The sequence below is a fragment of the Cyprinodon tularosa genome, unplaced genomic scaffold, assembly GCF_016077235.1.
Source record: "Cyprinodon tularosa strain WSP-4 unplaced genomic scaffold, ASM1607723v1 ctg834, whole genome shotgun sequence".
Classification (NCBI taxonomy): Eukaryota; Metazoa; Chordata; class Actinopteri; order Cyprinodontiformes; family Cyprinodontidae; genus Cyprinodon; species Cyprinodon tularosa.
Genome location: NW_024039601.1, coordinates 1 through 103,612, shown reverse-complemented (window position 1 = coordinate 103,612; position 103,612 = coordinate 1). Strand labels below are relative to the sequence as shown.

General features: G+C 36.5%; 4 protein-coding genes across 5 annotated transcripts; 3 read left to right on the top strand and 1 right to left on the bottom strand.

Annotated features, from left to right (window-relative positions):
- Window positions 1–10,927: 10,927 nt before the first annotated feature.
- LOC119774837 (protein FAM83F-like) lies at window positions 10,928–30,031 on the top strand. 2 transcript variants are annotated; one of them, XM_038272532.1, is made up of 6 exons: window positions 10,928–10,949; window positions 11,099–11,605; window positions 20,846–21,013; window positions 23,361–23,482; window positions 27,776–28,461; window positions 29,239–30,031. In XM_038272532.1, the coding sequence occupies exons 2-6, from the start codon at window positions 11,123–11,125 to the stop codon at window positions 29,310–29,312; spliced, it is 1,533 nt and encodes a 510-aa protein (XP_038128460.1). In that variant the 5' UTR covers window positions 10,928–10,949; window positions 11,099–11,122; the 3' UTR covers window positions 29,313–30,031. The 2 variants fall into 2 exon arrangements, with proteins under 2 accessions (XP_038128460.1, XP_038128461.1); XM_038272533.1 differs by lacking the exon at window positions 10,928–10,949 and adding an exon at window positions 10,974–10,995.
- Window positions 30,032–32,186: 2,155 nt separating this feature from the next.
- LOC119774838 (cytohesin-4-like) lies at window positions 32,187–56,077 on the bottom strand. Its single transcript, XM_038272534.1, has 13 exons — window positions 55,940–56,077; window positions 53,847–53,929; window positions 53,648–53,712; window positions 51,371–51,437; window positions 50,357–50,475; window positions 50,011–50,091; window positions 39,800–39,912; window positions 38,164–38,312; window positions 36,988–37,099; window positions 35,053–35,129; window positions 34,781–34,852; window positions 34,467–34,621; window positions 32,187–33,400 (listed from the first exon to the last, which is right to left on the bottom strand). The coding sequence occupies exons 1-13, from the start codon at window positions 55,956–55,958 to the stop codon at window positions 33,319–33,321; spliced, it is 1,194 nt and encodes a 397-aa protein (XP_038128462.1). The 5' UTR covers window positions 55,959–56,077; the 3' UTR covers window positions 32,187–33,318.
- A 7,223-nt stretch (window positions 56,078–63,300) lies between these two features.
- On the top strand, window positions 63,301–78,743 carry rac2 (Rac family small GTPase 2). Its single transcript, XM_038272537.1, has 7 exons — window positions 63,301–63,457; window positions 69,402–69,473; window positions 74,577–74,694; window positions 75,168–75,230; window positions 76,878–77,037; window positions 77,195–77,328; window positions 78,211–78,743. The coding sequence occupies exons 1-6, from the start codon at window positions 63,423–63,425 to the stop codon at window positions 77,323–77,325; spliced, it is 579 nt and encodes a 192-aa protein (XP_038128465.1). The 5' UTR covers window positions 63,301–63,422; the 3' UTR covers window positions 77,326–77,328; window positions 78,211–78,743.
- Window positions 78,744–86,388: 7,645 nt separating this feature from the next.
- On the top strand, window positions 86,389–100,710 carry LOC119774840 (somatostatin receptor type 3-like). The gene is made up of 2 exons (XM_038272536.1): window positions 86,389–86,565; window positions 99,816–100,710. The coding sequence occupies exon 2, from the start codon at window positions 99,883–99,885 to the stop codon at window positions 100,693–100,695; it is 813 nt and encodes a 270-aa protein (XP_038128464.1). The 5' UTR covers window positions 86,389–86,565; window positions 99,816–99,882; the 3' UTR covers window positions 100,696–100,710.
- The last annotated feature ends 2,902 nt before the right edge of the window (window positions 100,711–103,612 follow it).

The window sequence follows — 103,612 nt, the reverse complement described above, 5'->3', positions numbered from 1 at the left end:
GCACTCTTCCACAGGCGGCGCAAGATTTCCTAGAAATGATTACTGCTTGTAATCTTGTCCCTTGGACCGTAGTCAGTTCAGAGGAATGTTTCTGGAATACTATAAATAATAAACATGTATTTAATTCTTAACTAAAGGGGGAGAAAGATTTGTTTTCTAGAAAGTGGGTCATTTTCACTAGAAGCTCATGTGTGTTTGAAGCCTGGTGGACTCCAGTTGTTGCAGCAATGTACAGCAGAAGTCTCTCACTGGGTCTCCCTCATGTTTCATCCTTAACGTAATACTGTCTTATCAGTCATTGTGGAGTTTGATTCACTGAATAAGAAAATCTTTAGTAAAGTATTACTCCACGTTAATTAAAACAAAAATTATCCTCTTGAAATGTTGCCTTTGTTCCCAGGAAAAAGCAGCATATCCATTTTAAGTCATTTGTTAAGCAACAGTGCTCTGCTAAATCTCTAAACTCCATGCTGAGCTGTTGGCAGAGCTCCACTGAAAAACACATTGAGAGACGTTGTGTCTTTGAACTTTGTCCAGGAAATAAATAAAATCCTCTTTCAATATTCATTTATTTTTTTCCTTACAACAAATTTAAGGGATTATTTCTGCATGATTACATTTATGCCAAAAGAGTTCTTGGGAAGAATTCTGGATTTTAACAAAGTTTCATCAGCATTATAACTCTCAGTGATGCTAGTCAATTTTCTGTCAGCTGGCTTTCAATCATCAGTACAGTTGTTTAATTTTCTTACGCAGCATTTACCGCCACATTCATTTCAAGCCAATAAATTCTTAATTTCCATCCACCTCTATTTTCTGAAGAAGTTTGTCTTATTCATCCGTGCCAAAGGAAGACATTTGGATTGCTAAGCTTAAATGACAATGGAAAATGCAGCTTCTCCTAATGTTTTGTTTTTCCTCTGAAAAATGATTCAAGAGATTTTACAACAAAAATAAAACTACACAGTGCGCTAAATATTTAGTCACTCCCCTGTTGTTGTTTTTTTCTGAAAGATCAGAAGTTGGGAGTAAAATTAAACAGACAGCAAGTGGAGAATGAAAATGGAGACTAATGGCATGGTGTGTGATTAAAGGGCATGGGGCTTACAAGATGAAGACAACTTTCTAAACTCACTGCAAAATATTTCAGCCTCCCACTGCATTGAAACATGTTTGAAACACTTTAATTTTACAGTCAGAATCCTCGGGGTAAATTATTTTTATATATTTAAGACATATTTTTTTCTGATGCTTTTAAATGAGAGAGGGAGCAAAAATTTGAGTAATATCGGATTAAACAGAAGAACACATTGGATGTTAGAAAATAAAATCACTAGAATGTCATCAGAGGCCCAGGGAAAAAATTCAGGATGACAAAACACAAAGGCTAGTAATACTGTATTTTACTATGAGATTGACAGCACACTCCACAGTTCGCTGCCCTCTGTACACCTCTGTTCTGTTGAATTATTCAACAGTAGTGGCAGCCAGCGTGCTTCTGTATGTGTGTGGATGTTTGTTCCTATAGAACTGTGTGTCCATGCCGCACCTATAGCCCTTCATCCCCCACATTTCACCTTCATGTCCACCCTCTCTGATCCATACACTGTCTGTTATTCCGACAAGATGAATATGCATGGTATTAAAATCAGGGTTTTTGCGGCTTCATTTGCAATCGCAAGACAGGTATACTAACTGTTGCAATGGTATCAGGAAGTTAATTTATTTCATGAGCTAAAATTTGCTCAGACTGATCAGTCTTAGCAAAGAGAAAAAAGAAAGAAACCAAACTGAATATAATACAATGTGAAAACCACAATGAATAGGGAGTCTAATTTACACCGAATGAATAAAAATTACATCAATAAGAAAACCAGAGTTTAAACAGAGGTAATAAAAAACAGCATTAATGGGCAATAATGAACACAAGAAAATTAACTGGTATGGCAAACACCAAATGGCAGAATGTAGCTAGACCTGGAGAGGATAATCAGCAGCGAGGGAAAAACTGAAATTCTTTAATGCAAAATGAGAACTGTAACCTATAACACCTTAGAATAATGACCATCATAACCAAAGACATCTTTGTTGAAGTGAAGATTACCATACCATAGAACAGGAAGGGGCCCCTTCAGTCCTCAAGGACCGGTGTCCTGCAGCTTTAAGATGTGTCCTTGGTCCATTACAGCTGAATCAAAGAGGTATATGTACATCTTCAGTAGGCATAGTCCTGGTAATCATCAAATTATTTGATTCAGGTGTGTGTGTGGAGCAGGCACAGATCTAAAGGTGACTGAACAAGAGCCCTTATGGACTGCAATTAAGTATCCCTGACATAAATTGTTTTTTTCCCCAAATGTCTATATCTGTTAAATATGATAATTAATCTCAAGTTCAGCTGAAATTCTCAAATTCCAGTTTTATGATGTGGCTGAAACAACATCTATGTTGTTACTAATAAAACCAGTTGTGTCAATGCTTTAGGCTGCCAGGTAGTAATGGTGCGGGTAGTGCGTTTGTTTCTTGTCACATCCTGAGTCCAGTGGTATCAGTTGGGAACCATTTGAAAGCCAAAACTTACCAAAATATTATTCTTGTACTAATTTGTGGGCTACTTCCAGAACCAAAGAAGCAACATGTTGCAAAGCTCAAATCATCCTAAACTTGTTTCATATACCTTACAGTAATATGGTTAGACTCCAAATGGCCTCTTCAGTTACTAAATAGAGCACTGCTTAAATAAAAGATTCACATCAAGATCTGCACCAGAAATATCTGCAGCTACAGTATGATGCTAACATGTCAATATTAGCCAAAAAGAAGTTGTAGCTATCAAGGTATAAGTTTTAAAGAGTGTGTTAAGTGTATGTGTTGCTTAATGATGTACTGATGAGATGTATGTATCTAAGAAATGGAACTGCACTAGTGTGGGCTAGATGCCAAATGACAAGGACAAGCAAGCTCTTATCTTTAATTAGAGCCAGAGCACTCGTCATTTCATCTAATCCATAATGTTTTATTGATTCTTTTTGTCGTATTCATTTTCACGTCAGATTTATTGTACGGGCAGATAGGGGTCAGCAACCAACACTTATTCATTAAAAAGTGTTTGAAAAAGGTTAAGTTCTCTGAGTTGATCTTTACTTTGCCCTTCACACATGAAGACCATAGAAACAAAATACCTTCAAATGTGGCTTTTATAAAATATTTCCTTTAAGGGTAAACTTCCTTCATTAAGCTAATTCATTTATTTATTTTCTTTCTTTTTGAATTGACATTCATATTTCAAAGGTATGTTCTAAATTTATCCATTCTCGCAGCAAATTTGAGATTTTGTTTTTCTAATTCATAATCTAAAGCATAGCCCAAGTGCTTTTTGTTTGTTTGTTTTATTTTTTACTCTTTTTGCTACTGCTGTCATTCTGGCCCATTCCCTCCCTCTATCTCTCAAATTTGAACTATTTATTTTCTCTTTTTATTTTCCCAAACTCCTTCTTTGAGTGTTCGTAAGGAAAATTGATACATAAAGATATATATGTATCACTGTCTTGAAGCGACTATTTACAGTATCATGGTCATTGACTATTTTTATAAACTATAGAGGAAAAAAAGTTCATAAGGTAAATGACCTCTGCTCATGTTGTGCGTTTCTCAGTTCTCGCTGTTGCTGGTTGGGTGTCTTTCCTATCAGGCTTCTTTGACTCAATTTTCTGTAAGTATTCTTGAATAGAGAACTAACCCTTCTTATGAAGGGTGTCAGTGACTGTCTTCCGGACATCTGTCAGGTCAGCAATCTGCTCAGTGATTGTGTCTCTTACTGACTCAGACTAAGACACCATTAAATGGTTCAAGAAAACCTTGGAGCTGTTTGAGTTAATTAACTGAGTAAGGTGTGAGACCATGAGTTTCTAATAATTAGCTTTTCACTGTATAATATTTTCTTTTATGTTTTTAGGGGGGTTTCCTATCTGTAAGCCCTGATCATATAAATTGTGAGAAACAAATGGTTGGATTATATCAATTTATGTGTAATTGTACTTTTATGCAATTTATCTGCAGCTTATCTCCTCCCAATTCTTCTCACCCCTCATCTGATCCACCTGTGTTAGTCTCTATTTAACCAGCCTTCAGACTAGTCATCAGTGCCAGATCATTTTCAAGTCAGTAGTTAGAGTGGTTTTCTAGCATCCCCATATTTTTGATTACCTGCCTGCCTGTCCCTATCTGATCTGTTTGCCTGACCCGGCTTTTGACTCCTGCCAGATCTTTATCTGCCTGTGAACCGAACCTGGAACTGTTAACCGAGACTGTTCTGGATTTCCCTTTAGCACCTTTTCGGATCTCTGATCTCCTGGCTCTGACTCCCAAGCTTTTCTTCGACACCGGCTTTGGCTTCACCCTCTGGATTATCCTGTCTTCCTTTGTCTGCTAGGTTCTGATTTCCTGGCTGTACTCTCACCACCAACATATCAGCATCTGGGACGTTGGCAGGAGGCTGGCTGGAACCAACCTCACCCTCTGGGCACAGACTGAACTATAAGACCAGGTTAGTGACATATTTTTTATCATCCACTTCCAGATAGACTTGGTCACTAACCTGTTGTCTCCTCCTGCAGAGATTCCTGCCTTAGATGTCTACACTGCTCACCTCGGTTCAGTTTATAATAATTTTTTTCAGAAATCTCTTTGTCCTCCTCGAATATTGGATCTTATCATTCTGAGCTTGACAATTCGTGCCTCTTTCAGTTTTTAAATCATTTTATTAGGGCCTTATAATTTACCCATTACTATTAAACAGTGATATAAGCATTCAAATTGCTATGATAATTGGCTCAGTAATATTAAGCCATATTGAAGTTATTTTCCCCTTTTTTTTTTTTTTTTTTTTTTACAGTTTTATTAACACTCTGATTAAACTGCATTGGGAAATGAATTGGTCCATGCTAATAATCTGGTGCCATACCTGGTTTTAAGAACTATAAAAAATACACAATATGAATAGCTTGAATTGTTACTGTTTTTTTTCTGATCTTGCATAACCATGACTTAAGCCCAGGTAGAAGCTGTAGGTCACATTGGCAACAGCTACCATAAGGGAATATACAAAAAAGGTAGAATATAATACCAAAGGGTATATTATTCTATTTTGTTAGGTCACTCATTGAAGGGAAGTTAATTGTTTGGCAAAAGCTTTATTTGCTGGATTGTGGGTTCAGTCAGTTATATTTAGTTAGATATTGAGTTTTAAAGCACATTTGCTTTTCAACTTAACCACAGGAAAAAAACCTCCACTGTACCCCACATGGGGTTTTGAGCATTCATGTGAGACCAACCACTGAGAATGACTTAGAATATCAGAGGTAGTGACAGAAAACAAATGAAAATGTGTGGATAGAGCCAATCTTTGTTTGCTTTCACTCAGTTCCATTTGCTCATTTGCTTCTACCTCACTGTTTTTTTTCCCTTTTTCTTATAATTAGTCCTTTCATATCTTTTTAGCAATTCACAGGCAATGCTGAGGTTACTTTTCTGTTACATTGCAGTACAACATTCATTATTTTAGATACTTTCCACGTTAGATATTTCACATTTTGGAAGCTATAGAATATTTTATTGTGTTTACCTTTTGAAGTAAGAAAAAATAAATAAATAAAAAAGAAAGGCTATATCTCTTAGAATCACAAATCGATCGAGTAAATTTTGATGTTTCTGTCAAGTCCTGCCATCAAAATCAATTTTTGTGTCAAAATCTTTCATTCATGATTACATTTAAGGACAATACTGAGCACCCCTGCTATCTTTTGAGATGGTTAGTAAAACACAGTTTAGTTGAGTTTCTCTACTTAATAATCAAGCATTTTAACCTGCAGTTTATAAACATTACTTAGAAGTTTCATTTTTGATTACTAAATAACTACAGTATGTCGTAACATCACTTCCGTAAAATAAAGATTCATGTCAAAAACATACACTCACCGGCCACTTTATTAGGTACACCCATCCAACTGCTCGTTAACACTTAATTTCTAAGCAGCCAATCACATGGCGGCAACTCAGTGCATTTAGGCATGTAGACATGGTCAAGACAATCTCCTGCAGTTCAAACCGAGCAACAGTATGGGGAAGAAAGGTGATTTGAGTGACTTTGAACGTGGCATGATTGTTGGTGCCAGAAGGGCTGGTCTGAGTATTTCAGAAACTGCTGATCTACTGGGATTTTCACGCACAACCATCTCTAGGATTTACAGAGAATGGTCCAAAAAAGAAAAAACATCTAGTGAGCGGCAGTTCTGTGGGCGGAAATGCCTTGTTGATGCCAGAGGTCAGAGGAGAATGGCCAGACTGGTTCGAGCTGATAGAAGGGCAACAGTGACTCAAATAACCACCCGTTACAACCAAGGTGGGCAGAAGAGCATCTCGGAACGCACAGTACGTCGAACTTTGAGGCAGATGGGCTACAGCAGCAGAAGACCACACCGGGTGCCACTCCTTTCAGCTAAGAACAGGAAACTGAGGCTACAATTTGCACAAGCACATCAAAATTGGTAAATAGAAGATTGGAAAAACGTTGCCTGGTCTGATGAGTCTCGATTTCTGCTGCGACATTCGGATGGTAGGGTCAGAATTTGGCGTCTACAACATGAAAGTATGGATCCATCCTGCCTTGTATCAACGGTTCAGGCTGGTGGTGGTGGTGTCATGGTGTGGGGAATATTTTCTTGGCACTCTTTGGGCCCCTTGGTACCAATTGAGCATCGTTGCAACGCCACAGCCTACCTGAGTATTGTTGCTGACCATGTCCATCCCTTTATGACCACAATGTACCCAACTTCTGATGGCTACTTTCAGCAGGATAATGCGCCATGTCATAAAGCTGGAATCATCTCAGACTGGTTTCTTGAACATGACGATGAGTTCACTGTACTCAAATGGCCTCCACAGTCACCAGATCTCAATCCAATAGAGCATCTTTGGGATGTGGTGGAACGGGAGATTCGCATCATGGATCTGCAGCCGACAAATCTGCGGCAACTGTGTGATGCCATCATGTCACTATAGACCAAACTCCCTGAGGAATGCTTCCAGCATCTTGTTGAATCTATGCCACGAAGAATGGAGGCAGTTCTGAAGGCAAAAGGGGGTCCAACCCGTTACTAGCATGGGGTACCTAATAAAGTGGCCGGTGAGTGTATGTTAATAATTAAAATCATGAGTGAAAAGTAATATACTAAATAAAAATAAGGAAAAGTATTATTTGTTTTTACTTATTTTATGGAATTTAATAAAAACACAATTTCTGGTGACAAAATAATTTGAAAGAACCCATGCATACCAATTGTAATGCATAAAGCTTTAATTTAACATATCACACAAGGTGCATAATATGGCGAAGTGTATGAGAAGAATTTGAAATGAACCATTCCATTTTGCGAAAAATACTTTAAAGCAGAGGTTATTCAGAAAAAGATTTACCCTTTAAGATCACCCTTTAAGCAGACCAAAGATGCTTAAAGAAGTTTGAAGATGAAAGCGCAACAGCTACTATACCTCCTGGAGCAACTCACAAAGTACAATCTCCAACGAGAACTGACAGTCATCTTCTACAAGGCCTTTGTTCAGTCTGTCCTGTTTCATCCATTCCAGTGTGGTTTGGCACAACGTCAAACAAGAACGGGTCAAATCTGATTTAAACAAGTAGGTCTACAGAGAAGGATGTTGAGACTGACTCTCCCTGTAAGAGTTTGACAGGTTTAGGGTCAAGAAAAGAGCAGTTATCAGCCTACATGTCATGCACGGGCTTTTATGAATGTAAGTCAATGTAAAGTCATAATATGGATAGAAATACAAACATGTATGTGTATGTGTGTTTGTTGGGGGGTCTAACTGGGCAAAAAGCACTGGTAATAAGGGCTTTTGAATTCAAAAAAGTTGCTAAGGCCAAACACTTAAAAAGAAAAACAACATTTCAGGAGGTCCAGAGTGAAAGAGCAGGTACTCTAGCACCACCTGATGTTTATCTATGATTGTTCATGGGTGCACAAATACATCAAGTAATATATATACGGCATATTCATGCACTCCCATTTCATTCACTCTGTTTCAAACACTATGATGAAAAAAAGAATCAGAAGCAGTTTTTATCATTTTTGTATATGATTTGAGCTGAAGGCTTTTTAGAAGAAGAGGTTGAAAGACTTTTTTTAAAGATTACAATTAATCCACTTGCTTCTGATTGAGTTTTTTTGTTGTTTTTTTTTACCTAGCATGACCCGGATGCCTAATCTACACCAGCAATATAATTTTTTCTTTAAAAAATTAAAACAAAACACATATACTGTGTACATATTGTGCATGATGTATTTGCACTGTATATGTAACTGAAGTCATATTTCCTTAACTATGTGCACAATCACAGGCCAATAAAGCTGATTCTGAATCTCAGGGAAACCTGAAGATCACAAGAATTACAAAGGTCTTGCACTACCAGGCTTCTCATAAGAAAGATGAACATTTATTCAAGGTTTCCAAGGAGAAAATCTCTGCTTTGGGGAAAACCAGGGAGGACTGATGTCTGTCAGAAACAACCCAGAAAAAGATCTAGACTTCTGGGATCATGTTATTTGGACAGATACATTAAAATAAAGCTGTGGAAAAAGAGACACCAAATCATCCAAATAAAGTATTCCAGAAAGACCGTGGTGGTTATACATCAAATCTACCAGGGGGGCTGAGGTGGGGCCAGTGCTTTTTTTTTCATGGGGGCACTATGCACAAGAATAAAACAGACAGCAAATATGGCTGAATAGTTCATGGCTCCAAAGAGCCATTTGCTGCTCTAAAAGATTAAGTTAAAGTGCAAAAACTTAATTTTTAAATCATGAATAAAACAACACTGTAAATATATTTCAAAAATGAATTGGTTTAAGGGACCTGTCGGTTGCAGTTTCTGTTCCAGCTCCTATCTTAATTAATTAATCATCAATTTATTATGGGGCCATAACATGGGCCAGGATCAGTTTCACAGGGTCACAGCTGGACCCTGTCTAGAACCACCAATGCAGACGAATAATTCATAACAAATGTGGAGCATCTGAAAGCCATTTGCTGCTCTAAAAGCTGAAGCTAAAGTGCAAAAAATTAATTTTTATATCATGAATAAAACAACACTGTAAATATATATATAAAAAATGAATCGGTTTAAGGGACCCATCAGTTGCAGTTTCTGTTCCAGCTCCTATCTTAATTAATTTATCATTAATTTATTATAGGGCCATAAAATGGGCCAGGACCAGTTCCACAGGGTCACTGCTGGACCCTGTCTAGAACCACCAATGCAGAGGAATAATTCATAACAAATGTGGAGCATCTTAAAGTGTAATGGTTTGATGCTTTAAAAAAAAATCCACAATCATTTACAATGTTTATCAGAGCGGGATTAGGAAAGATGTAAGATTGTCAGCCAAAAAAAGAGAAAATGGTTTAATCAGAGTTGGACCCATAAGTATGACAAATATCCAAAACATACCTACAAAAAACCCCACCAAAGATGCAGAGAATCAGGTAATGAAAGCACTGGGTAGAGTCAAAGCCTGTCTTTATTTTACTGAGGTGCTGTGGGTTGCCTTTAAACAGGCTGTCTATGGTTATATAATGTCAAATACTTAAATCAGATGACCCCAAAGATTAATATGAATGTATAAGAGAGATTTTGCGCAACTTGATATCAATGGAAAAAAAAATATTGTTTATTGTTTCAAAAGTATGTTATAATAAAAAAGAAAAGTACCTTGAGAGTTTCTGCATGTGTGCTTGCCATCTTTTTCTAATACACATAACGCCTATGCACACTGTGTGGTTATGTGTGTATTAAGTTCACGTTAGTTCACTTTGAAATCATACTTATCTGAGTTGAATAAAGGTGTGTCTCAACGTGATGGTGCCACTGTGCATAAAGAGCAGGAACATGTTCTCTCCCTTAGTAAGCACATAAGATTAAATTTAAATGATTACAGAGAAAACAAGCAAAAAAAAAAAACAAAAAAAAGATATCTGTTAAACCTTTGTTAGTAATCACTGTTCACTAAGCTTGATATGGTGTTGAAAACATAGTCAGTACTGCAGGACTTTAAATTTTTGGCCTTCGGACACTATGACGACTGACAAATATAGGCAAATTGCTTTATTTTGTTGACTTAATGGATATATTAATGGAGCAATTTATGCTTTAGGAGAGATGGACTCAAATATATAAATAATATCTATAATATTAAATGTTTATAATTTTTGTTGAAAAAATAATAGCTTAAGTTTAGAATATATCACTATGCAGTAAAATTAGACCTAATGTGAGCTAAGTTGTGAACTACCAAGTGGTAAATGTTCATATTTTCCTCAAATACTAAATGTGTTTTTATACAACAATCAATATTGCTTTCGTAACATTCACAAGCCCTTTTGTAGGCCATTATAATACACATATTACCAACTTTAACAGTCCAGGAGCACATGTGAAACTTGTGGAGGGTGAATAATATTTTCCTGCTGGCATTGCTGTATGTACAATTCAGTATCATCGGACTCTGTAATTATTAGAAGGATTTTCCATCCGTGAGATCACGGTATGACTTCATACAACTTTTTCTTTGATAAAATCAAGCGTTTCTTTACTGTTAAAACATATATATGGATATCCTTTGCTAGTTTAACCAGTGAAATGCTGAAATAAGACAAAAAAAGGGGTAAGCCTTAAAAAAATAATGTATTGAGGCCTATCAGTGAAATAATTATGAAAAATAACATATTTGTGATTAAATCATTTCAAACAAAGATAATTAAACTAAATATAAACACTATATCATTTTTTTTCAAAGCATGTGAGTAGATTTTATATATTCAGTTTACGTTTTTCCAACAGCACGTGAAGGCATCATGCTGACGCTCCCGGTCAGGTAAGAAAACTTTCCCAGCTTAATTTTTACCTGTGTGCTCTCACAGATAGGCTAGTCATACCGAGGAAGCATTCTGGGAATTGTTGGGGAGGATTTTCTTCTCTTTTCTTTGTTTTATAATTATTATTTTTATTTATTTTTTTCCATAGGGGTGTGTGTGGTCTACCGCAGCCATGGCTGAATCCCAGCTTATGGTCATGGAGGACGGGCACATCGGAGCCAAAGTACCGGAGAACAAACCGGAGTTTTACTACAGCGAGGAGCAGCGTTGTGCCATAGAGGAACTGCTGAAGAACGGGGACGGGGCTTTTAAGACGCGTCTTAAGGAAGACAAAGCCAAAGACTTTTTGTCTGCGAGGGAAGTCAAAGTTTTGCAAAGCACTTTCAAACAGTATGACTCTGACAGCAGCAGCAGCAAGACGGCTGCCTCCAGGTCGGAGCAGGGAGCCTCTGGTGGAACCGACGCGGACTCTGGGGTTAATTCCACTTATTGGCCGCAGATGTCGGACACTGAGGTTCCGTCGCTGGACATCGGCTGGCCCAGCGGGGGGCTGTTCAAAGGGGTGACCCGGGTGGCCGTGCACACACACCCGCCCAAAGACAACGGACCTCACATCAAGGAGGTGGTTAGAAGACTCATACAGGAGGCCAGCAAGGTGAGGAGAGTCAGAGGCTTGAAGAAAAAAAAAAAAGGGAATGGTCACATTACTATACTTAATCTGTGCCAAGCAGATAAGTTGCTTTACATGATGATAAAATTAGTGGTAAGTTTGACCATGCTTATCCAGGAAAATCTCAAAACACATTTATTCCAAACAGATGTGCAATGATTTAATTCACATGTGGACCAACTGGGCCAATAGTAGTTTTGGTGCCATGCATTTTTATATAATAAATCCTGCACAATTTTTAGGAATCTTTTCACTGCAACAAAATCACAATATCCCAAAATTCAGTGTATTCCTCCTATGTTTAAGGGATATTCCAGCAGCTACTTTTAAACACATAAGGGGCGATAGGACGTGGATCTAAACATGTAAAAAGATTGGTTTCCAGAAATTATTTGGCCAGGCAATAACCCATGTATAATGAGGGGTGGCCGAATACGGATAGGCACCAGAACCTTAGGGTCAATCTACACTGTTCCAACAGGAATGAGCAAAACATCAATATTTTCTAAATAAAGACAAACTATCCTTTTCTACAGCCTTTGCTACCAGATAGATGCATATATTTAAAGATCCATAATTTCTAGATGAAAGGTATATTGGATAAAACTCAGTTTTGAGTTCTGGGGCGTAAATCTTTTCCATCGTCATTACTGAACTACTTGTTTCAATGAACATTCTACATAAAGTTAATATTTACAAGAACTAATATCTACATTAATTGATTTTTTTTTTTGTAAGTTTGGATTAAAATTATGTATCTATGGATTCACTAAAAACTCCAAGATGACTTGCAGAGACACATATTTTTCTCTTTACCCCATATAACACTAAATCTAGTTCTGAAAAGAAGATGAATTCTGTATTTATCATCTTTGATGTTAGTAGATTGATGTGTGTGATTCAACACACACACAAAAATGTTTTGAATATTCCACTAGAGAGTATTACTGCTGTCATCATCTGTATTAGATGGGGGAAAAAAAGGTAGGGGTGGCCACAGGGCTAGCCAATGATTGGCTAAGGGTGGCCATGGCCACCCCAGGAACCCCATCTAGCTCCGAAACAGTTCTTTTTTTTATCAAGATATGTATAAATATAGTACTCTTGTCACTTTCTCTTATCCTGATTTTAAAAATAAAATCCAAAGAGAATGCTGAGTGAATGCTAAAAAAAAAATCCAACTTTAAATCCAAAGCTCCATTATTTTAGAGTTATAATGGTAACAGAAATGTCAGATGGAAAATATACTTTCATTACAACATGCATGGTAAATTTCTTTTCCAAATGGCTTACATTCATGAGTTGGAGTCCTGTCCAGTAAGTATAAACATTAATTGAGGGGTTGGTTTGTGATTATTCCATGGTAACTTGTAACATTGGACTTGAATGAGGCTGCAATGTTTACTCATTCAGCGCTGGGCCGAAGCTTAGTCATCTGTTCCTCTTGCTCATGACAAATCACTTTGGCTCAGCTTACCTATTTAAAAGTGGGTCAAAAGTACAGGAGCATGTATAAAACCCTCTTGATATTGTTTTGGATTTATTATTTTATTACTAAGCTTATCTCAACCTTTTCAAGGAAAGACATGTTCCTTTCTATAACAGATGAGAGTCATGAAATTTCAAAGTGCTTTACATGGTGGAAATATAAGAAAAAAAGACACAGGGAAAATAGTATAATGATGGCATGTATAGATAGGCTTGACTTACAACGATGTTTCAGTTATACATTTAAATTGAACATTCAAAGAGAATGTTAAGCAAATGAGTTCTTGACATTTATTCAAAAGATCACATGGTTTGGTTTTAGCTTTTTTGCATTTTTCTGGAAAGTTCATCCAGATCAGTACAGCACAAAAACTGAATGCTTGTCTCTAGTTTTGGTTTATAGGGCTGTAAAGCAGGCAGGGAGACATTGTAAGGACCTTAGAGCTCTGTTGCTTTACTCTACCTCTTTCTTTTTTTTAAGATGCCACAGCAACAGTGTTCTGTAGCTCTGAATCATCTGTAGTTTCTTTTTAGGCAGATCTGTGAGGACCCTGTTACAGTTTTAACATCTTCTTGGAACATTGGTCTTTTAATCCTGGAAATGTTCTTCAGGTAAAAGAAGGCCACAATTACAGTAGCAGCCATTCAAAATGGCCCTTCCCAGTGAAATGCAAGCTGAATGGCAGCAATTCCAGCTACTGGAGTGACCCCCTCCTTCTCCTTGACATGCATATTTTTTTACTCTGACTCCACCCTTTCACAGAATTACTGGGTCTGACCAGAAGAAGGTGTTTCTCTTTAGATATTAATGTCCACAAACATGACAGAATATTTTAGTACAAAGATTGATGTTTAAAAAAAATTAATCTTAGAGGACCAGCCAATCACCCATCAAGAAAAGTTGGGAAATCTTTAAAATCTTTATGTATGTAAATCTTTTGTAGCCATTTAGCATTAGCCGGATCTGTAGTTTATAGCAGTAGAAACTAAAGCTGTCTAACTCGTGATCACTAATCCTTTGGACCAAAAATAATTTTTCCATTATTGATTTTATATGATCAACCCAAATTTTAGGTGGTTTATAATAATCTCGTGACATTGAAGTAGATATGTGTATATTCTTGTATCTTTTGTTACTTATGATATTGTTTGTTATAATCAGATCTACGGTAGGGGCTATGGCATCAGTATTCTACCTGAAGTCCACACACAATAAATACTCCTATGAGCAGCTTTACTTCATACAGATGCTCATAAATATGTTTAATATGTTACATACAATAGAATATTACGGGGCTCCAATATATCACACTGGAGCTCTTGTTCCTTCTCTGCGCATGCGTGGTTTGATTTCGATACGTGTGAAGCCTCCCTGGTCCTCACGTGTGGAACTGATTCTGTGCGCTCGTGTTCACTTCTTTCACCTTGAAGGCGTTTCCCACCGGATAAAGCAACCCATCTGTAATTGGCCTCTTTTCAGGAAATCCCACCTCTTCAAGCTGTACTCTTCTTCTTACTGGCAAAGCAACTTCAGGCTATACACTTCTCTTCCATAATTGGAAGATAAGCAAAGGCATCATTAGATATAACAATGTCTGGATGAATACTGGATTCTGACTGGCTGCAGGGTGTCCTTTGTACAGGGTTATACAAGCTCTATAGAAAAAAATCCAGGTCAAATATTCTGATAGTTTCTGCTATCTCAAAGATTAGCTGGAAACGGGAAGACAGTTTACGCTGGTTACCTTGGCGATGCCTCACAACTCAAAATGCAGGATTGCCTGAAAGGTAGCCAGTCCCAGAGGGGTTCCTTTTTTTCTCTGGGTAACTCCTTCAAAGTGACAAAAACTAACATGAGTGCACAGAAACAGGTCCACACACTAGAAGTAGGGAGGCTGCACATGCAGGGATATTAAACCAAACGCGTGCAGAGGAGGAGATATATTGGGGCCATTGAGACTGTATTTGCACATGTAACATGTGTGAGGAGTAGTTTATGAGAGTCTGTATGAAGTAAGCTGCTATTAGGAATATTTATTGGGTGTGTGGACTTTTGGCAGAATACTGACACCATTTTGGGGAGGATGTAGTTATTGAATAGGAAGGGACCCAATTTTCAACCTTTGGAAAAGCTGCATAGGATTTTTGGCATCTTAAATGTAGAGTTCCAGATTAATACAAGCATTAACTTGAAATGAATATCAAAGCAGTATAGTGCTATACTGGAAGGACTGACCCAGTTAAGCTCTTTGCTTAAGTGATGTCCCTTGATGACCAGTGTTGAAAGTTTGACTGAGATCCAGTAATACCGGCACTGTGGTCACAGGTCACATTTCTTACTGTTGTTATGTCTGATGAGGGCAATCTCTGTACAGTGGTGAGCATGGAAACCTGACTGGAAGACATCAAAGATGCTGGTCACTGTTAAGATTAGGGCTGGGTATTGTTCAAAAATTTTCGGTTCCGGTACCAATACCGATACCTTCACTTCGATACCGGTTCCTGAACGATACTTTTTTCGATACCAGTTTTATAATATCAATTCAAAAAAAAAAAGAAAATTACACAACATAAAAAAGTACAAATCTTGAGTTTTATTTTAAGCTCTGATTTTTCCATTTAGATTTTTCCTCTTACATAAAAAAAAAAAAAAATTCAGTGTCTAATATTCACTGTTACATTGTGAGGACCTTTTTACTTAGCAGTTTCCCTTTAGAAATATTACCATGTCTGACAAACAAGCCCGTTGAATGGGATCCTACTGACAGAGCACCGCTGGTATGTGGGGGTCTGAGCGGCTCCGACAGAAATATTGGAAGGCAGGATGAACTGACTGCACTGATGAAGTTTTCAGGTGGATTTTCCCACTTAAAAACATAATAAAACTACTTTATTCCCACTGATCACAGCAAATATAGCTGAAAGGCAAATAAAGGATAGTGAAGCTCCGCCCAACGCGCGTCAGACACACTTTTGCACCGCGCAGCAAGAGCAGCAAAGCTTCTTCAGCCGCGCATCAGAACTAACTGGTAGAAGCAGCAAAAAAGGAATTAGCAGACGTGATTTTGCTGCTTCTGCTGCGTCCAGTTTGAAAGCAGCATGATTCACTCCGCTCTGGCTTTGCTCTGCCCACGGGCTGCTGAGAGGAGGATGGTCGCGCCGGCTGCGGTCCGCTCTTCTTGCAGTCAAACACCGAGCAACTTTCTGCTCTTAAATTATTTCCGTGCACGATGTATTGCATTGCGCACTATTAGCATCAGTCTTAATAAAGTGAAGCTACACTTTTGACCTGGGGGGCATTTTAAAGGGGTTCCACGACGCTCACAACCAGTTCACAACAGATACACATGAACCCTGGCTGTAGGCATGACCACCTGTGTATTTTTCCTGGATGACGCAATCACGTTAAGTGTTACAGCCAATCACCGAAACTTGGCACCGAAAGACGAGGCATGTTTCGATACTCTGTAGAACCGAAGCATTTCGGTCGGTACCATAAAAGAACCGAAGTTCGGTACCCAGCCCTAGTTAAGATATTTAACTGTTGAAACAAAGCTTCTTTTTTATTTTTATTTCTGTAATCATGTTACTGATGAACAAGATGTTTGAGATGGACCTGCAGTTCTACTGTAGCAGCTTTTCTAAATCTCACTGCTGCACTTTATGAAATGGAAATACTCATTCCACCGCTAAGCTGCTGCTTATTTCCTGTCTGAAAGCTGTACAAAATGAAATTTCAATGAGTTGTGTAAGTCTAAATTGTTATTTTCCATAAGCTGTTTGATAACTGCTGTGTATAGGTCCTGGGAAAGAAACACCTGACAAAAGGAAGGCATTTATTCATTGAGGAAAATCTATTATTTTAGACATGGGTAAAACATCAAAACAGCAGAAGAAGGAGCTGCTTAGATGGTGCATAATTTCTGTTAAGCTTTGTTAATTGGTAGAATTTTCTCACTTGGTCTAAATTATGTTCTAAATGGACACAATATTAATGACGTTGAATTTCGGATTACCCTTTTTTCCTTCGAATTAGTTTTTTCCTTTTGTTCTTGAACACTCCTGAATTCCCCCATCATTTTTGTCCTGCCCTGCCCTTTGTTTTATGTCATTGTCTTTGACAAGTTGCTTTCCCTTTAATAGTCTTTGTGGTTTTTACTTGCTTGCTTACGTATGCTTGCTTAGGTATTCTATATTTCAGTAACATCACAAAGTGTTTTCTAGAAGCATTAAACAGAAAGTGGAACTTAATCAGCACCACACATTCGCAGAATATGTTGAATTACAGAAAAAGCATAAACGGTTACATGCAAATTATTATTTGTTTATATTATTAGATAGGTTTAACTTTGGTTGCATATGATAAAATCAGCTGTCTGCATGCCCTAACTTGCTGCTTCAGTAATTACACTAAGGAGCCTGCTCAGCATTTTTCTTTTGAGCAGAAAAAGTAAGCTTTGTCACCTAAAGAGAGAAACATTCACTGGAATTCAGCTTAATCTTTTCCATGCCTTTTCTTTAGAAGGCAAAACAATACACACATCCCACACTTTTTTTTTTTTTGCATGCTTGCAATGGGCATGTTGGAACATGTTTCAAAGCTCTATTTGATTCGTAGTTTTCTTTAGGAAAGGGTTTGATTTTTGCCTGATATTTAGTGTTCTCGAGTTACGTCTCGTGATTGTTTCAAATAGCAGGGAATCCTTTGGAAAAGTTTCACTCACCCTTTGTCACACAGATCAGGCAATTCATAGGTTTCAGTGGTTAGATGGGGTGGCGCCAGACTGCTTTTTATTTCGAAGGCATCATGTTTTGCCTTTTTAGTTAGGACATAGGAACACTGAAAAACTAATAGAAGACAAGAAAAGAAAACAGAAAACCTATATTGTTGGTAAACATATGTGTCTAAATAATTATGTGATCAGTGTAGCTGCAACTTTTGAATGAGCTATAAGTTGGTTTAGAGAAATCTGACTGATTCTGTATGAGATTGGAGAATTTTTTTGAGACAAGAGAAACTAAAATGCACCTATTTTGCAAGTGTTGTATTGGAAAGAATGGTTTCAAGAATTTTTAAAGAAAAATAAGTCCTATATTTCATGCATTGCACATAAATATCTCATACAGAAGTGATTCCATTTAGACATAAGTTTACCTTTTCAAAACAATTTCCTTTTTCTGTTGTTACATAATGGAGCTGTATAGTTTTGTCACAGTGTGTCATAGTTAAGATGTTTTAAAACATTTCATTCAAACCAGGTTTTCATAAACATTTGTGAATGTTAAAAGTGCAAAGCACATTAATTATTCCAGAAATTCATGTCAAGCATTACTTTTACAATTTTACTTTATATATACATGTAGCAGAAACAACAAAGTTCAAACGTCCCTTGGACTGGTTTAATATCTAAGCTCAAGACATGAACTGAACTCTGTTTGGGACTTGAGTCCATGGAACAGTGTTTATTTTATGTTATGATGCATGAAATGAGCTGGTCAGTGTAGATAATTGAGTGGCTGTTGTTTATGCTAATGATTAGTTGATCGGGCAATTTTATGAGCAGAGTGGGTTCTCTGAAATGTTTATTGGAAGTAAATGTCAGTAAAGGGAGGTAAATGGAGTTTGCGAGTTCATTAATTCTCAGATTTTTTTTTAAAGTACAGTGAGAGAGCTGCAGATTGCTGTTCTGGCAGTGTGTAAGGGTTAGTTTACATTTCCAACATCTGCAGAATTTTGGTTTAAAATTGACTAAAACAAACCTGTTTATGTGAAATTAAAACAACGACATCCTGAGTGTATCTAAAACTAACCTCCACAGTAAATGACACGGAGTCCTTAGAAATAAAACAAAAAACAACTTACTATTGACACGTTGTTACTTGAGATGTTTCAAAAGAAAAGCATTTCCTGTTTGGATCATGTCAAAACCTGATGTAAAAGGGTTTTAATCAATTTATGAGGCGGCACTGCAGTTTATTTTAGGCAGTCAACTGGAGCTATGCTGCTTTCCTGCTCTTCATCTCTTTCACACTCATTATAATGTATCAGACATAACCTAACGATTTGGACACTATTTAAGCTGCAGAACATCCAATGCACTTTGAAGTTTATGCACTACTGCTGCTGCCTGCTCCTGCTGCTGACAGCTTCTGTTGGCCAGGGTCAGAGTTCTTCTTTCCACTTCCTGACAGAGAGAATAAATGTTTAAAGCAGTAAAAAAATTCCAGCAGCATGGCTGTGGAGTGATGAGATCAAAGATCAAGCTTAAACTATTTTGGTTAATAAAGACTTTAAAGGGCCTATATCAACCAAAATAATTTTTTTCTCCTACTGGTGAGCGGTTACGTGAGGCAAAGCAAGATTGTTTCTGCTCAAAGTTGAAATGAAGTAAAAATAGAACTAAAAAAAAATAGATTTATGTTTAAATACAAAGCTGAAAAAGTTAGCAGCATAGCATCCCATTTCCAGTAAAGATGGGCAACGACAAGTGATAAAACAGAAAGGATTTAGGAATTTATTTTCTCAGGAAATGCATTATTAACCTTTACTGCATTATAGTTTAGTACGTTTCCTATTTTTAAGGTTGGAAAAAACGTAATTTATGTCTTTTTTCACAAATTAAAATTAAGGGCGACCGGGATGTATATCTGGTTGTGCATCCGCAAATGAGCTGATGGTACAGATTGGGTAGCGACAATAACAACTGTCCCGTACAACTCAAGTTTACATTTTTAAAAAGTGTTTTAATTAATTAATTTTTTTTTTTATTTTAGAGGTGGCCGCCTCTAACTGCCAGAAGTAGTGTTAAAGGGTGAAAGGAAGTTGTTTATTGTTGACGAATGAATTCTTTACCATGGCAAAGGCAGTATTTCTTCGTCTATATTTCATTATGTCGACGGGGTGACTTAAAGAAAACAAACATGTCCAGCTAGAGGACCAACAACCATGCATCTACAAACTCACTTCTAAGGGCAAATAAAAGATACAAGAAAGAGGAATAAGCCACACATATGCAAGGAGAACATGTAAACACCATGCAGACTCCAGGAGTGAAACACAGGACTATTTCAGTTAAAAATAAAATGAGAAAAACTTATAACTTTTGAATTGGTACTTGTTTTCTTCTTTAAGATTTTGTGGGGAATTATGTTAATACAAAAAAAGACATCCGACATAGTTTCCGGCTTAGTTAGAAAAATTTAAGGTCCGGAAAGTCAGTAGAATTTCAGTCTAATTAACCCACTAAAAGAAACTGATCTATTTACCCCCCTCATGTTGAAACAACACATATTTAAGAATTAAAACCATGATTATGTTTCAAAGCTTTATCTGTGTGTGTTTACTTTTCTGCTAACAGTTTAAACCTCTGTTTCAGTTTTTTTAGTCTTATCATGGTAGGCCTTAGCCGCAGTGGGTTTTAGGGAGTTTTGTTTAACAAACATTATCACAGTAAATCCTCCTCCCTTTTCCGTGTAGATCTTTTTCTCTCTCTATCCCAACATAAACTGGAGTTCTAGATGTCGGCTAAAGAAGTAAGCAGAAGTTGAGTTCCAGGGTTTTCCTCTTCATATTACCTCTCTTTTGACAGTGTGTTTGATAGCTTGTTGAAATCTTCAACTGCAGGGCTGTTTTTTTTTTTTTTTTTTTATGTCACACTATCTAATTTCACTGTAAGCTTCTAGAAAATGTTGCAGTGAAAATTCAGAGACCCTCTGACTTTTATTTTTATTCTGCAGGTCATTGCCATAGTGATGGACATGCTTACAGATATTCACATCCTGCAGGACCTGATGGATGCAGCTTCCCGTCGGTCTGTGCCTGTTTACATTGTGTTGGATGAGCAAGCTGTTGCTCACTTTCTGGACGTGTGTTCTAGACTTCAGATTGCTGCACAACAACTTCGAGTAAGTCTGCACTTTAATGTGAACATCATTTTAAGGTGATAAAGAAAAGGGTGTAATTGTTTTTTATAGGAGAACACAGTTCTTTTTTTTTTACCATACTGCTATGCATTTAGGATGTAGGTCCAGTTTACAGAGATCTAGGGGTCTAGGTTTAAATATGAGAGTTTGAAAGAAAATAGTAGAAATGAAACAAATAAAATTGAAAAATATAAACAAAAAAGCATTTTTATACCATGCAGGTATTTTTTTAAGTTAATGTTATGTTGCCATCTTATCATGAATAATGCTGTTTGTTGCAGTAACTAATGAGCCAGATCTGCAAACAGCATAATATGATTTTAATGTGTGACTATTTCTGAAAGATCTGAGTATTGACTGCAATCTTAGAACTATGGTGTAAGGTAACTGTCAATAAAAATATGTGCATTAGTGTCGGAATTTTTAAACATGAGTAAATAATAGGGCTGCAACAACGAATCGATAAAATCGATAAAAATCGACTTTTAAAAGCGTTGGCAACGAATTTCATCATCGATTAGTTGTGTCGCGCGATTATTACGTCATCCGCTGCGCCGTCATCACTGCCTCTTGACTGAAAGAGGAAGGAAAAAAAATACGGCAGAGCGAGTCAGCGCCGCAGGAGCAGTGTTGCCAACTCCGCGACTTTTCAGACCCCTCCAGCGACTATTTTTCAAAAAAGCGACTAGCGACAAATCTGGCGACTTTTTTCGGTGTCACTGGTGGCTTTTGGAGACTCTTACGTGAAAGCATGTATCATTCCTACTCTGCCGTGGGGCGCCTCCCCCACCCCAACCGCGTTTTCCCGCAGGAGTCCCTCTCAGTCAGAGCCTCAGCGTCCAGACTGCAAATGAAGCGCGCATGCACCGGGATTGACGGCGCAAATTGATCACAATAATTAAAATAGCCTGCGCTTTGTAAAGTGAAAAAAGTGATAACATGCAACTTTTTTCAAAAGAAATTAACATGGCACGGAACCACCATGTTTGTTTGGTTTTAAAGTGGGGAAACGTTACGTTAGTTTCTCAGGTAGCTCATCTGATGCTTTCCTTATCTTGTTAGTAGGTTACAGACAGTGATAAGGTTGGCTACTTATTTTACTTTAAATTTCATTTGAACTAGCTTAAGCAGCGTTTACATTTACTTTATAAATAAATTAACTTGCAAATTATGAGGGCAAGACTTTTAAAGTTTAAATCTGGCAAAGATAAAGTAAAGATGATCCTGCAATTTATAGAAGTAAAGCAGAATAAAATCCAGCAAGATCAGTAATATGTCAATTAATTATATGCCACATTCCCATGTAAATATCTGTCTTTGGAGGACGTGTTTTTTAGCACCCCTAGTTCTCTCATTTTTATTCCAAATACAATTTATAATTTGAATCACAGGGCTATTTTTATCTCTATGGTTCAGTATTTTCTCAAGTAGCAACTTTAACTGCTGTACTTTCCTGTCTTAAAAGGCAGAACTCTTCTAGTCTAAAAAAAACTCATTTGTTGAAATGGGGGGGCCTATTGTTTGAACCCCTTAGAGGCTTTTAAAAACAAAAATGTCTTTTTTTGCGCTTTATGAAACAAAGTACCCTATATTTTGTGGATGTACATCTACATTTCTCATGTAAGTTTGCGTAGTTTTAACACAAACATTTATTTTTCATATTGCACCAGTACAGTTAATGAGCAACCTGTACTTGTGTGCTTGTTTGTTCTGTCTATAATGTTTATTTTGGAATAAAGAGGTTAATATAAAAAATATTTTTTGTCCGATTCATCGATTAATCGAAAAAATAATCGTCCGATTCATCGATTTTTAAAATAATCGTTAGTTGCAGCCCTAGTAAATAAACATAACTAAACTTAACAATTATGTTTGCTCCCTGTTGCCACTCTCATGTACATGTGACAACAGATGTCTTAAAGAGATCATTAAACATTTTTGCCATTTTATCATTGAAAATACAATTTTATAAATTATGAATAAAAGTTACAATGTAAAAACTTTGCAAAACTACATGTACAAATTGCATATTTATAAGTAAGTATCATGAATTAACAAAACCTTGTGTTCTTTAACCCTTGATGAAGCACTTAAACTTCATACCAGTTGGTGGCGCTAATGCATCTCAAGGTTTTTCGCCAATGAGAAGAACAAGATCATCAATTAAATGTTATACTGCACATGAGTTACAAAATCAAGCAAAGATATAACTTTCAATTGATATTTCTCTTTCATTAACATTTACTTATTCAGACAAACATGCTTAGATTGTATCGACTGTTTTCTTACCTCGCGTATAACACTTTTTTTAAATTCTGTGTTGTTGCAGTATATTCGAGTACGAATGCTTCAAGGTGTTGGTTTCAGTTTGTCTTTTGGCAAACTCCCTGGTTCGCTTTGTAGTAAATACATGCTGGTTGATGGAGACAAAGTTGCTTTTGGCTCTTTCAGGTAAGATTGTATGTTTAAATAAGAAGTTCATGCTAAAGAAAGTCAATCTTTTTCAGATTTATTTGAACTTCATCGAAATATCTTTTAAACTAGAAGTGATCAGTAGACATTTTTCCCTTTGCTGAGCTTCTTATAATAAAACTGATCTTGTAAAATATGGACTATTAAGTTGCCACCAGTTGATGTTACCATTTAATCTGATAACACTTAAAGGAGAAGTTCGGTTTTTTACACTTTAAGCCCATTTTCTGTAGTGTCCAGGATGAAATCGAATGATCGACACCAAAATTTTGACAATTGGTCCTGTCTCTGCTTTTTGGCTCATGCAGAATCCCCCCCTGGCTGCTTTAGAATGGCTTTCATAGAGCATGTCCGGTAATGTCCTTAAAACAACCTTAAACGTTCTTTTTTTAAAACATGCTACTCACCGTGTCGTCAGCGCTGTTGTAAATCCCATTGAGTTCTGTTGGAATAGTCAATATTCCGCTGCCACCGGAAACGGAAATGGAGCCTGTTTACACAGTTGTAGTCTTTTCGCTTCACTCTGTGTACTCCGACGTCGAGAATCAAGAATCCACCTTTCGTATTCCATTTTCAGAGTTTTTTAAAGTGTTTAACAGAGACGTTAGCACCTCGACGTCGGAATACACAGAGTGAAGCGAAAAGACAACAACTGTGTAATCAGGCCCCATTTCCGTTTCCGGTGGCAGGGGAATATTGACTATTCCAACAGAACTCAATGGGATTTACAAAATGCTAAATAAAACACTACAGGAACGTTTTTTCTTTACAAAACTTTTTTTGGAACGTCATTGAACAGCGCTGACGACCCGGTGAGTAGCATATTTTAAAAAAAGAACGTTTAAGGTTGTTTTAAGGACATTATCGGACATGCTCTATGCAAGCCATTCTAAAGCAGCCAGGGGTTGATTCTAAATGAGCCAAAAAGCAGAGACAGGACCAATTGTCAAACTTTTGGTGTCGATCATTCGATTTCATCCTGGACACTACAGAAAATGGGCTTAAAGTGTAAAAAACCGAACTTCTCCTTTAAGTCCAATAGGCAGTGGGGAGAAGGAGGTATTGAGTGATTTAGTGATCATTTTGTAATATTCCTTCTTCATTTGCAATGGGTTACCGTTTCCGTTTCTGTTAATATTCTAAACATCCCATTATGTAATTGTCTATATGTTACTGTGGTGGCAGACATTCGTTTATATTTGATTTAGTTTAAGCATATTTAAGAGGAGAATTATTCAGTAGGCTATTTTAGGTGTTGTGATACTGGTGTCATGAGTTTATGTCTATTTAAAAAGCTATGTTTTGGGGAAAAGTAGAAATTAGTAGGCTTTCATTTCCCAAATAAAGACAGAATTTTTAATTTGTTAAAGCTACAGTGTGTAATTTTCAGCGACATCTAGCGGTCAGACTGCAGACTGCAGCAACATGAACGTCTCCCCCCCACCGCTTCTCCCCCCCAACAGTACGGCGAGCGTTACGGGACAAAATGTCTTCCACGACGTCCGCATCACCTACCTTCTCAAGTGATGAGGTTTGTTTACATAGATAATTTTACAGATAGTATTTCATTAGTCTGTGTAGGGTATAGATTTCCTGTAGACTTAAGATAATAAATATACCCGTTATTTTTTCTACGTCGTTGTGACGTTTTGGTGAGCTGCTTTGCATGGTGATATAAACAGACGAAGTAATTGTAGTCATTAGTTTAACAGCGAGATTGTGTTCGCTGGAAGAATATATATTCCCCGTTTACAGAGTCCAAGTCTTGTTTGTGGCACGGGGGTTACAAGGCAAGGAATAGGGAAAGGAAGAGGGCAGAGAGGCCGGGGTGAGCGTGCAGCTGGGGCCAGGCGAGAGAGGGGAGCCAGCGGGGTGAGAGCAGAGGAGGAAAGGCTTGAAGATCTCCAAAGGAGCCGGAGAGAAGTAACCGAGGTATATATCCAGAAAATTATTTTACAGAAAATTACTGAATCATTACCTGTGAAACGTCAGGGACGTTGCTGAATAAGTATACTGGAGAGTAACAGCATCATCACGCAGCATGTTATTGTTTTAGACAGGTCTGAGCATCCTGTACTCCAAAAACTGCAGTGATATTAGACAATTGTGTGTATAGGATTAATTACCTGTCCAAGAGAAAACTGGCAACTTGAGCGTCACTTTGAAAACCTTTTTCCTCCATCAGTGACTTCCATCGTGTAAATGCCGTGCCAATGTTGATCCGTGTTTTTTGTCGTTTCTTGTCACTCTTGCGTTTATTCTCGTCGTGTTTCCGCTTCTTAGATGACGGGGGTTCGGTGTCCGCCGCTTTTCGTTGTGATACAGAGTAGGCATGATCCTCCATTCGTCTGATGTTTGGCCACACAGTGCCAAACAGTTTGCAAAGTCACTCACGCCTGCCGCCTTGTTTACCTTTCTTGTTACCGAGGCGCAGTATACCTGCTTCTTCTTCTTCTTTGGTTTCAGGCAGACTAAACGCTTCTCAGGCATAATACTGCCATCTACTGTTCAGTACCGTCTCAGTTCATCTCTCTCAACTTGCCGTAGTTATTTTCGAGCGTCATGGGAGATCTCGCAATCGCTAGTTTGTTGCCTCTGCGCTGCCGTAGCACAAAGATGTCTGCCTCCATGGCTGCGAGACCCGCTCCTATGTAATTATAAATAACGAATTCTAAGGCAACGCAAATGTTATGGTTAAAAGGCTGAGCTCATAGGTGATGATAAATAACATAGTTATGTATAATATATTAAATTTCTGAATTTATATGCCTGTAATTATTACACACTGTAGCTTTAACTGCATTTAAAAAAAATCTTGATTTTTTTTTTGGGCAAAATTAAGGAGTGTCGATCTTTTTTCTTTTCTTTTTTTTACTAATGTGATCAAGATTTCATGAATCTTAAACTGTGGTTTAAAGAATCTCTGCTCAGATTAGGATTATTAAATCAGATCTCACCGGTTGATGTTGTTCTGTGAGTCTCCAAAATGGGCAAACTATTTTAAAATAGAGGACATTGTTTTGTTTTTTTTCAGCCCCTTTAATGGGCAATTGAATTTCAGCACAACAACACAGCCTGAAAAACTTCTGTTCGATTTCAAAAGACGTCTCAAATAAAGGAACAGGGTGTTAGGGTCTGGAAGATATAACAATAGCACGCACTTCATCGTCTGATTACATTATCTGACAAGAGCTTTGTTCAGGGGAAAGAGGTACCCTAAACTGATCTAACGACTGTGAGGACTTGATAGGCAGCTAACAGGAGCTGGTAGGCTGATCTCAGGTGTTGGGCCTCATAAGCTCAATTATATCAGATTGACCAATACACTTGAAAACCCAATAAAACTTTAAATTTCACAGAAAATTCATCATAGCCAGTGAAGGAAGCATAAAACAGGACTGACAGATCCATACCTCTTTGTTTTTGGTTAAATTTCAGAATTTTCTTTCCTTTCAGGCCCCAAAAGGTGTAAAAGTGCTGTAGTTGATTTCTGTAAAAGGAAGGCCTTTAGTATATTCAGAAAAAATGTTGTGTTATTTTCCTTCATATTTTTGGATAAAGACTATGATTATTTCTCTCTTTAATGGTTGCTTTCTTTGTATATTTTCAATTAGGATAGAATAATTTTCTTGCATTCTTCTGAAGAAAATGTTTTATGTTTAATATTTTCACATTTTAGTTTACATTTTTGTAATTAAGTTCTGAATTTCTATGGTATAGGCAGTCTTGAAATTTTTATTATCAGTCCATAGGGGATAATTACAAATATTAGTGTGTTTATATGTGATGCTCTTATAACCATGAACGTTTTTTTAATCAAAGGTTAAAATAACTGCTTCTATTTTTGATAAATTTCTTTCAACAGAGTTCTGTAGGTTTTGCACCAGGCTGATGTACTGTTTAGCTAATAACAATATTCCTGGAAAATATCTTTCTCATGATGCATTAACATGGCGTATATTGTTAAATATTTTAAAACAGGAACAGAAAAGAGGGCAAGCTGTTATCATGACAAATATTCTAAAGATAAGATGTTTTTTTTTTCCCTTTTCTTTTGGATTTACATCCAAAAATCTGAATTTTGAAAAGTAAAGTGATAAAGAGAGGAATATTAGATTAAAATTCTTGTTCAACATATTTAATAAATAATAATTTTATTTATTTATTGTATTCTTTTTTTATGAAATTGGCACATTGTCACTGTAAACATAATGGAGAAAAAGCTGATGGACGTCATTAAAATCAGTTAATTTTCTCTTTGGTCTGTTTCAGTTTCTCTTGGTCTGCATCTCGTATGGACAGAAATATGATCACTGTGATGACAGGGCAGGTGGTTGACTTCTTCGACAGAGATTTTCGTGAGTTATACGCCATATCTGACAAAGTGGACCTCTACAAGGAGTTTCATGTTAGTCCTCCAGCTTCCAAAGTGGCCGCCACGATTCGCTCCAAATCGGAGCCCAAACGTCCTCCTTTACCAGCAACCACATCCCGTTTCCAAGTGAGCCTAGGAGATTCTCAGAATCCAGAGCTCCAGGTTCCTGCCCACAAATACTACAACCCCAAATACTCTCTGTTGTTCGGAGGTCCTCCACGTCCCGCAAGATCACTGCAAGACCTTCTACCCAAGGGGGATATTGCAGATATACCTGAGGAGGAGGGAAGGCCCCGATTAGCCAGCAGTGTTAAGATAGACCGAATGCTCTCAGAGGCCCCAACTGAGAGCGCAGAGGAACCAGCCAAAGTAAAGAAGAAATGGTTCAGTTTTAAGTCTAAGAAAAAATCGTCTGCTAAAGAGATCATCAGTCCCCTACTAGCAGAAAATCACCCAATTGATGAAATAGAAAACAGTTTTGAGGGGGCTCCAGTAACTCCAACTAAAGGGAGTAAGAAGCTTTCTAAACTGGACCAGAAAGCATCATCTCAGCAAACTGTCAACACTGCACATGACAGAGAGAGTAAGTAACAAACTGATTAGTATCTACCAATGTCCCTTTACAAAAACCCATTGTGAATAGATGAGACTATACACTTCAACTTCTATAAAAAAAAAATCATGAACTGATTCCATTCTTACCTTCATTTTACACCTATAGTACACATTTGCATTTAATATATTCATACTCAAATGTTTCATTTTCTGTATGTCCCTTAAACAATTTGTTTAATGGTTTAGTACTGTATTTATGACTACAGTACTGTCATATAATCTGGATACAAATGGTCATAAAAGTTTCTCAGAAATGATTGAATGCAGTTATGCATTTTAACCTAAATAAAATGAGTGGCACTCTGGATCAACTAATTTGGTTCTTTTCCTTTCCTAGACTGAGTCTGCTAGGTCTGAGATATAATGCAATCAGACCCTTTATTGCTAGTATCCATCATGACCTAAACCCTGTAAAATATAGACAAATCTTTGGTTAGAAAACAAATATAAAAACATTCTCCTGGCAAGTATTCAATTACACATTTGGCATTAAATGCTGTTTTGACACAAAAATGTCTGGCGTATAAGAACCAAAACAGCAAAGGTAGGAGATGGTGAAAAGCACAACGACCAGCAACTTTACAATTAACCAATTAGTGCAAAAGGAAAAATTAAAAAAGATTATAAGATTCTAGCAAAGTTTATTTAGGGAAATTCATTACTTGCCTTGTTTGTTTGAAAATAATTCTCAGTGATTTATCAAACTGTTTTCTTTTTTAATAATTTTTTTTCCATCTCTCCACAGGTCTAAAGAGTGGAAAAAGTGGGAAGAGTGTAAAGAGTCGTCGTAAAGGACCGTCAGGATGTAAAACATCCTAAACTGAACATGCTGCTGTTTCTGTCAGTGTACACTTCAGTGTTCAGTAACAGATTAGAAACTTACTTTATTAAACTGAACTGACACTCTGCAATTACCTGCACCATAAAGCAAGACCAGATTAACGTACAGTCCTTCAGGTATTGATTTACATATGGTAGTTTTATGTCTCATATAATGTGTAACTAGGTGGTTTACGCTGATCTGCTAGAATCTCTGTTTTTTTACGTATACAGTCGAGGAAAGATTTATTAATTATTCTGTCTAAGAGTGTATTACCTTAAAAAAAAGAAGAAGAAAACAAGGATGATTTCCATGACTGTATTGTGTTGCCTCTGAGCCACCTTAAAAGGGATTTGGGATTAGAATGTTGAATGTTTAAAAAACAATCAGGGTTTATTTTTGTGTGTTGCATCTGTTCATCCGAAGGATCAACTACAGAGTAAATAACTAACAGTTGCTCTTTTTATAACCTGTTATAAAATCATGGTTATATTGTTCTGGAGGATATACTTTTTGTCTTTTGATGAGTTGCAAGCAGTTGTCTTATGGTTGTATTTTAAAATGCTGCATTTTGAAACCTACTGAGCCATAGAGATTCTTCCTATTAAAATGCATACTGTCCAAAGATATTTTTGGGCTTGGTCTAAGTTTGCAATGAAGTTCATTCATTACTCATACTGCTAACAGAGCATTAATAGGAACGTTTATTTTGAAATATATATATTCATTACATGTTTGTTTTTTGTTTTTTTTTACCAAAAATATATGACTTCCTGGAAAATAACTGCATCACACTAATGCACATATACATCGCCTTACTTTGGTAACTCTAGATGACTTTAAGAAAATGGCAACAGTATAAATGGTTTTGGATTGTTTTTATGATTGTTAGCTTTTCTTTCTAATGGTTGAATCCGCTGATTACTGGTTTTCTTAGAAAAAATTGAAAAGAACACACTGAAACAATAATATATCTAGGAACTGTAGTTAACTTGGTAAAAGCATGCTTGGTCACTTGTTAGTGTTATGGTAACAATCTTAGCAATACAGTAAATGGATGCAGGTTTCCAGCAGCTTTTAGTTGAGGCAATGTGTCCTACTATAGAACTCTACCAAGTCTGTCATCATTGAAGATGGTCTTGACAAGGAAAGATATCAAGATGAGACTTTGCAACCAGTGCCAATACCATACCCGCACTCTTATAGACCAAACTCGATTCTTCAAGATGTCAAGTCCACAGGTTTTGGTTCATCAAAGATTTCATTCAGAATTTGAAAGTTAAAAGCACAAAAGGTATTCATGCTTTTAACCTCAGCCTCACTGAACACCTCTAGGATAAGCTATGGCATGCTGTTTATTTCTATAGTGGCTTGCACAACACATTATCTGCCTTGCAAATAAACTGGTTAAAGAATGGACGCCATTCCACAGCTGAAATGTGACCAGTATAAAAATAGAAGAACCAGAGTGTACAAGTTTTGTATGGTCCTTTAAAAGCCCGTTTTCTTTAATGAATAAATTGACATTTTACCTTCCTTTTAATAAACAAACGTAATCAAAAACGAATTCTACCTGTTAAATGCTTAGCATTTATAACACTTCTGCATTCTTCATGTTTGTGTCTGATCTCTCTCTCTCTCTCTCTCTCTCTCTCTCTCTATATATATATATATATATATATATAATTTTTTTTTTTAACAGCAGCTTAAATTCAATTTTCAGCACCATCTACAGTGAGTGAAGATCTATCTTTAAGAGCCCAGATCAGAAACCATTATTAATTCTCCTGTCCTGTCTTGTTTTCAGTGATATGTGCAGCTTATTTTTCAGATACTGCAATTTCTCTGTGTAATGTTAATTGTTCAATATCAAAAAGTGACTTTCATGTGAAAAAGTCTGCACCTGTCATGTGAATCCGATAAATGTCATGGTTTGCACATGAGGTATAGTGAAGCTTATAATAGAATTACTTGTCATCAGGTTCATTTGAGTGACAGAACTCTTCTACTGTAGTGCCACAAAGGACTGTGTTCTTCCAGGTTTACTTCAGCTTTTTAACTTTCCTACTTAAACTTTGAATAAAGCAATAGATAATATCAGCCATAAGACATAAATCTAGAAATATTATTTTTAAAGCAACACTGTATTACCTTTTTTTTTTTTTTTATCTTGTTTGTAAGGATTTTTATAAAGATTTGGATCCAAATGATTTAGTTTTCGGCTTTAATGAAACTTTGCCATCATCCTACCTTTTTTACATACATTTTTTTTTTTTATGTTTTAATTTCTCTGTGATTCTCGAGTAATATTTGGGTATTGATGGCAATTCACCTTAGATGATGCATTGCTGTTCATAGGAGAAATATATCACCCTTTCTATGTGGCATAAGAGAAACCTGATTAAAAATATAGCAACCTGATCTGTTGTGTTGATTCATCAGCGTGCAGCGTACAAACTGACCACTACATGGCGCTGGGCTTTTACCTAATGCTAATGTCTCAAACGGGAACCACTGCTCTGATGGGAACTGTCGAGTTGGAGGGTGGGGGCAGGTTGTGGTGAAATACTGAAACAGGAAGTTTGAGGTGCAGCAGGAAGAGATGTTCTCACAATAATGCACTGGCTACATGATCTGACACACCAGCAGGCTTAAGAATATGTTATTTCCTGTGCCCCACACATGTTTATCATGCACCACTGCATGCATCTTTTCCTAAGCTGAAAAAACTCTAAAGCCAGAAGATATTCGAGTAGATTTTCAGTTTCTTAAAGCAGCTTTAGAAACAGATTTGCAGAAGTCATACTTAACTGAATGAAATTATCAAATCTTTCAGAAATACCATTATTTCATTGAAAAAAAGGAAACGTGTCTTACTGTAAGTATTTACTTATCTTCCAGCTTTAAATGCATTCTGTTAACATGAGAGATGTTTAACACACTCTAAACTTAGACTTACAGTAAGTACATTATGCTCACAGCACATGTTTGTACTCTGTCAAATTAAAATCAAGAGGAAACGTTTGACAGAACTGTATTCACCCACAAGGTTAAAGGTTAAACATTTCAGCTTACATAGAGTCAGTGTACAATGAGGAAGTTTATCTGAATTAGGGAGCATTCAACTGAAAACGCAGCTGTCAAATGGCTATACCTGAACTTGAAAAAAAAGCAGAAGGATTTACTTCTTTTTGTGATAGATGGATATTTTTAATTCAACAATGAATTCACCAGAATACCCAAAAATACTGTAGTTACAAAGAAAAAATGTACACCTTATGATCAGTAACACACAGCTATTATATTCAATAAACAGATCTGGTGTGTAACAAAAAAAACCCCAACATAATACCACCTATTGCACAATCTTTAGACATTTTTGTTTTTCGCTTCGATAATAACAAACAGTATAAATTACAGACCAAAAAGACATGATTTCTTCATATTATTTACAGTCTTTACAAGATTTCATTATAAACTGACACATTTGAAAGGAAAGCATCTTTAGCCAACTCTGTCAAACAAAAATTATTTCTTTTTTGAAAGTGTTAAAGCTCTATGATAGCTATAAGAATTCTGAGATAAAAAGAGATAATGACATGTTGGAGTTCTCTTTCTGAGCTATGACAGTTAATTGGATGAACTGAATATCAGAAATGGTTGCTGTTGCCAAGTTAACATCTAGCTTCCTTAACAGAAAATTTATGCATTTTTACATTTTTTTGTAAGAAAGGATTAATATTGTAAAATTATTCAGCAGTTTTTGACAAGTCCTGTTGAAATAGTCACTCTAATACTGACTCCTTTGGTTTATTTTCACCTTTTTACACCGTTTTGACTCAGTCTGTGAAAAGAGATGTTTCCAACGTCAGTTCTGTTTCTTTCATCTTCATGTGCCCCTATGTCCGTGCATGATGAAGTATGTCCAGGCATCTTGAAGAAAGGCTGCCAATAGAATTGGCACTTGTTTTATATCCCTGTAGAAGCTCTGGGCTACTGCAGTGCTTAGTCCTGAGGAGTTTGGTTGATCACTTTCTTCTTCCTGACTGAGACCAAATCATAGAAGGGATCCTTGGTGATACTCGCCCTGTTAAGACAGTTGTTATTAGTTTTTTCTTGTTTTTTCTTTTATATACATCTATTATCAATATGAATTAAAAAAAAGTGAAAATGATTTCATGATAGTCCTGTGTGCACATAACCAAAAAGGATTTCCTATGTATGTACCTGGCTTGTTCTTTGGTTTGAAGGAGGAAACTGGAGTACCCAGAAAAGCCCCAAATATGCATAGAAAGCCAGAGTGGGCCATTCAGGTATTGAGAGCAATAGCTCTAGCATCACTTTCAGTTCCATCATTAGTAGGGCTCCAGAGTAACCAGAGTTTTCACAAGTTGTGCAGAGTTTGGGTTAATGTAGTTAACCTTCCTACTTGTTGCTCTGTAAGGTCAGGCAGCTGGTTAAAAATAGGTGCTCTACTCCTCATTTAGAAATCAATCTAAAACTAATGAGCCCCACCCAAAAGTTAGTTTGTGTAGATCTAAGTTTTGTTTCATTCTAGACATGTAAATTAAGAAATATATTTTATAGTGAACACAGCTGAGATAAAAACAAGCCACCTACATGCATTGGAAATCCTATTGGGGTATTAGCAGGCAAGAATGTCTCTGATGCCGAATTTAATCACATAAAATCAGTTAAAAATTTTTATCAAATTAGGGTATTTTTACAAAACGTCATACCAGTCCACCCCGTGTTCTTTCACATAATATATACCTGACCTACTAAAATAATATATGATATAATGTCTTCACATATGCTGACTTGGGCTTGTAAGAAAACCAAAGAAAACTGCTCCGTAAAACAGGATTTATGTTTCTATGACACCTATTCTACAGCCCCAAGCACTTTGCATTCATGCTCTAAAAATCCTAAGCAGTAGTATCAAGTACTAAATGTTTTCTTCTTTGTTTTTGGTTTTTATGGTAAATGTGAATGGTGTTAACAGTAGGGGTGTCCTTTAATTCAAGCTGTCCACAGGATTAACGTATCAGAGCAATGTAAAGGTATGTGATGAAAACTCTATGTTTATCTATCCTAGGTTGTCTGATTACATTTTGGTAGACATATCCATTATAATAAGTTGAAATTCCAACCTGATGGCCTCAATCCAGGAGTCTCTCTCTTCAGCGCTGGATGCACAAATGGTGTAGGACTGATGTTTCCCCTCTACCACCCTGCCGTCTGTCTCAGTTTTACATGCTTTGATCTTCTGCCCATGACTGTTGGGGTTGTACAGCTCCAGACAGTACTACAGTACATGACATCATATCACCACCATTAGAGTCCATCAAATAAAAAAATCTTGATCTAAGGTTATGTTAATCTACACTTGCTTTAAAGTATAGTTTAGTTCTTTAAGAATAGTTTCTAAAACATTTTGTTTGTGTTTAACAGCTGTGAATCTTACCGGTTTGCGAGCGTATGGCACTTCCCTCACGGAGAGATTTTCTAGTGGAATTATGCCTCTAGGTTCTTTATCCTGAATAAAAGGATAATAACATGTATTACACCAGGCTTTGTATTAGAGGAGGGAAAATAATAGTGATAGATGTAATAGGCATAGTCATTATAGAAAGTAGATGGAAAACTTTACAAACAAATGTTATTTCAACTCTTTGAACATGTTTATTTAAAGAGATTATGTATTCGGAACAGTCTGGATTACTGTGAAAGGCTTACTGTTGTATACTCAAAGTAGTAGAGGCAGTTGTCTGTTAGGATAAACCATCGCCTTTTCCATGTTTTAACTCGACCTCCTGAAATACAAAGATGCAGCAGAATTAAACGTATTTTCTATACTGTCAGAATTGTTATAAGCATCTTAAAGGTATTGAGGACGATCTTTCATTTCTGGGGGGGATCATCTAAATAATTGGTCCTCCAAACTGTCAATCATTCTAGTGATATGTTTACGTAAGGCCGTCCTACATACTCGTCCCATTAGCTGTCTTTTTCACTTTCAGGCGTAGATGTCACCACACACCACACAGCTACGCCTGAGCTACAGTTTCAGTCATTGAAGGTCACCTTTCTCACAGCGGTTCTTTGAAAATGGCCGTGTGTCGTAAGAGTAAAAGTGTTTAGGAAGTGTATGAAAAGAAAAGAAAGGCCTCAGAAGAGGCAGAAATATCCCGCAGTGCTTTACATGGAGGGCTCTTCTTGCAAAGCATTACGGGATTTGCTGTCACAGCGGCCATCGGCTGTCGCTACCTGACAGCGGCGACTAAAAACAAAGATGGCGCCAACGGGGAAGTAATCATCTGTCCGAACGGTAAGTCGACAGAGTTCACTATAAAGTTCACTATAAAGTCCCTGCTCTGTATGGTGATTGAGGGATTTAGGGGTTAGGGCGGACATTCAGACACAGTAAGCTTGTATGAGCTATGAGAACAGCAACTTTTAAACAGGGCGTTCACAAGGAGAAATGGGCTTGTGCATGCTCTCGCACATGTTTAATAAGTGTTCCCTCTTGGGAACGGGTACAAGGTTGTGCATGTGCATTTTTAAATTTTTTTTTATTGGAGAATCTTTTAAGAATTTCCAGAAATCCTTCTCTGTACCTTTAAACATTTAAGGGCTTCAGGCCAGAGCCTTCATTTTTCTTCTTGAATAAAGGGCCCCTTATAGTGTGTAATTATGCATTTTGCCCACTTGTCCGAAATGCAGGACCTCTTTTTTTTTTTTCCCACACTGGTCTGAGTGAGAATAAATCATACGAAGGACAGATAATCCTATCCAAAATAGAATTTCTTTCATCAGCCATTTAGAAACCAGTAAGGTCAAGAGCTTATACGGCTGCTCCTGGACTTAAAGAGTCTGGGGTTATATTAGGTAACCAGGGATCCATTTTCTAGGCTTTTTTTCTACAAAGCTATTCCTAGTGGGCTTAGGGAAAAGCAGGACATAATCTGTCCCGCACTTGGTCCGTCGAAACCACAAAAATGACTGCTTGCACAAAATAATATTAAACTAAGCCTTTGGCACAAGTCATAATACAACAGAGAGGAGAAATAATGTAGTATCAGGACAGAGGCTGAGAGGACTGACCTGTTAATAATGGTGATAAAGATTATGAACCGTAACAGTTTAATGATTAGCAGAGCTTCTCAAAAAGAGCATAGAGATGAAAAGAAATCACCAATGAAATTATAAGGAGACACGTCACAAGGTGTGTGTGGGTCAGGAGGAGATGAGACATCACTTCCTCCTCAGCATTATGTGGAAGAGGATGGAAGCCATTTAGATTAGATTTCTTTATTAATTTTTCATTCAGAAAACAAGTAGGCATTCCAACTTTCTGTATCCAAAGCAGTTTTTAATTGTACTGATTGTGTCTGTTCTCAGTTTTTACTGGAAACTGACTTGTCCAAATTTCCACAGCTAAAAACAAAACTGCTGAGATTGTTGGCAAACCAAAGCCTTGTGTAACCAGCTATGTAATATTTGCATGCAAATACTCCAAAGTTAAGTTATTCTCTCAATACTTCCCCTTTGCTTCCCTGCAGCCACTGGCTGTGTGGTAAATAGAAAAGGTTTAACGCAGAAACTGAATACTATGGTAAGTGAATAGTCTGAAATCTTTGATAGAATAAGGATTTTAGAATGGAGACTTACCCAGTTTAAGAAGCCAGCCTTCTCTGTCAGGGTTGAAAAAAGTGTGCGTCAGGTCATTTCCATCATCCTCCGGGATTTTAAAAGGCTCATTGCGTATGCTCTCGTAGAGTTTCTGGCAGCACAAAGGACACACATTAGAGATCAATAGTTGTGCGATTGGGCGTGTTGACTAGAAAATAAAGAGACTGTAATAATCTTTATTTAAAATAAGAGTTTGTCTTCATAATGTACCCCCCCAAAAAAACAAAAACGAAACAAAGAAAGTCTTAATCATTACTGCTATGAGGATAACTGTATTACTAATAACTGTATTATTTACTGCCAATACAAAACTAAGGAGCAAAATTAATCCTGAATATATATATATATATATATTTTAGGGATGCACGATACTGGGATTTTGGCCGATATCCGATATGCCGATATTTTAAAACTCATGTAGCCGATAACCGATATCGATACTGATGTTAAAGCTGGACAAAAATAAGTAGTCATTGAAAATAGCAGTTTTGTTATCCATTTCTGACAAATTTGAAAAATAATATACTCAAATATATTTTCATATGCTGATATCAAATTGATTTTTAAAAACGCGGTATCGATCTATTTTACTTTCAAAATCTCGTGAAATTTCATCGTTCTGTTACAAACTCTCGTGATATTTTGCAAATTCTTGTGAGATTTTGTTAGTAAAATAGATCGATACCGCGTCAATATATCACCATATAAAAATATGGCAAAATTTTGTGAATTTTCGGGAGATTTCGTAGCATAACGATGACATATAGCAATATTTCATTAGTAAAAGAGATTGATATGGTGTTTTTAAATGGCAATATATCAGCATATGAAGATATTGTGATATTTTAATGTATCAATATTTTTCCCCTCTTCTTTAGAAGTTTTTAAGTCTGTAAAAAAGAGGTTTTTGAGGAAGAAGAAGAAGTAGTATTTTTATTTATTTTTTTTTAGACTTTAGAAACTCAGAAGCTGATCAAATATCGAGTTAAATATCGGTGGGGTGGCTGATGTCCGATATTCAGTTTTAAGGCCGATACAGGCCGATACCGATAGGGGGCCGATTATATATATATATAAATCAATATAAATATATACTTAAATGAAAAGCATAATTAATACTAATTATACTAGCTAAAATGAGCAGAAAGGTCTCACCGAAAGAAGCTCATTGGGTAGATCCTCCCCATTGTTGATGCCTCTGTTCATCGAGATAAATCTCTCCAGGGTGGTTTTGTCCTTCACATTGGGGTTGTGGAGACTCGTGTTTAACATGATGATGGCAAAAGACAGGATGTAGCATGTGTCTGGATTAAAAGTAAAGGCATGTAAATAAAATCATGTTAAAACCATGTATTATATAGTATTACCTAGCAAAAGCTTTTTTTGCACATTGAACATGTTTGCATTTTATCACATCACAACTACCTGCTCCAGTATGTTAGTATTCTTTTTTTGTATTTTTTGCTTTAGATAAAAAAAAAAGAAATGTTATGTAATGTTAAGCGAAAGATTAAATATGGTTTGTATGTTTCCTTTAACTGGTAAAAATCAGAAAGGTTTTTGTCTTTTTGTTAGACAATTCTTTTTTGCCAAAATCCAGTACAGCTAGAGGTTTACAGAAGTCATTCAATTGGTAAATAGAGTCCACCTGTCTGTGTTCTATGGAGACCCAGGGGTTGCTAGACAGAATTAGTGAACAAACAGCATCATGAATAAAAGGAAACGTGGTGGACAGGCCAGGGAGTGGTGACACACTTAAAGCTGGGTTCGATTTTAAAACAACAGTCCAACCTTTACAAAATCTTTCAGAGCATCTCCGAATCTATAGTTATTACATAATTTTAATAGAGGACTTTGGGAACTCTGGCTGCAGAGAAATGATCGTGTTGGAGAATCAGTCGATAAGACAACTTTTAGTCACACGCTCCAACAATTACGAAAGAATGGTCTGTAGAAAGTAATTATTGAAAGAAAGTCATAAGAAGTCAAACTCAAAGATTGCCAAATAAGGTTATTGCTTAATAATGCAAGAAGTTGCTCTGCTCCTCTAAGGAGCAAAATATAGTGTTTTTAACATACATACAACATGCTATGCAGGAATGAATACCAATGATAAAAATCTGCAAATACATGAATCCCTCTGTGGAACATTGAGGTGATAATCCTTTAGAAAACCCTGCAGACTGAAAACAACTTGACACCAGTGTAAAAGCTTGCCTTACAATCAGGAGCTGTTTATAGATCCTCCACATTCAATCTAAATTAGCTTGATCTATTAAACAAAAAATAATCTGTTAAGTGTTCAGTCTCTACGTGTGCAAACGTTTGACACCTTCTTCAAAAGATTGTATCGTTAGCTGCAGCAGAATGTGATATTACAAAAATGTAACTCACACCCTACAAATAAAAACAAATATTACACTTTTCAAACTAAGATTTGTTTTTAAATATTAAAAGCTATTTATTAATTTCTTTATACTAGATAATTATGTTTTTCATGTTGGTCTAACACTTCTATTCATGATAAAACACAATAATGTATTTCAGTTTTTACGAGACTTGTTGAAAAAAATTCAAGAGGTGACTATAGCTGTTTTGTATCAATCTTATTTGATTCAGAGAAATATATATAGCCCTGAATAGAAATAAACTTCAGTTCAGCAGAACAAGGGGGGGAGGGTTTCATATGTGACCATATAAATATATCTTCTGTGCTTCACCAGCACAGACCTGACACATAGCACACACACAGTTTAAATCCAGAGAGGAAGTAGGCCTGTAGTAATCTGACCTGTAGACTGGAAGACATGAGGGTTGCATTCACAGTAGCGTGCGGCAAAAGCCTCCATCATTCGGTCAATCTTCTGTGCTTCACCAGGCAAACGGAAACTCCACAGAAACTGTCTGTCACATAAACACCACAGTAACATGATATATCTGTCATCCACAGACGAAAGTAGGTAGCTTTTAGGTCTGAGGTAAGCAGCTGTAGGTACATCATGTGTCTGCATATGCCTCAACTTCTATATTTTGGTTTTACCCCTTTGATGAAATACATTGACCATACTTTGTGTGAGTCTTAAAAAGAAACATTGTTGGCTACTACTGTAAAGATATACTAGTCATTTTGGATGAGTTGTACACTGCAAAAAATATAAATCTCAATAAGTTATTTTTTCTTAAAATAAGTGTGTTTTTCCTTGATTTGAGGAGGTAAGTAAGACACTTTGCCAATGGAACAAGACAATTTCCTTTTAAAATAAGAAAAAACTATTTTATCGTCTTATTTCAAGTAAATATTATCTAACTATCTTATTTTAAGAGTGAAAATACTCATTCCATTGGCAAATCATCTTATTTACCTGCTCAAATTAAGGCTAAATATACTTAATTTAAGCCATTTTTTACTTATTTCTGGATTGTTTTTGCAGTGTAGGCTGGTTTGCTTGCAAAGCACAAATAAAATGTATCTCTCTTCACACGCACTTGCTTATTTATGTCCTTTAAATATAAGCACCTGCCTGAATGCTTTGTATTATGATCGAAAATAATTTTGGGTGTCAAATAGCATTCATAAAAAAAAAAAAAAGTCATTTATTTTTGCTGTTTTGGGGTAATTTCTTTTTGCTACAATTATATAATTCATTTCCTGTCATGAAAGCACCACTTAAAGCCAATGTGTTTTGGTTAATAAAACTAGTTTACAATTATTTTTATGCCCAAGTTGCAGTTAATTAAAAGAGGTAAATAGGACGTGCTGTGAACTTTTCAACATTGTATTTAGAGTAAATACATTTTTGTACAAAAATCTACTTTACTTATCTAAAATGACTAAAGTTTTTGCAACTGATTTTCACTTCTCTAAAATTTTGGAATTAGTGAAAATAGAAATATTAACAAGAAAATTACCTACAGACTAGATGGCGTTAAAAATATTCAAAAAGGTTAAATGTGTCAGTCGCTGACACATCAAACAGCCAGACGTGACTTTCCATTTGTGTTGACATTTTAGCTGCCCCTCACTTGATGTATCACAAAGCCCACCTTTAGTTTGTGGCTGCCTTTAAGGCAGAGTGGTTATTTCTAAATGATTCAGAATCAACTGAAATCTTGGTGTGTGTATATATATATATATATATATATATATATATATATATATATAATGTATGTATATACAGGCTCGGACTGGTAATCTGTCACTACCGAAGCACCTAACTGTGACACTAAATAACTACAGGGGCTCAAGAAGTAATACATTGTTAACTATGCAAATGATGCACTGTTACGGTCACTGACCTCTAGGGGCTCTCTTCATGAGAGAGCTCTATGTTTGTGTTTCAGGTCTCCCTGGCTGTTACAGGTGCAATGCGTTGAAGCTCGTCAGCCACCTCATAAAGAGCTTCAATCCTGAGATGTCAGGCCCCTTCTCTTATTCACTGGGCCTTGATCTGAAGTGATCTTGTTCATGAGCTGAATGTCTCTGTGTGTTCATGTTGAACAATTGATTGACTAAAGTTTTGTTTTTCTGTTCACAGTGGAAGCTGGTAGGGGTTCTCTGCCATTTTTGTTGAACTGTTTTCTCCTTGTTTTGTGGTTAGCCAGGGAGTCCAGGTATTGTATTTCCTTTTCATTTTCTATGTTAGAAAGTGTTTTGTTTTATAAGTAAGGGGGGGTTTTGTTTGTTGTTTTGGCCTTGGAGACCCTGAGGCTTTAAGCTTCCCTGTTTTGCTGTTTGTTTGTTTTTTTGTGACCCCTGCAAATTGTAAATAAATCATATTTTCCTGCTGACATCATCTTTTAGTTTACTGACTTTTGTGTTACACCCAGTGCCAGAATTTACCCTTTAGTGTTCTTAAGGGTGGGGGTTGTAACATAAGTGGGGGCTTGTCCGGGATCTGATTTACTTTTTGAACATGGCACAGTTTAGTTTGGAGGAGTTTTTGGGTAACCCTACCATACAACATTTTGATGTCTGTAGAAAAGATGATTTATATGAAATTGCTTCACATTTTGGTATCCGTGTCTCTAAGTCATTGCTTAAACGTGAACTGAAATCTCTTGTCTTCAGTGGCTTGGTTGAGAAAGGAGTACTTCCAGTGAGAATGGATAAGGAGGAGGCCAGCTCTTCCGAAACTGCTGAACAGTTTGAGGTTTGTGCTGAGGAGGGAGTGAAGACACCTCCTGTTGCTGCCAAGCCAGAGTTGGAAAAACCACCAGCCTCTCTCCCACGGTTTGAGCCTTTCTCTATGGAGTCCCCAAATCCTAGTGTTGAGGCACGTCTAAAGGTACGTCTGGTGCGGCTAGAACTTGAAGCTAAGGAAAGGGAACGGAAGGATGAATTTGAGTTCCAGCTTAAGTGCAGAAGAATTGAAGCTGAAACTGCCATCAAAATGCGTCAGCTGGAGCTACAATCTCATAAACTGACCACTGTACTCACTACGGATTCTGGTGGGGATGAAGATGACGGCGTTCTTTCCCCAGATAAACCTTCTTCCCTTTCATCACCTTTCACGTTTGACATCAGCAAAAATATTGCCCTGGTCCCACCATTCCGGGAGACGGAGGTGGAGGCATATTTTAATGCGTTTGAACGTATTGCTGTTGCCCTTCATTGGCCCACAGAAGTTTGGTCCCTTTTGTTGCAGTGCAAACTCAGTGGTAAGGCACAGGAAGTATGTGCAGCACTAACAATTGAAGACAGTCTTGTGTATGACAAAGTTAAAGCTGCCATACTCAGGGCATATGAGCTGGTGCCTGAGGCATACAGGCAGCGTTTCAGATCCTTAAGAAAATCCAGTGCACAAACATTTGTTGAATTTGCAAGGGAGAAGGGAATGTTATTTGACAGATGGTGCCAGGCAACTAAAGTTACTGATTTTTCTTCACTACGTGAGTTGATATTGTTGGAAGAGTACAAAAACTGCCTTCCAGATCGTACAGTTTTGTACTTAAATGAACAGAAAGCCTCAACCTTACAAGAGGCAGCTGTCCTGGCTGAAGAATTTGCCCTTACTCACAAAAATGTTTTTGTTTCTAAACCTGACCAACCCTATCGTGACAAGACGTGGAAGGATGTACCACAATCTAGGGTTAAGAACTCTTCAATTTCCAAATCAGAGAGACAGTGTTTTTATTGTCATAAAATGGGGCATATTGTTTCTGATTGTTTGGCCCTGAAACGTAAGCAGGCACCCCAACCAGCTAAAGGGGTTAGCCTGGTTAAGACTCTGAGGACCACCCCACAACTGTCAAACATGAGTGAACCTGATGATTGTTTTAAACCCTTCATTTTTGATGGTCTTGTCTCCCTAACAGGACGTTCTGAGGATGAGAAACCGGTGAGGATACTGAGGGACACTGGTGGTTCCCAGTCATTTATCCTGTCCAGCTTTCTGCCATTCAATGCTGATACCTCCTGTAATGCAAGTACAATAGTACAAGGAATTGGAATGGCCTACGTGCCGGCACCTTTGCATCATGTTTACCTAAAGTCCAAGTTGGCCTCTGGATTTTTCAAGGTTGCGGTGAGAGATTCATTTCCTGTTCGGGGGGTTGAATTTATAATGGGGAATGATCTTGCTGGAGAACAGGTACTACCTATCCCTGAGGTGGTGGATACTCCCAGTTGCATAATGGGTGAAGATGACATGTTGGAATCCCTTCCTGATGTGTTTGCTGCCAGTGCTCTTACCAGGTCCCAAGCTCGTAAGCTGGAGGAAGTGAACTTGGATGACTCTGTTCTGGGCTCGGCCTTGATGGAGGATAAGCTGCCAGCAGATGACCATTCAAACTCAGTACTCCGAGAGGACTTCACTCCAAACTGAGGTTTTTCTCCCACTACCAATGTCACGTGAGGTTTTGAGCCAAACTCAGAAGAGTGATAAAACACTCACTAAGTGCTTTGAGAATGTGACTAATTCAATAAAGGACAAGACCCATATGTCTTTTGTTGAAGATGGATTACTTATGAGAAAATGGATCTCTAGGCCTGCCTTGCAACAGAAGGGTATTGAGGAGGATTGGGGAGTAGTTTATCAAATTGTTATTCCTCAAGGTTATCGTGAACAAATACTGCGGTTGGCACATGACCACTCATGGTCAGGTCATTTGGGAATCACTAAGACCCATGACCGTATTCTACAGCATTTCTTTTGGCCAGGTCTGAAAAAGGATGTTGCCAGGTTCTGTAGAACATGTAGAGTTTGCCAAATAGTGGGTAAACCTAATCAGAGGGTACCACCTGTCCCTCTTAAGCCAATTCCTGCAGTTGGTGAGCCTTTTGAGCGTGTCCTGGTGGACTGTGTGGGTCCTCTGCCCAAAACTAAAACTGGTAGTCAGTTTCTCTTGACTATCATGTGTGTTGCCACTCGCTTCCCTGAAGCCATTCCACTAAGAAAAATTACGGCGCCCACTATAACTAAAGCTCTTCTGAAGTTTTTTGCAACTTTTGGTCTGCCTAGAGTTATACAAACGGATCAAGGCAGCAATTTTCAGTCCAAACTCTTCAAGCAGACACTACAGTCTTTTGGCATTAAACACATTCCCTCCAGTCCTTACCATCCCCAGTCACAAGGCGCTCTAGAAAGATGGCATCAGACTATAAAGGCCATGATGCGCAAATATTGTCATGAGACAGACAAAAACTGGGATGAAGGACTCCCTTTTCTGTTGTTTGCAGCCCGAGAAGCTAAACAGGAGTCTCTTGGTTTTAGCCCTGCTGAACTGGTTTTTGGGCATGGTGTAAGGGGACCACTGAAGGTTCTGAAGGAGCAACTCCTCTCAGACGACACTCAGAAACAATCCAATGTCCTTGAGTTTGTCACACAATGTCGGGAACGTCTACATTGTAACATGCACACAGTATATACAGCCCTTCCTTGTCATGCACATCCTTGTGACGGTTGGCATGTGGTGTAATTTTCTATTTCTTCAAACTGTAAAATCCTTGCAACAAACTAAATTATAATACAACTAAAATGCTTTCTCTATCTATCTATCTATCTATCTAGTCCACAGTACATTTTAGACATAAGGTGTGGCCAGTCAAAGCTCCTTACAGGAGAGATTTAGGTCACCAGCTTTGTCATTTTCTGACATTATATCAGTTTGTTTGGGTGACAGTTCAGTATTTGCTGATATCACAAAGTCTCTCACAGTATGATATTGACGAAATTGAAATAACAGCGTATCTAATTGCTGTAGTATGAAATGATATAAATGCCAATTTGACACAGTCATGAACATCTATATAAACTCACAAAAAACATTTGCAGGAATTAATTAATTTAACACAGCATTAGTCTTAGATAGCAAGATACACTACTGGCCTTTATGTCCTGCTTGAGGGCCTTAAAAAGCACTTCTCCTATTCGGCTATTCTTTGCTTCTATTCTCCAGATCTGCATTATTTGTTATTATAAGCTTTATCTTCATGTTCTCTCTGCTTTTTTTCGCTATAGTAGCTTCATCTGGGCCCGGGCCCTGCTTAGCTATGACACCATCCTGGAGGAACGCATCAGTCCGGCTGCTGCCATTAACAGCCTTAATTATAGATGACACAGCCTGCCATATTTTTCAGTGCTTCTCTCTACGGCAAACCTATGGGCTCAGATTTTACTGTCACTAACTATATGGAAGACTTTTCACCAGTCTGTCTGTATGATTTGACTTAGTTGATTCTGTAACGTTTTCTGAAATGGCAGGTGTTGTAAATTTTTGTAGCTGAAGAATAAGTCTATTGAATTAAATATATACATTTTAGTATTTATGTAAGGCTGAAATAAATCAAAACAAACAAAACAAATCAACAGTTATGCTCTTCCAAATGTGATTTTTAACAATGGCCGAGGGCTGCAGATGCCATGTAAATACATAACTTCTCAGCAAAGTAAAAAATAAAGAAAATAGGTAAACAAACTTAAAAATCAGATGAAGGGACAAACATATATGACACATACAAGAGAAAAATGCTGCAAGGAGTGAAAACATCTGAATGTTAAGAAGAGCTGCGAATTGGTGTTTGCGAAACTGAAGTGCACCAGACCACTAGGGGGAGACAACTTTTAACTCATATGGGAGCAGAACCTTAATAAAGGCATAGATGGGATGCTAAAACAGATTAAGGGCTTTGTCTTGAAAAGATTGGTGTATCTTAAAAAGGATGCAAAAGGGTTCATACACGCCAGGCCGTGCTTCTTGCACATTTATGTTTCATATTATTTATTACTGTTGTTCATAACAGTCTGTAGAAGGCTACCTGTGTGTGGTGCATTATATTATTTAGTACTGTCATTGCTAGTTTTTAAATAATTATCGTTATTACCTCCAACCTTATGGCTTTGAATCTCATCTTTCTTTATGACCACTGTCAAGCTGGCTTTAGAACAAGCAATCTACTTATTTTTAATGGGAGGAACCAACTCGGTTTGCAGGTCCTAACATTTGCACAGCAATTTTGTAGATCACTTACAACAGGCCCACTTATTGCAGGTATAAGGTAAAACGTTCATGCAATTTAGCAGTCCTTATTGGAAATCTTTGAAGATCAGGCTCTAAGTGTTTCATCCATAACAATGTCCATGTTTTAGTCCCATACTAGCAGTGTTGTTTTTGACAGCCATCTTAGTCTTAGTTCTTGTTTTTAGAACGAAAAATGTTATTAGTTATAGTCACATTTGTCATTATAATATATGATAGTTTTAGTGGACTAAAACTCAAAAAGGTTTTAGTCTAGTTTTAGTCAGTTTTATGATTCATGTCATGAAATAGCTAACTTTTACTATTTCAATAACAACCAGACTCACAGCTCTTGCCTAAATACTACAATTGTTGGAGATACAATGCTGCCGTGCACTTTATCACTTTCATTTGTAGAATTCAAATAAACTGTTTTATGAATGCCCTACTTGATACAAAAATGTCTCACAAAAGTTGTGAAAATAGCAGATCTAGTTCAAAGATCAAGCTAATAAATCTTACAATAAAGTTTTTGGTTTTAAACAAACAAGGTTTTCATCCAAAAGCAAACACTTCTTGATCTAATATGAATTATGCATTACGCACAGATCAATAAAATCTTCATTGCTCCAAAAAAAGCAAAGAACAAAAACATTCTTCTTTCTGCTTTGGGAATTTTGGCTTTACCACTGAGCAGGGGTCAAAAGGGATTTAAATTCATAGGGTCTGATATGAAATATTACACAGAGAACCTTCAAAATTGTCTCTTAATGCCATGGCAATCCAGACCTAAATTTAAAAAATATATATGAATAAAAATGCTGAAATATCCAGATAGATAGAAACAAGAAATATGAGAGAGAAATATTCAAAGATCAATGTACATTTTCATCTGGCTCTTTATAATCAATATGCAATGAAACATTTGCTTTATATATAATTTCATTCCTTTTGGTAGAAATTAAAGAAGGATATCACCTCTTGTGAGCTGGATAAAATAAAAGCTTGATAGTTAGGCTAAAGTATTTTTTACGCTTGGCAGAGGATGATCAGCCACATATAGTTTATTAAGGAGCGACGGCAGGTAGAGCCATTCTGCAGAGAGTGAACCATCATTGTGGAGCGTAAAGCACTGACTCTGAGCTAAGCTGCGCAAAGAAACATTTCTGCACTAGCTTAGATAGAAGAGGAGAGTTTGTCAGAGTTTAGAAGCGCAATATGGACGATTCCGGCTCATTTTCTCTCCTGTTGCTGCTGCAACCGTCCATCTGTAGTCATCCAGAATGTGCACTGCTGCACGCCAGGTGTTGGGCGTGACCAGACAGGACCCAGTAATACGACTGATAGTGTTTAGCAGATTACAGGACAATGATCCATTTTAAAGGTCTGAAAGAATGCCCGCTAACATTTTATTTAGTTTGTCTCATTGATAAAATTTCACACCCATGAGTCATAATGTTTTCATCATCAAAGATCCACGTTTAGCTCGTCAGTTTTTGTTATCATCATGAAAAAAAGGAGCCTCAACTAAATAATCTTATCGTCGTCATCATTGACGAAAACATTGCATATGAGCTATGATCTATGATCATCTATCCCTAGTGATCTGGAGCACTTCTGTCAGTTTGGGCTAGTTTTCACCTTTTCTCAACTTGCAGTTGCTTTTGCCTCTTGCATCCTTTTTTACTTTGTATATGTTTTTTGTGTTGCATTGTGGATATATTTGCAGTAGGTCTTATTTTTGGAGGATGTTTCCACTGTGCTGATCTCTATTTTCTGTGATTCCAGCTCTTCTTTGCAGTAATTTATTCTGTCCATCAGGGTTGTTTCGGTCTAATTTCTGAGTTTGCTGGAATTAAATAATTCAAATAAGCAGGTTGATACAACTTAAAATCAGGTTGCAAATGTCCCTGGATCTTTCTGTCACAAGTACAGGTTCTGAGTTTAATGTGACCGGTAATGAATAAAAGATACTGCTGCTAGAACCCCGACGACTAAAGAAAGGTTTATATTTTGAGTTCAAGTTGAAGCATGTCGCACAAGTGGAAGCCAAAATTAGGGACTATTTTGACTGCAGCAAGAATGGTAAGCCAAAAGAGCCACAAATTTATAAACTAAAAGTTGCGACAGTCCTTTTTGTAAATGCGAAATATTTATGATAACTAGAGATGCATCCATTTTATTCACAAAACTATCGTAAATGAATAAATGATCATTTTTTTTTACCTTATTATTTATAATCATTTTATACATATTTTAACACAACCATGTACATACACACTCACACATACGAACAATTTAAAAGAGTCACTTAACCTCACAGTCATGTTTTTGGCCTGTGGAAGGAAGCCAGAGTATCTGGTGAGAACCCATGCGTGTACAGAAAGATCATGCACACCCCATACGGAAAGGTCCTGGGCCAGGAATCGAACCCAGAACCTTCTTGCCACAAGGCAGGATACTAGAAGCTGTTCCCTCTTGCAGCCTGCTTTAAGAATTTAAAGGAATAGTACACCCAAAACATGATTAGCCTTCATTTTCTACTCACCCCCATGCTGAACAACACCCTGGAGTACTTTTTTGATATCTCAAATGCATCTGGAGATCTGGGAGGCTTCTTGCTGTCTGCTGACATTCAAATAATGGAGGTCTATGGTGACCGAGACAGAAAGGTCCATAAAAGTCCACAAAAACGTGTCAATATTCCTCCATACTGCTCGTCCAATGTATTCCAAGTGTCCTGAGTGGGTAGCATCCAGAATTTACTCGAAACGAAGTCATTTAGAATGTTTTTAGAGCATAAACAGTAGTGTATAGGATTTCCTGAAAGCGCGCACATGCGCGTTCACGAGCCTACGGAAGCCGGCAGACCAAACCAGATGAAAGTGCGCATTCAGCGTCTGCTCTGCCAATAATGCAAGCGTAGAAGAAGAAATGTGCTGTTTACCTGTGCAAAGAAAGAAACAACGAAAGAAAAATGTCTGAGGACTTCAGTGTTGAGGAAGAGCATGAGTTCTTTGCCGAGCTGAATGCGCTGGTTTGGTCTGCCGGCTTCCGTAGGCTCGTGAACGCGCATGTGCGCGCTTTCAGGAAATCCTATACACTACTGTTTATGCTCTAAAAACATTCTAAATGACTTCGTTTCGAGTAAATTCTGGATGCTACCCACTCAGGACACTTGGAATACATTGGACGAGCAGTATGGAGGAATATTGACACGTTTTTGTGGACTTTTATGGACCTTTCTGTCTCGGGCACAATAGACCTCCATTATTTGAATGTCAGCAGACAGCAAGAAGCCTCCCAGATCTCCAGATGCATTTGAGATATCAAAAAAGTACTCCAGGGTGTTGTTCAGCATGGGGGTGAGTAGAAAACGAAGGCTAATCATGTTTTGGGTGTACTATTCCTTTAAATGTTTTAATTTGTGTGATAAGAAGTATTCGGTAAAAGTGCTCTATTTCTAGGAAAGAGCAACAATGGCAAAATAATTCCAATTTTGAGCCTGGTTGCAACATGATGCAGACACACATAACAGTGACTGACCTGAGAGCCAGAACCAGGTGGAGGTCAGCGAACTCATGCAGCTCCACAAAGGCCTTCAGTGTCTGAAGATGGAGCTCTTCTCTGTTCGATGGAGAATAAAAATAAAAACATTTAATATAATTATAAAAAAGCCAGCCTCTTACAGTCATCATCTCACTAAGTATTATGAATTATTGCTTATAACTTGGCTCTTTTTTTCTTATTTTTGTTTACAAGAGTCTAATAAACAAATAAAAGGCTTAATATCCATTCATGGTCTGTACTTTCTTCTTTTTCCAACCTCTCTCTTTTTCCCAAGTCCCTTTTACCTTCCTCCACCCATTAACCCAGATCCCGTCTTTATTACCTTTCTCCAAGGAACTCTCCAATGGCTGTCTTGTTGAGTCCTTCTTCCTTGTAAAGAAACTCTGCAATAGATCTAGCGGTTCCATTCAGCAGCTTGTTCTCCACCAGATAATTGATTCCCTTTTCACATGATGGGAATTTTACAAAGTTAAGAGAAAATACTGTCATTTTAGTATATTAGTCACAGATATGATCATTTTATAACATCTACACCTTCCTGTTGAGACTATACTGTTTGTCACCAGACAAAAGTGCATTTTCAGGCATTTTGAAGTTTTAAAGTCAGCAGAAATTATTGCCATTTATAAGTAGTTTCCTCCAGAATTTGTCACAGATGTTGCTTCCCAAACACTGCCCTCCATGCAACATTTAGTTTTTTCTTAAGTGATCTCATATGTGGCTAGAAAATGAGGGTTTAGAGCTTCCTCAATCCCAATTCCTTAAAACTAATCTCTCTTCCTCTTTCTTCTCCATCACAGGGCTTTGAGAAGAAAGTCTGATAATGAATTCTCTTTGTTACACATTTCTGGCCCATGTCTCATTCCTCTCTGATCTAATGTGGTTTTTTTCACATCTGGAAGGTAAATATTTTCCATCTTTCTTTAGATATTGTTACAAAAGAAAGAAATATTTATTTCAACAAACTTAGCAACTGGAACTATTTTAAAGTTAAATGTATCCCACCCAAACAAACAACATCTTAGTTTTCTTGTATTTGCACCTACTACAGCTAAATGCTTGACCTGCCAGCAAAACCACAGAAACTTCACTGTGGGCTTTTTGTCAGTGTGGTTTACAGGCTTACAGCAACAGAGAAGAGCAGAGCGGAAGTGACACAACTGTGTCAAGATATGCTCAGTAAGTTCAGCTAAAACCTTTTTAGACCCCTAAGAAGAGAGAAGTTATAGAAAACAGAAAAGAAGAAGAAGAAAACAGGAGCCAAACAAAGTACATTTTTATTCATAACTGTACCTCATCTAACATAGGAGAAGAATTAAATTGTATTTTGGTTTACCTTTTTTGGGTCCATGTTAAATTTCTTCTTTCCGTTTATAAATTGTTGGTTCTTTTCAATAGTTTTGCTGTAAATTAGAAAACATTCAAAGAAAAAATGTTAATAATTAGTATTTTATTTATGTATTCTTTAAGATTAGGTTGTCAAAGCGGTCGTCAATGTATAGCAATTGATAAGTGAGATGCAATGTTATAGTTTGATCCAAGTGGACTCTTCAAGTTATCACTAAAGGCAGATTTTGTATTCTATGAATCTTAAGCTATCCTGTACATCTCTTTCATTAACTGCAGTACAAGGACCACTGATGGAACTTCGGCTGTCTCAACCATTATTCCAAAGAAATCTCTGCACCAAGAAATGAAGCTTAAGCTAATCTAGACGGCTCTTATCAGCTTCACCTGAACCACCTGCAGTGTCCCTTGTTTAGCTCCAATCAACAGAACTGCACCCCCCTGCAAAGCTAATTATCTTTCAAGATCCCATTTATTTAGCTCCTGGCCCAGCTTCTCTCTCCCACATGCCAGCGAACTTTCCCCCACCACCACCCAATCTCAGACCATTCATTCTCAGTCCCTCTCACCCTCTGGCTTATTCTACCAGTGTCCAGGCCCCATGGGAAAAAATAGTCTAATCCTTTTCCTAGGTTACTCATTCTAGCAAATGTTGATTCTCAGCATCAGTCTTCTGCCAGGGCCTGAGTGCCAAAGGACTTATTTCATTCATGTCAATATCTGTATGTCTGTTTTTCTCTCCTTTAACCCCAAACGTCCTCAGTAGGTGGCCTTCACAGTTTTTTTGTTGTTTTCTCTCGCACTGAGCCTGGTTCTGTTGGAGGTTTCTTCCTGTTAAAAGGCAGTTTTCCTCTCCACTGTCACTACATGCATGCTCCGTGGAGGCATGCACCCTCAACCCCCACAGATATAGGCTTGTCAGAAAATGGATGGATGGATTTCTAATTACAGCTTTTCTCTGATGGAGTCTATCCAGGTGGAATTTATAGTTGTGAAAATTCCCAGCATTTGACCGATGAATAGGGAAAACATGTAGCTGCATCTACTGCATCTCTATGTTCTGAATTTGGATATAAGAACAACATAAAATCTCACACAACCAAATTGTTTGTTATCAATTTGTTCTATTGAAGTTTTTATTTTTGGCATTCTGTGCCTTCAATCCATTAAGCAACCAAAGGATTATAATAAGAATTACAAATAAGTGGAAGATCGATACACAGTATGTCTGCCGCAGCCAATACAAAGTTCTATATGTAAGGTAGCCATATTGAATTTTTAGGTCAAAGTTGGTAAAAATCCTGAGATTCTAGGAATTTTGACTTCAAGCGCTTTCTGGTAACTTTTTTGAATTAACAGCTGAAAAATTGTAACACAAGAAATCAAAAATATCTGTTGAAAAATAAATCTATTAATCCTCTTGCGTTAAATGACCAACTGCGTCTTAGTGCTTTGAAAATATAGCATTTATTAGGTTGGGAGTAACAGTAAAAATTGAGAAAGCAAGGCCAAAGTTTGTTTGATTTTGTTTTTTCTTGTGTTTAATTAAATGCTTAATGGAATTAGCTGCCGTTGATCATTAAGATATTTAAGCCAAAAACTGTATCAAGTCCAACTACAATTTTATCTTTCATAATATTAAATTCTCTACAAAATAATTTTAATAAAGACTTTTTTGATATTCTTGTAACAAAATGGAGACTCCAGGATTTGGAATCATTCAGCTGACCAAAAAGCAACACTTGCATTTTGTTTTTTGGAGAGAAGCTTGAAGAGACTAAGCTAATACAACCCACACTGATACCTGTCGCTCAATTTGAGTTTTACATGGTATTTTCAGGAGTTTGTAAGTTTACAAATCTTGCGACAATCTTGCTTGCAATGTAATGATGATACAAAAAAAACAAAAAAAACAAAGCTTTTTGGAGATGAGGTCTTAATAATACACCAAAAAAGCACATGATAATCTTATCAAGGACATCTACTCTTTACAATGCTAAGTTGAATTAATTTCAGTCAGTATATGCTGTACTTTTTATATTACTAAGTAAAACAAGCTCTTGAAACAAGCGCTGAACCCCCCCGAAAATGATCTCATTAAAAAATAAAATAAAAATTTAAAAAGTGACCAAATCTAGAACATACACTTTCAGACATTTCAAAGTTTTGGTTAAATCCTTGGCAGGTATTTAAATGAGATTAAAGACATAAAAAGACAGTGTGGTTTGCCAAAAAAGTGAAGGGTTTTTCCCAGACAAGAACTTACTTTTCTTCTGCAGACTCAAAGCTGAGGATTTCCGCCATGACGTTATCTATCTCCAATTTCAACTTCTGGAAATTGTGTCAGGAAAAATGTTTTGACATTTTTTCATAATATAAAAAAAGTTTTTTTAATAAGATGTATTACAACTAAAAGCATAAAAAAATATTGAATTTGGCATCTGGTAAAGGGGATGAAATATTACCTGGATGTCATCCAGAAGGTCTTTTTTATACATTTTGATGCTTTCAATTTCCATCCTTTCATCAGCTGTAAAATCTGAGGAGACTGGACAAAGATGATGATAAAATGTCAGCCTGGATCCAGGTTCATCAACACTTTTGTCATGTTTGTATATTCCGTCAAAAATAATAAGCTATTAAAACAAGCAATCTTCTTAAAATTACTAGTGTAAAACAAGCCTCTAAATGTAAAGCTACTCTCTCTGCTCTTTTAATTTATGTGTTTATATTAAGAAGACTGCAGCAGGAGGAAAAAGGATTTCTCTAGAAGTCTGGCCAGGTGTTGTGGTTTTCTCATGAATGATAATACATTTTCTAAAAGATGGACAGACAAGAAGAACACGTAGCCAAAAGAAGACAGCTGATGTGTGTTTATTTTCTGAACCTTCACACCTCTTCAAACCTATGTATACATATCCCTGAATAGATCAGAGATGTATCATTTCAGTTAGATGCTTTTTTTCCATAAATTGCATTACTGATGCACATGAAACATAGAGCTTACGTTCTTAAAGAAGGACTACAGTGTTAAAAAAAAAAAAAGAAATCTTTTGGAGCTTGGTGGTCAACTGAGGCCGCAATAGAGTATTAACACAATATAATAAGCCTTTGTTTCCATATTCCCTTCAATTTGGTCATATTTTCATATTGCAAAATGTTCTGTGAATATGCCCAACGTTTTGCTTTATGACATGTTTCCTGCCCTGATTGCTTTTCCACCATCTACTTTCTCTATCCCCTTCCTTTTTATGTGTTGTAAACATATTGTTTGCATCAGTCACCAAACATACATTTCCCAATAAACATGACTATGCAAACATTGTTAGCACCATTCATTCTCACACATTTCTAAATACCAGGGATATGATGTTCTTTTTACTTCCTATGAAAACAAACATGGCTTATTTGAATGTTTCTTATAAAGATTAGGTATGTGTAAGAATTTTGCTCTAAAATTACTTCTAATTTAACTCTAGCATAATTTCTCATGACTTTTCTGTTCAGGTGAAAAGATTTATCTCTTATCTCTTACAGATGAGAGCTCCTTAGAAACCTGCTGCTTTAAAGATTTTTCATTTAAACAAGCACTTCTCCCTGAAGGCTGAGTTATTAGTTTCTATAGTTTCATCCTGTTTTGGTCTCCAAAGTAATTAGCAGAAGGTCGAAACAGTGATATTATTATGTGTTCATGCAAAAGCTTCTTTGTTACGATCATTTCCAGGAAGAAATATCTTGAAAAACGTCATCATGAAAATCTGCTTCATGTTTAGTTACAGAAAAGGCAGCAGTCAAGACTTCCTTAGTGATATGTGAGTTGTTTGCTGTTAATGATCCGACCACAAGACTTCTACTTCTCCACCCTTCCTTTAGACATCATAAGCAGCAAGGTTTCCTGGCATAACTCATCACATAAACAGAATTATATGGTGGGTTTCTTATTAAAAGACCTTGCTTGAATTAAAAGACAGAATGTACCTTTCTGGCCATAGAAACAGCTTCGGTTTAGTTTTTGTGAGTTTTACCACTGATTCAGAGTCATATGAGTGACTATGAGTCTGTTCTGCATTTTGGAGAGGTATCCATTTTCCACAATGCTGGTAGCTGACAGCAATAAGTGTTTGATATGTGGACCATAAGCTGATTTCTTAGATTCAAAGACAACATGTAATATATTTTATCTACATTTATATTGCAATATAGACATTAAAGAAATTGTAAAGCCACTGAAAATATATGGGGCATAGTTCCGACTATAATATGAAAAATATGTTTGAATTATCCCCTGTTACATTTAAAATATCAGAGAGAGTCATAAAAAAAATCACATTGAGAGAAAGCTGAATAAAAAAATGTTTTCCAGATAAGAAATAAAAACAATTCCTCCCTCAATATACATTGTTGTAATTTTAATTGCTTTTCTTCATTTTTGCATAAAAAGGAAGTACAAAAAACATACAGCAATGAAAATGTCTCTGTTCATATCTAAAGTAATCAGTCAAAAACTCCATAACTTTCAATGTGAAGCAATGAAAAAACATCAAAGCATGTATCTTACCCATTTGGCAATCTGTCATTTATCAGTCAGAAGCAATGAAACGAACAATATTGGCAGCTCTAGAGAGTAAAATACAGATGAGCGTAGGGAAGCTAGAACATTGCAAAGAGTGAAACACTACTTAAATTAAGTGCTGTCTTTGAACCCCACCTCTTCCTCATCCGTCACACTTCTGCAGGCCAAAAATACAGACACCTTTCAAAATACAATCTTTTTAAACACTATTTTGTAAAGATCTGCAGACAAAATGAATAAATTGGTGCTAATTTAACATTAAATGACTGCAAACCTGAGGTTGTGGGGTTTGTTAAATAATAGGAATGAATGTTGATGCTGGTAAAGAAGATATGGCAAGATATTTAAACCACAGGAAGATGTCCTAAAATCATCTAGCCATTGTGTCAGTGTTTACTTACACAAAAATCACTAATATTGTCATATTTAAAAAGCAATGACAAAAAAAAAAGAACAATTCATGTGAGCAGGATAGAAAAGCTGTGTTTGCTGTTAGAGCTCTAACATTTGAATTGTCTGTTGGTGATAGAGTGCCATCTCATGGTCAAAGGATAAAAATACAGGTACAGGTTTTTCATTATTTAAAAATAGGAATAATAAAAATAAAAAAAATTCTTAACTCTTTCGGTCTCACATTGGAGAAATTTACCTCTGCATATAACCCATCCCCTTGGGGAGCAGTGGGCTGACATCGTTGGGTGCCCAGGGAGCAGTGTGGGGTTAAGAGTCTTGCTCAGAGACCCAGAGTGGCAGTCTGTGGGAGTGGGGCTCAAACTCAGAACCTCAGGATTCCATGCTCTATGCCCTAATAACAAGGCTGCCACTCCCTGTAACAATTACTTAATTAGATTAAAACCAAAACAGCGTCCAGACTAATGTTTTATCTACAAGGGTCACCTAACCAAGAGGTCAGCAACCAAAACTTAAAAAAAAAACCTTAAACTAGAGCAATATCCAACTTTATTTATTACAAACATTAATTCTAAGAATGCAAATTAAAAAAGGTTAGATGCAATGACTATCAACAGCTTTGTAAAGTAGTTTAATATTTATACTTTTTCAGCAATTTATTTTTAGCTGTAACATTTTTAACACCCTAGCACTATTTTACTAAAGAACAAACAAAGTTATTTCAAGCGGAACAGTTTAACAAAAGGCGTTCTTTTCTGCCTCTGACCGACTGCAAATTGAATAGAATCACTAGAGCATAATGGCCTGTGGTTCTTTTGAGAAGTACAATAAGAAAAAAAATGCCAAGTAGTGCCTCATAAACTAATGTCATCCAATGAGCTTTCCTCTGCATACTCAGAAAAGACAGCTCAGCTTTTCCATACAAATTATATTAGATGAGGCAACATTATCCAGTCACAAACCTTAGAGAAGAATGGTCAACGGTGTTAAAGACTGGGGGAATAAAAAAAAGACTGACATGTATAGAACCACGATCAGTCAGAGGTGTAAGTCTTGCTGGTCTAAAAAGTTTTTGGGTCCTTGCAAGAAACAAACTGTGTATCAGATGCTTAGAAATAATAACAAAGGAAACAGAATATAATTAGTGACAAATGCAATATATGTAATTTTACCAGGCTTACTCAAGCTGAGTGAAACAAATCTACTGCAATTTGAAACACAACCTGAATCTGCATCACCTGAAACTTGTGCGTTATGTTTTTTTAATTTGAAAAAATATTGGCGCAACAACCTTAACAGGATAGGTCAGTTGTCAAGCACAAATGCAGGGATTAATGTCCTGCTATACCAGGTTTTAGCTTACCAATGTCTCCATCTTTTTCCACCACCACCACCAACTTGCATGGCACCTGGCAGTGATCTAAGAGTCTTTTATCTTGGTCATCCTGATACGTTTGGGGGCTGAGCCCAACTGAGCCACAGGACCCAGAGCATCTACTGAGGCCTAAATATTCTGGTCATGACCAGTATGCATGTTACCTGCTCTGCTGTTTTCTTTCTAGTTCTGGCCTGTCATTCTGTCTTCTGTAACCTAACTGGCCACACCAAGAATGCATGAAGAGGCATAAATTCAACCGCTGTTCTTTAAGCCAGATATGTAAAAAAAAAAAAAAAAAAAGAAAAGAAAAAAGGCAGGTAGTGGCTACGTATATTGTAACAGTAATGTATTTCTGTTGACAAGAGCAGCTTGTCCTTATGTGTTGTTTCTTTAACTTTAAAACAAATACTCAAACCCTGGGGCTGCTCATTGATGCAGTGGGTAGCACTGCTGCCTTGCAGCAAGAAGGTTCTGGGTTCGATTCCTGGCCCTGGGTCTTTCTGCATGGAGTTTGCATGTTCTCCCTGAGCATGTGTGGGTTTTCTACGGGTACTCCGGCTTCCTCCCACGGTCCAAAAACATTGAACGTTAGGTTAATTGGCTTCTCTAAATTCTCCTTAGGTGTGAGTGTGCGTGTGAATGGTTGTTTGTCCTGTTTGTCGCTGTGTTTCCCTGTGATGGACTGGCGACCTGTCCAGGGTCCCGCCTCTCGCCTATTGATTGCTGGAGCACCCCTCACGACTAGAAATAAGTGTACTCAATAAGCGAATAAGTGTACTAGAAAATGGATGGATGGACTCATAAGCGTCGTTAGACCTATTTAAGGGTGGCTTCAGTCATCCTTTCTTTGGCATTAGCCACCCTATAATTATTTTGCGATTTTAAAAAAAATATTTTTTTTTTCTGTATTTATTTTTTCCTCATATTTTACCAAAACAAATGCAGTAAAGCACCGAATAAAAGCCATAAAGAAGACAAGTTAATCTGAACAATCATAGGCGTAACTTCCTTAAGGACTGGTGTGGACATGTCCCCACCAATCTTGACCGGTAGGGGGACAGTCCCCACCAATATTTTGTACACGTATTTTTCTTTCGGTGCTGTGTATATCTGATTAAAACCCCATTCATGCCGCTCCTCAGAAAGAAAATAAAAAAAGTTCTCCTCGCTGCTCACCATCCACAAACCCCGACAAAAAACTCAGAAAAAAGAATCTGTTGCCTCTCGCTTTCTCCCCAAATAATTTCCCACATAAAAAACAGGACTTTCAGTCCATTACAGTTTTCCGTTTTTAGAGGGTTGTTTATTTTGCGTGTATTAATTGATGGCTGTGGTATATTAGCTTTCACTGCTATAAGCTTTCACAGCAGTGATTGATTAATTTAAACACCTGCTCTACTGATGGTCTATCGGAGTTGGTGTTTAGGTTGAACATAAAGAACACCTTTTATTTGAAGCTTCTTGTAGCTACTGTTTTAATCCCGGCTTTACTTAAAACTTTTTCCTGACTTTGATAGTGTTGCCATTCAGTAGCAAGGGATACGGTTAAAGAAAATGGATGGTTGAACATAGTCCGCTCTCCCAGATTCTATCAAATCAGTATTGATACCCTCAGGGGCGGATTTAGGAAATTTGGGGCCCTAGGCAAAGACAGGCAGGGGGCCCCCTGAGAAGAAAACCCATAAAACAGACCCATTCAACAGATAGAGAAATGTTAATAGAATAGACATCCATTATTTGTTCTAGGTTTTGTCCCTCTCTTCTTGTCCCTTTTTCCTCTCTATCAGCGTTCTGATGGCATTTTAGCCAAAGGATTTTTATCAAAAACATAATTAATGTGCACAAATAAGGATTAGTTATATTAACCATACATGGAAACAGAGTTTTATGGGGCCCCCAGGAACTTGGGGCCCTAGGCAACTGCCTAGTATTGCCTAATGGTAAATTCCCCCCTGGATACCCTGCTGGTGGATGTTCTTGACAGAAAGACGGAGTTGCTTAATCATATTCTGCTTAAGGCCCCATAAGATCTTGTCCGAGTCCTGGTTTAAAAGTAAATTAGTTTTAAAAAGTTACTCAAAATTGACTGTTTAGATTTATGTGATATTTTTTGCACAAAATATATAAGTGAATATTGTAACAGTTATGTTTTCAACTGTAAGCATTAAATTGATAAATGTTATTCGCATTTTTTTGGCTTTATCCTTTCCAACAAAAAAAAAAAAGCGTCGCGCAGGTAGCTCCCTTTCCTTATGAGCCGTCCCCACCCACTTTCAACACAAAGTTACACCCTTGTCTTAAACAACGCCTTAGCAGGTGCACTGAAAAAATTTTGGCGCCCGCTATGCGCGCACAATATCTTCTAGGGGCTGAGCCACCCTTGTCTCTTAAACCTATGGACGCCCCTGGATGGACTCAAACCCTGATGAATTAACCCTATTTTCTTAACTAAAGGAAAGGTGGTTCATTGACAGTTGGTGGTCTTTCTTAGAAACTGTGAAAGTTTTAAAACTTTAAAGCTCCGAGGATAAAAAACATTTTTATGCATTGTTTACTTTTTGTTATAAGTTTCTAATGTCATATTCATATCTAAATATTCAGGTGTCTGTGTCCTCTTTGTCCCATAAGACTTAACTGTTGCAACTGTACTTGTAGTTTTTTTTTTTTTTTTGCTCTTTCTTTACTTCTGCTAGACTTCATATTAAGGTAGTTTGACGTTCTTCCGCTGTTTTGCTCATAGTAGTTACAATTATATCCTGCTTAAATAGAAAAATGAAACCTCTTTAGCTGCCTAGATGGCTTGCAACTGTTTTTAAAGCTGAGTCATGGTTTTTAGCAGCACAGTTGAGACTTTCTCTGTTTTACTCGGTATAAGAAGTCAGCCATTACATTGCAGTAGATTATAAACATTCAATTTGAATTTTTAGCATTTATGGTTAAAACATAAGATTTGGAAGTATTGTGTTTTGGTTTTTAATACATAGTAAAAGCATATGCTTTTATGTCTGTGTGACAGCATTTGTAATTTCAGTATCTGATGTGCTATATACAATAATTTGGGCCTCTGCGGTTATGTAGGTGCTATATGAGTAAACCTGAATTGGACTGGATTGGATTGGATTAGATTAATTCTAGCATGGAGTAAATTTAGGCTCATCTATACAATTACTGTCATCCCACGACCCTATAATTAAAAAGAAGTTCTCGATTGGCAAGAAATAAAGCTCTCAATTTACCAGTCTATGTTCCAACTTTCTTCTATTCCTCTTATTACTCATCTAAATGGCTATTTATCTAATATTATTAATAATATTTATTTTACTTCAGTGAATTAATATTCAGCGAAAATAGTAAGATTTTAATGTGTAACACAAAAAAATGACACATTATACCACAGATAACAAGTCTGTCTGACAATTCTGATTCACTAGTCTTTACAAAAATATCATTTATACTGTATTTATTTTCTTTTGGTGCTAATAGTTGGGAAAGTCCCCTTGGTTTACTTAGTTTCAACAACAAAGTTATTAAACTTGATCTAGTAACATTTTAAAAGTAACTCAGATTCCCCTTATTGTTTTTGTATATCATACAATAAAAGTCAAAAGTATAATTATAAAGCAGGTCACTTTAAAAGACAATACGTCTGAATTGAAAATATATAGTAATAAATGAAAAAGAAAATAGTCCAACTTCACCCACAAACTCTCTCACCCACTCACACACATTAACATAGAGTCCACATAAACATATGTACTCGTAAAAAAAAAAAAAAAAAAAAGAATGTAGTTCATTGAAAGTGTTTGGGTTATAACAGACTAATGTCTGTTAAAGGTGTATATGGTGTATATATATATCAGTGACCACTGGGTTCTGATCTACCTCCTGCCAGATGTCACCAACTGAAAGAGATGGTGAGAAGGATGAGATGAGTCCTTGGTTATATTTGCAGTTCTCTGTAGGCGGCAGGATGTGTAAATATCCTCTAGTGTTTGGCTGATTTCCTCATCATCTGAAGGGCCTTTTTTTCCAGCTACTGAACTGCTACAGTACCAGAGTAAGATGCCATGTTTCAGGACACCTTCAGTGGTACGGTGGTGAGAAGACAGAAACTGACGTGATAGATCAGGGTTTCTAAGTTTTCTAAGTTTTTCTAAGTTTTTTTATATGTCTTACTGTAGTGCTGCCTCTTGGCTAGGTCTCCCTCGAAAAAGAGATTTTATCTCAAGGGACTTCCTGGTAAAATAAAGGTTAAATAAAAATAAAAAGTGATCTTGGAAAATAGAGTCACTGCTACAATTCTTTTACAGAACAGTTGATATTCTGAGTCCGTTCTAAGTGCATGGATAAGTGTTTGTCAAGGTCTTAGTAGTGTTTCCCCCTCTCCACCACTTTACTGTTGACTTCATGGTGTTACTCTCACCCCCAGAAATCAAGCTCTTTTGTTTCCCTAGCGTTTAGGACCAGGTCATTGAGTCTGCTCCTTGAAGTCAGTTCCTAAACCTCCTCTCTGTGGGGTTTCCTCCCCACCATTGATCAACCCCACCACCATTGTATCATCAGAACATTTAATCTCTGGGTTGTGGGTTGGTATACACCCCTACACGTAGAGTGACAACAGAAAGGGGGTCAGGACTCTCCCCTCCACCCTACAGAGACCCAGTGCTGACAGAGAGTACCCGCCCCATGTACATAAGCAACTATTATTAAGGCTAAAGGTCTGACATTTTCTATAAACAGTTTGCCAGAACAATGATCTTTATCCTTTGCAATCATCACAAGCTCTCCTTTTTATTTGTCTAACAAACTCATTCAGGGGCTGGACTAAAGTTATTTAACATAAAAGTTGAACAGCTCAGTCCTAGGGTAACAAAATGCTTTCCACAGAAAGAAATGGAAGTTAAATGTTGCTTAGTTGTATGTCTTGACCCAGCCTTACCAGTAGGGTGCAAAGCTTCTGTGAAAGATTTTGAACAGAACTACTAGCCACCATCAAAGGGATCAGCTCAGGTGTTCCAAACAACTCATTTTGGAAGCATGTTGGTCATATCCTACAGGGAACGCGAACTCCATGCAGAATCAACTTTAGCTGAATCAATTTGAGAGGAAGAGGGGTGTGTGGGTTTTCCTCCTTGGAAATGTTATTCCTTTGACCCAATGTGGAAAAAATATGTCCTCTAGAAGATGTAAAGCAAAACTGTGGGTTACTGCAAATTTAGATGATAAAAAAAAAATATTCTGAAATTTCAGAAGGCAAACATTTTTTGTTTGCATGGTTTCATTGTCTGTTTGCACAAGTGTGACTGTTGGTTTGCACACAAACAAAGGAGGAAGTGTAAGATTAGGCTGTTAACAATCTTCCTCTTTTCAGATTTTTTTTTTTGTGACAATTTAAGGATAAATAATCTAGAATCTTTGCTTTAGGTAGTCTGTTCAAAGTTAGAATCTACTGAACATGGCAAAATGACTGAAGAAAAAGGCAAACAGGAAGAAGAGATGTGTGCAAAAATTAAGGAGGGAGAGCATTAGAGAAGAAGAGGTAGCAGAGGGTGCAGAGGGAGGGAGGGAGGGAGGTGTGCAACAATTTCCTGTAGTTGCATGCTGATCTGAGTCTTTCAACCTTCCTCTCTAAGCTTGCTTGTCACATAGAGGAGCACAGACGAAGCTGAGCGGAACAGGATGCAGGCGATCAAATGTGTGGTCGTAGGAGATGGGTACGCCATTATTTTCCTTCACTTTTCTGGTCTTAAGTAAAACTGCCTACTACTTTTATTAACCAGAGTTTAGATCGGTTAATGGGGATGATTGTCCCTTGAGCTTAGAGTTTAGAACTCCAGAGAAAAACCTCAAATACTTTGTTAGAGTTTAATGACTTGAATATGTTTTAAGTCAGTAACTTGAAGAAAATATGTCCCGCATTAAAACTGGAGGCATAGAGGTGTGTTTGATGGAAAAGATTTTCTGAGGGTGCTCAATGAGCTCTGCAGGTCACAGCATGCAGGAAAATGCTGTGAAGAATCAAACTAAGAGTAAACCCCCCTCCTTGACTTTTTTTAAGATAGAGGTTGACAGTTTCCATCAAACAGCTGTTCATGAAACAGAGATTACACAAAACAAAGAATATTGTGATTTCTGTTTGTTTTGGCTGATATTCTCCTTCAAATAGAAGCCTGTAGCTTGTGTCATCCTCCACATAAAAAAAGAACTTCTTCATGTTTGTCCCACTTATTCATAGAGACAAGAAAACAATTTTTTTTAGATAATATATTGAAGTTCGAATTACTTTCCATCCACCCGTAATAATAAAGCAGTTAACTAATCAGTGGTTTTACCCAGGTGGTGTGTCTACATTTCCTTATGCACTAAGCTTCCTGTACATCTTCGTGTTAGAAATGTCAAAATGCAAAAACAAGGGAAGTAAGCATCAGCACATGAAAAACTTTGCTTGTTTGACAGTATGTTAAATGTTGAATGATTCTACGCCCCAAAAACTGGAAGATTGGATTGAGTGATAATCCAAATGAGACAGAAACAGGCAGAAAAATAGTTAAAAATTTTTCACAGATTGAGTGTTATGCTTAGTTCATTTTTTGTATGGGTTTGGGGTGTAGCGACAAAAAAAACACAACCAAAATACTATATTTAGATTATTTAAAATTATTAATTTAGAGGACCTATAAAAATCTATTTTAAAAAAGTATAGCTAAGTGTAAAATTCTTATTAATCATGCAATGTCTCCACAATCTCTTCATGCAGCATCAGATTCTGCTATGACTAGGGTGCCATTGATTTAACATCAGGTTGAGCTTTCCTTTGTAAGGTGGGCCATAAGGGAAGTATTCTAACATAGTGGAGCAGCTGGGCTTTTTGTGAACACGTGTTTGTTGGTCTATCATTGCGCTTGGTAGAAGAGGAAGTCTGTGTTAGACTGTAAGGAAGTTAGCTTTTTGAATCTCTATGTAACCTTCACCGTTTTATGAATTTACAATCATAGAGTACTAAAAATATGATTTAACTCCTCAAAGTATAAAAATACACTTTAAAGTTTAACTACTCAAAGTAGTCAACTTTACCCTCTAAAACTTGAAATTAAAAAAATGGTTTTGAAAATTAAAAAGTCCAAAATCTTAATTAAATCATGTCCAAACCATTTTCTAAATCTGTCATCAGGAACCTTAATTAATGTCAATTAATAACCTTTAGGAAGATTTCTTAAAAACAATAGCAGCTATACCGGGGTGAACCTTACAGCTAATACAACCTATACTGAAGGCACTAGAGCATTTATCAACAATAATTCAGAGAAGACATGTCATATGCAGTAGGGGAAAAGAGTAAATTATGTTTACATGTGTAGAAGTGCAAATGTTTGCAGCCCATTCACTTCTTAGCTCTATCCATACACTGTTGCCAATAGGACAACACTTTACATTATTTATATCATACATTTTTTAGACGTTAACTGTGTTAAAATCATTTTACTAAGTTACACTGTAAGACAGTTTAGTGTCCAGCATAAATTGAAGTAATTTAACATTTTGTGTAACAGTAAATACAAAGGGTTAGTGGCTTGGGTTGGCTGTGTGTGTTACTTAGCATAGTTATTTCCAAATGTTTGGACTTGCATATAGATTTCAAGCTATGATCCATATAGATCCATATTTATTATATGTTAAGATGTTAAGATTGGACAAAGCAAATCAGATTAACTTTTCAGTCATGTAATCGTTTATTTTCAGACATATTAAACGATTTTTCAGGTCAGTATTTAGGAGTTGGTCTACTGTATGCTGCATACGGACTGCTCTTCTCAAAAACTCAGTATGTAAATGGAGAGGGTTGGATCTGTCACTGAATGAGTGAAGTGATCCATAGGACCACTTTATGGTAGTCTGAGTCCCCCTTCAGCCAGAGCTAGCAAAACTAACAGTTGTTGTTAGGCAACAACGCAGATATGGCATCTACCTGATCAGACCAATTTGTGGTTGGTTATGAAGAATTTAATCTACAAAAAAAAAGTAACTCTATCACTTTTCAACTGGCTGTTCTAAAGAGGTCTGCTATCAGATGGGATAATACAGGACAGTGCAAAGTTGCCAGTTGCTTTCAGGAGCGCTAAAAGCAATTGGCAACTATGAACTAAAGGTTAGAGGTCTATATGGTCTATAAGTTACCCAGTATTGCTTTAAAATGTTAGGACGTCAAAGTAAGCCAACATAAAAAATGATTGTTGACAATAGACCAAATAAGATATGGAGGGAAAATCCACTGAGATTTACTTTGTAAAGCACCAAAATAATGTATCTTAGTTCACATGTATTTATTTTGTCTAATAAAGTCATACAAACATTACTCAAGGATTAAGGCTGACAGAATCAGGGCCAGACATTTTTACCAGCCCAAACTGGTGTTTTAATACAAAATACATTTATTAGGAATGTAATTATAACCAAGTTTGCATTCTATCTTTTTTTCACCTGCTGTTTTGAAAAAGGAAATAAAAAGATGATGATGATGATGATATAAGAAGGAAAATTGTGTTTTAGTGTTTCTTTATGGCATCAAACCGCAGGTTTCAACGTAAATGTAATTTATTCAAATAAAATTCTAAATAATGTATATCACTATTTTATTCAACAGTGTCCTCTCTGGCAATGTGGCAATAAGAATAATTGTCTTGATGCCAAAAAGAGCCCAACAGATTTTGCTTCCACAAGTACTGTATGGCAGTACAGCTATCGCCATAGTGTTTCGCTTGATTCATGCATAAATATAGCTTTATTATAATTTATGCAGGGAGTATTACAAATTATATGGACACTGCAATGTAAGTAGAACAGGAAAGGAAAAGAAAAGGAGAAAAGATAAAAGAAAAAGAAATAAAAGGGATACAATGATAAAACATCCTCAGTCTGCTTCATCACCTGCAAAGAGATGTAAAAAGTACAGCACAACCAACAGATATCACTATCACTGACGTATTTACTATTTTTTTTATTCTTAACAATCATCAGACCATCTTGTTGTAAAAGGCCCGTGATTTATATTTTGCTGACAAGCACTGTCAACAAGATCTTATATAATATATAATTATGGACTGATTTTAATCATGAAATGGGGCCAGCAGTGCTTCTATCATGTTGGGCTTTCCAAACATCAGCAGGCCAAGGTAAGGGAATCTTAGTAAGAGGATACATATCCCCATAGCAGAACATTAGATTTATCCATGTTGTTATCACATTATTGCTGCTATGGTTGAGTAGCCCTTGGAAGAAGTTAATTGTTGAACCCTGGCTTAACTGGACATGAAATCAAACTATTATCAGACATAGCTCTATTAAGGAGCTACTTAAAAATGCCTGGAAATAAATTGTAAAATGACCAGAGTGGCAAACTGCCAATTTAATTTCTGTTCTGGAATATAAATCATTTTATTTCAAACAGCTCTATATCTATGAGTCATTGTGGCAAACAAAAAAAAAGAACAAAACAGTTTATTGGCTAAGTTTTCCTGTTTCCTGTGAAAGTCATGTTTTTTTAGACCAAAAAGGTAAAAAAAGAAAAACAAAAAAGACTTTTAGAATTTGTAAAACTCAGAATGAAGTTAAGACATAGAAGGAGAGAAAAAAAGAAAAATCCTAATAAGACTTAAGTTTGTTTATGAAGTTATTTTGCATTAAAGTTAGGTTTGTTTTAGTTAAGTCTATTCGGAAAATGGCCGGTTCCTGTTTTTAGCTTAAACCGATGCTTCTCAAATAGATCACTTCCTTGTTGTCCTTTTTGACACTCATACACACTCGCCGCGAATCAAACACATGCATAAGCACAAAATTCGGCTTCTCGGTAAAATAACACCATTTATCATCTAAAATCTTTAGGGGTAACCTTCCTGTTAAACATTTGACTATAATATTAGACATTTATTTACATGTTTTTGTTGTTTAGTTAGATCTTACTTCCGTATCTTGCTTCCTCCATCAGGCAGCGGGTTGAAGGTGCCACTGGCCCAGAAAAGCATTCATAAGAGATTTGTTTTTTCATTTGTTCTATCTTCTTGTAGCTATTCAAGATAAGAACTGTATATATATATATATATATATATATATATATATATATATATATATATATATATATATATATATATATATATATATATATATATATATATATATATATATATATTTTTTTTTTTTTTTTTTTTTTTTTACAGTTTTTGTAGTTATTCTAAATACTCTCCATTATTAAAATTATTATAATTTTGGAAGGTTTAGCTGTTGACAGAAATAAGATGAAGTTACAGAAAAAAGTAATAGAGAAAATAGGAAACCTAAACCAGGCAGAAAGGGGGAAAGAACAATTATAACTGTACCATATAACAAATTAATCATATATTCTGTGCATAGAAGTTCACCTTTTATACCAAGGATATATTCCAGTGTTTGTAATGTATGATTAATACCTTGGCAATATTTCAGAGTAAGATTTAAACACTATTTAATTATGTCTGTGATGCTTTTAGAATGAGCACAAACATATAATCTAGTGTGTTGTTGTGAATTTTTATTTTGTTTTTGAAAAGCGTGACTATAACTCTAAATAATATCTATGAAATGTTTAATTGTGTATATATTTAGAGCTATATCTGTATTTTTCCATAAGTCTGACTGTGTGATGTTTTTCATTAAAACAAGATCTTAGGATCTGATTGTGACATCAGAAACAAAAAAGTAGAAAAAAAAGGACTGTCAGAAATAAAAGCATTTTGTTTTAAAAGTTTTTGTCTGAGTGTGGAAAATAGTTACAGACACTCTGTGGTGAGCTGACATGTCCGTATGAAGCCTTTTATTACAAAAGACGTATTAAAAAAAAAAAAGTTGAAAATACCATTGTCAGAACAGAACATTGTCAAGAAAAGTACTATTGGGTGCCTCTATTCATAGAAAATATCTTCTCAGAAATTCCTTACAGTGTGTGACTAAAGGAGGATTTCGTAAGAACTTCATCTATTCGACATATGATTTTTTTTTTTTTTTTTTGTGAAACAGGGATGTGTTGTTGTTAAACACTAAGAGCAAATTCCTTGAACCAAATTAGAACCGAGCAAGTTGGAACAAGTTGAATCGTGCAGTTCTGCAGTTTCGTCAAGGCGTTTGTTGAAGCAGCTCCTGTAATTCTGTCTTGTTTTGTAGCCTGCAGTGCTGTTTTTTTTTGTGTTTTTATTTTTGTTCTGTTTACAATGAAATTGTTCTATTCTGAACCCTAAACCAAGACACAGTGTGAAAGCAACTTTTCCACTCAGTATAGCCAACATTAGTGCATGCATTTTTTTCATATATACTGGTTGATAATATATGAAACTGTTGCACAATCATAAATGACCAAGCTGCTAACATTTTGAAGACGCAGGGGTTTAGACAGCTCTGAAAATAAGTAGGTCATACATCAGTAACTAATTTCAGCCATTATATTTACCACATTGTTTCCTGTTCATGCAAGATAGAAGAGTGTGTTATTTTTGTTGTATTGTTTCTTTTATTTCAGCACACTGTATAAGGAGAGTTTATACTGTGCTGATTTGGTACATAGCAGTTAATAAATCAATATATTGTATAAAATAAAACACACTGACAATCTCTGTGTGTTTTTTTCTCTTCCAGAGCTGTGGGTAAAACATGTCTTCTCATCAGCTATACAACCAATGCCTTCCCTGGGGAATACATTCCCACTGTGTGAGTATAACACAAACATACACACTCACATATTTTCTGCAGTTAGATCTCTAACGCTACAGAAAAACATCATCATATATGGACATTTATCTGCAACAACGCTGACACCACATTAAACTCCAAATGCTTTGAATTTTGTTGTCTTTGTTATAATAGCAGCTGTAGATGTCTGGCAATGGTAACAGGAACAGGTTTGGGCTAGCAGCAACACTCAGGTGGGGAATATAGAAATCTTGTGAAGCTGAAGTGTCGTCAAACCTGCAAGAGGAAGAGATTTTCACTCACATTTCCTTTCTACGTGTCACTGACCCAAAAACACAACAGGGTTCTACAATAGAGGCATTACACTTTAGAGTGAAATATTACACTCTTTGGTTTTCTGCTTATACAGTAAATAGTATCTGAACTTGTAATTCAAGTTCTAGGACCCCAAAGCATTTCACACTGCATTCAGTCTTTCCCTCGTTTACACAGTGATGGTAGTATGCTATGTTTTAGCCAAAGCTGCTCCGAAGCAAACTGACAGAAGCAAAGCTGCTTTACAGTTGGCACCACTACGCCCTCTGACCGGCAAAGCTGGCAAGCCAGGTGAAGTGCCTTGCTTAAAGCTGAAGTCTGTAAGTTTTTAAAAATCACTTTTTTGTCATATTGGCTAAAACTGTCCCTATGCCCAGACAGCAGTACATGTGATATGTAACCTGTGAAAAAAACTGCTTCAATTGGTACCGCCTACTGCCTGTATTTCAATCTGGAAAGAATAATTCGGGACGAGTCAAAACAACCAATCACAGCCAGAAGAGCGTCTGATGGAGTGCCAATCACAGCTCACACACGCTGAATCTCCCACCCCCCCCCCCCCCCCCCCCCCTTCTGGTGCTGTGAGAGGGGTGGAGCTTGGAGGTTGAAGCAGAGAGGGTGGGGGAATGGCGTGAAACCTGTTTTTCTTCAAATTTTCAGTCGAAGTGTGCTCTCTCCTCAATGTTACAGACTGCAGCTTTAAGGACACAGTGACTGAGATGGAAAGAGACGAGGTCAAAGTAACCGAGCAGCTACAGGATGAACTACTACCTCCTGAGCTACTGTCGCCCATTGCCAGATGTTTCAATCAAAGAAAAATGATTAAATAACATAAAATTCAATAAGATTTCACATTTAAATATACCTATTTAGTATAATATTATGCTTTCACATAAAAGCAGTTATTTATTCAGGAAACACATTTTCCCCCAGCAGAAGCAGGTTGAGCAATGGTAATAAAATCAGTACAGAAGATTATTTACCATCAAATAAACATTTTTGCTTTCAGTTTTACTCCAGTGAAGCATGTTAAACTTTGCAAGTTAGATAAACCAATGACTATTTTAATCTTGCAAAGACAGTGTGACAAAATCAGCATAAAAATTCAGTTCTAGATGTGTGCAATGAGTAATCATATTGCGGACGGATCGGTCTCACTGCACAATGCAAACGGAAAACTTGTGTTGCTATCAACTCTGACAGCGATACAGAGGCATGCTACTACAGCAACAGGAAGCCGCCATTTTTACAATGCATATCAGAAGTGTGAACCAGAAGATGATTATTTTAATTTCCAAACTTTAGGCAATTCATAGTTTTATTTATTTATTTTTTTTATTGCATGGGTTTTTTAACATACATGTCAACTTATAGGTGTTTTAAAACCGTTCCTTATTTATTTGAGCTATACATACTTATTTTACTTGGTCTATATTTTTACCATTAAAGTTCTGTCAAACACAAAAAGTTCAGACCAGAAGTGTGAAAGGGAAACCTACAATGGCCTAAATCCCTTCTCCTTAAAGGAATAGTACACCCAAAACATGATTAGCCTTCATTTTCTACTCACCCCCATGCTGAACAACACTCTGGAGTACTTTTTTGATATCTCAAATGCATCTGGAGATCTGGGAGGCTTCTTGCTGTCTGCTGACATTCAAATAATGGAGGTCTATGGTGCCCGAGACAGAAAGGTCCATAAAAGTCCACAAAAAACGTGTCAATATTCCTCCATACTGCTCGTCCAATGTATTCCAAGTGTCCTGAGCGGGTAGCGTCCATAATTTACTCGAAACGAAGTCATTTAGAATGTTTTTAGAGCATAAACAGTAGTGTATAGGATTTCCTGAAAGCGCGCGCCCGCACGTTCACGACGCTATGGAAACCGGCAGACCAAACCAGATGAAAGTGCGCATTCAGCGTCTGCTCTGCCGATAATGCAAGCGTAGAAGAAGAAATGTGCTGTTTACCTGTGCAAAGAAAGAAATAACGAAAGAAAAATGTCTGAGGATTTGAGTGTTGAGGAAGAGCATGAGTTCTTTGCCGAGCTGAATGCGCACTTTCATCTGGTTTGGTCTGCCGCGATTTCCGTAGACTCATGAACGCGCTTTTAGGAAATACTATACACTACTGTCAGCATGGGGGTGAGTAGAAAATTAAGGCTAATCATGTTTTGGGTGTACTATTCCTTTAAGGGCTAACCCTAATCCTCACATTGGTGGATGAGAAACCTAAACCTAATGTCCATAGATTTAACTAATTTATTAACTTCCTGTTTGGATCCATTTTGATTTTGGGGCCCACATCTGGTGTGCACAATCAGTTGTAAAAATGGCATTGCCCTGCACCTGCAGCATGGTGCTCTTAGTTATTCCTGTATTGATAGGGAACGGCAGTTCTTTAGAGAACTATTGTCAGAATCAGTTCATTTAAGTCATTCGTTTTAAAGATTTGTTCAATATTTTCTGTCTTTTTCATTTAGAATAAGCAGTAAATAGGGCTTTGGTCACATTAAGTGTGCTATTCATTTACCTTTAACTGCATTTTCTGTTCTTTACAGTTAAAAAAAAGGTATTAAGGATCACACCAACTTTTTATGCTCTCCATAAGTTTTGTCAACCAGAAGTGATTCAACAATACAATTCTAAATATCTATTATTTCTGAAAAAAGAAATAGAAGGGATCTCTTTTTAGTTAACATTGGCAAAAAAAATGTTTTTACATTAATCATAGTACCTCTTATCTATCCTATTTAGTTCATTGGTTTAGTATGTGAATATATGACACAGCACCACTTTCAGTATGCAAATGATTCGCATACTCAGAGTCTTTATCACATGAATCATGAACTGAATCTTGCAGAACACGAGTGAGTGACTCAGTGACACTTCCACTGCAGAACTTGTTGGTGAATCAACCCTTAGCAGTATTTTCTGTGGGCCTGATCTTCAAAAGGTTTGAGTGTCTAAAAACACATTAAAACTCAAAAACGTGTGCAAAGTACATATTGGTGGAGAGATAGTCTCTGCACATGTGAACTTATTTAGACTGTCAGAAATGACAATAATTGGATTGTATTAGTAGGGAAAAAGACACCTGCAACGGATAGATTATGAAAAACACCATGGCTTAACTTATATACTGTGGTATGTTTATAAAAAAACAGGGAAATTAAAGGAGGAGTAATAAGCATAATTTTCCCTATGCACTTTGCACCTGGAAGTGTGCATCCCTGACATGAGAAATAAAAAAAATCCTTCCGCCATGTTTCCTTTTCAGACTCTTTATAAAGCATGTTGTATTAATTCAGTCTTCCCTTATCTTAGTTTGCAATATTTTGGGCCAAGAGGGTGTTGAAGCTGGTGGATGTAATGTCTTAGAGCTTAATCCAACTCTAAGTCTGACCATGGCTCCTTTTCGGACAATCTGCCAGTCAGAGACAGAAAGCTGGTTCTCTGCCACAATTTTTTTTACATTTTGTTTTTTTAGTTTTGCTTCTAGCACTTAAAGTTGGGTTTCATAAAGTATTATGCAATAAATTCATAATTATTTTTATTGTTCACTTAATAAATTTATTGTTTTCAATCTTTTTGGTCTTTTCATTAATCCCGCCACCGCCATTGTTAAGAACTTTAACTGCCTTTCTTGGCCACTTCCAAACTGCCAGTATCACACACAATGTCTTCATTTGAATTGGCCGGACGAAATCCATCATGCACACAATCATTTAGATCATTCACAACGTACAAACTTATTGCACTTTCACAGGCAATTTAGGACTCCTTGTTTAGACACTTTAAAGATCAGTGTTTTGCAGTGGAAATTATAAATGTGCAGATTTATGCGGTACAGGAGTGAAGGATTTTGTAACAGTGGTATCATTCCAGTATGGTAGGCATACTAGTTGGTGAATTACTCCTCAGAGAGAATACTCTGTGTATCCAGTAGGTAAGTGAATCTTGACTCAGTTTAGGTGCAAAAGAATCATATCCAGATTTGTTTAATATATGAATGAAATGAATAAATAATTCCTCAGCACATGCAGAAGATTGGCTAAATACAATGTGTTACTCTAAGTTAACTTTTGAGCAATTAGCTTGGAGTAACAGAGTGAGAAAGACCCATTCTTGACCAGCACACTTGCACTGAGCTTCACCTTAAATTTTGAATATGGAAGCCAATGTGAAGCTTAATGTTTGAACTTCACCAAAAAAAAAAAAAAAAAAAAAAAGCATCACTTTGACCCTGGTATAAAAAGAGCTAGTTGTCTTATCTGTAGTTTTAAGTCTGTTTTGGTAACATTACAAGCAACACATTTCAGCAAAATAGATTTGAACCATTTTGGGTAAAGCTTTGTTTTGCAGCAACAGCAGCCCTATGTTTTTGATCTGAGGCTGCATATTGATAAGTGTCACACTGGCTCAAAGAGGAGGCTGCAGTGCTTCAGCTTGGCCACTAAGAGGCAGTGTTGCTTGAAATCTGTACCCAGTAACTAACACCTCTAAATAAAGAATAACAAAAAATATATATATACATTTTTTATTTTTGTTTTGTTTATTATGTTCTTGATGGTTGTGTTCTATTGTGCTATAAATATTTCTTAAATGTTTTCTCTGAATAATGAATTCTTTCCTTTTGGACACAAACCCTATCCTTTCTTAGATTAGATCATTTTTCTTAAAATTATATTGGGAACCAATGTCTTTGGCAACTATATATCAACTAACTGATGGTTTTAATGACTGCTTCAAAAGGACTGAGTTACTGGTCCTCTGACTGATGACTGACCTTCTGTGTTTTTGACAGCTTTGACAATTACTCGGCTAATGTCATGGTGGACAGCAAGCCAGTAAACTTGGGCCTCTGGGATACAGCAGGACAGGAAGATTACGACAGACTTCGCCCTCTGTCATACCCCCAGACGGTATGTAGTCATTTCCACATGGCCAAGTGCACATGCCAGGCATTTCATTACAAAACTAAATCTATTCTGTCTCCAGCTGTGGAGAGTATTGGAATTTAAATTGTAGCTGTCAAATCATAACAAACTTCAGTCTAAAAAAAAATCACATTCTCATCGATCGAAGCAACAGGGAAGGAAATAAAGAAAAATGTTCTTCAGAATGACACAGACAGTTAAAGGAACTGAACTATCTAGCATGGAATATATCATTATCAAATACTAAAGATGCTAAGGAACTGCAGAAACCAGTATTTAAGATGGAATGGATACACATATTACCAGATCAATATTTAATTACATGCAAAACTGCAATATGCACTTTAGATTGAATAAAATTTAGTTGGTGAAGGTATAAAATAATAAATATGAATGAATAAATATCCTGTCTACTACATAATATATGCCTTATCTTTTGTTGTTGTTTTTATATCTAGGATGTCTTCCTTATCTGTTTTTCGCTGGTGAGCCCAGCATCCTATGAGAACGTCAGAGCAAAGGTGAGTTTCAGTTCTGATGTGGACCTATGAAAAGCTTTGTGGAACTCGGTGATTCTTAATTTGCTTAATAACCATCATTAATAACAACACCTGAGAATGCTTCAGAAAAAAAAATGCAATTAAAGAAATAAAATGGTGAAATAGTAGATAATAATAAATATACCTTTTGGATTTTTAACCACAAGCCAAAAAAATTCCCAGGTCTCAACCAAGATTTTTTTTATGACTTCTTCATTATTGTTTTTGTTGTTTTACTTTATAACTTCCTTTAATTTACAGGTGTTGACCATATAAGAATAGAATAGAATAGAAAAGAAAATCCCTCTATTGTCCCACAATGGGGAAATTTTAGTTTTTAAAACAGAAAAAAGATAATAGAAAAAATGGTCACACAAATGTGGACCTTAGAAAAATCTGTAAGAATAAAAATAGTGAAGAGTTAAAAGATAAAAAAATGTACATACTGTACTGTAAAGTGTTTTAACAATATAAAAACTGCACATGGAGAAAAAAAATACAGCTATGGATATTTTTACAGTAGTTAATATTTGAAAATAGCAGCAACATCATTGATGTGCAAAATAGCAGCAGCAGGTTTTTTAAGGTAGAAACTGCAAAATCAGCATGAATGTACGTTTAGTGTGTCTAAGCATAAGATGACTTATGCATTTTTTTTTTAAATAAGACATTCAAGTGTTAAATGATTAGGGGTGAATGCATGTTGATTGAGAATTTGCTTCAATGGGTTATACTATAGAATGTCTCTTTAAAGGGATTTCTAATTTGTTTGCCTCCCTGAGGAAGATTTATAAATGAAATTAAATTGATAAAGAGCTTTTAGTTTCCTTATATTTACAATGTATGTTTACCCTATACATATTCAAAAGTAAATATTAAGGTTTCACACTAATATTGCTAAAACTACTCAGTAAAAAACATAAAATCAGGAAGAAAAATGTTTCAAAACAAATAAAACCTCCTGAAAAAAATCATCTAAATTAACAGTGATAAGCAGTAATGCAAAGATAAATTAAATCAGGGCAGCTCAGTTATTTAATTTGTCATTATCGCATATCTTTATATGAAAAATATTTAATTCATTCACAGATAATTATGCAGCATTCTACACTGGATGCCTATTGCAATAGTAACCAATTCACAATAGTATATTATTCAAAGAAATAACATCTTTTAAAATGAGTTTTACTTTGTTAAATGGTCCTAAAGAAGGTGACAACAAATCTGCGAAAGGTAGCATCAGAATGATTCATTTGGTGATTCCCATCATTTCTACATGTGAATTAAATAGCTTTGATGCACGCCAACAGCTACTTAATTAAGATGGTTGCATTTGTCAGTCAAATGCCACGTCAATCACGGGCTAATGGACAGGAAAAGAGACTGATGATAAAAGATGAAGAAAGTATAGAAGTGAAGGGAAGACTGAGTAAGAAAAATGGATTAAACAGGAAACACAGTGACAAAGAGCTGAAACGCAAAAGCTGTAATTTCGAAAGTAAAACTCAGTTTTCATGTAAAGCCCATCTTGCATCAAGTTTGATTCACATTTTTGTGAATGTTCCTTCATTTGTGTATCATGAACAAATGGTGTGCAGATTTTCCTTAAACCATTCTCTTGGTTGTCAGTGGTACCCAGAGGTTCGTCATCACTGCCCATCCACTCCCATCATCCTGGTGGGCACCAAGCTGGATCTGAGAGATGAGAAGGACACCATTGAGAAGCTGAAGGAAAAGAAGCTGGCACCCATCACTTATCCACAGGGTCTGGCTCTGGCTAAAGAGATAGGTCAGTTACACTAGTGATGCTTTCTTCAGGTTTTGAACATCTTTATACCTTAACTTCACTCTCTCGAAAAAGAATTCAGTTTAGTTTATACTGCTGTTACATCTCTGCTCTCTTTGAAGCTTCATGTGCATATGTGTGTCTGTCTCTGTGTTTTCAGATGCTGTTAAATACCTGGAGTGTTCGGCCTTGACTCAGCGTGGCTTGAAAACAGTGTTTGATGAGGCCATCCGGGCTGTGCTCTGCCCTCAGCCTGCCAAGGTCAAGAAGAAGCCCTGTTCACTCCTGTAAAAGGTGAGACACAGATTAGAAGAAAAGGGAGTGCTAACAATATTTTTTTTCTGCTGTTTAAAACATAGATAAGGGAAATAAAATGATTAAAGTTTAATAAAAGAAGAAGGTAGTAAGATAAACAGTCTTTTTGAGAAAGTAAAAATGGCTAAAATACTAACAGTAGAGGTGAACCTGCCTTGGAAATCAGTGTTTCCTTGTTCAGTCTGTCTCAGACTGGCTTAGGAGGTAACCAACTCCACTACTTTCATTACTACTTCAAGTTTTAACTCTGAAGCACAACAATCACTTTACCAACACAAGGTTTGTAGTAGATCCAAGCCTTTGTGGTCTGTATGGAGCAATCTTAACTCACAGCACTGGTAGCATATTCAGCTAGACTTAAAAAACATGAATTGATTAAAGTCAATCTATTACATTGCTTCCACTTATCAAAGATCAGGTCACAGTAAATGTAAGGAAAGAAAATCCAGGCTCATGTGATGTTCCCAAACTAAAGGCTATCTGTTGCTCTGCAATGAATTGGATGTCTTTCCTGGTGTCTTTAATGAGACTGATCGGAATATTGATCAGATTCCCAACTGACTCCTGATGTGGATAGGGCTCAACTCCTACTTCCTCTTGGTTGACTGAACTCATCACTCTGTCTCTGTGAGATGGCCTCAAACAGAATTTTATTAACACGTGTCTGGGATCTTCTTTCAAAAATCCAAATCTTGTGACCATATTTGATTAATTTAGAAGGAGAAAACTCAAATCTTTTTTCCTTTTTTGCTTTGTACATGATTACACTTGCCTACACTTGATTTTTAAATGAATTTCCTGTATGAATAAGCTTTCTTATTAAGTGTCTTATTTAGGTTGTTTTTATTTGAACTCTTTCAGGACCAGAGAAGAGCAACGCCACATTCAGACTCTTGACTCTGCCTTAAGAGAAGATTTCAAAGTTTTTTTTGACCAGCGTTTCTTACAAATTTCCACTGTAATTGTAAAAAAAAAAAAATACATTTACAGATACGATTGAATAGCCGGCAACATCTATCAGCAGTCTTCTTATACTGAACAAGATGCTGCAGTGGATTTAACTTCTCTGTACAAGATGGCTTTTTCTCTTAGCGACTGTCTCAGGTTTGCACGCTGTACTTTCACCCTATGAGCTGATGAGATAAATGTTCACTTTTTGGTGTCTCTTATTTGCTAAATATAAATAGCTGTCCAACATATCAGAGTAATAATTCTAGTTGCAAGTAAACAGTGTTTCCATAAGATGTGTTCATCGTGTGTTGTTGAATAACGTAATATAATTGCATGGCAAAACATCTCAATCAGAAGTGTTGGAATAAGCCTTATGAACTGATATATTATTTGTTGTGTTTTCAAAATAAGAAAAAAAATAAATAAAGTGAGGTTTTAAAAAACAAGATTTTCGATTTATTTTTGCATGAGAGCGAACTATGTGGCTTTTAATTTGTGAAATCTAAAAACACTCACTCAAGCAGCACCTGATACGCATCATGATGCATGTGACCACTGCAGAAATGGAAGTGGCGCCTCTGATATAAGGTTGATTTATCTGATGGCTTCCCTGCCATCTGTTATGAGCGTCATCCATCTTACTTTGAAGCTCTGAAGGGCAAGACGTTGTGGCAATAACATCAATCTGACTCATTTGCAGCGATTACCAGTGGAAACCTGATTAATGGTGAGAATGCAGTTCTAGCTATCTTGTTGGCAGGTGGAACAAACTGGCCATTATCTACCCGATTCTCAGATTGAAAATCTCAGTTTGTTACTTAATTACATTCATTATTTGTTATCCATATTAAGCTAAATATAGGTTCAATATGTGTTATTCAGTATTTTCAGTTTTAAGATGGATATAAGCAACATACTTAAAAATGATGTTGCTTGATCTATTATAATGCGATGTTCTTCAGCTAACTCCTAGAATCCAGTCGTTCCATGTCTGTCATATATTTTGCAAATGATTAATCTATTTCAGATCAGGAGCAACACTTTATCTGAAGGCCTCCTGGTTGGCTTTGGTGTGGAAGTGTGTTTACACAGGAAAAAAAGCAACGTTTAGTTTTAGTTAGATATTTAAAGGAGCAATAAGCATAATTCATTGTTTTAGATGGAAAGAAATAAAGAATAGTGATGTGTATGACTAAAGGTATCTTTTTAGATAGAATATGGTGTGATGTCACACACAATCTTCCTGTGTTTTCTCCAGTGTGATGTCTACAAGCTGGGCCAGCCATGCATGCATGTAAATTCATAAGACAGCTCCTACTTTAAGCTTAGCTCCTCCCTGCCTATCAAATGCTACCAGAGCAGCGAAGCGTAGGAGCAAAGTGCCCTCAGTGGATCGAAATGCTCACCTGAAGAGGATAATTTGCCCAAATAAAGTTCTCTTGCTAGAAAGAAAGTAAAGTGGGCAACACCTGCATTAAGGCGACAGATATTCAATAAATTCCTATGAATTAATAAAAAAAAAAAAAAAACAGGATAAACATGAGAGACTGTGATTACCACTCACAGGCAATGTTGATTTACATATTCAATAGATCTGCCCTGGCTGGAAATGCTAAGTCAGGTAGCCCTTTATCATTGGCTTATAGTCACATCACTGACAGCCTCTACATGTGATTTTGAAAAAATTCAGTGTTTGAGATAGAATGGTCTTCTCAGATAGGATTAATATATCTGCAGGATATATTAATCCTATCTGCTCTGGGTGTATATTTTTCTATTTAAAAAATATTCTCTACAGAATGCAATATAAAAATGGATGTTGAATTGTTTACATTCAATGTCATCAGTATAAAATACTCCGTTCAAGTCAAAATCTTTTGGTTGTGAACTAAAGATGCTTCAGATTGCTTTTCATCAGCTCTTAGTATAAAACATCAGGCGGATGGTTACATGGTCCATGTGGATGACTATCACTGATCCTCTTATGTAGATTTATCTCTGAATCTGCTATGATAAACACAAATGAGTGAAATGCATCTCCTTTAAGTTTGACTTGTTGAGTGTTTTGGCCATGAATGAATCACTCTATATAATTGTGTTTTTCATATTTTCTTTTGCTTAGTGGACTTGTGTTGTTTTGTCTTTTATGTGTATTTCATATGATTATTTGTTTCGAAGCAGGTCATAACCCAAATTTTGAAGGAAAAGGTTCAAACCATTTCAAGAAACAGAAATCTCAAAAAGTTTAGTGTGTGTTTGTAGTCAGTGCGTATTTTACTGTGATCACTTTAAATTAAATTAGAGCATATTCACTTCAGATATAACTTAATTAGTAAATGGGGTTAATTTATATTGGTGATAGGCTAATAGAAATAACATCAATTAAACTTGAAAGAAATGGCTTGCATGTTTACCAGATTTTTTAATTATTATCTGTGTAGCTTTCCCTTCTATTTAACCGTGTTTGCACTTACACCCATGAATAACAGCTACCACAATCAAGTATATTCAGAAGTTAGCTAAGCAATAAATGAAAACTACTTGTGCTTTATAAAACTGTTTTTTTTAAGTAAAAGAAAACTACATTCAGGTCAGAAATAAGCTGCTGAGAGTTAAATACAGGATTATTTCATAAGAACACAGTACCTCTTAATGTCTTTCAATATTTAGGTCCATGGTTTATTTTGATATTCATACTATTTTTGTTCAGTGACATCACATTGTTTCACCCAGAGGATTAGTGTATTTTCATTTCAATCTCTTAAACAGAAACGACGCAGTGCTCTGTACACTATGTGCTCCAAAAAGTACAACAACAACAAAAACTCACCATGATGCCAATGGTGCATTATTCAAATGTTAAAAATAGCAGGTCTTATCAAAAGATGTGTTATAAGAAAAAGCCTATCTCAAGCATTAAAAATTATTACAGCATACTGTTCAATCAACTATCTGATGGGTCAAAGTACAAGTAGGGAACATCAAAGGTTAACTTAAATACATAATACTGAAAAACTTCAGAGAACAATTACAGGTCAATTTACCATTGGAGTGAATTCAGAAGGGATTTGCCTGCAATGTAATATTAAAAGGACTCAAGCTAAATGTGATTCCTACTTAACTTATGAGTCCAAAATCAAATAAGTAAGCAAATAACTGTGCATGGACATACCGGTACCTCTATTCACATAACTGTTACCCATAGTCCACACAGCTAGAACCATTGCAAAAAATATGTGCACAACCATCTTCACACTGAAAACAATTTTTAGGTCCAGACAGCAATTTAGATGTCATCTATATGTAGAGGGTGGCTCAGGAGTGCTTCAGGGCAAAGCAAAAGCGGTGGATGAGATTCTAGTGACCCAACTGGCATGTTTGTTTGATCCTGTAACCACTACGTGGCTGAAAAGACGTTTTTCACAAAGAGGAGGCCAACGCTGACTGAAGAAGGGAATGGGCAGAATATATCTATTTCCAGAGATGTTTTGCTCCATGAACTTCTCTTTCAGATTGGGAAAGCATGCACAAGCCACTAGAAGGTAGAGGGGCACCAGAGAGCTTTATGAAACAATCATTTGGACAATGAGGTGAAATTGAAAGTGCTCCTTACCGAAAAAATTCTTAAAATCATGTTTTTTTGGCCGGCACCCTGGGGAGGTCAGAAGGAGATAGTGTACTCACTGTAGGAGGAGCGAGAGGACCGATGGCAGACTGCAGGCAGGTGGAAGAGCAAGGCAAACTCCGAGCTACAATTCTGAGCTCTGCATTTTTTTGTGACAATTTTGCTCCTGCGGCCAAGAACAGGTGAGTATGGGGTGCTGAAAAGAAAATCTGAGTTGTCATGATAGTTTTCTAAATAGTTTACTCCAGATGAAAAGTCTACAAGGTTATGGTCTAAAGAGGGCTCCAGTCCAAAGTATGACCCAGACCAGGTGAAGGAAGAGATTGTGGCACTTAGAACTAATTACTGTAGGTTCTGCTCAGAACCAGTTTCAAATAAAACTCACTCGGAAACAAGTTATTCACCAAAACAGATGAGTCGGAAATCCGTGTATCATTCGTTCTTTCTATTTTCAATTGTCAATCAAAAAACAAAAAATAAAAAATTGACTGGTTATTTTGTTTTTTGTTTTTTATGGTTAAACCAAAAACGAAAAAAGGATTTGTTTTTCATATATCAATTCTAAGCTCAGATCAAGAATACGAAATGGAAAAACGCAGAATTTGATTTTAATATTTAATCGGTACAGTTTACGTGACCCGGAAATAGCTCTTTGCGAGGCAGTGGGGTGATGAAGTGGCTACCATGGCGACACTAGAACGCTGTTTGTTGTTGCTAGTTAAAAGTACAGTGCACAGAAAAGTTTCAAGAAAAAAGTTATACCTGGAAAATCCTGCTGATTTTCTCCGTTGTCATGTCCTCCTCCTTAAGAGTCACACGCTTGGATCCTCGACCGTAACTGTCCATGGCTGATAGGTCCGACTGCCTTATCTGGTGCAGCTTGATCGAACGTGGTGGAGGTAAGCATAGATATCCATAATAAAGCCTTTATTATGGATATCTATGGGGGTAAGCCAATTGTTTTTTTTAGCTAAAGCTCCACCAAACTTCCGGGTCACGTAAACTGTACCGATTAAATATTAAAATCAAACTCTGCGTTGCTGTCCGTTTTTCCATTTCGTATTCTAGATCTGAGCTTAGAATTGATATATGAAAAACAAATCCTTTTTTCGTTTTTGGTTTAACCATAAAAAACAAAAAACAAAATAACCAGTCAATTTTTTACTTTTTGTTTTTTGATTGACAATTGAAAATAGAAAGAACGAATGATACACGGATTGTCGGAGACAAAACCAGGGAATTTGGCTCTAAATGTTACCCTGTAACCCAAACTGAACTGCAGGCTCCGGCTTTTGGGCAGTTCGGGAAGGGTGGAAATAAAATGACTGGGCAGTAGAGGTTACAGTTAGTATCCATTCCATTCTGTCTCTCTTCAGGAGGGAGTATGTTGTTCCCAAATGGTATGGTTTCAGCATTTTTCTGTAGAAGCGAAGAGGAGTGTTTTGTTGGTTCAGGTGAAATGTGGAAGTCCTGCAAAAAAGCTGAATAATGTGTTTGTTGCAACCCATTTCTTTCAGTCAATCGGCTTTCTATATGAATGGATAATGAAACAAGGGTATCAAAAAAGCTAGGCTTGTTTCGTCTATTCAGCTCATTCTTTAGGTCTTCATTCAAGGAGTTCAGAATGTAGGGAATGTATTATGGCGCTGGGATGTAGTCATGTTTCCGGCTCAGAGGTTTGCTGCAGGGTATTTTAGGCCAGATCTTTCTGTCTTTGTTTTAAAAAGACCCTTAAGCAGGCAACATCCAAGAAAAGACAAAGAATATATGCATACTACAGAATGTATTCAAAACATAAATGTATGTTTCGGCAACAAGAGATAGAAGCCATCTCAGATTTTTCACTGGTGGAAGGAGAACATTCTTAACATGCTTCAGGTAAATATGGTGAGGGAGATTGAACATTTGAGGAGCTTACTGCTCTGTGAAGAAGAAACGATTTGGGGAGGTAATTTCATGACTGCGTTTGACAGGTTACAGGGAGCGCTGATGTTAAAGGCAGAGATTATTCTTCTTCAGAGGGAAAATTCAGAGTATTGCAGAGGTTTGGAGGGTGGACAGGCAGGTGAGTGGCAGACGGGAGAGCTGAGTAATGAAACACCTAATCGGGAGAGCTGTGGAGGTATTCAGGTTCCCATAGAGACATTATATTCTAGGAATTGAAAATCCAAATGTTTAAGATGCGCGAATTTTAAAAGAGATAATATGGGAACATGTTTTTTTTTTTTTTTATGAAAGAGGACAACAAGGACATTAGTAAAGCCCTGGGAAAAGTAGAACAAAACTAAAGATGAGAATCATTACCGCTTATGTGAGCAAATGATTTGGCATCCGTCCTCTTGCTGAGCCTCCCTTTTAAGAGCCCTCCTGATGAGCATAATGAGCTGCAGCTGCAAATGTAACTTGCCAGTCATACCTTTGAAGGAAAGAGAAAGCAGCTGGATCGAAACAACCTGTGCACAGATCGGTGGACTTGAAGATTTGAAGAACAAAAATAAAATGTTCCTCTGTTTTGTCATTTGTCATATCTAATAGAAAAAATAGAAGATATTGTGATAATATGCTAAATACTAGAAACAGTTTAAGATTAAAGTGTAAAAATTATTTTATGCTTTTCTTGTGTTCACTAAATATTACAAAAGATATTTCATTTAAAAAGAAATTTTTCCTGCATTGATGTATTATGTCTTAGTCATCATTTACCAGCTATCTACAGCAGTCAATGCTTTGTTTTAAAGCCTTGGAAGACAGAGGAGAACAAAACTATTTATTTTTACCTTTCATACCAATTTGTTGCTCTGTATTCTTCTCCTTACTGTAGGTCTAACAGTGCGATCACGACTTGTTTAGTTCTCTTTTAATAGAAAAAGATTTTGTCCCTGGGAGGTATCAGAATATTTATTTTTGTCAAACTTTATCTTTCCTCAGAGAAACATCTTTTTGTTTGCATTCCCTGGGATTTGGCAGGCGAAAATACTAAAATATATGGTTAAAAAAAAGTTAAAAAAAACAATCCACTGGACTTTGTTTCTAAGTTTGAAGATGTTTTGCTTTCCATCCAGGAAGCTTTTTCAATTCAGTTCAAAATTGCGTTAAGTACGAGGCTTTATAGAGTGGACCAAAAACAAAGCCTAGTTTTGGCTTAGAAAACATGCAAATGGAACCTGACGAATGGTTTACAGAATGCTATAAATTCAGCTGTGCTATGAAGGTTCTGGAAAATTTAACTATGTTGATCAAAGGGAATCACAAAGGCTAAGGAACAGCCCAGAGAGTTTCAGGTTAAAATGAAGAGGAGTTTTAAAAAGGATTAGATTACAGATTAATACCCTGAACTTTAAACATATCACTGGTAAGAAACATGGTACCATAGCAAACCTACCAAGACATGCCTGCCATGCCAATGTCTAAAAAAAATCAGGTAAGGGGTCATTGCTAATAGAATGCCTGTATTTTTATTTGTTAGATTTTTTGAAACAAACAATATCACAGCAAACTTGTAGAAAAATGTGCTCCAGTTGGCTGAGTCGGGGGAAAAAAAGACTGCCAAAAACTTTGTTATGGAAAATGAATACAGCACGTAATCCTAGACATTCCATACACATTGGACTATAACAAATAGCAATGCATGGAGTGTGGGATTCTATTCTTCAGCAGGGAAAAAGAACTTATCAGACTGATAGATAGAGCTGGGAAACTGTTAAAGAATAGCGAGGGGCTGCAAAACACCTAAACTAGATGGAAAAGAATGTTAAACAAAGAGCCAAATACTGTAGAGCAAAGACTAGTCGATCTTATATGTAATATGTGGAAAAACTAGAATATCGCTGTTCGTTCTACTCTAAGTTGAACTATTTTGTAACATGGATGAAAATTTCGGTTTACTTGATAGAAGAAAACCCAAACAGCTTTAACTGCAGAGCAGGGTAGTCAGCACTCATTATGAATCATTTTTTATTTGTAAACCAATTATAATTTTCCTTTGCCTTCATATACAATAGCTTTGTTTTGGTTTATCTCATAATAATATATTTGAAAGTAAATAAAAAAATAAATAAAAAAATAAAAAAGTTTAACGAGTACTTTTCCAAAAAATTGCAAAAAGTGATAGGTGCCTGTATGAAGTTTTATCGTTAAGCCTTGTTTCAGCTGTTAGAAAGTGTCTTTCCGTGTTTTATGTTGCTTATTTATTTATTTTGTTATTTTTTGTAGCTTTAAGCTGTATAAAGAACAGAACAAAAAGAAAGAAGCTTGTGTTGTGGGAAATAAAGTATATTTTACTAGTTCCAATCTGAATCGTGACTGTGGTTTGTCATTGCTGGCATAACAGTCCCTAGTCAGGGCAATCTCTGCCTGCTGCTGTGAAGTGATCAGCTCATTGGAAGAGGTAGAGGGGCTTCCAACGAGTATGGTATATGGCAAGCCGACAAGCAGTTTTAACATACATTCGGTTGTACCGCCTTTACAGTCAAGATATCTCAACCCGAATTTATGTTAAAATGGCTTGCCATACCCCGCATCCCTCAGCGCGCGGACGACGCTCCCAGACGAACGCGATCATTTTTTAACCTCTCCTGTTGTATTTATTCACGGTCCAGTTCTCACTTCTCAAAAAAGGAAAAACCACCTCATAGAGAAAGGTATGTTTGATTATTTTACTATCGGTCTTTAACAACATTTTGTGCTTGGCTTTATTTTTATTTTAGCTGTGACACAATATATTTTTGTTTAGATACATCAGTGATTTATTGGCACCAGTTAATTCTTGACTTCAGTTTGTAAATGTTTTATTTTCGTTCTAGAATTGAAATAATGTCCTAAAATGTTTATTGCATCTCATTTTGCTTGTTGGTTTTTCCTAAGACTTTTTTTCTACTCTTTTCCTTTATCCACAAATGTAATTTTTTTGTTTTTATTATTATTTTGTAAGTTCTGCAGATTATTTTATTTATTCTTATTTTTAGTTTTTTATAAAATCTAAGAATAATACTATCTTTCTTTAATCTGGGTGTAAGCAGTTAATCATCCTGTTGCATGGCAGCAACTCATTTAATAGCCAATTGGTTTCTTGCTGCTTAGAAGAATCACTGAATTTCAAACTAAGGATTCTTATAAAGAAAATAGGATATAAATGTTGATTGTTGATGAGTGAGTCAAATTGGATGGTCTGAGTATTTTAGAAACTGCTCATCCATTCGATTTTCACTTGTAGAAATCTTCTTTATAGAGGATGGTTGAAAATATCCAATGAGCAGCAGCTGTGTGAAATAAAATGCCTAAGACAGCCCTTTGAAAAAAAAAAACATTAGGAAAAGGTCTTGTCCAATGAGTTTTGCTTTTGTCTGGAACATTCAGTTCTTGAATAAAAAAAGCAAAGCTTTTTACCATCACAGATTAACATTCAAGGCTGACAGAAGTAATGGTTCGGGGCATATGGTTTGTGCACGCATTGAGCCAGGTGTTGAAATATCACAGCTTACCTGATTATTGTTGCTGACCACCTCCAGCCCTTAACAAACAGAATTTATCTGTCCTCTGATGCTACTTTTAACAGGATAACAGACATGTCACAAAGATCAAACCTACAAGTTCATTGTATTCCAATACTGTCTAAAGTCACCAGATGTCAATAAAATAGAGCACCTTTGGGACGTGCTGCAACAGGAAGCAGCTGAGAAATCTGTAGCATGTGAGTGATGCTCTGATCACCAAAAGGACAACAACTTTAAAGTGGGCTTTCTAATGTCTTGTTGAATTTATAACAGATCTAATTGCGAAGGGGATCAAGCAGCCATTGATAATATATCACAGGGTAATCACCCAGAACTTAATGAATCACACATGTTTAATGTATGATATAAAGTATATTGTACAACTAACCCTTCTAAGCAATTTCCATTTCTCTAATACTGGAATTCTTGTATGCAAACAATAATGCTAAACCATGCACAGTCTTTCATAATCCAAGGATTACACATCTCTATTCAGTGCATAATCTGCATCTCATGTTATGGCCTTAAACTGCTTTCAATCTAAGATTATAAAGCCCGCCAAAAAAAGTCAAATTGATGGACATTGTGTGGAGTAAATCTAGAGCAGCGGGTTGGATTGATTAAATTCAAAACAGACAAGTGGGAACAGAGTGTCAAAGGAAAGTGAGAGAAGATGGTTCTGTTAGATTTAAAAAGGGAGCTCACATGAAATGAATAAAGAAGCTTATCTAGAAAAAGACTTTCTTTGTTTATGCAGACTTAGATACTTTTTTAACAGGTTAGAAACACAGATATTGAAACGACACCAATTTAGCTCCACTTTTCAAGTAATTTGCAGAAGATGCAGTCAGACACTCATACATTTCTCATACCAAATTGTCTTCTCTTGCCAACTTCTCATGCACTCTGTTGAAAAATAAGGAGACCAATGATGGAAAATCTGGATACAAGAGAACATATAGGCCAGGTTAAAAAATAAAATGTAAAGAGCTAAATAAATGGGTTAGGAGCAAAAGGTAAGAGGAGATCGCAATGCATAACAAAATAACAACAAAAAAAGCGTTTTTAGAAAAATTATTCTGGTGTGTTTTTTTTCCTAATTCTTATTGCTTTGAGTTTAAACTGTTACTGAAGCTGAAATGTAACAGAAAACAAATAAATCTCTTGTGACCTTTTTTTTTTCTCCCTCAGCCTCTTTGACTATCACCAGGCGGGGCTGTGGGGCGATAGAGAAGCTTTTTATTTAATTGCTCAACATCCACTTAGTAGCTTCTAAAGCTTTTTACTCATTTTTTTCATCAAGCCAATTTGGCACAAATTTGTATAGATGCATGTGTGCAGAACATTGTGTGGGCAGACCACAAAAATGTTGCTATTGTAGAATTGAACAGCCCGTTTTTTTTTTCTCTCATGTTAAAATGTGATTATATAGTTTTACTGTTTCCAAACCCTTTTTTTTTAAAGAACAGACCACCTTTCAGTGAAAGTGTTCCACGTCAAGATCAGCATGAAGATCTAGCAGGAATATTGATCAGATTGTGGCAGATCCATAAGCTCCTGTCAGTCTTTGTAATGAAAAATGTGAAGGCAGCTATGTGGCTGTAATGAAGCAGGACCCAACGCTGTCAATCTGGTAAACGAACAGCAGCGAATGTGGTCAACTCTTTTGAGGAATAAAATTGATAAGGATCAACTCATACACAACTTAGCTGATGTTGTATCGCTCTTATTACTGTACATCTGCTGTTTTCTGCTATCTGTTCATACTTGCTTGTCTTCTGATCTCACAACTATGATAACAGGTCATGTGAATATTTAACCGCGGACATAGAGATTAATTAGATGTGCAGTAACAGTGTAATTATTATCTGTAACGTTATATTTGAAGAAACAACTCCTGCAAGTGGCAGTAAAAGTCACTTTAATGTGCACACTTTGCTTTTATAAAAGTAGCTCGGTTTATTTGAGAAGATCTTCCTTACGTGGGGTAAGTAGAAGTTATATTTACATGACTAAGCATTTTGTGATGCTGAGGAATAGAATCATGTTATAATCCCAAACTGTAGTGTAGTGTATTAGATAGCTCAAGACAGTACTGTGGGGAAAACTTCAACGATAAGATAAAAAGCTAAAAACAAGGTGACCCGTGGATGAAATATGTTAAACACTTCAGACTGAGATGAAGGTACATCCACCCTACATTTATAACCACAGCTAGATCTGAGCATTTTCATCTTTGAAGAGCACAGCCAATGTCTAGAGCACAATCCATTTTCAAATCTGCTAGAAAATGTGCTGGATTTTCAGTTCCAATATGTGCAAAGCTGCTGGAGCGTAAGAGCATCCTCTAAAAGTCTGGTTGGTCTAATTACAGTAAAAGCTGGTTGCATCAACTGTGCCGTACACTGTATGCAAAAAACAGAAACAAATGGATTACTTCCCTTCAGTTTCACCACTGCAAATGTGAAGTATCTTTGGGTTTGTAGGCATAACATGAAAACTGTGTAACTTTCAGCACATTTGAAACATGCTGTATTGCAGGTCAGCGTTTTGGCAGCCAAGTGTATCCCAGTTTTCAATCAGATCGACTATGTTTGTAGAAGATATAGTTTTTTTAATGTCCACACTGGCAATGGTCCGTGATGTTTCTGTACAGAAGTTCACAAATGGTGACCTAAAATATGACCTAAATATACTGTTTAGGTCATTTTTAAATTCACAGTAAAAACCAAAAACTGGGGCGTAATTCTTATATAGACATTTTAATTTTGGAGCTAGTAAAATTAACATTATTAATTACATTTAAGGACTCTTTGAGCAACTGAATAAAGGTATAATTTAAAACAATGTTTCTGCAGTGTCAGTACATTGAATCCATGTAATATGTTGCTTCTTTCCTCTGTGATAGGATCGCAGAGGGATGAAGAATTAGATCTTTTATCTTGAAATCACGAGCTCTAGCTCTATAAATGCTGAAGAATTACAGAAATGACCTAAAATGCTCCTACTGAACATTGATACCATTTTAACATGTTTATGCACTGCATGCATAAAGATAATCCTCAAATAAAATACCTATCAGAAAATCAGAAGGTTGTAAATAACGAACTATTTTTAAAATATTTCACAGCAATCTTTGCTTTCTCAGTTTCCATGGTTTTGTTTTTTCTTTTCTTTTTTTTAAAGTTTATTTTAATCCATAAACTTTTATGTCCAATTTTAACAGATTACTTACTGTGCTCAACTGAAAAAGGACTACAACTCAGTCAGCACTACAACTCTTTGTGAGCTGTAGTGCTGACTGAGAGAAGTTCACACTTCAGACCTTTCCCACAACAAGTCACTGTCAGAACGACTCTGCTATAGTTAAAAAAATATATAAATGCTATTATTTAGAATATTAATTGAAATACTTCCTTTGGGCTTGGATAGAGAGTAAGATAAAAAAAAAAAAAAGAAAAAAATCTGGTGATATAGGGATCAAATCTTTCTCAGAAATTAACTGTTGAGAGCTGTTTTTCAGGTCTCCTATAGCAGTAACTCTCTCTATTCAAACAAGGGATAGGTAATTACATTAAGTGGCTGTCAGGAACCCTTTTTAGAAAGTCAATTTGGCATCAGTTAATTTATAAAAAAAAAAAACATAACCTCCTGCACCTTTATCATACCCTAAAAAAAGTCATAGCAGCAGTAAAATCATTTTATTATCCTTTATTCCTGTTTCAAAAGGTGCCATGTGTGTATAGTGCCTTACAAATATGTTTATACCCCTGAAACTTACTCCTGACTTTATAAAGGGAATATTCATTTGTGAAGTCAGCAAAAATTATTTTTCTCAAACATGCATACATACTGTATATATTCAGACCATTGAACAAATATTTTAATGAATCTCTGCAAAATAGCTTCAACCCAGTCAGATTAAAGATGATCGTATTAAAAAAAAACAACTGTTAGGTGAATTAAGATCTGGACTATGACTTAGGCATTTTAAAACATGAATTTTATCCACAAAAAATCCCCAAAAGCATCACTAACTAACACTTAAACCTTAAAAGGTTCTCCTTCTCTTCTCCTCAGGTACTGTTAGCCTTTTAACTTGAGTGAACATCTCTAACTAGACTCTTCTTGTCAAACCTTTAAGGTTAGATAGAAAAATATATATCTTAGTAGGCGTGCCGTTTAATTTTCAGATGACTAAAACTTGCTCTGTAAAATGTTCAGTTGTATAACTCTGATTCAGTCTCTCCAAAAGGTTTATCCTTGATAAGTCGGCTGTGTCCCTTGATTAAATAACACGTTATATCACCTCTTTGCTTGTTTCTTACAAGCTTTTTAGGCCTACCACAGCTGTCTTTCAACTTAAAACACTGCATATAATTGGCTTTTACTCACTTTGGGGGGGACTTTTCCAAAAGATGCACCTGAAATCCCTTTAACCCAAGTTAAAGGGGTGTGCTAAACTTTTTAGGTACTTGGGAAATACAATTGAAAACTATTTACTGTATAACTATGTTGGTCTATTACATACAAACCCAGTGAAATATGCTGAAGCACAGACCTATATACCAAGTTGTAAGCTGATGCCTCTTTATAGATTTTATTTTGCTTCTTGGATGTGTATTTTGTGAAATTGCAAAGGTAATCATGTTGATCTAATGTTGGAAAAGCCTTGGAAAAAAAAGAAGAAAAAAAAGCTTTGGGTGCAATCAGTAAAGCTAATTGTTCTTTTTATTGTTGTCTTAGTGATTGGTAAAATCATGTAGGAGCCACATAAAAAAACACTGTTGTCATGCCACCGCTTTATCCAACCTTTATTTCTTATTAAATCTGTGTATATTCAGCAGCAAAAAATGTTCCTCCAAATGTAGCTTCAAACATGACAGAGAGGAGCACCACTTTGAAATAATTGGAGGACGCTGTTGCCTTTTTTTTTTTTTTTTTTTTAACAACACAATGATAATGAATTTACCAATAATTTCTGTTCCTGTCACTTGGAACGTCCATAATTCATTTTCAAACACAAGTGATGTTTTTGTAATTACCTTCCAACCCAGACTGAGGCAGAAAATGTAATATTTAAAGCCTGAATAGCGAGGCGATGGTCCCAATGTCTGTAAAATCTTGTTTTTTAAAATTAAACTGATGGTTATGACAGACAATTTGTAATGACAAAAAAAAAAGACATTATTAAGTGGATATTGTATTCTGATAGCAGACTGGGTTGGCTTTCAAAAATTAGTGCTATATAATGCAATCATGCTATTATAAATCCAAATACTCACACAGACCAAAAGGGGAATGCTATTTTTACTTTTCACTTTTTTTCTTTCTATAATTATTCCCCATGAATGGTGAAAAAAGGCTCCTTTTCTGTTCTAAATTCTTTACTATCTACACAGAACAGGTGCTCATAGGGTAAATTTAGCATACATACTTATAAGATGCATTGCTCACATGTTCTCTATCTGACAAAGCTTATCACAGCCTTTGTATCTCTGTGTAAAGGCCACAGACTCTTAAGTCGGCATTCATTCACATTCTTATTCATCTCTTTGATTTGTTTCACGTTAGGTCCTTTAAGCCTTGTCTTGACCTTGTTTTACCATAGCAACATCTAAATGGAGATTCTTCCTGGATCTGGTCATACAATGGCTGACACTAGGAGGACATTCATTTGGCTGAAAAACAGATTGTCTGTCTGCTTGTGTGTGTTTCCCTGAGATTAGGATGGAATGGCTTGTCAAAGGTCAGTCTTTTGATTGACAGAAAAACGTGTGTTAATATACCAGCAGGGAGCCCAACAAATGATTTTACATGTGCAGTTCCATTATGAGACTTACATGTGCAAATTATAGGCATCAGTGTAATTTTATGGTTTATTGAACCAGTTTTGATTTCTTCTTCATAAAAGAAAAAAACATCAGTTATATTTAAAAAAAAATACTTAATATAAATATAGAGACTCAAATGTCTTCATCCACTCTCTTGCATGGTAAATATTTATGATTTACACATTCGGACAAAATTGCTGGCACCTCTTGTTTCTTGAAAGGAGTATCCAGAGTGGTCACAGAAATAACTTGAATCTGACCAAAGTCATAAATAACAATTCTATGAACCAGTGAAAGTTAGACATTACATTTCACCAATGCTTCTACAAAATTTAAATTAAGAACATGAGCTCATGACAAAATGGACAAAATGATGGTACCCCTAAAAAAGACTGAAAGTAATGTGACAAAATGGATATGTTAAACCAAGGGGTGTCTGCTAATTTGCATCACAGGTGTCTATAATCAGTCAGTGGGCCTACAGTATATAAAGGGCTACAGGCAATCACAGTTCTGTTTAGTGACATGGTGTGTATCACACTCAACATGGACCACAGGAAGAGAAGGAAAGATTTTTCTTTGGAGATTATAATTATATAAATGCATGCTAAAGGTAGCGGTTAAAAGACCATCTCCAAACAGCTTGATGTTGACATTTTTCACAAGATTAAGATCCATGGGACTATGGCCAACCTCACTGGACATGGCTGCAGGAGGAAAACTGATTATTCAATTCAGTTTATTTATATATAACAAATTAATGAGACATACATTATGAATGGTAGAAAAAGAGCCCAGACTTCTAACGGGATTTAAGTTGAACATAAGCTCAAGGAACATCATTGTCAGTTCACAACATCTATTTTTGTTTAGCCAAAGTGGGACCTAATGGAAGATAGGGAGGACACCATTTTTTTTTTATAAACTAGACTGGGATTTGCCAAACCACATGTTGACAAGCCACAAAGCTTCTGGAAGAATGTCCTTTGGAGAGATGATAAAAAAATTTTACCTTTTACTAAAACCCATTATGTTCTTGGGCAGCTTTGTTTCATCTGGCACAGGGTGTCTTAAATCTCTGCAGGGTCCAAGAAATCTTGAGACTATCAAGGGATTCTAAAGAGAAATGTGCTGCCCAATGTCAGAAATCTTGGTCTCAGTTGCAGATCGTGGGTCTTGCAACAAGACAATGACCCAAAAGACACAGCTAAAAATACCCTAGAATGGATAGGATCGAAACATTGGACCGTCCTGAAGAAGCTTTCTGTTAGCTTTGACCTAACTTATATCAAGCATCTTTCGAAGTAACAAAAACAAGCTGTCTGAGAAAAGCAACCTTCAACATTGAGACAACTGGAGCATTTTACTCATGAGAAGTGGGACAAAATACCTGCTGAGAGGTGCAGCCCTCAGACGATTCACTACTGACAGACTATTATTATAAGCCATCTGTGAGTTCAGCATTCCTGCCTGTCCTGATTCTGCCTCCTGATTCTCTGAGCCTACCTGAACCTTATCGGACCTGCCATTGTGTGTTTTTGGACCTGTTTTGTGTGCCCTGACCCCGCTTTCAGATTCCCCTCTGGATTGTCTCTGTATCTCGGATCACTTGGTTCTGTTTCTGATCCCGCTCTTGGATTCCGTTCTCTGGTTTGTCCCCTTGACAAATCTACCTGTCTCCCGCCTCTTGGATTTGACCCTGTGCATTCCTCTGCACCAACAAGTAAATGTGAAGGGATCCCTCCAAATCTACCTGGATGGATTAGAGGAATCCTCAGAGATTCACCAATGACGCCACTCGCCAACAGGCTTTTTTAGAAACTCTCAAAGTTTGTCCCAAAACTCCTAGAAGTTTAGTGACTTAGACTTAGACAACTTTTATTTCATTTTGTACAGCTTTCCCGCCATTTACATGCCTTGAAGTGCAGCAGTGGTCAAATGTAAATGTGGGAGAAAAATAAACATGAAAACATAAATAGGTAACATATACTAAGAGACGGGAAAACAGACAGACAGATAGCAGAACACTATTTTAGAGGTTTCAGAGGTCTATTAAAGTAAATTAATAACACATTCTTAGTTATTTTTTCTCTTTTTAACCAATTAACTTATTTTCTGTCATATGTAACAAATCTGTATTTCTATCACCCAATGGGTTATTTGCTGGTCATTTTCTAAGGTTTGTAATCCACTATTACATGACAGTATAGATTTACTGGGGAGTACAAACAAAGGGCTATGATTATTGGTTAATTGGTTTACTGTAGCACTTCATTCAAGGTAACCTTTTTTAGAAACAATCAATAACTGTGAAGGTGCAACTCTCATTAATACCTCCGCTAATGTATTGGAATGATCTTAGGCTAATCCATGTGACATCTTGTATTTCATAGACCTCAATACATTAATTTCATAAAACATCTTTAGCTCATCTTATTACTTATTGTGGTCAGGATGTTATACAGCCTGAACATGATGCATAACCTGTCTCATCATTTTTTTTTTATATTTCTTTAGTCAGATTGATGCACCCTTCCCTTTCTCCATTTTTTAAAAAGATTCATTAGTTCCTCTAATTATCACATCAGTCGTCCCTGCTCTTTCATCACTCCTGTTCCAAGCCCCACAACCACCAGTGACTCATTTGGGAATATTGCTCATCACATTGTTTAAGCAAATATGTTATGAGAGGTTGGATCGAATGAGGCACCCACATCCTGCCCACCCTCCTCAGCTATATCAAGATAATCAATTACATTCACAAATTTCTTGTTACAACTCAGAATAGTTTTATGGCAACAAAGAAAGCAATGATTATGAAACTATCAATAACTAAAATATGTACTTTATTTTGCTGTTAGTTGTTACAGCTGAGTATTTTTTAATGAAGTTTAGTTCCTTAGCTAAAATAATGAAATATTATTATTTATTTATGAAATATATATGAAATTCTTTCTAATCTTGTATTGGAAAGAGAAAAAAAACAACAGAAATGAAATGACAAAGTAGGTTCTTTGCAGCATTTTTTTTTCATGTTAAAATAGCATAAAATGTTCTTAGAATGAGGGCAGCTATGTATTTTGCATCTCAGTGATTTTCCTTAAAATAATGGGGAAAGAATAACTAATTAACTAATAAATGTCATGAACCGAGTACAGATGGACCCAGTATTCAAGGAGAGACAGTCATTAGGAAAGTTCAAAAAGGTTTATTAAATTAACAAAAACTAAACTAAAGTGGAGCTGTGGCTCTCGGATACTTCAGGAGGGGGGTGGGGCACCGCCCAATCTCTGACTCTCTGTGGGAGAAACACAGGTAAGTGAGCACGATCATCTGACAGAAGATTATTATCTGAGTTGGTCACTAACCTGGTTTAACAGTCCAGTCCAAGAATGTACCCAGAGCTGGGGGAGGACATGCTGGAAGCCGATCCTGGTTAGGGATCAAGAACAGACAGGAACAGACAGGAACAGGATCCAGATCAGGCAGGAACAGGAACAGGTGGCAGGATCCAGACTTCCAGGCATCCACAAGCTCCAAGGAGGGTTCAGAGTCTGACAGGGTCCGAAAGCGTGACCAGGTGGTCACGCACAGGAGTAGACAGGATCAGGTGCAGATGAGCAGGCTCAGTGGAAGAGGGTAGCCGAGACAGGACGTGGAACCGGAACTTGATGCAGGACTTTAAACTGGTCTCCTCCCTGGAGCCAGGCTTACTGAGATAAAAACTGAACCTCGCCACATATAGAGCCAAAAACCCAGAGGACTCCACGGGGGAGGAACAGTGGACGATCAGGAGACCAGACAGACTTTGTTTTTTTTTTTCTGTCCGCATTGCAAATTGTACACAAGGGGATGAATATTACAATAAATTACGGCAGAAGGTATTTTTTAGTAAGCTTTTTAACTTTAAAATATGTAAGATGCTTTTGCGCTTGGCTACGTTTAATATTTCTAATGATGAAATAATTTTTAGCTCAATAATTATGTTTGTCACACTTTAGTAAATATTACTGTTTCAAGTCGATATATTTTACTTTAAATTCACTTCCTTGTTTATAATTCTAATAATTCCACTAATCTCTTCCTGTTTCCCACATTTTAATTCATCTTCTCCTCTCCTTTGTGTTTTCACCCCATATTTACATGCAGCTAAGGTTGTGGGGGTTGTGTCATTTTTTTCTCCATAGGTCAGTGCATTCTGTTTCTAACACAGGACCAATTATTAGCTGTTGCTGTAAGGGATGAGGGTGTGCCTGTGTGCGGCATGGTAGTTATTAAGAAACCAGGATGACTTTATAAACAAGCCTCTTGCTAATAGGACCAAGTACGCTGTGTTTTTGTGTCGTGGCTGCTTTGTTTTTGTTGTGACAGAAGGAGGGCTGGTGTAACTGATCAACATTTTAGTATGCTGCAAGACACTATAAAGAAACAACAGCAAACTTCTTGAAACTTTTTTTGTGGTTGACATAATCTGTCTTCATCAGCCATGCTATCTACAAATATTTGATTTCTTTAAATAAATATTCTCTAATTATGACGTTTAGAGTAACTTGTTTTGTTTTTATTGAAAGGCTAATGAGGTATAGGTTATACATCAGATAAAAAATATGCAATGTATGTATTTCAGCTAATGCATTATAGTTTAAAGTTTTGATTAAGCCTTTAAGTGGATTAAGTGAGTAGATCTCCTTTATGAGGGAAAGTTGGAGGCAATGATCCTTGATCCAGACTGCTGCAGTTATTTCCTCTCTGATGCAGTGCTCTCTGTTTTGCAGGGGTAAAAGTTCTTTAACTCGAACCCTGAAGACACTTGCTTTCACTTTACCGCAGCCTCTCTCAGTGGGTAATCACTGTCCTACTTAAAACAGTTATGGTCACTTGTTTCCAGGACAGAGAGGGACTGCTGCTCAGGTAGCAGAGTTTATGACGATTACACTTGCGTGTAAAATACCACTTTGGGCATAATATTGATTGAGGAATAGCACTGACATAGATAAAAGCGCAAATTAGTTGATTTTATTAGATGAAAGCTCTTTAATAATGTTGGAGTTGTTCACAGTTCAACTCAGGTCCTTTGAGACATACAGTCTGAGAGATTCCTCTTTTGTTACTAGCTCTGCTTTTTCCCTGTTACCTACTCAGTGATGCCATACACCCCCATGTAAGTGCTGCATCTCATTTTATGCTATGCTGTATGCACTCTTGGACATTTCCTGACAGCAATGTACTAGAAGCTTTGTTTTCTAAGTAATTGCTCTTTCAATGTAAACTCCAATTAGTTATTATTACTTCAAAAAAGCATGTAAACCAGTTGCACTAGAAGGATAAGTACAGTGAACTAGGTATATTAGGTTGTGCCAACTAGAGCTTTATTTGTAAAATACACTAATATATTTGTTTAACTATAAAAATAATCAAATAGTATTTACTTTGACTAAATGAGGAGTACTCAGAATAAAAATGTTAGTATACGAAATGATTGCATGGAAAATTAACTTTTTAGTCCCTCCATTCATCTCATGCCACTTAATCGGTCAGGTTAGGGTTGTTGCATATCTTCAGCAGTATATAGGCGAAAGGTAGGGTACACCCTGGGCAGGTTGCCCGTTCACACACTCACACCTATAGAGATGCCAATGCACCTAACAGTCATGCTTTTAGACTGTGGGAGGATGGTGGAGTACCTGGAGTGAAACCATGCATGCACGGGAAGAACAGAGAAAGAATGTCCTGGGCTGGGAATCAAACCCAGGATCTTGTTGCTGCAAGGCAGTAGTGTTACAGGCTGTTCCACTGTGCAGCCTGTCCTACACAGCATTTCAAGGTTATTTTTTTCTTGACCAGAAATCTGATTTACTTACAGTACTAGGACCATGCAAAACAAATAGAGTCCAAATTTGGTATATTTTTACACAACATTTAGATTTAAAAGTCTGTACTACTTTTTTGTGCTATAAATAATATTTTGGTAGTGTTTTGCAATGTTTATTTCAAAGAAAATTTTGGCGAGGTTCAAAAAATGCAAAATATTTAGTATTTTGTCCCTAATATTTCAGGCAGGGTCAAAGCTACAATGGTGCTGACACCAGAAAACCATTCTATGACATCTTACCTTTACAGACGTACCAAAAGTTTCTTCTTAAATCTAATAGCTGTGAGGCTATAAGTGATTTACTTTTGTGTGTTTTTGTCAGGCAGATATTTATACCCCCTTAGGGTGTAAGAGGTTAAGCTATCTGACTCTTTATTTTGTACCCTTTATCCAAATACTGAAGTTCGTGTAACTGATATGCAATATAAAGATGAACATGCTTATTTGTCATAGAAAAAGCAATGTGTAATGAGTTGGGAATAAAAGCATTAATATAACTTTATGTTTTATAACTGTGAGAGAACAAGAAAACCAACATTTCCCATTTTTGTATTTCTGCTTGGAGAAATACATATAATAGTTGATTAAAACTATTACTAATCATAATATTGGATGAATAAAAATAATTCTAACTGGATAAGTATTCTTGGAGTTCTCCATATTCTAAATATTGTTTTCTTCTTTTCTTTTAGGGCTATTGGTGTGTCAGGGATGGGATCCTACAGGCTTGACTAATGTGTGATATTTTCTAAAACCTCCATGGAGCTCATCCAGGCCACCCAGGTTTCGTTAGTGCCACAGGACAAAACCACAACTGCCTGGAACAACAGTTCACTCCTAATATATTACCATCCTTTGCTTTCTACTGTTTCCTATGAGTCGATTCCCAGCATCAGCCAAGCTGAAGATTCCTTCCTCTTTAACAGCAGCTGCTTTAACACTACTAAAGATATACCAACGTCCCTTCCAGGGTTGGCAGGAGTTTTCATCCCTCTTATATATGGGATAGTTTGCATCGTTGGGTTAGTGGGAAACACTCTGGTCATTCATGTGATTGTAAACTACACAAAGAATGAGTCAGTCACGAACATCTACATCCTCAACCTTGCCATCGCAGATGAACTTTTTATGCTAGGTTTACCCTTTCTGGCGGTGCAAAATGCCCTCCTCTCTTGGCCCTTTGGGTCACTGATGTGCCGTGTTGTAATGACAGTAGATGCCTTCAACCAGTTCACCAGCATATTCTGTCTCACTGTGATGTCAGTTGATCGGTACCTGGCAGTTGTTCATCCCATTCGGGCCTCCTGGTGGCGACGCCCCCACGTGGCAAAGGCTATTAGTGCCACAGTATGGCTGGTGTCCTTTGTGGTGGTGTTGCCAGTGGTGGTCTTTGCAGATGTGCTGAAGGACGATGGAAACTGCAGCATCGTGTGGCCTGAACCAGCAGAAGTGTGGAAGACATCTTTTATTGTGTACACATGCACTGTTGGCTTCTTCTGCCCGCTGCTTGTCATCTCTTTATGCTACCTACTGATCATCATCAAGGTATTACTTTGTATTGAGTGTTATTAAACATTTAGAAATGCAGAAACGTTCAGGTCCTAAATATATATATATATATCTTCAGTAGAAACTTCAGCAGAATTTCCAGAGGCTTATGAGGGAAATGTGGAGCATCTTTGGATAATTTAAGATCTAACATACTAAGACGTCTTTAACCTAAAATCTAGGTTTTACATAATTTTTTACCTAATTTTAAAGGAAACAGTACAAAAAACCTCAGTACAAAACATGATCTTAATAAATCAATGGGTTCTGTTCTCTAGCACAGGTGCACAAAAGCAAACAAAGTGAAGTGTGGTACTACGGGTGACACTTCCTGCCAAGTCAAGAGGACACATTTTCAGTTTGAGAGCAGGATTTCACTCAGCTTGCAATCCACATGCAAGAACAAGAGGTGTGCAAGCGCATTTCTGACTCAAGGAGAGAAAACGTTTGCGTGTCAGGAGAAAGAAGGCAAGCAGGAGGAGAAATGATTTGTGTAGGAAGCGCTGAATAGCAAATATTTAGGAGAAAGCAGGAGTTTTGAATGCAAGCATTATAGAGTGATATTCTGGACTAAAAATTAAAATGATTAATCTTGACTTGGCAAGCAAAATCCTACATAGAAAAGATTACAGTCATATTTGCAAACAGATCATATCAGTTAGATTATCACTAAGATTTTACTTTCACAAGGGTAGACTGAGGAGTAACTGGAAAAGTATGTCATGCTGCATTAGAATGCCTTTAAGAAAACTAGATCTCTATTTTACTCAAACTAAATGCAAACTTACATTATTAGAATATGTATTTCTTTTAGAGACAGAAATTTAAACCACAGCAGCAGATAAAGATACATAATTCAAAAAACAAAGGTTTTTAAGCATTATAAGGTGTCCTAATGAACAGTTAAAAAAAAAAAAAAGAAAGAAATCTATCAACATTGCATTTGGACACTGTTTCATAAAATCAGAATTGTCATTACAAGGACATAAGATGAGGACCAATGAAGTAATTATGAAGGACATTTGACCAAGTCTTGGCCTGAGTGTATTGTGTCAATAAAACATTTTCTCGAGCATTTCTAATGCTATGTATAGACATACAAACATTTTTTATTCTTCAAGTGCTTTTATTTTTGTTAATTTTGATTAAAATGATCATAGAGAGGAATCCAGGTTTTAGTAACAAAGTAAATTTTGCATTTGAATTGGAAATAAAGAGCCACCTTAAAGAGACATATAATCTAGAGTAGGGCTGGGTGATACATATATTTTTTTAAATTTTTGAAGATTACATTTTTAGAAAATCTGGATTTTCTCCACCAATAGACTCCTTGGGCTTCCATAGCTCAGACTGACATCATTTCATTGTTTATTGTTCTTAGATTACTTCTAATAACTGATAAACTAACCCCTGTGAAAGCATTAGCTATAAACATTTAGCATGTTATTGTGTGAATGCTGTAAAGCATTCACACTATTGAGATCCTGTTTCTCTTTATTCTTTATTATTATTATTATTATTGTGTGAATGCTGTAGGCATTCACACTATTGAGATCCTGTTTCTCTTTATTCTTTATTTATTTTTTTTATTATTTTTATTCTTCCGACCATTTTTTGTAACGCTACTACTTCTGCATACTTTGTGCTATTTCAACCATTCAAATTTCACAATATTCAGCTCATTTAGGACATGTCGGCTATGTCTTTTTGTACTTCTACCTCTTTTGCTTTTTAAATTATTCTGCTTTTTCTGCAAATTTTTGCTTCATTGAAATGAATGGCATTTTGCTAAAATTCTGCTAAATCTTCTGCTATTTTGCTCTTTAACTACTTCTGCATACTTTCAGCTAGAAACACCATTCAACTTTTAAAATATTTCCGTATCTTTCTGCTATTACTGTTTAACTCGGCTTTTTGCTAGCTTTTACAGTTTTGCTTCAGTGAAGCTTCAAACTTTTAAACAATTTTTACAGATTTTCAAATTTATAATGGAAGTCTATGGACGGAATGTTCAGCTGCTAGAGTGTGCCACTCTAGCGTTTTCAAACATTTCACTCATGCCGAACAGCTTCAACTCACTCGCTCATTTTTTACCCTATCTAGATAAATTTTACATCAAAACGTAGGGATTTTTGTCAGGATTCAGGAAATGTAACCCTCATCTGTGTGGCATTTACGGTTTTCCGACAGTTTGGCCCAGACCACGAAGAAGTCCACACTTCTCCAATAGAAATCCAATGAGAGCTCTCTGAAAATCTGAAGTGAAAATTAAAAAAAACAGACTTTTTCGTATCGCTCCCATTCGGGAACCGTTTGACGTACCAACACGAGCCTTGCTGAAGTTGTTCCTCAGACCTTCCTAGCACTCACATTGAAGGAAGTGTGTCGATATCTTTTATCATTTAGCTAGGAACAAGGTTTGTTTGGGGGTAACAAATCTGTCCGAACCCCAGAATCAAGATTTTGACAATTATACACTTTTTTACATCGTCACCACGCCTAGACGAAATATTGTAGAAATATGACAGTTACACCAGTTGTAGTCCAAAGATGGCTGACGCTCACGGTGAAAGAATTTTTTGAATACCTAATATGGTTTTGGCTCACCGCTCGTTTGTTCGGAGGGAAAGTTTTGCTTTTGAGAGTTCTGCTCTACCATTGTGCTGCATGTTAATCAATGAGACCAGCAGGATTTCTCAAACCTTTTTATTCCTCCTTCCCATTAAGGTTGTGAATGAGCTACATCCATGAAAGTCACCCCAATCGGAGACAAAGGATAGCTCTCGCTTAGACTGAAAGAATTTTTTAGATACCATTTACGGTTTGTCTTCAGCACTCGTTTGTTCGGAGCTGATAATCCCATTCAAAAAAGCCTGAGAACAACAGGCTCGTTAACGTCGTCAAGGTAACCGTGCTTCAAAGGATTTTACCTCCACCACTT

What these genes read in the sequence shown, in the direction of transcription:
- rac2 (XM_038272537.1), top strand. Translation starts at nt 63,423, where the DNA reads ATGCAGGCGATCAAATGTGTGGTCGTAGGAGATGG. An exon ending in TGTGTGGTCGTAGGAGATGG is followed by an intron (nt 63,458 to 69,401) that starts GTACGCCATTAT and finishes TTTCTCTTCCAG; the next exon opens with AGCTGTGGGTAAAACATGTC. An exon ending in GGGGAATACATTCCCACTGT is followed by an intron (nt 69,474 to 74,576) that starts GTGAGTATAACA and finishes TGTTTTTGACAG; the next exon opens with CTTTGACAATTACTCGGCTA.
- LOC119774837 (XM_038272532.1), top strand. Translation starts at nt 11,123, where the DNA reads ATGGCTGAATCCCAGCTTATGGTCATGGAGGACGGGCACATCGGAGCC. An exon ending in TCATACAGGAGGCCAGCAAG is followed by an intron (nt 11,606 to 20,845) that starts GTGAGGAGAGTC and finishes TTTATTCTGCAG; the next exon opens with GTCATTGCCATAGTGATGGA. An exon ending in GTTGCTTTTGGCTCTTTCAG is followed by an intron (nt 23,483 to 27,775) that starts GTAAGATTGTAT and finishes GGTCTGTTTCAG; the next exon opens with TTTCTCTTGGTCTGCATCTC.
- LOC119774840 (XM_038272536.1), top strand. Translation starts at nt 99,883, where the DNA reads ATGGAGCTCATCCAGGCCACCCAGGTTTCGTTAGTGCCACAGGACAAA.
- LOC119774838 (XM_038272534.1), bottom strand. An exon ending in TACCCAATGAGCTTCTTTCG is followed by an intron (nt 37,100 to 38,163) that starts GTGAGACCTTTC and finishes TTGTGCTGCCAG; the next exon opens with AAACTCTACGAGAGCATACG. An exon ending in AGGCTGGCTTCTTAAACTGG is followed by an intron (nt 35,130 to 36,987) that starts GTAAGTCTCCAT and finishes TTTGTATTTCAG; the next exon opens with GAGGTCGAGTTAAAACATGG.